We start from the raw sequence: 144,179 nt of genomic DNA, 5'->3' as shown, positions 1-144,179 counted from the left end.
AGGAGGAGTCCTGACCACAGGAGCTTACACACTATAGATACAGGAGGAGGAGTCCTGACCACAGGAGCTTACACTCAATAGGAGGAGGAGGAGTCCTGACCACAGGAGCTTACACTCTATAGATACAGGAGGAGGAGGAGTCCTGACCACAGGAGCTTACACTCTATAGATACAGGAGGAGGAGGAGTCATGACCACAGGAGCTTACACTCTATAGATACAGGAGGAGGAGGAGTCCTGACCACAGGAGCTTACACTCTATAGATACAGGAGGAGGAGGAGCCCTGACCACAGGAGCTTACACTCTATGGATACAGGAGGAGGAGGAGTCCTGACCACAGGATCTTACACTCTATAGATAGAGGAGGAGGTGGAGTCCTGACTACCGGAGCTCACACTCTATAGATACAGGAGGAGTCCTGACCACAGGAGCTTACACATTATAGATACTGGAGGAGGAGGAGTCCTGACCATAGGAGCTTATGTGGCGCCCCTGAGGGTTCAGTCACCACAGAGGTACTGCACCTCCTCCTGAGGTGTGGTACCCCACCATCCAGGTAAGGTGGAGACACCTGATCACACTCCAACACCTGCATCCCACACAACATAGTAGTGTAGCAAAGCACCTTTGGTGGCTCCCTGCTTGGAACACAAAGAGTGCTGGGAGGTGGGTGGAGCTTAGTGTCACAAGAGAGCGGGAGATTATTAGGACTAAGTCAGTCTGACTAGGTCAGTCTGTGAGAGAAGATCCCATGAGTGGGAAGGATGGAAGGAAGTGCTGCAGCAGACCTCAGGGACCTGGGTCTGCTGGCACAGGAAAGAGATATTCAGAAAGCCTAATTCTCCTTAAGAAAGATTGATTTGTACGGAACGTGAGGAGAAGAAGAGAACTAAGGATTAGGGTTAGAGCAGAGCCCTTCCTCAAGTTCTAAGCACATGGTCAGGGTCCGGTCCCCGAGGGTGTATGGATACTAATGGTCCTGCGACAGACACCGGAGGTATAGAAGTAGTCACCACTTTATTCCCACACAACAGTTGGGGGCACAACAGCAACGAGAGAGAGCCGGGACTTAGTAGCAAGGAGTCCCCGAAGCAGGCTACAGCTGTCTGCCATACAAGTAGAGTTCTAAGAACATCTGAAAGGAGGAACTCCAGTGTAACTCAGTACTGTGAGTACTTCAAATAGGCGCTAGAAGGGAGATGTTCAGAAAAGGCACATATGTTGGCAGAGTGTTGGAATGGAGTACTTCTTCTTGCCTGGAGGTTGGCTGAGCCCCTGACCTGGAGGACACGGCACGGATGCGGGCACCTGTATGCACAACAGACTCTGAGTAAAGCTTTGGAACTACATGCCCTGGTGTCCTCTGCTAACCCACTCAGCACTGCTACATCTCTGTGCTCAACACTGCACCATTACGCTCTCCTCACTAGCTCTCCATCTACACTGCCCTGGGACTACAGCCCTGCCTGTGGAGGGCTACACCATCATTGCTGCACCACACCATCTGTCCCAGAGGATCTGTCTGCAGCGTCGGCTTAACATCTTCATTGCCGAACACCACAGGTGGCATCACGAATCATTCACTTATAAACTTTAATCATGATCCACACGCTCAACATTCCCCTTTTTACAATGGATGCCCAGGGCCACGGACAGGGTCACAGCCACTGTGACATTTCCCATTGAAATCAAAGGGCCCGGCTCCGAGTACCCCACGGCCCTGGAAGGGCGACCCATTGTTACGTGTTACAGAACCACTCAGCACCCAGAATATGTTGTGCAGTTATATGTATGTATAATAGGTTCCATGTGAGATGCATGTCCCTGCATCCCTGGGCAGAGGGGACACGTCTAGACTCAGCGCATCATGCCACACACACACACCCCCGCCCTCTAGACTTGGCCCATCACATCACCGTCATCTACACGCCCTCTAGACTTGGCTCATCATGTCACAGTCATCTACACACCCTCTAGACACAGCCCATCATGCCACACACACACACCCGCCCTCTAGACTTGGCTCATCATGCCCTCTAGACTCCGCCCGTACAGTCACCAACACCTACCCATCACATTTCCACAGAACACACCTATTAGCGCTTAAGATCTATAGATACAGGAGGAGGAGGAGTCCTGACCACAGGAGCTTACATTCTATAAATACAGGAGGAGGCGGAGTCCTGACCACAGGAGCTTACACTCTATAGATACAGGAGGAGGAGGAGTCCTGACCACAGGAGCTTACACTCTATAAATACAGGAGGAGGAGGAGTCCTGACCATAGGAGCTTACACTCTATAGATACTGGAGGAGGAGGAGTCCTGACCATAGGAGCTTACACTCTATAGATACGGGAAGAGGAGGAGTCTTGACCACAGGAGCTTACACTCTATAGATACAGGAGGAGGAGTCCTGACCAGAGGAGCTTACACTCTATAGATACAGGAGGAGGAAGAGTCCTAACCACAGGAGCTTACACTCTATAGACACCGGAGGAGGAGACACGATATTCTCCTTTTGTCCGCCCTCCCCCCACCTTTGTAATTCCCACAGTAAACATCGGCAGACTCCGGCCACCTGCGGCTTTTGTAATGCATGTCTGGCCTGCTGCTTTTCTATTGGCCTGCCCTCTGTATCTGTGTGATATATTCTGTGTCCTGTGAGTAAAGTGTTGTCAGACTGGAAATACGTGGAGAAGCAGTGATCTTTTATATGCGCCCATGTAAGCAAGGAATTCCAGCCAGCGTCATTCATTCAGACTCCAGCCAATGCAGAGCGGACCTCCGAAAACACGGGGTGGTACTGAAAGAGGTACTCCAGCTTGGTAGACCCCGTTACACTGGTGGCAGACAGCGGGATATGATACCCCTTCTACAGGAGGAAAGGAATGAATGGAAAATAACTACCAGAAGTTAAAGAGGACTTCATTAAAAGATCTGGTGGAAGCCCGTGGGTTGATCGCCAGCAACAAAAGAAAAGCGAATTTGATAGCAGCCATCATGGAACACGACAGTACAGCGCCCCCCAATGTGAATGTGGAGGAGACCGAATTCCAGAGGGAGGTAAAGAACAGACTGGCGTTCTATGGCCCAAACCCTGCAGTAGAGATCATACGAGAGGTGATGGCTGATGTGCATACTGATCTGAAGGAAAAGATGGCCGAGCGGACCAGGATAGAGCTAGCCAAGATGGAGATGGCAGAGCGGACCAAAGTGGAGCTTGCCAAGATGGAGATGGCAGAGCGGAGAGAGGAGAGCCAGTGAGCAGGGGGAGCTCTGGCCTTCGACCAGGTACCTTCAACAGTAAGCCACAAAAAGATCCAGTATGCCTTCCGACAGTTGGAGGAGGCAGAGGAAGACATTGATGGCTTTCTGCAGGACTTTGAGAGGCAGTGTGCCCTTCATCAAGTGAAGCCGGAGGAACAGGTTCAGATTCTGGACAGCAAGCTGACAGGCCGGGCAGCAGACGCCTATAGCGCGGTACCTGATGAGGACTGTATGGACTATGAGCGGATCAAAGAAGTGATCTTGGCCCGGTATGCCCTGACACCAGAGGCATACCGCCAAAAGTTCCACGGACTTATAAAACACGTAACCGATACCCACGCTGAATGGGCCTGTAAATTACGGCAGTCACTGCTACAGTGGGTACAAGGGAGCTAAGCAACCACTAAGGAGGACGTCCTCCAGCTCTTCCTGTTAGACCGATTCTTTAATGGACTAAACCACGAGACACAGGAATGGCTTCGGGACAAGCGGCCAACGACTTGAGGAAGCCGCTCGTCTGGCCGATGAACATCATGATGCCAGGAGGCCACAGTTGTCCGGATCAAAGTTGTTCACTAGGGGCCCGCCCATGGACCTGGAGGGCCCCAAACCACCGAAGATTGTAGGGGACCAGCTAGAAACCCGGCCTACCACAGTCCCCCTGGGGCGCAATGCCACACCTGTCGTCAGCTGGGCCACCTGCAAAGACAATGTCCCAACCGGACTCAGCATACCCAGTGGCCAAAGGCGGGAACAGCTACCTTCAGCCGGGCTGCTGTACACTGCTACCAAGGCGAAGCTGACCCGACATTGGGGGCTACGACTAACCAAGGGGTGGAAGAGATGGAGTAAGTGCTGCATGAAGTAGACCCCATGCAGGCAGCCCGGGCAGATAATGGACAACAGCATCGACAGGTCGTGTGGGTTAATGGGAAACGTATTCAGGGACTAAGAGATTCCGGGGCAACTTTGACCCTTGTGAAGCCTCATCTCATCCGGGACTAAGAGAAGACAGACCTGACAGTGGCAGTCCGTGTAGCAGGGGGAGCTATACATCGACTGCCCACTGCCAGGATTCACCTGAACTGGGGAGTCGGGGATGGCCTTGTTGAGGTTGGCTTGATGGAGGATTTGCCTGCAGACGTCTTGCTGGGAAATGACTTGGGGCCCATGTTGTCTGCATTCTTGGTGGCCCCTCTGGCTGAGACCTATCCTGTGACCACCCGGAGACAAGCTCGAGCTGCGGAGGCGGAATCACACTCAGAGGAGGCCAAGGTAAGACATCCCAGTCCTACACGTATTCCCATAGCCAGACACATTTCTTGGGCCACCCTAGATGAATTTAAGAGGGAGTTACTTGAGGATCCTTCATTAGAGGGATATCGTGGGAAGGCACAGGAGGGGAGAGGAGTACTGGAAGGGGAACAGTTTGTATGGAAGCAGGGACTCCTCTACCGGATCACAGAGCAGCACCACACAGGGACAAGCCCCACTATAAAACAACAGCTGGTAGTTCCCAAGAAGTATAGGCAGGAGTTACTGCGAATCTCTCATGATATACCCTTGGCCGGGCACTTCAGTCGCACCAGGCATCGTCTGACACAAAACTTCTTTTGGCCGGGGGTAACCTATGATGTTCGTCAGTACTGCCAGACCTATGACAGTTGTCAGCGCATTGGCAAGAGGGGGGATCGATGCAAGGCCAAATTACGCCCCCTCCCCATTGTGGAGGAACCATTTAGCTGAGTAGCGGTCGATCTGATAGGGCCGTTAGCCAAACCCAGTCCGTCCGGGAAAAGATATATACTGACAGTGGTAGATTATGCCACACGGTATCCAGAGGCGGTTGCGTTACCTAATATACTGGCAGAGACGGTGGCGGCTGCCCTGCTCCAGGTTTTCTCACGGGTTGGATTTCCCCGGGAGATTATCTCAGACCAGGGTACCCAGTTTACAGCAGAGGTGACCAACCAACTGAGGAAGCTGTGCGGCGTAAAGTCCATTAGAAGCGCCCCGTACCACCCGCAAACCAATGGGTTGTGTGAACGCTTTAACGGGACATTAAAACAGCTCATGGGGACTTTTACCAGGACCTACAGGGACTGGGAGAAATTCTTGCCACACCTCCTGTTTGCCTATCGGGAGGTGCACCAAGAATCCACGGGGTTCTCCCCGTTCGAGCTGGTATACGAGAGACAGGTAAGTGGACCCCTAGACTTAGTGCTGGAACACTGGGAAGGGGAGGGCCTCATAGAAGGGGTACCTATTGTACCCTATGTGCTGGAATTCCGGGACTGCCTACAGGAGCTGACCCAGGTTGTACGTGAGAACCTGCAGGCGACCCAGCGGCGCCAGTGCGTATGGTACGATCGGAGGGCCAGAGAGCGCACTTTGGAAATAGGACAGAAGGTCCTGGTGTTAGAGCCCACTAAGCAGAATAAGTTTCAAGCTGCTTGGCAGGGGACCTACCAGGTAGTGGGAAAAATAGCCGACAACCTATAATGTCGCCGATTGTGACGACCCCAGGGTTATCCGCATGTTCCACGTGAATATGCTGAAGCCCTACCGGGAGCACCCTGAGGAGGTAGTGGCCATCTGTGCATCTGAAGCAGAGGATTTAGCTGGACTTCCCTTGCCGGACGTCTTAGGGGAAAGGACTCAGTCTAAAACATGGGACCAAGTACACTTGGGTGAAGACCTAGGCCCCCGGGAGAGACAGCAGGTGGAGGCGTTGTTGAGGCTGCGACAGAGGATGTTTTCAGAGAGACTGGGGTACACTCGACTCGCACAACACAAGGTTGAGACCCAGGATCAGACCCCCCTGCGACAAAACCCCTTCCGTGTCCCTGAGTCTGTACGAGAGGGGATGCGACAAGAGATACAAGAGATGCTGCGTTTAGGGGTCATTGAAGAGTCAGATAGTCCCTGGGCATCCCCCGTAGTGTTAGTGCCCAAGAAGGATGGGACTACACAGCTTTGTGTAGACTATCGCAAGATCAATGAGAAAATAGTGACAGATGCATACCCCATACCGCGTGTGGATGAGTTGTTAGACCGGCTGGCGGGGGCAAAGTATTTGACGACCATCGATCTATGCAAAGGCTACTGGCAGATTCCCCTTAGTCCTGACGCTATTCCCAAGTCGGCATTTGTCACCCCGTTCGGCTTATTCCAGTTTCGAGTTATGCCATTCGGGATGAAGAATACCCCGGCGACCTTCCAAAGGCTCGCTGACCGGCTTCTGGATGGTCTCCAGGACTATGCTTGTGCCTACCTGGACGACATCGCCATCTACAGTGCGACATGGGAAGAGCATCTAAATCACCTAGAGACAGTATTGGACAGGATCCACCAGGCCGGAATCACCCTGAACCCAAACAAGTGTCACGTGGGCAAAGCAGAGGTTCAGTATTTAGGGCATTGGGTGGGAAGTGGGAAACAGCGACCAGAACCAGCCAAGATTGAGGCCATAGCCAAATGGCCCATCCCATGAACTAAAACCCAGGTCATGGCATTTCTAGGGACAGCGGGGTATTACAGGAAATTCGTTCCCAATTACAGTAGCATAGCCAAGCCCCTCACTGATCTGACCCGTAAGAACCAACCCCGCCAGGTAACCTGGATCTCAGAGTGTGAGGATGCCTTCCGCCAACTAAAGGACGCCCTCACCAATACCCCTGTATTGGCCGCACCTGATCCAACTAAACGTTTCCTTGTTCACACAGATGCTTCTATGTTTGGATTGGGGGCAGTACTGAGCCAAGTCGGGCCGGACGGCCAAGAACACCCGGTAGCTTACCTGAGTCGGAAATTACTGCCCCGTGAAGTAAGCTATGCGGCCATCGAGAAGGAGTGCCTGGCGGTAGAATGGGCACTCAAGAAGTTGCAACCATATTTGTATGGACAACAGTTTCCCTCCTAACGGACCATAATCCCCTAGTCTGGCTTAATCGGGTCTCCGGAGACAACGCCAGATTGCTGACGTGGAGTTTAGCCCTACAACCTCTGGAGTTCACCATCCACCACAGACCCGGCAAACAAAACGGTAACGCCGATGGACTAAGTCGACAAACGGAACTTGTACCAACCCCATAAACTTCGGTCATCCCCAAACCGATCCGTTGAGGATCAGACTGTGTATGCCGATCGTGTCGCTGAAAAGGGGAGCCGTTTTACGTGTTACAGAACCACTCAGCACCCAGAATATGTTGTGCAGTTATATGTATGTATAATAGGTTCCATGTGAGATGCATGTCCCTAATGCATCAGTTCACAGGCTGCGCCCCTGGGTAGAGGGGACGCGATATTCTCCTTTTGTCCGCCCTCCCCCCACCTTTGTAATTCCCACAGTAAACATCGGCAGGCTCCGGCCACCTGCGGCTTTTGTAATGTATGTTTGGCCTGCCGTTTTTCTATTGGCCGGCCCTCTGTATCTGTGTGATATATTCTGTGTCCTGTGAGTAAAGTGTTGTCAGACTGGAAATATATGGAGAAGCAGTCATCTTTTATATGCTCCCATGTAACCAAGGTATTCCAGCCAGCATCATTCATTCAGACTCCAGCCAACGCAGAGCGGACCTCCGAAAACACGGGGTGGTACTGAAAGAGGTACCCCAGCTTGGTGGACCCCGTTACACTGGTGGCAGCGGCTAGATATGATACCCCTTCTACAGGAGGAAAGGAATGAATGGAAAACAACTACCAGAAGTTAAAAAGGAGAATATCGTGTCCCCTCTGCCCAGGGGCGCAGCCTGTGAACTGATGCATTAGGGACATGCATCTCACATGGAACCTATTATACATACATATAACTGCACAACATATTCTGGGTGCTGAGTGGTTCTGTAACACGTAACAACGATATTCTCCTTTTGTCCGCCCTCCCCCCACCTTTGTAATTCCCACAGTAAACATCGGCAGGCTCTGGCCACCTGCAGCTTTTGTAATGCATGTCTGGCCTGCCGCTTTTCTATTGGCCTGCCCTCTGTATCTGTGTGATATATTCTGTGTCCTGTGAGTAAAGTGTTGTCAGACTGGAAATACGTGGAGAAGCAGTGATCTTTTATATGCCCCCATGTAACCAAGGAATTCCAGCCAGCCTCATTCATTCAGACTCCAGCCAACGCAGAGCAGACCTCCGAAAACACGGGGTGGTACTGAAAGAGGTACTCCGGCTTGGTAGACCCCGTTACACCCATTTTTGGCATCACGAACAGGATCACGAAGCCCGATGCCACTGGGTTCTGTGTGCCGAAAATTTATTGGAGTTAATTGCTGAGAATGTGCAAAATAACCCAAAATTATAAACTGTAAAATGGACTCTCAAAATGGCCGCCGGCGCGGTGCAGAAGGACGTGACAACATGGGTGGTCCTAACAAAAGAGCGCGAACTGTCCTGGGCCTCCCCTGCTTAAACTTCTATGCTACGGGACATGGCCCACCCCCAGAGGGGTTCGTATACTGGCCTGGTATGGAGGAGTAGGAAGAAGACGCCGCCCCCAGAAGGAGGAGCGAAGCCCTGTGGCGGGAAAGGAGCCTGGGAAGGAGAGAGAACGCCAGGACGCCATAATGGAAGAAGCATGGAGGCCTGAAGAGCGCGAGGAGGTTGAGCTGAACTTCCCCGGTGCAGTAGCTGAAGGCTCCAACCCTGCTTCCACAATGGACCGCCAGCAGCTGGAGGATGAGATTGCCCTGCTGACTCACCATCTGCGGCTGAGACAAGAGGCTCTCTGGACCCTGAACCTGCAGCGCGCCCAGGCGGGGCTTACACCAACGGTACCTTCACCACCGGTACCCACCGTCGATGCACTGGTTCTCCCTCAGGCGGCATCTGTGGAGCCCGCGGCCGCTGCGATGCCATCAGCAGCGCCTGTTACCATCTCCCCACTGCAACCGCCGCTGAGCGCTGCCTGCCAGGAGGAGTTACCGGAGGGCCCGGGAGCTGAGCAGGAAGAAGCTGGACTCCCGCCTGGACCTAGCGTAGCTGCGCAAGTTTCACTGGAGGCCCCTGCGGACCCAGAGACGCCATCCGCTCCACCACCATCTCCCGCCTGACCAGGCAGCTCCAGTCACCGCTGCTGCCACCGGCTGCCACCTGATGCCTGCACCGGAGCTGATACAACGCCGCCAGGAGGCTCCAGGTATGACCGCTGCCCCTGCAGCTGGGAAGGCCTCGGGGTGCACAGCTGCTGCAGCGTCCGGACAGGTCGTGCTAGACTTGGTCTGGGACTGGGATTCTAGTTCCTGGGGGGGAACGCCTGAACCCCTAGCAGTAGTGCCCCTGTCCACAGTGGGTAGAGTCCGGCCCCAAGAGGTGGAGGAGGAAGAAGAGTCCTATTGCCAGCAGACCCTCTGCCAACTGGCAGCTGAGCAGAGGGAACGGGAACAACGGAGACTGGCCGTGCAGGGCCCTGACATGGACCGGAAAGAAAGGGTCTGTGCCGGTCACTATGGTCCCCGGGACTCAGCAGGATGGGGTCAGATCCTTAATGTCAACCAAGAACAGGGGTTTGACTTCATCTCAGACCCCCAGAGCATCTCTGACCTCTTCAGCCGGAGGGATGTAGAGTCCCACCTCCGGAGGGGACCCTGCTCGTGACTTGCACCCGGGAGAATATGTTACCTTTACCCGGCATGAGCGGCTACGTGGCTGGTATGCCCTGAATGTGCGCCGCATACCGGAGGACTTCATAGCGGCCTACAAGAGGGAAAATGCCTATGTTCCCCCAGCAGGAATACCTCCTACAGTGGTAATTGTACCCGCCAAGGCTAAGCAAGTCACAGCTACTCCAGTACAAAACCCACTGGTACATGTCACCACCCCTGCTGTACCTCAGGCAGCAGTTCCACCAGCTACCACCTCATCCAATGTGCAACAACCGTCAACAGGAAGAGGAAAATCTTAAGTTCTCCCCTGGAAGCAGCTAAAGAAATCAGCTTCTACCAACCCAGGAGGAGACCAACAATAAAGAACATTTCCAAAATAACTAAACTGTTACCAAGGAGGGTATTGGCACAGTTGTGCCCCATTGTTTATTATGTTTCTTTGATTCAAGTTTTTGCCTAATTGCGTTGGCAGCATTTTTACTGAACTGCAGTGATCATGAACTTGGAATGCATCACAAACTGTACTTGTAAATAGTTGCGCCTCTTGAGGTGCCCTCTCTTGGTTTTACATAGGTTTTCTATAAATAAGAAGTACCTCATCATGGAGCATTGGTCCAAACCAAGAACACTGCAAGAAATCCCGATGGGGAGCGGTGTCCAACACGTGCAAGAGTTGTTGATGTCTTAATGTGAAGTATTGTATGATGTGCCTTATAAAAATGTTGATAGCAATAGAACATATTTTATATAAAAATTGGTTGATATTAGTATCTAGGTATTTGATTAGGAATGAATATTTTGCAGAATTTAGAACTTTAATAAAGGTGTAAAATTTGAATAAAGGTTTGAATCAGATGACGAACCAGGCATCAGCAGTTGTCACCCATAGTCTAGCAGAGACAGTAAAATGTGGAAAATGTGTAGATGATAAAACTTGAACTGGTAGTGAGTTTACTTCCATAGCACTTTAAATTAGATAATATAACTTTAAATTAGGTAATATATTAAGTATAGATAGTCTGTTAAATTGTTTGCAACGTTCAAGAGTCAATGCCTCCCAAATTGGGAAGTTTAGTTTAAGAACTGTTTATCAAGCATTTCAAAAGTTTTGTATGTTCCTTATTTGCTTCATCTTTGTTTCACTTGCAGCCCGCCGACGTGCTGTGTTTAACAGGGGGGTATGTGGCACCCCTGAGGGTTCAGTCGCCGCATAGGTACTGCACCTCCTCCTGAGGTGTGGTACCCCACCATCCACCTGACCACACTCCAACACCTGCCTCCCACACAACATAGTAGTGTAGCAAAGCACCTTGGTGGCTCCCTGCTTGGAACACGAAGAGTGCTGGGAGGTGGGTGGAGCTTAGTGGCACAAGAGAGCGGGAGATTATTAGGACTAAGTCAGTCTGACTAGGTCAGTCTGTGAGAGAAGATCCCCTGAGTGGGATGGATGGAAGGAAGTGCTGAAGCAGACCTCAGTGACCTGGGTCTGCTGGCACAGGAAAGAGATATTCAGAAAGCCTAATTCTCCATAAGAAAGATTGATTTGTACGGAACGTGAGGAGAAGAAGAGAACTAAGGATTAGGTTTAGAGCAGAGCCCTTCCTCAAGTTCTAAGCGCATGGCAGGGGTCCGGTCCCCGAGGTTGTATGGATACTAATGGTCCTGCGACAGACACCGGAGGAATAGAAGTTGTCACCACTTTATTCCTACACAAGACTTGGGGGCACAACAGCAACGAGAGAGAGCCGGGACTTAGTAGCGAGGAGTCCCCGAAGCAGGCTACAGGTGTCTGCTGTACAAGTAGAGTTCTAAGAACATCTGAAAGGAGGAACTCCAGTGTAACTCAGTACTGTGAGTACTTCAAATAGGCGCTAGAAGGGAGACGTTCAGAAAAGGCATATATGTTGGCGGAGTGTTGGAACGGAGTACTTCATCTTGCCTGGAGGTTGGCTGAGCCCCTGACCTGGAGGACACGGCACGGATGCGGGCACCTGTATGCACAATAGACTGTGAGTAAAGCTTTGGAACTACATGCCCTGGTGTCCTCCGCTTATTCCTGCGCCAACCCACTCAGCACTGTTACATCTCTATGCTGAACACTACACCGTTCTCTCCTCACCACCTCTCCATCTACACTGCCCTGGGACTACAGCCCTGCCTATGGAGGGCTACACCATCATTGCTGCACCACACCATCTGTCCCAGAGGATCTGTCTGCAGCGTCGGCTTACCATCTTCATTGCCGAACACCACAGGTGGCGTCACGAATCATTATAAACTTTAATCATCATCCACACGCTCAACATTCCCCTTTTTACAATGGACGCCCAGGGCCACGGACCGGGTCACAGCCACTGTGACACTTCCCGTTGAAATCAACGGGCCCGGCTCCGAGTACCCCACGGCCCTGGGAGGGTGACCCACTTACACTCTATAGATACGGGAAGAGGAGGTGTCCTGACCATAGGAGCTTACACTCTATAGATACAGGAGGAGGAGTCCTGACCACAGGAGCTTACACTCTATAGATACAGGAGGAGGAGGAGACCTGACCACAGGAGCTTACACTCTAGATACAAGAGGAGGAGTTCTGACCACAGGAGCTTACACACAATAGGAGGAGGAGGAGTCCTGACCACAGGAGCTTACACTCTATAGATACAGGAGGAGGAGGACTCCTGACCACAGGAGGTTACACTCTATAGATATAGGAGGAGGAGTCCTGACCACAGGAGCTTATACTCTATAGATACAGGAGGAGGAGGAGTCCTGACCATAGGAGCTTACACTCTATAGATACAGGAGGAGGAGGAGTCCTGACCACAGGAGCTTACACTCTATAGATACAGGAGGAGGAGGAGTCCTGACCACAGGAGCTTACACTCTATAGATACAGGAGGAGGAGGAGTCCTGACCACAGGAGCTTACACTCAATAGGAGGAGGAGGAGTCCTGACCACAGGAGCTTACACTCTATAGATACAGGAGGAGGAGGAGTCCAGACAACAGGAGCTTACACTCTATAGATACAGGAGGAGGAGGAGTCCTGACCACAGGAGCTTACACTCTATAGATACTGGGGGAGGAGGAGTCCTGACCATAGGAGCTTACACTCCATAGATACAGGAGGAGGAGGAGTCCTGACCACAGGAGCTTACACGCTATAGATACAGGAGGAGGAGGAGTCCTGACCACAGGAGCTTACACTCTATAGATACTGGGGGAGGAGGAGTCCTGACCATAGGAGCTTACACTCCATAGATACGGGAAGAGGAGTCCTGACCATAGGAGCTTACACTCTATAGATACAGGAGGAGGAGGAGTCCTGACCACAGGAGATTACACTCTATAGATACAGGAAGAAGAGGAGTCCTGACCACAGGAGCTTAAGGCCCTTTTACATTTAGCGATGCACCAGCGATCCTGACCATGATACGACCCGGTCAGGATCGCTGGTGCATCGCTAAATGATCGCTAGTGAGCTTTCATACAGAAAGATCTCACAGCGATGCAGCAGCGACGCAGCGCACGATACTCACCTTTCACACACAGCGATCCTGACGTCCTCCCGCCCGCCTCCACGCATCGCTCATCGTCACAGCAGGAAGTCTCAGCAGGAAGCTGACGACGAGAAATGGAGCCGGACATTCTCGCGCGATCAGCGATGGACAGCGGGGGAGCCGGTCATTGGTAAGTATCACACATAGCGATATCGCTATCAATATCGCTATAACGTCACAAAACCAGTGACGTTTTAGCGATATTGCTAGCGATATCGCTTAGTGTAAAACCCCCTTTACACTCTATAGATATAGGAGGAGGAGTCCTGACCACAGGAGCTTACACTCTATAGATACAAGAGGAGGAGTCCTGACCACAGGAGCTTACACTCTATAGATACAGGAGGAGGAGGAGTCCTGACCACCAGAGCTTACACTCTATAGATACAGGAGGAGGAGGAGTCCTGACCACAGGAGCTTACACTCTATAGATACAGGAGGAGGAGGAGTCCTGATCACAGGAGCTTACACTCTATAGATACAGGAGGAGGAGGAGTCCTGACCACAGGAGCTTACACTCTATAGATACAGGAGGAGGAGGAGTCTTGACCACCGGAGCTTACACTCTATAGATACAGGAGGAGGAGTCCTGACCACAGGAGCTTACACTCTATAGATACAGGAGGAGGAGGAGTCCTGACCACAGGAGCTTACACTCTATAGATACAGGAGGAGGAGGAGTCCTGACCACAGGAGCTTACACTCTATAGATATAGGAGGAGCTACTAGTCTTCAGGAATGGGGGATGGACCTGGAGGTATGTAAAGGAGGAGGTACTGAGATAAGCTGAATTCTGGTCTGGAGATGAAGCCATGATAAAAGTTGATTGTGAGATGAGAATCGCATAGTGATCCCTATAGTGTTATCCTTAGGATTGTGTAGTCACATTGGGGGGACACCGCACTCTGTGGCCATTCCATAAAGTATTTGAATTCTTGCTACTTTATAATGGACATTAGACCGCTGACCCTTAGTGCAGTGTGAAGGCCAGAGCTCAGGTTTTTGTGAATCCGTTTCAGTGTGAATTCACATTAAAGAAGGAAACTCAAGTTGGCAGTGTGGCTTGGAGCTAAACATCGTCATTGGTGCTAGACTAGCTGAGGCCAGGGTTTTATTGCCAACCGAGTTAGGGTTAGTGGTGCCACAGTACCTAGAGAATGGGGAGATTGAGTAAAACATCCAGATCAAGGGGACTCTGTGGACAACAATCGTTCTAATGAAAGGATCAGAGTTGATTAGCTAGAATTAATGGCTATAATTAATGGTCCATACAAGCCACAAAAAACTCATATACAAGATAAACCCTGACGAGCCCATATCGAGACCAATGATGACTGATCTGCAGAAGATTGGTCTTGTGTAAGCCTAAAGAGAAACATAAGGAGGAGAAGCAAGGGTGGTGTCCGGAGGGACTTCTGGAAAACGAGTTACCCGCAGATCAAATTCCTTTTTTCCAGTCCATCTTACCTTTTGGCCAAATTATCTCCTATCAAGAAACTGCAGAACTCTAAAATGATAACAAACCAAACTTTATTACATACAATGACCATTCTTTGTCATAAAACACAGGGTTGTAAGGTAGTACATGATCAGACAACACATGGTACACTTTGGTAAAGAAGTCGTATCAACTAATTCATAGTAAATTTTATTATGTTATATACAGTAAATTCTCTTCATAAAAAATCTCTTAAATCACACATCTGGAACTTCATTTAATTTAAGAATTAAAACCAGAAGGATGTATACAGACTGTGCCCTGCTACCTGCCACCATCGCACTCTAACAAGCATCTCTATTCTTCCGACAGGTATGTCCATCCACCCAGCTCTCCTGCTCTCCTGCTGTCTGTCTATGAAGGGCACACAGTGCATCACCCAGCTTTGCACATAGACTTTCCTCTGCACCTAGCATTCACATGGTATGTCCATCCACCCAGCTCTCCTGCTCTCCTGCTGGCTGTCTATGAAGGGCACACAGTGCATCACCCAGCTTTGCACATAGACTTGCCTCAGCACCTAGCATTCACATGGTATGCCTTTCAGCTAACCCCAGCTTACCCCAGTGTTATTTATGACCTTGTTTACTCTGGCTTGATCATATGCATCTGGTCCACTCTGAATTGTCTGACCAAGAAGAGCAGAGACCACTCCTCTCTGCTTCACACCTGACTGCACTTAGTTGTACATATATTGCAGAGCACAAGTCTGCATAAAGACTTCAGTCTGCAGTGTGATTCCTTTAAGTGTGTTCTAGAAGTGTGAAGATTAATTTATGAATTAAAACCAGAATTGAACCAGAAGGGAACTGAAGGTAACTGTACACAGTCACTGTAAACAATGTTTCTGTTTGTTTTCACTTTCACCCCTATAATCCTTCACTTTCTGCTAATTCCCCTAATCCCTACTCCTAGTAAGGAACTGTTCATCTCTTCTTCAATCCTCCCCATCCACCTCACCTCCGTCTCAAAACTGTTCCTTACCATACAATCATCTGTCTCCAAACACACACAGCCCCTTCATTCCCTCTCCTGCTCCCACCTGCTAACAATTTCTCTGCTCCTTCTCACTGCTGGTGATATCTCCCCAAATCCTGGTCCTCCTCACCACATTCCCACAGTCATTTCTACCTCCCATCCACGCTCTATCACAACCTTCCGTAACCTCAACAACCTTATACCCATTCACCCAGCCCCCGCTTCTCCAGTTCCACTAACAGGAGCTCTGTGGAACGCTCGCTCTGTCTGCAACAAGCTTTCCTACATTCATGATCTTTTTGTTACTACCAAACTTTCCTTCCTCGCCATCACCGAAACCTGGCTCACCCCTTCTGACACAGCCTCTCCTGCTGCACTGTCGTATGGCGGCTTCCACCTTTCTCACACCCCCCGTCCCAGCAGCAAACATGGCGGAGGAGTTGGTTTTCTCCTGTCAGATACCTGCTCCTTCACCCCAATCCCACTGCTACCCTCTGTTACCCTCCCTTCCTTTGAGGTGCACTCTGTGCGCATCTACTCCCCCTCCAACCTCCAACTGGCTGTCATCTACCGCCCCCCAGGGCCAGCCACCACCTTCTTTGACCACTTCACCACCTGGTTACTTCATTTCCTTTCCGCGGACATCCCTACTATCATCATGGGCGACTTCAACATCCCCATTGACACTTCCCTCTCAGCTGCCACTAAACTCCTATCTCTCACTTCCTCCTTCGGCCTCACTCAATGGTCTTCTACAGCCACCCACAAAGATGGCCACACACTGGACCTCATCTTCACCCGCCTCTGCTCCCTATCTAACCTCTCTAACTCACCTCTTCCTCTCTCTGACCACAACCTTCTCACATTCTCTTCCCTCTTCACTCCATGTCTACAATCCCCGCCCCACAAACTTTCACACCCTCGTAGGAATCTTAAACACCTTGACCTACACTCATTCTCTGAATCCCTCCTCCCTCTTACAGATATAAGTTCCTTACACAATGTGGATGACGCTGCCGCTCTATATAACACCACAATAGCTGTAGCTTTGGAATCCGCTGCCCCACTTACACATACCAAAACTCGCAAAATCAACAGACAGCCCTGGCACACCAGCCTGACCAAAGAGCTGAGGCAAGCTTCCAGGGCTGCTGAGCGCAGATGGAAAAGATCCCACTCCAACGAGCACTTCATCGCATTCAAACAGTCCCTCACTACTTTCAAGACCACACTCGCCACAGCTAAACAAACCTACTTCTCATCTCTCATATCCTCCCTGTCTCACAACCCTAAACAGTTATTCAACACCTTCAATTCTCTCCTCCGCCCCCCAGCACCTCCTCCCTCCCCACTCATCTCAGCTGAAGACTTTGCCTCATTTTTCAAGCAGAAGATTGATAACATCAGAGACAGTTTTGGTCAACAACCCCCAGAGCCCTTCCCCCCGACTTCCCAGCCCTCCACCTTCAAAACCAACTTCTCCACCATTACAGAAGATCGACTCTCCACTCTACTCTCAAGATCACATCTCACCACCTGTGCACTCGACCCGATCCCATCCCACTTCATACCAAACCTCACCACAGTCTTCATCCCAACCCTAACCCATCTCTTCAACCTATCACTAACAACTGGTGTTTTCCCCTCAAGCTTTAAACATGCCTCCATCACACCTATCCTCAAAAAGCCCTCTCTTGACCCATCCTCTGTATCTAGCTATCGCCCTATATCACTTCTCCCCTACGCCTCCAAGCTACTGGAACAACACGTCTAACTTGAACTGTCCTCCCATTTCTCTTCTTGCTCCCTCTTCGACCGCTTACAATCTGGCTTCCGGTCACACCACTCCACTGAAACTGCCCTTACTAAGGTCACCAATGACCTCTTAACCGCCAAGAGCAAGCGACACTACTCTGTCCTCCTCCTCCTGGACCTGTCGGCTGCCTTTGACACAGTGGACCATTCCCTATTATTACAGACCCTCTCATCCCTCGGCATCACAGACTTGGCCCTATCCTGGATCTCATCATACCTAACAGACCGGACATTCAGCGTCTCCCACTCACACACCACCTCCTCACCTCGCCCCCTATCTGTCGGAGTCCCACAAGGTTCAGTCCTTGGGCCCCTGCTGTTCTCTATTTACACCTTTGGCCTGGGACAGCTCATAGAATCTCATGGCTTTCAGTATCATCTCTACGCTGATGACACACAGATCTACATCTCTGGACCAGATATCACCTCCCTACTAACCAGAATCCCTCAATGTCTGTCCACTATTTCATCCTTCTTCTCCGCTAGATTTCTGAAACTCAACATGAACAAAACAGAATTCATCATCTTTCCCCCATCTCACGTGGCACCCCCCTACGAACCTATCAATTACAGTAAATGACTGCCCACTCTCCCCAGTCCCACAAGCTCGCTGTCTCAGAGTAATCCTTGACGCTGATCTCTCCTTCAAACCACATATCCAAGCCCTTTCCACTTCCTGCCGACTTCAACTCAAAAATATTTCACGAATCCGTTCATTCCTCACCCAAGAATCTGCAAAAACCCTAGTCCATGCCCTCATCATCTCTCGCCTTGACTACTGCAACCTCCTGCTCTGTGGCCTCCCCTCAAACACTCTGGCACCCCTCCAATCTATTCTAAACTCTGCTGCCCGACTAATCCACCTGTCCCCCCGCTATTCCCCAGCTTCTCCCCTCTGTCAATCCCTTCACTGGCACCCAATTGCCCAGAGACTCCATTACAAAACCCTAACCATGACATACAAACCCATCCACAACCTGTCTCCTCCATACATCTGTGACCTCGTCTCTCGGTACTTTCCCGCACGCAACCTCCGATCCTCACAAGATCTCCTTCTCTACTCCCCTCTTATCTCCTCTTCCCACAATCGCATACAAGATTTCTCTCACGCATCACCCCTACTCTGGAACTCTCTACCACAACATATCAGACTCTCACCTACCACTGAAACCTTCAAAAAGAGCCTGAAGACCCACCTCTTCCGACAAGCCTACAACCTGCAGTAACCACCGATCGACCAAACCGCTGCACGACCAGCTCTACCCTCGCCTACTGTATTATCACCCATCCCTTGTAGATTGTGAGCCCTCGCGGGCAGGGTCCTCTCTCCTCCTGTACCAGTTATGACTTGTATTGTTTAAGATCATTGTACTTGTTTTTATGTATACCCCTCCCTACATGTAAAGCACCATGGAATAAATGGCGCTATAACAATAAATAATAATAATAATAATAACTTCAAAAACTATTTTTATCTCCCAACAAGAGTTCTAGCAAAGCTCCACAATGGAAAGCATTTCATAGAAAATTGTAAACTGCTTGTGCAGAAAAAGGGAATATTTAGTTGAAAAGAAAACAGTAGGTTTATATATACCGATAGATGTAAAAACTATGCTCAGAAGAACATAGATGATTATTAGACCACCATCTAGGGGCAAATAAGGGAATGGTATCATCCCATTGAAAATAATATTGGAGCAAATCCCACCCAGATCTCCAAGGACGTTCCTTGTGTGTGTTGTGGAGGGTGCCAGCCATCATTTCCCACATGTCACAGCTAAGCATACTGTATATCCATAGTAAGACATTAATAGAGTGCATCAAGAGGAAATCTTTCCAAGTGCAAAGAGTGCATGTAAAGTTGGTCAAGTAGTGAAGGCAGCCCTCAACACAAGACACACAGAAGGTTTCAGCAGACATAGTAGCACCAGGACGGGCACAGAAGCCATCAAGGACCGAAGTCCTGGCCAAGAACCCGGCCAGATACAGAAACCATCTGTAAGATCAGAAGAAAATAAAGACAATTCTAGAAATCTGCAAAGATAAATCAGTGTAGTGTGTGCCCGATATATGTCTATAATGCCAAGTATACATCAGAACCAGAGCAAGACCCTCCCGTTATACCCCAACACCAATAGGGAAAAGCAGTGACTTAGATTACACTGATAGCACTGCAACCAAGTCTGGTGATGGCCACTGCCACAACGCCATGTGGACAGCTGCAGACCAATAACCTGGCATGTGCTTCGTCACTCAGGACTGGTCCTTCACCGCTCCTCTGGGCTCAGACCAGCTCACCATACCACAAGGAGCCTGCAGGACCGAGGCCCTGGATTGCCGGAGGATCAAACTGGGGTTTTCCTGAGCATGCTCGGGTGTCATCCGAGTATTTTGGCGTGCTCAGAGATTCAGTTTTCATAGTCTCAGCTGCATGATTTGTGACTTGTAGACAGGCTGAATGCATGTGGGAATTCCCTAACAAACAGGCATTCCTCATATGTATTCAAGCTGTCTAGCAGTCACAAATCATACAGATAAGTGACAAAAACTAAATCTCCAAGCACGCCAAAATACTCGGAGGACACCCGAATAACGAGTATACGCGCTCATCACTATTTAGTACATGAAGCAGGAGCCAGCGCCTGAAGGCATGATGCCAGAGACACTATGAAGCGCTGTGAGGCAGAGGCGCCATGAGGCACTACAAGGCACAGACTAGGATCCCACTTGAAGGTGCGAGATATGAGACCAGATTCAGACTTCCACTTCTACTTCCATTTAAGAGGGTAATCCATCAGGATTCAGGATAAACCTCCTTCACTTTGAGCGGTAGTACATCAATGGTAAGACTACCCATATTCGAAGGAGCCAATTAATGAGGAAGAAGCATGGAGAGCACCACAATTATAAGTATAAAGGATCATCCCAAAGCATGGAGAACTGAATCAAAAATAGTAATAAGAAAAAGACACGCCAGAGAGGACACAGCTGGGAGAAACCAATATTTATTAGGTAAATGCACAGAAGGACATAAAACACACAACAATATAAGCTAAAAATGGGAATCGCCATAACACAGTCTTCTCCTGATAAAAGCCTAACGCCTGCTGTAAGTAGCACCATATACCTCCACATTTCTTTTATATGACCGGCAATATACTAAAGGAACAGAAAAGCGCAATAGGGTCTTATCCGAGTTGATATCAAAAGATTAAAAGAAACTCACTAACCTATTTGTAGGAGAGATCAAGCACATAGGATCCGTGGTCAGCTGCTGCACGTCCAAAGGTCAAACCGAGTGACCGCTAATACATCAATTCTTATGGAAATAATTTATTGACTTCCATGTGCTGCTTGACAAAATACAGAATCCCACTTACAGTGAAATATTAATCATTTATTTAAGTAACAACTTCTTCCTCAGGGGATGACAAACATGAACAGATAGCGTTGTCACAAGACTATATACACTCCATATTTGAAAATTGGCGCCAATAGTCACATGTTCTTCTTGCAAGAAGCCAAAGTTCAAACACATGAAATAACATGATCAATAACCTTTATCTATTAAAATCACAATGTCCCTTTATTATATTATAGATAAAACTGTTATGCCGCGCTCACCAGGAGGCGGGGCTTCGGCCCCGACGTCACTCCCTCCGGTACGGCGGTCCCTCAGGAGTCCCCGTTGGGTGCGCACGCGCAACTCTCATCCCCGGGTCTCCTCCTCCATGCCACGTTTGCGCTTGCGCGCTCCTGTCAGTGCTGTATAGGGCTCGGTCCTCTCTATGGTATTGGAGGACCTGACCCGGAACCACTAGTGGTCATGTGCTTTCTGGCTAGGTCCTGACCCGGAACCAGTAGTAGTCATCTGCTATATCAGATGACCTCCCCCTAGGGGAGGTGCCTGATTATTGTTGTGCTTCCTGGCTGGGTCAGCTGTGTCCCAGCCTGGCTGTGCGCTGTTCTCAGGTCCTCTGCTCTGTCTGCTATTCTGTGGTGCTCCTAGCACTTGCTCTGAAACCTTGTTTCTTCATGCTCAGTTATGCCTCCTGGCACATCCTCTCGTATCGTGTCCCTTGTTTCTTGCTCCGCCGTGCCTCCTGGCATTCACTCTATTCCTGTGTTCTGTTACTTGCTACACGCCTTATGTGCCCACGTGTACCCGTCTAGCACTACCCTGTACTCAGCGCACTCCCGTGTACTCTCCTGTGTTCCCTAGTATCCTGCACCCTCCAGTCACACAGTCTTGTATCTCCTGTGAGCCGGCCGCCTGGTGCCAGCAGTCGTGGTATCGTATCCCCTGGGGCTTGCTCCTGACACTCCCTGTATAGGGGGTGGTCCTCACTAGGCTAGCTCGCCCTGGGAGGGTTGGTGCCGCGACCCAGAGGGTCCACTCCAGGAGTCGCTAACACTCTAACACTCTAACAAAAACTTAGGAAAAAAACTGGAAAAAAAGAAAAAAATGTGAAAATATCAACGAAAAAGAGAAGAACTCGCAGCAAGAGAGAAGTGAAATCAAGGGGCTAACAACCTAGACCACTATACCAGAACAAGACTATATCTCAAAATCGAAAAAAGTATGAATGAATGTTCAAAACAAGATTTATGCGGGATAATTATTGTAAAAATCTGCTTCATGTGAAATAAATATGCCAGTCTAAAAAGCACAATTTATATACGTAAAAGAATTTTTTTTTATATATATATGTATATATATATATATATATATATATATATATATATACACATCTGACATCTGAATAAAAAATTAAAAGATTACATATATCTCAATAAAAAATAAAATTATTAAATTGTGATGTGTATGTCCATTACTTCCTAGATCATGTGAAAGGTACAGACGTTGTCTTCATAAGATCTCATTGGAATTTCACTACAACCGATTGTCAAAACAATTAGTAGCTTCCAGCATAAGGATCCAACCTTCAAAGAAATTAGCGCTAACAATGAAGCCAGGATCGCTCCCCGTATAGGGAACTACCGCTCCGTGAATTGAAAAAAATCCACAAATATGTCGGCATCAGAAAGTTTACACATGTCAGAGTGTCAGAAATTAAATTATAATGATATTGTGAAAAATATTGTAAAAAACATTATAAAAACCGCACCAAAAAGGGAAAAGAACAGTTTCATTCCCTCCACAGAAAAAACATTGTTCAACTTTAATGGAAAGGGAGATACTAATCCAATACATTATAAATATGTATGCACAGATGAAAAATAATAATAAATAATTGTCAATAATGATAAAGCCACATATTAATATGATAATAAAAATTACAACAGACTGCACATAATAGAAAAGTCGCACATGGGAGATTGGTAACTAAAAAATAAAATTAATTAATTATAAATAGTATAAATACAAATTAAGAAATTATTAAAAACAAAAAATGATGATTTTAAACCAGGGATCAGCCTTAAGCTGATCGATCGCTGGGACTTGCCAGGTCTCGCTGTTTGAGGACATCGCAAAACCAGGGATTGGAGAAGCAGGAAGCTCATCTGCATATTTCCGGTGCATTCTAGGAAGAGAAGAGTCGCCTTAAGCTGATCGATCGCTGGGACTTGCCAGGTCTCGCTGTTTGAGGACATCGCAAAACCAGGGATTGGAGAAGCAGGAAGCTCATCTGCATATTTCCGGTGCATTCTGGGAAGAGAAGAGTCTCCCCCATCATAGCCTGCATCAGCAATATGGAAGGGAAGAAAATCCACATGGTCACCTACAACACATGCTACATGTTTACGGATCTTCCGGCCCAAAAACTCAACTTTACCTGTCAGAAGTGCAAACTTGTTGCCCTCTTAGAGGAAAAGGTGCAGGGACTGGAACAAAGAATAGCAACATTGAAGGTAATTAAAGAACATGAGGACTTCTTGGATGAAGCAGAAGCAACCATTCAGGATTTGGAAAGTGAGAAAAGCTTCAGAGCACATACAGAGGCTGAAAAGTGGAGCCATGTGACGAAAAGAAGCAAACAGATCAAGTGGTCATCACCACCCACACAGCTTAGCAACCAATATGAAGCCCTCATGCTGGAGAACGAAAATGGCACAGCTCAGGATGATACCGTATCTACAAGAGAAGACACACTATCAACAAAAGTTACTCTGTCGGAAACAAATGACACTCAAAAACACTCACGAGCAACAAGCAGTGCGTCCGGAAAGAAAAGAAGAGTGGTAGTTGTGGGCGACTCACTACTTAGGCTACTTTCACACATCAGGTTTTCGTAAAACCGGATGTGACGGATCCGGTTTTCTGCCGGATCCGTCTTTTTCTGGACAGACAAAACCGGATCCGTCTCATCCGGTTCATCCGTTTTTTTATCCGTTTTTCGACGGATTACGCCGGATCCGGTTTTTAAAATTGACCCATGTGGCCTTCCGAACGGGATTGGCTACTGGAAAACTATATATAGCATGTTCCTACAGCCCTTCTTTGACAGGTTGTAGAGGAGAAAGTGCAGGTTGGAGAGAAGAGCAAGTTACTGGCGAAGATGGATGTTGTCATTGGAAATATTTTGAAGAATTTGGCGGATTTTACAGCGGAGGCAAATCGTTTGAGGGTGATTGTTCTGGAGAAAGAGAGAGCGAGACAGCAGCGCATCAGGCATCGTAGATGACATTTGTGGATCCACCCCATCACAGCCAAGAGAATGACGCGTGGGGTCTATTCTACACTCTGCATGGACCTTCGACGAAACCCGGATAAATTTTTTGGATATGTTAGGATGAAAATGGAGAATTTTGATTACTTGGTGGAGCGCATTGCACACCTCATAAGAAAAGCGGACACCTATTGCCGCTTCTCTGTTTCACCCGCAGAGCGTCTGATGGTGACTTTAAGGTAAGCCACATTTATTGGATATGATCGCATCAGAGCACACTTTCACAGCAATCTTGTTGGTGGTAATTTGTATCTCCAAGTGTTATAGCTCAGTTTTGGTATGTAATGCTGTGATTTAAAACTCATTTATTGTTTTTTAATTCCCCACAGATTTCTTGCAACTGGAGAATCCCTTTCGTCACTGCATTTCCAGTACAGACTCGGGATTTCCACCATATCTGGAATTGTGAAGTACACATGCCGTGCACTGTGGGACTCCTTAGCTGAAGAGTTTTTACCAGAGCCCACAACAGAGAGGTGGATTGAAATTGCTGACAAGTTTCAACAGATATGTCAGTTTCCCAACTGCTTGGGCGCTGTGGACGGGAAACATATCCGCATTGTAAAGCCAGCTGGATCGGGATCAGAATATTTCAATTACAAGAAATATTTTTCAATTGTCCTCATGGCCATCGCTGACGCGGAATACAAATTTATTGCGGTTGATATTGGGGCCTATGGCCGCTCCAAGGACTCTCAAGTTTTCAAACTGTCTGCCATGGGGCGTAAACTGTATGGAAACACCTTCCAGTTCCCACCACCTAGACCGCTGCCGCAAACATCTGGTCCACCTATGCCATTTGTCTGTGTAGGGGATGAAGCCTTCCAGCTGTCAGAACACCTTTTGAAACCATACTCTAGCAGAGGATTGACAAGACCAAAACGCATTTTTAATTACCGCCTCACAAGAGCAAGAAGAATGGTTGAATGTACCTTTGGTATTCTGACAGCCAAATGGCGGGTCCTATTGACTGCGATCAACCTCAAGACAGAAACTGTGGACGAGGTGATCAAAGCGTGCGTGGTACTCCACAATTTTGTTATCTGCAAGGAACCCATTTCCATTGAGGACACCTCTGAAGAAACCACCTTGCAAGATTACCATGACATTACCACTAGAAGTTCTGTGACGGTTTCAGTAATGAGGGACAATTTTGCACTATACTTTATGTCACCTCAAGGCAGAGTACACTGGCAGGATGACAGAGTGTGAAAGATTTGTGCCCTAACCAAACTTGTGTACCTTCTGTACCAACAGTATATACCTTTGCCAACCAAAGTTGGCTATCTTGTCATGGTCTCTATTTTTAGCTTTAGGCCACAGGTGTGTACCTGGTTGTGTTTTATGCAAAGTATTTCACCTTTTAACAAAAGTTGTGTACATTGTTAGGAAATCACCAACAATAAACACAACTTTTTAGGTGAAATACTTTGCTTCAAACACAACCAGGAACACAACTGTGGCAAAAAGCTAAAATTTACCCACAGTTATATACCTAGTTTTGAATACCATTTCACCTTTTAAATACCCTGTATATAACCTTTTTCGCCGCAGAAAGAAATGACAGACAACCAGTGTAAAATAATTTAACTTTTATTGAAAAATGTTTTTTTTAGTAAACTTTTTTAAAATTTTAATAAACTTGTTTAATAAAACTTTGAAACTATAAAACTGAAACCATAAAACTGGTCATTTTTATTTAAATACACACATTATAAATCTGTGTAGTGTGTGGTGGAAATACTGCTGTAGGGGCTGCGAGACACTTCGACACTGGGAGTGTGGAGAGAGGACTGGGATCGTGGTGGGGAAGGAACAGTTAGAGGTGAAGGTGTGGAAAAAACTACAGAATGGGTGGACATGTGGGAAGCAGAAGAGGTGGTGGGTGGTGGAGTGGAGGGTTGGGCAGGGACTGTAGGAGCAGATGATGATGGCAAGTTGTATGGGGAAGGAGTTTGGTACGGGGCAGGTTGCTGGAAGTGGGGAGATGTCTGGTACGGGGCAGGTTGCTGGAAGTGGGGAGATGTCTGGTACGGGGCAGGTTGCTGGAAGTGGGGAGATGTCTGGTACTGGGGAGGTTGCTGGTACTGGGGAGTTTGCAGGTACTGTGGAGGTTGCTGGTACTGGGGAGGTTGCTGGTGCTGGGGAGGTTGCTGGTGCTGGGGAGGTGGATGGTGCTGGGGAGGTGGATGGTGCTGGGGAGGTGGATGGTGCTGGGGAGGTGGATGGTATGTAATAGGAGGGGGAGGATGGAAAGTGGCTGGAGGTGGATGGTATGTAATAGGAGGGGGAGGATGGAAAGTGGCTGGAGGGGGTGTAGATGTAATAGGAGGGGGAGGATGGAAAGTGGCTGGAGGGGGTGTAGATGTAATAGGAGGGGGAGGATGGAAAGTGGCTGGAGGGGGTGCAGGTGAGGAACTACTGTGGTGGGAGGAGGAGGAGGTTGGGAGGTAACTTGCTGGAGAGCAGCGTGGCATGAATGCATTACATGCATCTGCTGGGCAGGAGAGAGCGTTTCCATGCGCTCCACAACAGACCTGAAAAAGGTGTGGTTTGGCGAAGATCTTGCTTCTGAATGCATGGTTTGCAGAAGTGTCTTCACCTCCAGAATGCTGGAGTTGATCTGCTGATAGCCTGCGGAGATTTGCTCTGACAAGACTTTTAGACAGTTCTGGAAAGATGCATTCAGATGCAAGAACTCTGGCGCATAAGTCTTTTCCTGACCCCTCTGCCGCTGCCGCCCAGTACCCGCAGGTGTACTAGAGGTGGCAGGGGCAGAAGGGTGGGATAAAGGGAAAGCGATCTCCTCACCAGCAGCTTCATGTAATGTAGGCGGCCACGATGCTCCTGTGCTGGTGGATGGGACAGATGGGTCGAATGTGTTGGAAGGCTGGGAAGGTGCAGATGTACCGGGGCGGTCGAAGTGTCCCTCGGTGCCGGTCTCCTCAGGGATCGCCTCAGAAGGGTCCAATCGTGCCGGCTCCCGAGTGCTGCTCACCGTGCTGTGAAATAAAGACAAAAAAAAACAATTAAAATACTGACATGGTATGGCCCTGGCTGAAAAAAAAATTTACATCTAACATTTTTTTTCACATGTGGTGTGCAATATTTACCTTCTGGTGACCATTGTTTCCCGGAGGAACGACAGGGCTTCTGCGTACTTGTACTTGCTCCTGCGTCCTCCAGATCCACTCGGGGCCCGCATCTCTTTATTGAACTCCTTCTTGAAACGATCTCTCACAGACCGCCACCGATTCACAATTCTGTTCCCTGAAACGAGAAAGGAGTGGTTAGTATACAACATCAGTGTTTCCCAAACTCCAGTCCTCATGGTCCCCAGGGGTCATGTTTTCAGGATTTCCATAGTAAATAGAAATCCTGAACACATGATCCGTGGGGACCACGAGGACTGGAGTTCGGGAAACACTGGTTTACATCAAGCAACCGGTACTGTATATACTTACGCTCTTTAATCTGGGCCCGAGCTTCGAGGTCCTCCCAGCGGCCCACAAGGAGCGAACAGATTTCCTCCCAGAGTCGTCGGGTAACGATCAGGTCAGCGTGGCGGCGGTCAGCCATATTCCAGAGCGGCTCCCTTTCTCTGACGAGATCGATGAGGCGGTCCACATCAATCCCTCCATCCTCACCGTCAGAGTCGGGAGCACGCTGTGAAGGCTGTTAAAGAAAAAGACAAAAATAACATAATTAGCCTCCACAAAAGAAATGAAATAAAAAGTGCAAAAAAACAAAGCAAAAATATTTATACTTACACGCTGGTGACCGCCGCGTTGCTGTCGCCGACGACCCTGGGAGGCACTGCGAGGACCTCTTGGCCAAGCACCAGATTGGGAAGACTAGAGAAGAAAACAAAAAATGTTATGTCTTTGGATGTAGGCATTTGTTTGCTGTGTGTGGTCTGCAGAACATTGTTTTCTATGTGTTGTGTGTAGTGTGATGTTGTGTTTCTGCGTTTGATGCAAAAAACTTACCAATTGTGAGCCCACTCCAGGTGTCTGTCCACCCCTTCCTTCTTCTTCTGGGAGCTCCTCTTCATCTTGTGATTCCTGTTTTGAAATAAAAGGCCATGAATAGACATATATTACAGAGAAGATGGATTTTGGAAATAAAAACTTACCGTCAAACGCTGACGATGCGAGGGAGGGCTCCCAGAAGATGATGTGCTGTCTTCCTGGTGGCCACACTCCATGCCTGTGGGTGGTGTTCCAGCTGCTGCCATTGCTGCTGCTGCTGCTGCTGCTGCTGCATCTATTGGGCGGCTGTTGAATAAAGAGAAACAAAGGGCCAATGAATATCTTGATATTCAATAGCCCTAGTTTGGAGGAATGGGTGATTTGATAATTACCGTCTCTCATCTGCTGCTGGACTCCCCTCCCATTGTTCAGCATGCTGCTCCAATTGGGGTGGTGCTGATGGTGCTGCTGCAGATGTCTCCTGCCTTCTCCTGCGCCTGGTTGCTGTCTTGGGTGGCATGTTGGGTGTGGCTGTGGGTCCCACTGTCTTGCTTTTATATATGTCTTGTGGGCAGAGCTACTGAGCATGCTCAGACCAAAAAACCGGATCCGGCGCATTGCGGCGCTCATAGGCTTTCATTGTGTGAAAAAGCCGGACGCGCCGGATCCGGCGTGTCCGGCTTTTTCGCCGGAGACAAAAAACGTTACAGTCACCGTTTTTTCCAGACGCCGGATCGCGACACATTGCGACACATTGCCGGATCCGGCGAAAACTGGATGAAACGCATGGCCATCCGGCGCGATTCGGCGCAAATGCAAGTCAATGGGGGGGAAACCGGATCCGGCATTGCATTTCGCCGGATCCGGTTTCTGTCAAAAGCGCCGGATCGCGCCTGACGGCGAAAACCTGATGTGTGAAAGAGGCCTAAGAGGCATGGAGGCAACTATCTGCAGGCCGGACATAACCGCACGAGAAGTATGCTGCCTCCCAGGAGCAAAAATCAAGGATGTGGCCAACAGGATACCAACTATCCTCAAATCCAAGGACGACTACCCTTTCCTACTGATACACGTAGGCATAAACGACACGGCAAGAAATGACCTACCAACTATCTGCGAAGACTTTGAAATTCTGAGGAAGAAAATAAAGGAACGGAACGTGCAGGTTGTTTTCTCATCAATCCTCCCAGTCGATGGCCATGGCATCAGAAGATGGAATAGGATACTAGAGGTGAACAACTGGCTACGACGGTGGTGCAGGCAGCAAGGATTTGGATTCTTGGACCATGGCGTGAATTACCTCTACGATGGACGTCTCGCAAGAGATGGGATACACCTCACAAAACCTGGGAAACACACATTCGCTAGAAGACTTGCCACACTCATTTAAACTAGAAGAAGAGGGGATGGGAGGAAAAACAGCAGACAAGAACATGCAGCAGAAGGACAAACTAATCAAGGATACTAGACGTGGTAAAGAGGACCCAAGACAGGGTACTCAGAAGGAAGCTAAGAAAAAGCAAAACTTCTTTCCTGCATGCTGACCAACACAAGAAGCCTGACCAATAAGACTGAAGATCTGGAGTTGGTAATGTATGAGGAAAAATACGACCTAGTAGGAATAACTGAGACATGGTTAGACGACAGCTAGGACTGGGCGGCTAACTTGCAAGGATATGATTTGTTTAGGAGGGATCGTAAAAAAAGGAAAGGGGGTGGAGTCTGTCTATATATGAAGTCCACTTTAAAGCCCACACTAAGAGAAGATATACAAGAGGGAAATGAAGAGGTGGAGTCTCTATGGGTGGAGATACAAGGAGAGAAAAGTAATAAAATCCTCATAGGGGTTTGTTATAAGCCTCCAAATATAACAGAAGCCACTAAAAATGTATTATTGAAACAAATAGACAAAGCAGCAAATCCCAATGAGGTGATTATTATGGGGGACTTCAACTACCCCGACATAGACTGGGAAACTGAAACCTGCGGATCTCAGAAAGGAAACCAATTTCTGTCAGTGACCAAGGATAATTATCTGTCACCACTTGTGCAGGGCCCAACTAGAGGGATGGCCCTTCTGGACTTAATTTTAAGCAACAGGCCAGATAGAATAACAGAAGTCCGAGTCGATGGGCATCTAGGGAACAGTGACCACAATATAATACAATTCCACTTGTCCTTCAGTAAGGTGCACTGGAAGGGGGTTACGAAAACGCTGAATTTCAGGAAGGCAAAGTTTGATCAGCTTAGAGAGGACCTTCGCCGAATTGATTGGGACAATGTCCTCAAACATAGGAGCACAGAAAATAAATGGGAAATATTTAAATCAGTTTTACACATCCACTGCGAGCTAGCCATACCGTACAGAAATAAAAGGACTAGGAACAGGAGAACACCAATGTGGCTAAATAAGGATGTAAAAAGGGCAATAAAGAACAAGAACAAGGCATTTAAGAAGCTAAAACAAGAAGGCAATGAAGAAGCATTAAAAAGTTATAGAGAAAAAAATAAAATGTGTAAAAAACAAATACATTTAGCAAAAGTGGAAACTGAGAGACTCATTGCTAAGGAAAGTAAAACAAACCCCAAACTATTCTTTAATTATATAAACAGTAAAATTATTAAAATTGATGGTGTCTGCCCTTTAAAGAACAATAAGGGTGAAATCATAGAGAGCGATGTGGGAAAAGCAAATGTTTTAAATACTTTTTTCTCAACAGTGTTCACACAGGAAAAGGATTTGCCAGGGGAAATGCAGAGTGATAATGTAAACTCCCCATTAAGTATTACCTGCCTAACCCAGGAAGAAGTGCAGAACCGCCTTAGTAAGATGAAAACTGACAAATCACCAGGCCCTGATGGCATTCACCCTCGGGTATTAAGGGAGTTAAGTAAGGTGATAGACAGGCCTCTATTCCTTATATTTAAAGACTCTATAGAAACAGGGTCTGTTCCTTTTGATTGGCAGCAAGCAAATGTGGTACCAATATTCAAAAAGGGGTGTAAAAGGGAACCTGGAAACTATAGGCCAGTAAGCTTAACATCTGTTGTGGGTAAAATTTTTGAAGGGTTTCTAAGGGATACCATTATGGAATATCTCAATGTTAATAAATGTTTACCTCCATATCAACATGAATTTATGAAGGATCGCTCCTGTCAGACTAACCTGATCAGCTTCTATGAGGATGTGAGCTCTCAAATGGACCAAGGAGAATCATTGGATGTCATTTATCTCCACTTCTCTAAAGCATTTGACACTGTCCCACATAAAAGATTGGTAAGTAAGATAAGAAAGCTTGGGCTAGGGGAAAATGTGTGTAGATGGGTAGGTAGCTGGCTTAGTGATAGAAAACAAAGAGTGGTTATTAATGGTGCATACTCAGATTGGGCCAGGGTTACTAGTGGGGGACCACAGGGGTCTGTATTGGGCCCCCTACTATGTAATATATTTATTAATGATCTAGTGGATGGCTTACATAGTAAAATATCAGTATTTGCAGATGATACAAAACTATGTAAGGTAGTTAACACAAAGGAGGACAGTTTGCAACTACAGACAGATTTGAGTAAATTGGAGAATTGGGCTGAAAAATGGCAAATGAGGTTTAACACAGATAACTGTAAGGTTATGCACATGGGAAGGAGAAACATATGCTACAATTACTTACTAAATGGGAAACTGCTGGGGAAATCAGACATGGAAAAAGATTTAGGCATCCTAGTCAATAAGAAGCTAAATTGGAGTGCCCAGTGTCAGGCAGCTGCCACCAAAGCAAATAGGGTCATGGGATGCATTAGAAGAGGTCTGGGGACACGAGATGAAAACATAATTCTCCCTCCGTACAAATCACTCATCAGACCACACTTGGAGTATTGTGTGCAATTTTGGACGCCGGTGCTCAAGAAAGACATTACTGAACTTGAAAGGGTTCAAAGGCGGGCTACTAAAATGATAAATGGAGTTGGTTCACTACAATACCCAGAAAGGTTATCAAAATTAGGTCTATTTACTCTAGAAAAGAGAAGACTTAGGGGAGACTTAATATATATGTACAAGTATATCAGAAGGCAATATAGAGATCTCTCCAATGAACTGTTTGTACCAAGGACTGTGACAAGAACAAGAGGGCATTCTCTTCATTTGGAGGAAAGACAAACCTTCAAAGAAATCAGTGCTAACATTGAAGCCAGGATCGCTCCCCGAATAGGGAACTACCGCTCCGTGAATTGAAAAATATCCACACATGAATCAACATTTCGGCATCAGAAATTTTGCACATGGCAGAGTGTCAGAAATTAAATTATAATGATATTGTGAAAAATATTGTAAAAATCATTATAAAAACTGCACCAAAAAGGGAAAAGAACTGTTTCGTTCCCTCCACAGAAAAAATATCGCTCAACTTTAATGAAAAGGGAGATACTAATCCAATACATTCTAAATATGTATGCACAGATGAAAAATAATAAATAATTGGTCATTGTGATGTTGTCACATCTCCTGTTGTTTGTGGGCTGTTGCCCTTGTTTGCATTCTTTGCCTAGTAACAGTGATGTAGGGGAGAGGAGGAGTCGGGGGAGGGACGTGGAGAGGAAGGAGGAAGTAAGGAATAAAAAAAAGCACGGCCTGGCAGCCAAGCACCAGCACATCAGTGTACGTCTCTGAATTCTTTATCGCCGACATCACGACACTACAACTGGCGACGAGGAAGCGTTCATTCATCAGCCACAGGTATTTCAGTCCCCGAACAGTCTACAAGGCTATCAGCACTCACTATGGCTTGTCTACCCGCATTTCCTGCTTTTGATGTGCATCAGTCCCAAGCAAACCTGGCAGTATCTTGGGATAAATGGCTAAAGCGATTCGAGATATTTCTGCAAGCCATGAATGTCTCTGATGATACCCGGAAAAAAGCCATGCTGTTACATTACGCAGGGGAGCAGGTTTACGATATATTCACTACTCTGCCGAATACAGGGGAGGACAAGGACTATGAGCTCAGCAAAGCTGCGTTAAGCAAGCACTTCTCCCCTCACAGAAATCCGGCATTTGAAATTTTTAAGTTCAGGCAGTCAAAGCAGTCGCCAACAGAAAGCATGGCTGAGTATCATGTCCGGCTACGACACCTTGCAGCGCACTGTGAATTTGCGGAAGAGACCCCCACCATGACGTTAGCGAAGTTGCTAGATACAGCGCGTATAAATGATGCTGCAGACAAACAAGCTAAACTGATAGAGAACATCGAGCATGAGCCAGACGCGACATCTTCTATAGCAAAGCTTACACAGAAACCAAATGTGCCTCGCACGCAGGCAGCCACATGTTACAACTGCGGTGGATCGTATCCTCACCAGAATGTCTGCCCAGCAAAGGGAGGAACTTGTCATAATTGCGGAAAGCAAAATCATTTTGCAAAGGTGTGTAGATCCAAGCCACAATCTCCTCATACCACCGCACAACCTAGGCCACCGAAGATCCAAACACTGCAGATTAATGACGAGTCCCACAGCACCTATTTATTCTCCGTGACGGAAGAGGGATCTAATACTGTGCACGCAGTTACTATTCCAAAATGAGTAATCCTAGTGAATGGCAATCCAATAGAAGCCCTGGTGGACACGGGGGCATCAGTCAACGTCATCAGTCATACAGTCTACAACCAGCTCCTAAACAAACCTACTCTACAAAGTACTAATATAAAGATTTTTCCTTATGGCTCAGCAGCTGCACTGCCCCTGTGCGGAAAATTTCAGTCAGAAGTTGCAGCTGAAGGAAAGTCCATCACTGACACCTTTTATGTGGTAGAATGCTCTGCGGACACACTTCTCAGCTGTACCAGTGCAATATCTCAGGGCCTTGTGAACCTTGTCAACAGCATTACAGGTCCTTCGGCCCACCACATTATGCAGAAGTACCCAAATCTCTTTAAAGGCCTAGGTAAGCTAAAGGATGTTCAAATAAAATTGCATATAGATCCGTCAGTACAGCCCTCTATTCAGCCCCACAGGCGCATTCCATTCCATGTCCGCAAGCTTGTGGAGCAAGAACTGCAAGACCTGGAGGCGTCCGATGTCGTCGAACGCGTTGAAGGCCCGACCCCCTGGGTTTCACCAATCGTTGTTGCACCTAAACCGAAGCAGCCAGGTAAAATCCGACTATGTGTGGATATGCGCCACGCTAATCGGGCGATCCAAAGAGAAAGGCACATCACGCCCACTATTGATGACATTCTCGCAGACCTGAATGGTGCGAAGGTATTTTCAAAAATTGACCTAAACTCAGGCTATCATCAACTTGAATTGCATCCAGACTCCAGGTACATTACAACTTTTAGCACGCATGTGGGCCTGCGCAGATTTAAGAGATTGAACTTTGGCATCTCATCGGCCGCAGAAATTTTTCAGAATATCGTCAGCCAGGTTCTGTCTGGCATTGCAGGAGTCCTCAACGTCAGTGATGACATTCTCATTTATGGCACAACCCAAGAGGAACATGACAATCGCCTAGAACAAGTGTTTCAAAGACTCCAAGCCTGCAATCTCACTGTCAATCCGTCAAAATGTGAATTTAACCAAAAATCATTAACTTTTTTTGGATACATCTTTTCTGAACAAGGAGTTTCAGCTGACCCACAGAAAGTGGCTGCCATAAAATCGGCTAGCCCACCGCAAAATGTGTCAGATGTTCGCAGCTTCCTAGGACTGGTCACATACTGTGGGCGATTTATACCTGACCTAGCCACTGTTTCTGAACCTCTGCGAAAGCTCACAAAGAAAGACTCTCCGTGGACATGGGGTACTGAGCAGCAAGCAGCTTTTGACGCATTGAAAACCAACCTAACCAGCGACACTGTCATGGCCTATTTTGACCCGTCAAAACCCACACAGCTACTGGTGGATGCTAGTCCAGTAGGCCTAGGGGCAATTCTCACACAAGTGTCTAGCGCAGGCGACATATCCACAATCTCATATGCCAGCAAGACACTAACGGATACAGAGCAGCGATATTCACAAACTGAGAGAGAAGCCCTGGCAGTTGTGTGGGGGTGCCTTCATTTCCATTTATACCTTTTTGGACATCAATTCACAGTGATAACTGACCACAAGCCACTCGTTCCAATTTTCAATAAGCCCTCGTCAAAGCCTCCCCCGCGTCTTGAACGCTGGTTGCTCCGCTTACAGAACTATCATCTCCAGTTGAGATACGAGGCGGGAGCTGGAAATCCCGCAGACTATTTCTCGAGACACCCAGCACCACAGCCCACCACAGACGACATCCCCGTGACGATTCTGGCGGAGGAGCATGTCAACTTTGTCGTCGCCCATTCGGTACCGAGAGCTATGACCATACAGGAAATTAAGCAAGCGCTGGATGCCGATCACCAACTTCAATTTGTGATAGAGACGGTTCGGTCCAAGAACTGGAGCAGTTTTCTCGCTGAGGCCCGCCTTCACCCTCCTGATCAGGCTGGGTACCTGGAGGATTTCTTTAACGCGAGACATTCACTATCAGTATCAGACTCAAATATGCTCTTAAGAGATAATCGCCTGGTGATACCTCAGAAACTTCAGAGCAGGGTACTGGATCTGGCGCATGAAGCTCATCAAGGGGTCGTGAAAACGAAGCAGCTACTTCGGGAGAAAGTGTGGTTTCCCGGACTTGACAAAAAGGTAGAGGCACTCGTTGAAACATGCATACCGTGCCAAGCCACTACAGTTGCCCATAGACGTGCACCATTACAAATGACACCCCTGCCAACCGGCCCAGGGATAGCTGTTAGCATCGATTTCTGCAGTCTACCAGATAGCTCCTATCTGCTGGTGATCATGGATGACTTTTCAAGGTTTCCAGTCATCGAACATGTTTCTACAACCTCGGCCAAGGCTGTTTTACCAAAATTAGACAAGATCTTCTCGGCATATGGCATACCTGAGATCGTGAAATCTGACAATGGACCGCCTTTTAATAGCACAGACTTTCAGTCCTTCGCAACCTACCTGGGTTTCACACACCGGAAAATAACTCCTTGCTGGCCTCAGGCCAACGGTGAAGTCGAACGATTCATGCAATCGCTCAACAAGACCCTAAGGATTGCTACCATGGAGCACAAGGACTTACAGCAAGAGTTGGATGCATTCCTCAGACAGTACAGGGCTACACCCCACTCTACAACGGGAATACCACCTGCAACGGCACTGTTCAACAGGCCCTTACGGGTCAAACTTCCAAGCATTCCAGCAATCTCCGTCCAGACCCCGATTTCTATTAATGACTCCATATCAAAGGAAAAGATGAAACGGTATGCAGATAAGCGCAACCATCGAGGCAGACAGCCGGCAATACAGGTGGGCGATTGGGTCCTGGCACAAAGGTTAAAAGCGACTAGCAAGTTTGCGTCACCGTACTATCCGGAACCCTTTCAAGTTATAGACGTTAAGGGCACCATGGTTACTGCCCGGAATCAAAGTCGTCAGGTCACACGAAATGTGTCCCACTTTAAAAGACTCCGGGGCCACGTCCCAAAAACCACGCCTATTGAGGAAGCAGAGAGCGACGACTTCCTACCAGAGACTGGAGATGCCGTAAGCCTAACAGGGGATGTCTCCGGGGATACTCAGGGCTCATCTGGTGATGGGCTGTCTCACCGCTATCCGACTAGGATCTATCGAAGACCACCTGCCCACCTTACAGACTATGTTCTGCAGTGAGACTTAATGTTTGAATGACAATATTCTTCAAATGTTTCAGTTTTTTTTGTTGTGAGAAAAGAAGAGGTGTGATGTTGTCACATCTCCTGTTGTTTGTGGGCTGTTGCCCTTGTTTGCATTCTTTGCTTAGTAACAGTGATGTAGGGGAGAGGAGGAGTCGGGGGAGGGACGTGGAGAGGAAGGAGGAAGTAAGGAATAAAAAAAAGCACGGCCTGGCAGCCAAGCACCAGCACATCAGTGTACGTCTCTGAATTCTTTATCGCCGACATCACGACACTACAGTCATAATGAACAATTCCGGTGCATAGGAACTTCCAGCAGCAGAGGGTCCGTTACCGTGTATCAGAATGGAATACTTTCAGAACAGACTTTCATCAAGGGAATGCTTAATCCTACAGACCATTGGAAACATTGGATTTTCAACGGGTAATGAGGAATGTGCTAATCCATTTAATGAGGAGGAGACAAAGAACTTTCGGAAGACTTTTTTGAACTTTAAAGAAGCCATGAAGGAGGAATTACATTACAGTTTGGATGCTCGCTTTCTATCCATCTATTTAGATGAGAACATTTGCCCAAGAGGTTTAAGGTTAGTTTTTGACTCTCCTTTCGCCAGTGATTTGGAATTTACACGTGTATGGGACAATAATTTGAATTATTGTATGCATAGAATGATTATGGTACTTTATAAGAAGAGATCAAAACTTGCGGAATTGGCAGCCATTAAGGTGATGAATTTATCCAAAGAACTTATTCCTTTTCTTTATCACCCTAAATATAAGAAAATAAATTCTAACGTCATAACGCATGTCATGCAGGTCGAACGTGAGACAATTCTGAGAAAATCAAAGAAATTACAAAGGGATAGAGAGGATTATAGGAAAATGAACAATAAAACTAAAACGAGTAAATATGTTGCTTCTAATACTTTAACCAAAGCAGATACAACTGAAAAGGTGAAGATCAAGGAAAATAATAATAAAGTAATAATATTGATTGTAGCAAAAAAATGATGAAAATGTTTCTGAACAACAAATGAGTGTGATATCACCTATGAAGGACAAACAGGCAATTATTAAAAATACTATTTTTTGCAAGTCACCAGCAATAAAAACCATTAAAATGACGGCGCCATTAATTGAAGCGATGAAACACTTGGAAAGTATAAAAGAACAAATGAGACGCCTCAATGAGGACAAGGTTAAGAAAAACCTTATTGATACAATAAATCCGAATATTGATGCAAGTAAAATTATCACCCCCACTCCATTAGAAATTTTATCACCTGTACTTATGGAATTCCCTGATTGTACACCTAGTTCACTATTAGATCTTCCTATCAATGACACTAACATTGTTAATTCGTCCATTTCACCTAATATGGATATGATTTTAATTGATAATACTAACACTGATAACACGGCTACTGTTCCTTTTTTACCACGACCACTAAAAAACACAAATAAAAAAAAAACTTTTCACCAAAAAATGGAAAAAGAAAAGGTTCAGTAGAGGATGTAGAGGGGGGCGAAAAAAGAAAGGGAAAGTAAAATAAGAGAACAAAGGAGCGGTTTTTCCAATACTATTAGCAATGTTTTTAATTTGTCGACTCATGAACTTACAATACATGAAAGAAAAGCTTTATCCAAAGAATTAACCTTTTGTCCACCGCATAAAATAAGTGATTTTGATCTTTTTTTGGACATTCAGGTTTTTATCAGGAAATTAACACTTAAACGACATTTTTTAATGAAGGAGATAAATCAAGTTTCTATTAATGATAATGCTGATAATAATATACTCAAAATCACTGAGGATGAAACTGATTTGAAATTTCATCTGGATGTACCTCTTAAATCTAATTTCTACCAGGTTGAAAATAAGGGTCATTATTTGAATGTTTTCAATGATATAGTACAAATGAAATTCAAGGAAATTTCCTCTATCAAAGATAATTATATTTGTAAACATAATTTAACTAAGGAAGAAAAAATAGCGCTGAAATCATTGAAGTCAAATACCAATATTGTAATCCCTAACCCTAATCCAAGCAGTATATAGGGCGGACAAGACAAACATTAAGAAAGATAATTAATGCACATCGTCACAATGTCAAAAAAGGCTTTATGAAGCACGGCCTGTCCAGACACTGCGCTATCATACATGGACGGGATTTTTCGGGTTTGCGGTTTTTACCTATTGACCGGGTTGATTCTAATATCCCTAACAGATTCCAGGCTTTGTGTAGAAGAGAAATCTACTGAATTTATAGGTTGAATACCATAAATCCAAATGGCCTCAATGAGGTGTGCAATATTTTCGAGTGAAATTTCTTCTCAGATGCGTTTATTTTTCTGTCACTCTGAAAAGTTTTCCTGACCTCTTATGTTAGTACTGTAAGTGGAAAACCAGTCTGGTTGTTTACGGTCTTGGTTTTCTGTGTATATAATGTTCACTTTTTAGCTTAAATTGATGGCTCTTTTTAATCCAATATAATAGTGTGCCTACAGAACTACCACATAAAGTGGATGATTCTAGTTCACATACATATTTTTAGTCCCACAACCTTATAGGTTTGATTCCGGTATGAGTTTTTTTTTTTCCTTTTTAAAGATTGGAAAAAAAAAAGAAAAAACTTTTTTTGTTTTTTCTTTTTAATCTAGTCCAATTTGTGATTTATGGGGAGTAAGTTATTGTGTCTTTTAATATTGGTTTGTTTTGGAATGAAATGTTTATGTATTTGCATTTGGTTACTTCACCCCACAGCTTCCTCTTGGTGAGCAGCGGGGTAATTAACCCCGGTATGATATAAACTGTCAACCTTTGATTTGTCTTCATTCTTGTACATCCGACCTGAGGAAGAGGTCATGGAATGGACCTCGAAACGCGTTGTCTTTGTATGTACTATGAAATAAAGCATTGATATTGGAACCTACTCCTAGAATCTACTGGATTTCCTCCATTTGAGGGTTGAAGTATAGCAGCGCGAGAACCAGGTTTTTTTTTTTTTTCCCTTTTGGGATCTCCTCTTTGATTAATGGAAGCAGACGCTGTCTGTCTACACCCTCCTGCTGCAGCTTCATTACATGGGATTGAGCCTATTTAGTAGTTGTGGCATTACACAACCTCTGAGGGTGGGTACCCTGAACAATTCAATTTTTACTTATTATATCTGGTAAAGCCCTATGGACGCGCTTTTGTGGTTTCTTTTATCTTAATATTGTAATCCGTTCAGCGGACAAAGGAGGTGGAATTGTCATTCAGGATCGCAGTGATTATTGCAATGAAGCTTTTAAAATATTATCTGGTTAAAAATATTATACAAAAACTTCACTGGAGGTAATCCCTAGTGTAAAGGAAAACTATAATAAAATGATCTTGGATGGGAAAAATATGAATATTTTTAATAAAAATGAATTAAAGTTTCTCAGTATACAATATCCCCTTTTTCTATCACCTAACAAAGATTCATAAGGATCTAAAAAATCCTCCAGGAAGACCAATTATATTGGGTATTAATTCATTAACTAGTAATCTATCCCATTTTATTGATAGAATTATGGTGGTCCATGTTCCTATTTTAAGAAGCTATATCCGGGATTCAACACATTTAATCCAATTTTTACAAGAGATTAGATGGAAACCTCAATATGTATTTTTAACATTGAATGTGTCTTCTCTATATTCAAATATATCACACAATATTGGTCTTGCTTGTTTCAATAAAATTTTAGTGAGGGATAATAGATTATCCAGAGATCAAAAAAACTTTTTATTATAGGGCATGGAATTCATTTTAAAAAAATAATTATTTTACCTTTGATGGATCTTTATATCATCAGTGCAATGGGACTGCAATGGGCTCAAAAGTCGCACCTACTTATGCTAATATTTTTATGGGAGTTTTTGGGGATTTTTATATTTTTAATTCTAAGTGGTGTCACAATTTGATTATTTATAAGAGATTTATTGATGATTTGTTTTTATATGGGATAATTCCAATAACGATATTAATAAATTCATTGATGAAATCAACACTAATAATTGGGGCTTATCCTTTTCCTCATTGCATGATAATAATAATATTAATTTTTTGGACATTACTATTTTTTATTAAGGGTAATGACATTTTAACCAAAACCTTTTTTAAAAATGTGGATATTAATAGCTATATACCCTTCAATAGTGGACATTTTGGCAAAGGGCTGAGGAATATCCCTGACAATCAGTTCAGAAGAATTAGAAAATACTGTTCGGATATAGAGGATTTTAAAAAACAAGCTGTCATTTTAAAAAATAGATTTGTTGATAAAAAATATCCCGATAACTTGATTACACAGGCTTACAACAAATGTATCAATCTATCACAAGAATCTCTAATTAAAGGATCAAAGAGAGTAAAATCTGATAGCAATAGAATTTCATCACACAATACTGCGCTGAACATGCAAAAATATGAAATATTTTGCAAAATAATTGTATATTTTATTGAATGATCCAATACTTCAAAAAATCCTTCCAAGAAATCCAGGTGTCACTTTTAGAAGGGTACATACTATTAAAAGTTTAATAGCCCCAAGCCGATTAAAAACTTGTTATAAATCAATTCCATTAGTTAATTCTCCTATAAAAGGGATTTACAAGTGTGGACGGAAAAACTGTCTATGTTGCAACATCATTGCTCATAAGGATAAATTCATTAAATCCACTTTCACTAATGAATGTTTTCCCATTAAGGAATACCTCAGTTGTACTACGGATTTTGGTATTTATTTGAGTGCAAATGCAAAAAACAATATGTTGGCAGAACAATGCAACCTTTACATTTGAGAGTAAATTCCCATAGACACAATATTAACCCTCCGTCAGGAACAATGGATCTGACAGGCGCAGCTCTTCTACTTTCATTTCTCCCTTCTCACCAGATTTTCAGGAAACCCCCTCCCTCTAGATAGTCTCCTGGCTCTAGCTGCTGTGTGAAACCTGATACCACAGTTGGTCTGCAGAGCTTCAGGAAGGAAGATATAGCTGTGCTGGCTTCACAGGCTCATTGGTCCCGAACACATCACACTTTATAAGGTTGGTATGTAATGTTTTTAGTCATTACTACCGTATTGTTTATTTAGCTTGTTTTATGAATGGATAGAGAAAGGTTTGTGGATATTTCATATAAATAAGGCAGATTTTCTTACAAATGAAAGTGTACTTCTCAGGAGTTTTGAAATTTGTGTATATCAAAGTTATTACTTTTATGTTGAGTAAATGGGTTTGTTTTGCACCTGATAATGTGTAGTCTCTTTTATTACATCCCTATGAAGGTCTCTGATCACTTTCAGATCACTGAAATTGAGAAAATTAGATACTCTAGGCATTTTTCTAGCCTGCGCTTGACAGGCACATTGTTCCATTACGAGTTAGTGTGAATATTGTTCCTGACGGAGGGTTAAAATAGGGTTTTTACTGCATTGTCTCTCAAGACACTTTGCAATGAAACATAACAAAAATATCAATGGGTTAAAAATTAGCCCAATTGAACATATATCCAGTAATATTCATGATAGATTAGGGCAATTAAATAGAAAAGAGATTTTTTGGATCTACAGGCTTAATACTCTAAAACCTAATGGATTGAACGAAATTACTGATGTATTCCTTTAAGATGTTTTAAAATCATCATTTTTTGTTTTTAATAATTTCTTAATTTGTACTTATATTATTTATAATTAATTTATTTTATTTTTTAGTTACCAATCTCCCATGTGCGACTTTTCTATTATGTGCAGTCTGTTGTAATTTTTATTCTCATATTAATATGTGGCTTTATCATTATGAACAATTATTTATTATTATTTTTCATCTGTGCATACATATTTATAATGTATTGGATTAGTGTCTCCCCTTCCAATAAAGTTGAGCGATGTTTTTTCTGTGGAGGGAACAAAACTGTTCTTTTCCCTTTTTGGTGCGGTTTTTATAATGTTTTTACAATATTTTTTCACAATATCATTATAAAATTTAATTTCTGACACTCTGCCATGTGCAAAATTTCTGATTTGGTGAGTGGTGAGTTCTCCTTCAATGGAAGTCTTCAAACAGAGGCTGGACAGACATCTGACTGGGATGATTTAGCGAATCCTGCTTTGAGCAGGGGGTTGGACCAGATGGCCCAGGAGGTCCCTTCCAACTCTACGATTCTGTGATTCTATGATGCCGACATGTTGATTCATGTGTGGATTTTTTTCAATTCACGGAGCGGTAGTTCCCTATATGGGGAGCGATTCTGGCTTCATTGTTAGCGCTGATTTCTTTGAAGGTTGGATCCTTATGCTGGAAGCCACTAATTGTTTTGACAATCTGTGTGAGTGAAATTCTAATGAGTCCTTTTGAAGACAAGGTCTTTACCCTAGATAGGATCTAGGAAGTAATTGACACTAAGAGCACTGATTTCTTTGGAGGTCAGATCCTTACACTGGAAGCTACTAATTGTTTTGACAATCGGTTGTAGTGCAATTCCAATGAGATCTTATGAAGACAACGCCTGTACCTTTGACATGATCTAGGAAGTAATGGACATACACATCACAATTTAATAAATTTATTTTTTATTGAGATATATGTAATCTTTAAATTTTTTATTCAGATGTGTATATATAGAATTTTTATATATAAATTCTTTTACATATATAAATTGTGTTCTTTAGACTGGCATTTTTATTTCACATGAAGCAGATTTTTACAATAATTATCCCGCATATATCTTGTTTTGAACATTCATTCATTCTTTTTTCGATTTTGAGATATATTCTTCTTCTGGTATAGTGGTCTAGGTGGTTAGCCCCTTGATTTCACTTCTTTCTTGTTGCGAGTTCTTCTCTTTTTCGTTGATATTTTCACATTTTTTTCCAGTTTTTTTCTACGTTTTATCTATAATATAATAAAGGGACATTGCGATTTTAATAGATAAAGGTTATTGATCATGTTATTTCATGTGTTTGAACTTTGACTTCTTGCAAGAAAAACATGTGACTATTGGCACCAATTTTCAAATATGGAGTGTATATAGTCTTGTGACAATGCTATCTGTTCATGTTTGTCATCCCCTGAGGAAGAAGTTGTTACTTCGAAACGCGTTGGGAATAAATGATTAATCTTTCACTGTAAGTGGGATTCTGCATTTTGTCAAGCAGCGCATGGAAGTCCATAAATTATTTCCATAAGAATTGTTTTATATGACCGGAACAGAGGCCAGATGGAGTCCAGAGTAACTCTGCTGCCTCATTATGGTGAGTGGCTCCCTTGGGGTTTTATCTGAATAACGTCAGTCGAAGATTTAAAGGGAAACCCCGATGTGAGTGCTCAGCGTGGAGCGTTGGGTAAATGGGATCCAAATTGTTATGTGAAATGTTCCCAACAAAATCTTCAACTCAGTCCACAAATAAAGCAAGTCCCCACTCAGGTCCATCATCAGTTAAGGGAAATTGAGGGGGCTTCCATGTTACTGGTAGCACAAAGGCTCTGGAAAAGCGAAATGGCTCCTCACCCCAAAAAGAGATTCAGCAAATTCTGTGCTCCCAAATCCAAATGCCCCCTCCTCCTGAGCCCCAGTGTGCCTAATCTCCATTTAGCACCCATATTATTGGCATTTTGTAGCTATGACAGCCCGCCTAATTTACAGGCACATGAGCTGGGCACCATGTATGGGCAATACAATTTACTGGGAACTACAATGGCAGTTTGCGATTTTCACCCAACATCATCCACTGCTGCATGTTTCCGGAAAACTCCAATGGAGTCAAAATCATCACGACACCAATAGTTAAATTACAAAGGGGTATCATTTCCAAAATGGGGTCATGAGGGGGGATTCTCTTCCAGCACTTAGGTGGGGGCTCTGTATATGGCGTCCACAAACTATTCTAGGAAGTTCTGCACTCCAGGTTGCCTAATGTATAACAGTACTGCTTAGCCATACAGCGAGACTCAGGAAGGACGGAGCGCTATTTGCAAGGCTCGCCGCATGGCTAAGCAGTACAGTACTGTACAGCCACATGTGGGTATTTCTACATTCAGCAGAAAGTGTGAGACAAACTTTGGTGCAATTTCTACCCATTTCCCCATCAGCAAATGTAAAATCTGGGGCTAAAATAACATTTTAGTGGTAAAAATATTTGTCTCTTTATTGCCCAATAATATACAATTCTGAGCCCCACCTGTGGTGTCAATATGATCACTGCACCCCAAGATTAATTCTTTGAGAGGGGTAGTTTGTAAAATGGGGTCTCTTATGAAGGGGGGGTGTTCTGCCGTTCTGGCACCTTAGGGGCTCTGCCAATGTAAAATGGGGTCTCTTATGAAGGGGGGGTGTTCTGCCGCTCTGGCACCTTAGGGGCTCTGCCAATGTAAAATGGGGTCTCTTATGAAGGGGGGGTGTTCTGCCGTTCTGGCACCTTAGGGGCTCTGCCAATGTAAAATGGGGTCTCTTATGAAGGGGGGTGTTCTGCCGTTCTGGCACCTTAGGGGCTCTGTCAATGTAAAATGGGGTCTCTTATGAAGGGGGGTGTTCTGCCGCTCTGGCACCTTAGGGGCTCTGCCAATGTAAAATGGGGTCTCTTATGAAGGGGGGTGTTCTGCTGTTCCGGCACCTTAGGGGCTCTGCCAATGTAAAATGGGGTCTCTTATGAAGGGGGGTGTTCTGCCACCTTAGGGGCTCTGCCAATGTAAAATGGGGTCTCTTATGAAGGGGGTGTGTTCTGCTGTTCTGGCACCTTAGGGGCTCTGCCAATGTAAAATGGGGTCTCTTATGAAGGGGGGTGTTCTGCCGTTCTGGCACCTTAGGGGCTCTGCCAATGTAAAATGGGGTCTCTTATGAAGGGGGGTGTTCTGCTGTTCTGGCACCTTAGGGGCTCTGCCAATGTAAAATGGGGTCTCTTATGAAGGGGGGGTGTTCTGCTGTTCTGGCACCTTAGGGGCTCTGCCAATGTAAAATGGGGTCTCTTATGAAGGGGAGTGTTCTGCTGTTCTGGTACCTTAGGGGCTCTGCCAATGTAAAATGGGGTCTCTTATGAAGGGGGGGTGTTCTGCTGTTCTGGCACCTTAGCGGCTCTGCCAATGTAAAATGGGGTCTCTTATGAAGGGGGGTGTTCTGCTGTTCTGGCACCTTAGGGGCTCTGCCAATGTAACATTTCCACCCTCAAACCAGTCCAATAAAATCAAAATTGCAATATTGCGCTTCTTCCCTTCTGAGCTTTGCACGGTGCTTTAAAAAGTAGTTTTCGACACCACATATGGGGTATCGGCGTACTCAGGAAAAATTGCACAACAAAATTTGGGGTCCATTTTCTCCTGCTAGACTTGTGAAAAGAAAAAAATGTGGCTAAAAACATTTTTGTGGGAAAAGTGATTTTTTTTTATTTTCACTACGTTATAAACTGTGAATCAGCTGGTGGTTGAAGTTGCTCACCACACATCTAGATACATTCCTTCCAAAATGGTGGCACTCATAGGGTTTTTTCACTGTAGTCCGATCAGGACATGAAACCATCAGTCTGCATTCTAAAAGTCACTCCTTTTCTGAGCCCTGCTGTGAGCCTAAACCATATTTTACCCCCACATATGGGGCAGCTGTGCACTCAAGGGAAATTGCACAACAAATTGCATGGCACAATTTCTCCTGTTACCCTTGTGAAAATCCAAAATTTTGGGCTAAAATTTTTTGTGGGGAAAATCTGATTTTTTTATTTTCACGGCTCAATGTTACAAGCTTCTGTGAAGCACGTGGGGGCTCAAGGTGCTCACCACACATCTATAGAAGTTCCCTGAGGTGGTCTAGTTTTCAAAATGATGTCACTTATGGGGTGTATTCATTATTTAGGTACATCAGGAGCAAACGCGACATGCCGTGCGCCAATTATTTCAGGAAATTTTACAGTCACAAAGTCAAATGGCGCGCCTTCCCTTCAGGGCTCTGCCATGTGCCCAAACAGCGGTTTTCCCCACAAATCAGATATCTGCATGCTCAGGAGACATTGCACAATAAATTTTGGGGTCCATTTTTTCCTGTTACCCTTGCAAAAATAAATAATTTTGGGTCTAAAGCGAAATGTTTCTGCAAAAAAAGCTAAATGTTCATTTTTCCTTCCAAATTCCTAAAAATCATGTGAAGCACCATAAGGGTTAATAAACTTGAGGGGTGCAGTTTTTAAAATGGTGTCACTTTTGGGTATTTTCTGTCATATAGACCCTTCAAAGTCACTTAAATTGTGAGGTTGTCTCTAAAAAAAAAAATGGGTTTGCAAATTTTTTTGGAAAAAATGAGAAGTTGCTGGTCAACTTTTAACCCTTATAACTTCATAACAAAAAAAATTGTTTCAAAAATTGCTGAAAAGTAGACATGTGGGAAATGCTATTTATTAACTAGTGTGACATAACGCTCTTAATTAAAGGGAATCGGTCACCCCCCAGGCGTTTTTAACTAAAAGAGCCACCTTGTGTAGCACTAATGCTGCATGCAGTCAAGGTAGCTCTTCTACTTGGCGTCCTTTCCACCCCTGAAAGAATCCTTTTTATAATTTGTCACTCATACCTCTAGTTTGTCCGGGGGGCAGGTCTTTCCCCCCGGACACAGACGCATCACAGCCATCAGTCATTTCCTTCATTCTTCTGGGCGCCGCCTCTTCAGCGTTATTTACCCGGCGCCTGCACTGTAATCTTGGGCATGCGCAGTTAGCGTTGCCCGTCCACTGACATCACATGATGTCTTCCTTCTCATGCCTGCGTGGACGCGCGGCCTGAGATCTCGCCCCGCAGTGTGAATAAATCAGAAGAGACTGCAGGGTGGGATCTCGGGCCGCGTGTCCACGCAGGCGCGAGAAGGAAGACATCATGTGATGTCAGTGGACGGGCAGCGCTAACTGCACATGCCCAAGGAAAAAGATTACAGTGCAGGCGCCGGGTAAATAACTGAACGCTGAGGAGGCAGCGCCCAGAAGAATGGAGGAAATGACTGATGGCTGTGAGGAGTCTGTGTTCGGGGGGAAAGACCTGCCCCTGGACAAACTAGAGGTATGAGTGACAAATTATAAAAAGGATTCTTTCAGTGGTGGAAAGGACGCCAAATAGAAGAGCTACCTTGACTGCATGCAGCATTAGTGCTGCACAAGGTGGCTCTTTTAGTTAAAAACGCCTGGGGGGTGACGGGTTCCCTTTAAGGGCACAAAAGATAAAAGTTTGAAAATTGCTAAATTTTCACTTAATTTCTGATTTTTTTGCAAGTCATATCAATGAAATTTTACCACTACCATGAAGTAAAATATGTCATGAATAAAGATTCTCAGAATCAGTGGGAGTTATGACCTCTGTAGTGCAGCGGTACCCACGCTGTGCAGTGAAGAGGCAGTGACCCAAGCAAGTTAAAAAAATAAACGTTTTTAACGTGCAGAAAAAACTCACAGTGGTCAGCACGCTGTATTCTCCGTATCGCAACCGGGAAAACAAAAGACAACCTGGGACCGGTTGCTGTGACTGCACTGCCGTGTATGCAGGGGTGTCAGACCCTTTGGCTCCGCTTGGCCCTGTGTTGCCTCACACAGGGAGAGCTCTGCAGACCAACTGCTCTGTCTGCTTGCAAGACCAAAACTGACACACCCCAAACTCTTCCTGCAGGGTTTTTAATTTCCATCACTCCAATCTTTGGCCATAGGCCACTTATAAGATCTGGGCTGGAGGAAACGGGCCAGCCCCACTACCTTCCTGCAGTTTCAAAAATAAAAGCCCATACCTGGTTTTCCTAAACAACTCCTTTGTCAAATAACTTGACCAAGTTTGCACTTTATTTTGCCTTGTGACTCACAGGCATCCTGCTGTGACCACAAGGCACTCCTGCGGATCTAATATGCTTCTGAGTGCATCCTGGGGGACACATAGGGACCCTCACAAATCACACCAGTGGCTGCCTCACACCTCATAAAGTGACAATGGTGAGAATTGTAAAATGTCATAGTCATGAAGGTGAAAACAGGCTTAGGGGTGATGGAGATAACACTATTCCTGTGACACATTGGGTGGAAGCCTGTACAGTTCTGAGTGGAATGGTGCTTTTTCCATTTCTCTATCTTGGTTTTTGCCCGAATTGTGGGGAGTAATGTAAAGGCATGCAACACAAAAATTAATATTTTTTCAAAACTTTGCAAAATGCGAGGAAAAAAAATTCTATGTACTTTTTTTTTTTAATTAATTTTCATTCACTAACACAATATCACCACATAAAATCTCAAAATAATAAAAAAAATAGGGAGCAAAAATGCATTGGCTCACTTGAAATGGCATGACCCGCAAGTCAATATTCACATTACGCAATTTGTTGTCTTCTACTTTCACACTTGCGTTTGTTTGCGCTGCGTGCACAGTGCAAACGCATATAAAAAAAACGCATCATGCGTTTTTAATGCGTTTTCTTGGTTTTTGCGCATGGTTTTTTACCTAAAAACGCATGCGTTTTTAAACGCTGACGTGCGCATGACCATGCGCACGTCAGCGCTCCCATAGACTTTAATGTGTTTTTGGGTGAATTCCGTGCGCATGCGTTTTTTTGAGACAGGTCGGATGCACAAAAAATGCAACAGATTGCATTTTGTGCACCCGGGCGCACACTACAAAAAAACGCATGCGCGTAAAAACGCATGACAATGCGCACCCATGCTAAATAGAGAAAAAAATGCATGTGCATGTTTGCGCAAAAACGCAGCGCAAAAAACGCAAGTGTGAAACCAAACGTTATCTTCATACTGCCCTACGATCAATATGTGGCACAGATAGGAGAATATATCTTAGACCACACCTGTAATCACAGCCTGTGACCAGACTATTGTTTTATTTTGCCCAGGCCACAAACAAAATGTTTGAAACTGATGGACAGCCGTTTAAAAGTTCCTGTTAAAATCTTCCATTGTCCTGCCTCATTAAAGAAAAAAAGCAATGGGGACAGATCTATCATTAGACACAGGCCAGTGAAGCCCGGCTGTCCCTACTGACTACTGAGCTCTAGCAACTGTCAAGATTCCCATTACATTTCACACCTAAGTTCTTGTTTTCATCTCCGACCCTCGGGTCATCACCTTGGTGTACCTCTCCGACCCTCAGCGCCCCTCTCGCCGGCCGTCTCCTCGGCATCCCTCTCCAACCCTCAGGCCATCTCCTCGGCGCCCATCTCCGACCCTCGGGCCGTCTCCTCGGCGCCCCTCTCCGACCCTCGGGCCGTCTGCTCGGCACCCCTCTCTGACCCTCGGGCCGTCTGCTCGGCACCCCTCTCTGACCCTCGGGCCGTCTGCTCGGCACCCCTCTCTGACCCTCGGGCAGTCTCCTCGGCGCCCCTCTCTGACCCTCGGGCTATTCCCTCTGCGTCCCTCGGGCCATCCCCTGGGCGCCCCTCTCCGACCCTCGGGCCATCCCCTGGGCGCCCCTCTCCGACCCTCGGGCCGTCTCCTCGGCGCCCCCTCTGACTCTCGGGCCGTCTCCTCGGCGCCCCTCGGGCCGTCTCCTCGGCGCCCCTCACCGACCCTCGGGCCGTCTCCACGGCGCCCCTATCCGACCCTCGGGCTATCCCCTCTGCGTCCCTCGGGCCATCCCCTGGGCACCCCTCTCCGACCCTCGGGCTGTCCCCTCAGCGTCCGTGTTCCTTAACGCCTTGTACTCCAGTGGTGCTGCTCGAGTCTGTTTACAGGCCTGCAAAGGTGACATGTCTGTAGCACATGTGACTGCTGCAGGCACAGAGTTTGTCCGATCATGCTGACTAGACTGTCATCAGTGCTGAGCTCAGTGATTGGCTACAGCGGTCTCATGCACTGTAAACATCAGGTCACCAGCGCTATAATAAGTCACATTGGGGCATATAGAACATAAAAATTTAGTTTGAACCTTTTTCCCCACAAAAAGAAATTAAAATAGATATCTGGAACAGTCACGTCCATAAAAGCCCAATTGATTAAAAGAGAACATTAACCCTAAAGAGAAAAAAAAAGCGAACACACTTGAAGGTTGTTTTTTGAGAACACACCGAAAAAAGCGAAGTAAACGGTGATCAAAAAGCTCAAACATATCAGAACTGTTGGCTCCCCACGAAGCCTTGAGAGAACTACGCTGGAAAACCCAACACATCAGAGGTCTCGGACACTGGGACAAACCACAGGGGTTTTCTTTTACAAACTTCTGATTTATGTTTTAGTTAAGAGGTGGAACACAGGTGTAACGGAGCTGGAGAATCGCGTTGGATCATTTCCCCATACAACGAACACTGGAAAATAAAACTGCAGGAGGAATTGCTTTTTTCTCCACCATTTAACACCACATGGAAGTTTTTTCCGTTTTCAGTACATGGAAGAATGGATGATGTCACCTAAAACTAAAGCGGCCTGCAAAAATCAAGACCTCAGAGCTATAGCAACGGTAAAAAAGGATCTTGGAATAAGGGGAAGAAAATGGAAACACAAAAGGAAAATTGGTAAGGGGTTAAAAATGCTAAATGTTTTTCTAACAAATAATTAGTTTTCTTTTTTTTTTGGGGGGGGGGTTGAGTGCACTTTTTTATGTCACCTTTTTCTTTATTGCCAGTGTTTCAAGATTGATACATCTTACTATGTGTGTATATAAAAATATTCAGGATTGAGAGTCCTCAGTAGTTGATACCTTTTAATGGCTAACTGAAAAGATGGTAATACATTGCAAGCTTTCGAGACTACTCAGGTCTCTTCATCAGGCTAGACTAATACAAAATCTGAAGTCACATATTTATGCACAATACAGCCTAGAAAAAATGCAATAGATAAGACAAGTGACGTGAAGCAGAACTATCAATATGGGAGAGGGAGAAACATAAATATAAACATTGGACCAGTTCATAGATAAGGAGTCCGGATGTTTTATGGTCGTCTGATTGGGGTCTAGTTCTGTGTTGCCCCGCAAGGTTTTAAAAGGAAATTCCTTAATTGATGTAAAAAGACATAAATTCATGCGACACATTCATTCCAGCACTGAGAGTGTCAAAGTTCATCATAAATTTATACTCCCAAACTCGTCTCTCTCAGTGCTGGAATGAATGTGTCGCATGAATTTATGTCTTTTTACATCAATTAAGGAATTTCCTTTTAAAACCTTGCGGGGCAACACAGAACTAGACCCCAATCAGAGGACCATAAAACATCCAGACTCCTTATCTATGAACTGGTCCAATGTTTATATTTATGTTTCTCCCTCTCCCATATTGATAGTTCTGCTTCACGTCACTTGTCTTATCTATTGCATTTTTTCTAGGCTGTATTGTGCATAAATATGTGACTTCAGATTTTGTATTAGTCTAGCCTGATGAAGAGACCTGAGTAGTCTCGAAAGCTTGCAATGTATTACCATCTTTTCAGTTAGACATTAAAAGGTATCAACTACTGAGGACTCTCAATCCTGAATATTTTTCTATCCACTGGCTAACACGGTACAAAGATATACATCTTTCCTGTATGTGTGTATATAGAATCGTAGAGTTGGAAGGGACCTCCTGGGCCATCTGGTCCAACCCCCTGCTCAAAGCAGGATTCGCTAAATCATCCCTGTCAGATGTCTGTCCAGCCTCTGTTTGAAGACTTCCATTGGAGGAGAACTCACCACTTCTCGTGGCAGCCCGTTCCACTCATTGATCACTCTGTCAAAAAGTTTTTTCTAATATCTAATCTGTGTCTCCTCCTATTCAGTTTCATCCCATTGCTTCTAGTCTTTCCTTGTGCAATGGGATGTACCCCACTTGAGACATTCTTCCAACTGGATGTGCAGCCATTTACGACCACTCTTTGGGTCCGATCACTAAGCCAGCTATGAATCCACCTAACAGTTGCCTTGTCCATTCCATACTTAGTCATTTTTTCAATAAGGATTGTATGAGAGACTTTGTCAAATGCTTTGCTGAAGTCAAGATATACTATATCTACAGCATTTCCTTGATCCACCCAATCAGTAATACCGTCATAGAAGGAAATTAAATTAGTCTGACATGACTTATTAGTTACAAACCCATGCTGACTCTGTTTAATCACTTCATTCTTATCCAGGTACTGACATACATGTTGTTTAATAAATTGTTCAAAGATCTTTCCTGGTATAGAAGTCAGACTCACCGGCCTATAGTTGCCTGGGTCCACCTTCTTCCCCTTTTTGAAGATAGGAACAACTTTTGCTCTTCTCCAGTCTTCTGGCACTTCTCCTGTTCTCCAAGAATTTTCAAAGATTATGGAGAGGGGTTCAAAAATTTCTTCTGCTATCTCCTTCAGTACTCTGGGGTGTAATTCATCTGGACCTGGAGACTTGAATTCATTTAGGTTAGCTAAGTGTTTCCTCACTATCTTTCTGTTTATAGATATCCTGGATTCTTCTATTCCCTTAATAGGACAGTGAATAACAGTTGATGTTACATTTCCTTTCTGAGAGAAAACAGATGCAAAATAGGAATTTAAACGTTCAGCCTTCTCAACATCCTGTCTTACCATTTCATCATTTTCATCCTGTAAAAATCCTATAGCATCTTTGACTTTTCTTTTACTTTTGACATATCCCCAAAATCCTTTATTATTGCTTTTGACATCTCTTGCAAGCCTCAATTCATTTTCAGCTTTAGCTAATCTGATTTGTGCCCTGCAGGTTCTGCAGACAGCATTATATTCTTCTTTAGATATGCCTCCCTCTTTCCATTTTATAAACATTTTTTTCTTCCTTTTTGGCATGTGCTTAAGTTCTGTGTTCATCCATCCTGCTTTCCTTAAATGCTTCCTATTCTTCCCTCTTTTCGGAATTGTTAACAACTGTGCTTAGAGAATTTCATTTTTCAAGATTTCCCATCCTTCCTGGACATTTTTGTCTTTAAGGATATCCAGCCATTGGATCCCTCCAATTCTCTTTCTGAATCCCTTAAAATCTGCCTTTCTGAAATCTAACCTTGACGTCTGAGTCTTCACAGGTCTTCCGCCTCTAGTTATCCAAAATTCTAAAATAGCATGGTCGCTACCTAATAGGGTCCCAGCCACTTTTACCTCCTCAACCATTTATATTTATACACTCTGTATTTCTGTATCAATCTTAAAAAAACACTGGAATATTGCAAAGAAAGAGTGAACTCATACATATTTAGTATATAGAGATGTGCTGATATATAGAGCAGGCCAAGCAGAGACGTCTCCTGTCCTTGGCAGTTCAGCCTGTGGCTCACAGTAAACCTGCCGCCTGCCATGCAAGTGGCTGTGGGCTCTACTCCCGTAATTAGTGAATGTATGTAATATACACAGCACAGACAGATGTTGGTCCCTGCCCCAAGGTCCTGGGTCACAGGAGGAGGAACTCAACACCTCAAAAGTGTATAAGCCAACATGGCGAGGAAATGGGTCGCCCTCCCAGGGCTGTGGGGTACTCGGTACCGGGCCGGTGTCAGGGGAATGTGTCACAGCGGCGGTGACCCGGTCCGTGGCCCTGGGCGCCCAAGTAATCAAAGGGAGTTTATAATGTAATGGAATAGTTTGTGACGCCACCTGTGGTGTTTGGCAAGTGAGATTAGGCCGACGCTGTAGGCGGATCCTCTGGGGCTGGTGATGTGTTGCAGCATAGATGGTGTAGCTCCCCACAGGTGAAGCTGTAGCCCCAGGGCCGTGTATTTGCAATCGATGAGGAGAGGCACAGGCAGTGTAAGGGATGGTACCCAGATGTAGCAGTGCTAAGCGGGTTGGCGCAAGAATAAATGGAGGACACCGGGGCTTGTAGTTCCAAAGCTTTACTCAGTCTGCGGTACACAATGGTGCCTGCCTCCGGGCCGTGTCCTCCGGGTCAGAGACTCAGCCAACCTCCAAGCAAGATGGAAAGCTCCTCTCCAACACCCCGCCAACTTGTACCTTTCCTGAACGACTCCTCTATTGCGCCCTAAAGTGTGAAGATCTCCAAAACCGTGGTACATTGGAGTTCCTCTTTACAGATGTTCCCAAGAACTCTACTTGTACGGCAGACAGCTGTAGCCTGCTTCGGGGACTCCCTTCTCCTGAGTCCCGGCTCTCTATCCGATTGCTGTTGTGCTCCAAATTTTAGATGGGAGTAATGCATTTACAGCCAACTACTCCACCGGTGTCTGCTGCAGAACCATAAGTGTCCATACAACCTCGGGGACTGGCCCCCGGCCTTGCGCTGAGAACCTATAGGCAGAGTTCCTCTTCCAACCCACGTCCTCTCTGCTCTCCTACTCCTTCATTTCGTACTAGTCTTTCTCTCTTATGGAAGCTTAAGTTTCAGTTCTACGTCTTTCTCCTTCTTTCCCTTTCCCGTGCCAGCTGGCTCAGATCACTGAGGCAGCTGCAGCACTCCTTCCTCCATCCCTTCTTCCAGGGATCCTCACTCCTGTCTGAGTGACTTCTTACCCACCTGACCTTCTGCCAGACTGAATCTCTTACCCTACACTTTCCCACTCTTTTATGTATCTAAACTCCACCCACCTCCCAGCACATCCAGTGTTCCAAGCAGGGAACCACCAAAGGTGCTCTGCTATTCTCTAAGCACTGAGCCGCAATGTGGTTGTGCAGAAGTACCCTGTTGTGTGTGGGGTGCGAGTGTTGGAGTGTGGAAAGGAGTCCCCACCTTACCTGGATGGTGGGGTACCACACCTTTAAAGATAGAGGAAGGTGCAGTACCTCTGTGGCGACCGAGCCTCAGGGGCGCCACACATCCCCCCGTTAAACACAGCAAGTCCGCGGGCTGCAAGATAAACAAAGTTGACACTACAGGAACATACAAAATTTTATAATGCTGCATAAACATTTATTATACTAAACTTCCTAATATAGGAGGCATTGTTTCTTGAACATTGCAAACAATTCTTAATTAACTATCTAAACTTCAAGTCAAAGGTGCAATTTTTCATACTTTACGTAATTCTAAGTGCTATCATATGTGACTCACTATCACTTCAGCACTAGGCATCTTTCCTTCTCTAGTACACATTTCTTCTTCTCTTTCTAGTGCACATTTTCTACTTTCTTTCAGGTGACACCAGGGATACCTGGTTCACCATTCACATTTTCAACTCCTTATTCAAATCGCTCTTCTCTGTATCAAAACATTTCTCATTCTATATAAAAGCCATTTCCTAGTTACTAATACTCTCATAAGATACATCATTATCAAAATACTTCACATTAAAACTTTCAACAATTATTCTTGCAAGTGCTGGACACCGCTCCCAGCCGGGATCTCTTGCAGTGTCCTTTGAGGTAGACATCATCTTTGCAAAGTGTCCTTATGTAAAATCTTGACATCATCTTCGCAAAGTGTCCTTATGTAAAACCAAGAGAGGGCACCTAAAGAGGTGCAACTATTTACAATAAAAGTTTTGAATCATACAGCGTTCATGATCTCCTCAGTTCCAAATGTAGAAACGCTGCCAATCAAAACATGGCAGCTTAGGGAAACCAAAAAAACTAAACCATGATTTGGAAACAAAAAAAAAGGCACAACGGTGCTAAACAAACCCTCCTGGGTCACGAGAGCTACTGTAAATTCTAGTGTTGGTCCTCTCCTGGGGTTCTGGAAGCCGATTGGGTACTGCTACCAGGTGTAAAGAAGGCATTTACAGTCCTCAAATATTCCTCCTCCAGTGGGGTGAAGACTGTTGTTTTCTGTACCTTCGGCTTAGGCTGCTTCCAGGGGAGATGCTCTGAGTTACCACCTCCTGGTGGGTTGATGACTTTCCGATCAACTGCTGCCTGAAGCACAACAGGGACGGCAACAGGTACCAGGGAAGGAACACGTGCTTTCTCCTTCAGGTAGGTGGACAGTAAGTCCTCTGGTATGCGGCGGATGTTTAACGCGTACCAGCCGCGTAGTCCTTCATGGCGGGTGTAGGTAACATATTCCCCTGGCTGGAGGTCACGCGCTGGGTGTCCCTTCCGGAGGTGAGACTCCACGTCCCTCCGGCTGAAGAATAAATCAGAGATCCTCTGGGGGTTGGCGATGAACCCAAACCCCCTTTCACGGTTCACGTTGAGGACCTGTCCCCATCCAGCCGAGTCCCGGGGACCGTAGCAACCCGCACGGGCCTTCCCTTTCCATCCAAATCCGGGCCTAGTACTGCCAGCCGGCGCTGCTCCCTCACCTGGTGCTCAGCTGCCAGATGGTAGCTCGACAATAGGCCTCAGTCTTCTCTTCCTCCTCCCGGGACCTCCTCTTACCCACTGGGGCCCACGGCACCACCATTAGGGGTTCAGATGTCTCCCCCTTGGGACTAGCATCCCGGTCCCAGACAAGGTCCAGCACGACCTGTCCTGCCACTACTACGGGCGTACACCCCAGGGACTTCCCAGGTGCAGGGTCTGCAGTTATACCTGGGACCTCCTGGCGGTGCTCCGGCACAGGCCTGAGACGGTGGGCCGCTGCAGGGATATCCACCAGAATGGCGGGTCCGCGTGCTGGCAGTGATGGAACGGATGATGGCTTCGGGTCCGCAGGGGCCTCCGATGGGACATGCGCAGCCGCGTCTGGTCCAGGCGAGTGTGGCCTTGGTTCCCGGGGTCCCCGGTGACTCCTCCGGGCAGGCCGCGACCAGCTGTATGGACAGTGTGGAGGTGTACACTGGTGCTGCCTGGGGACAGTCCGGTGCAGCGGTGGCAGGTACCAGTGTCGCAGGTACCAGGTCCTGAAGTGTCATGGTATAGGCCCCTCCTCTGCATGCGGCCTGCTCAGCCTCCATAAGGCCTCCTGCCTCAGTCGCAGATAGCACGTCAGCTGGGCGATGTCATCTTCTAGCTGCTGGTAGCTCATCTCAGAGATGGGGTCGGAGCCTTCAGCCATGGCGCCGGGGAGATCCGACTTAACCTCCGCGCGCTCTACAGGCCTCCTTCCCTCACTCTCCAAAATGGCGTTCTTCCTGCCTTGGCCCCTTTCCCGCCACTGGCTTCTTCTGCCCCTCCTTCCGGGGGCGGCGCCTTCTTCCAGCGCCTCCATACCAAGCCAGTATACGAACCCCTTGGGGGGTGGGCCATGTTGCTGTCACATAGTAATTCAGGCAGGGGAGGCGCAAGCCTCTTCGCGGTCTTTTCCTAGGACCTCCTATTTCTTCACGCCCTTCTTCTCCGCGCCAGCGGCCATTTTCAACACATGTCACAGTCTATTAAATTGGGTCCTCTACACAATTTCAAAAGTTCAAAGTCCAACAAATCTCAGGCACACAGAACCCGATGGCATCGGGTCTCGTCATCCTGTTCGTGACGCCAAGTTGGGTCGCCCTCCCAGGGCTGTGGGGTACTCGGTACTGGGCCGGTGTCAGGGGAATGTGTCACAGCGGTGGTGACCCGGTCCGTGGCCCTGGGCACCCAAGTAATCAAAGGGAGTTTATAATGTAATGGAATAGTTCGTGACACAACCTGTGGTGTTCGGCAAGTGAGATGTTAGGCCGACACTGCAGGCGGATCCTCTGGGGCTTTTGATGTGTTGCAGCATAAATGGTGTAGCTCCCCACAGGTGAAGCTGTAGCCCCAGGGCCGTGTAGTTGCAATCGATGAGGAGAGGCGCAGGCAGTGTAAGGGATGGTACCCAGATGTAGCAGTGCTAAGCGGGTTGGCGCAAGAATGAATGGAGGACACCGGGGCTTGTAGTTCCAAAGCTTTACTCACAGTCTGCAGTACACAATGGTGCCTGCCTCCGGGCCGTGTCCTCCGGGTCAGAGACTCAGCCAACCTCCAGGCAAGACGGAAAGCTCCTCTCCAACACCCCGCCAACATGTACCTTTCCTGAATGACTCCTCTATCACGCCCTAAAGTGTGAAGATCTCCAGAACCGTGGTACACTGGAGTTCCTCTTTACAGATGTTCCCAAGAACTCTACTTGTACGGCAGACAGCTGTAGCCTGCTTCGGGGACTCCCTTCTCCTGAGTCCCGGCTCTCTATCCGATTGCTGTTGTGAGTAATGCATTTACAGCCAACTACTCCACCAGTGTCTGCTGCAGAACAATAAGTGTCCATACAACCTCGGGGACCGGGCCCCGGCCTTGCACTGAGAACCTATAGGCAGGGTTCCTCTTCCAACCCACATCCTCTCTGTTCTCCTACTCCTTCGTTCCGTACTTGTCATTCTCTCTTATGGAAGCTTAGGTTTCAGTTCTATATCTTTCTCCTTTCCCTTGCCAGCTGGCTCAGATCACTGAGGCAGCTGCAGCACTCCTTCCTCCATCCCTTCTTCAAGGGATCCTCACTCCTGTGAGTGACTTCTTACCCGCCTGACCTTCTGCCAGACTGAACCTCTCATCCTACACTCTCCCACTCTTATGTATCTAAACTCCACCCACCTCCCAGCACATCCAGTGTTCAAGCAGGGAACCACCAAAGGTGCTCTGCTACTCTCTAAGCACTGAGCCACAATGTGGTTGTGCAGAACTACCCTGTTGTGTGTGGGGTGCGAGTGTTGGAGTGTGGAAAGGAGTCCCCACCTTACCTGGATGGTGGGGTACCACACCTTTAAAGAGAGAGGAAGGTGCAGTACCTCTGTGGCGACCGAGCCTCAGGGGCGCCACAGAAAGAAGGCGACGTTGTGCAGCACAAACCTGAAATTGTGGGATATCTCCCCCAATTCAGGACTGTCCTGCAGAATCCAAGATAGTTGTGAGATGTGGTATTCTTGGCACACTAGCTCCATTTCTACCTGTGGATGGATTTCTGTCAGGCTAGTGGAGGCGCAGTAATGGTGGGTGGATATTCTACCTGTGGGTGGCTGAGCCCCTTCCTGTCAGGCTAGTGGAGTGATGGTGGAGGAAGGTTTTCTTGGTGCACCCTGGCTCCTCTGCTGCCTGTGGATGGCTGAGCCTTTTTGTCAGGCTGCTGGAGGAAGGTTTTCTTAGTGCACCCTGGCTCATCTGCTGCCTGTGGATGGCTGAGCATTTTTGTCAGGCTGCCGGAGGAAGGTTTTCTTGGTGTACCCTGGCTCCACTGCTGCCTGTGGAAGACTGAGCCTTTTTGTTAGGCTACTGGAGGAAGGTCTGCTTTGTGCACCCTGGCTCCTCTGCTACCTGTCTATGACTGAGCCTTGTCAGGCTGCTGGAGGAAGGTTTTCTTGGTGCACCCTGGCTCATCTGCTGCCTTTTGTCAGGCTGCTGGAGGAAGGTCTTCTTGGTGCACCCTGGCTCCTCTGCTACCTGTGGATGGCTGAGCCTTTTTTTGTCAGGCTACTGGAGGAAGGTCTGCTTTGTGCACAGTGGCTACTCTGCTACCTGTAAATAACTGAGCCATTTTGTCAGGCTGCAGGAGGAAGGTTTGCTTGGTGCACCCTGGCTCCTATGTTGCCTGTGAATGGCTGAGCCTTTTTGTCAGGCTGCTGGAGGTCGGCTTTGTGCACCCTGGCTCCTCTGATCTCTGAATAAATTATGCTTTCTACCTTGCTCCTGCTGTTACAGAACCCATCAGCACACTGAATAGGAGATGTATGCCCTTAATGCAGCAACCGCCCGGCTGCAACCCCCTGGGCAGAGGTAAACGAGATATACCACTTCTGACCTCCTCCCACCTTTGTAAATCCCACGGCTATTGTAATGTAAATCTGGCGTCTTAATTGGAGCCTGTTATCTACTGGCATAACACACATTGATTGTCCTGCCCTCTGTATGTATATATATTCTGAGACCACTGAGTAAAATGTTGTCACACTGGAAATACATGGAGTAGCAGTGATCTTTTATATGTTCCCATGTTACAAAGCCTTTCGAACCAGCGTCCTTCATTCAGAAGTGAGGAAAAGCAGAGTGAACCTCCTGAGAAACGGGGTGGTAACGTAAGAGGTATTACAGCACAGAAGACCCCGTTACACCCGCTTCCTCTGATGATGGAGGATGGAGCTTTGGACAGTAGGGCTATCCTCCACATTAGAGCCATTCCTCTGGGCATTACAGCAGTTTCCCATATGGCAGAATAATAATGCCTCATGTTACAAATGAGCAATAGTCATTGATTACTTCCAGGAGCATGATACAGTTTTCCTTCCTTCCCTAGTTTTGTATAGGATTAATATCTGAGGACTATGGTCATCTCTGGGACAATGTATATCGGGCTGTTCGCACCACGTCAGTATCTCAAACTCATGATCCTCTAACCCTAAGGTCACATCACTTAGTGGAATCTATGCAACCACGAGTCGCTGAGGGTTTGGGGGGCAGAGAATCAAGCACAATACTGGGTGGCTCTAACAAAGGGGAAATTCAGTGTATTGGGTGGCTACAGGCAGAGAGTAGGATATTCAGGTGGGCTGAGTGTTATAGACTAGTTGGACTTCACTTACATATAAGTTTGCTCAAAATGTCTACTGCTCTATAAGTTAGGCTACAGATCCCATATTTAGTTTCAGATAATTCCATGCCTTGTTCACTATGGGGCACTTTCCTCTTGTCTCCCCATCTTCGGGTGACCTTGCCTTGTCAACCTGTGAGGATTCTCCACCTGCCTGATCTCATCTAGACTCCAGGTGATCTTGCCCGTTCGTCCAATGAGCATTCCCCTCTGCATATCTCCTCTTGTCTCAAGATGATCTTGCCTTGTCCACCTGTGGGGACCCCCCTGCTGCCTGGTCTCCTCTCATCTCCAGGAGACTTTGCCCTGTCCATCAGTGGGGGACTCTCCTTCTGCCTGGTCTCTTCATCTCCAGGTGATTTTACCTTGTCAACCTGTGGGGGACTCTGCTGCTGCCTGGTTTCCTCATCTCCAGGTGATTTTTACTAGTCCTCTTGTGGGGACTCTCCTGCCTGGTCTCCTTTCATCTCCAGGTGAAGTGCTGGCTTCACTGTGTATCGCAGGGGTGGGGAACCTCAGGCACAGGGCCATTTACGGCCCTCGATGACCTTTTATCCGGCCCCCGGGCAGATTCTCAGGGACTGCAGTGCTTTGGCAGATATTTTGATTGCCACCACCTCATTAATTTCTCTTTGCTCTGTGAGCACACACACGCAGTATTCACTACAGAACACTGAAGGGCATGCAATAAAAGATTACATCCTGACACCAGAGCCAGAGTCAGGATGTACTTTGTGGGCGGTGTTTGTACGGCCCCCAAAGGATAGTATAAATATCCAAATGGCCCTTGGCAGAAAAAAAAGATTCCACACCCCTGGTGTATGGGTTCACTCACTGGCACTGAAATCTATAGTATTTTTCCCAAACAAATTCATCAGGGATATTTGGCTACCTTTGGGGGTGATGGGTTCCTAGTGTCCTTTCTAGGATATTAGTTGACTGCTGCCTTAGCCAAGCAGTTCTTTTCAGGTAATAAAAGAACAATTTACCCATTTACCTCCGCAGTCTGGCACCAATCTTGGATCTTCAGCCCTCCTATTTTACCTTCTCTTTCTGGATATTTCAACTCTGATTTTTATTCTTATCAATGTGATTTAGTATTGTTATTATTTTAGAATTCAAAGAAGCTTTATTGGCAGGACTAAATACACATTAGTTTTGCCAAAGCAAGTGTACAAGAGGGAATGGGGATAGGGACTGTAGTGATGTTGGGTAGGGGCTGTAGGAAAGGTGGATGGGGGCAGATCCAGGGTGGGGGCTATAGAAGTCCATGGCATAGGGAAGGTGGATGGGGGGAATGGGGCAGATCCAGGGTGGGGGCCATAGAAGTCCATGGCATATCATAGTTCTCTTTCTCGCAGCCTATGGCATGCGCTCACATATTGTGCTGCTATCTCCACTGCTCTCTCTTCTTCCCCCAGCAGAATATAGGTTTTCTCTTCCTCCTTCATGGTGATGAAATCCAGGAAGAGATGTGAGTCTCCTGAAGTGAGTGTCCCTCACTGCTGAGTATTTGGAGCAGTGTAGCAGGAAGTGGGTCTCATCCTCCAGGGCCTCCTGGTCACAGTGTTGGCACAGTCTTTCCTCCCTTGGCTTGTAGCTCTGCCTGTGTCGGCCGGATTCGATGGCCAGACTGTGGGCAGTCTATATCGGCTCAGGATCTTGCGGTCTCTGCGGTCCGGGAGTTTCTCCAGATATGGGGCCAGTCTGTAGTCTCTCTGTAGACTCCAGAACATGGTCAGTTTCTGTGAGCTGATGATGTCGTTCTTCCAGTCACTTACGTACCTCTCCTGGCCTTCGTCTACCATCTTCCTGATTCCGGCTTTTGTCAGGTTGCTGTGATTGGTGTTCAGGTCAGGTTTGGGTGAGCTGTTCCGAGGGTCCTGGTTTTTCTGTTTCACCTACATGTGTCAGGGCTTTATGGTGATGGGAGCTTGGATTGCTCCTACGTAGGTGAGCCCGGAATGACAGTGCCCTCTTTAGAACCGTTAGGTGTAGAAGGAATCTGCCCAGCTCGGCCCGGCAAGCACTGTTGGAGGTGCTCCGACGGACTTGGAGAAGGTGCTCGCAGAATTCCAGGTGGAATATTTCTGTTGGGCTTGAATCCCACCTTGACCAGTCTGGGTAGGTGTGAGGACCCCAGAATTTGCTGCCATACAGGAGGATTGGGGCGATGATAGAGTCGAAGATTTTTAACCAGACCCTCACTGGTGGCTTCAGATGGTAGAGTTTCCTTCGGATGGCATAGGTTTTGCATGCCTTGTCTTTCAGGGTCTCTATGGCTTGTTTGAAGCTCCCTGACCAGTGAATCTCTAGGCCCAGGTAGGTATAGTTGTCCGTTCCTGTAAGGGCGCAATTATTGAAGACAAATGAAGGGTGCTGGTCTGATTTTCTCTCTCGCTTCTGGAACACCATAATGTTGGTTTTCTTTAGGTTGACCGGTAGTGCCCAGGTGGAGCTGAATTTCTCTAAGATTTTCAGGTTATCTTGGAGGCCTTTCTCGGTTGGTGAGAGAAGCAGGTCATCTGCATACAGCAGGAATTTCACCTGCGCATGGTGGAGGGTGAGACCTGGTGCTGTGGAAGATTCCAGAGCGGTAGCCAGCTCGTTTGTGTAAATGTTGAAGAGCGTTGGGTTTAGGCTGCAGCTGAGGATCCTCTTGTTCAGGATGCTGTTGAACAGTTTTCCCAGGTTGCTGCTGACACATATTCCTTTGTAGCTGGCAGGGTCATACCTGTCCCCATTCTTGTGGATGGGTGTGATGAGGCCTTGATTCCAGGTACGAGGGAAGTAGCCGGCACTTAGCACAATATTGAAGAGTTTAACCATTGCAGCCTTTATATCTGGTGGGCTGTACGTCAGCATTTCTGGTAGGATTCCGTCCAGGCCACCGGCTTTTCTACATCTTATGGAAGAGATTCTCTCTGCTACTTCCTGTAATGAAATAGGTGCATCCATGGGGTTTTGGAAGGTTTTTTCTTTTTCCTCCATTGCTGTTAGTTTTGCCATTATGCTTTCCTGTTCTTGGCTTAGTTCTTCCTTTGGAATGTCTTTATAGAGGTCTCTGAAGTACTGGAGCCAGATGTTGCCATTTTGGATATTTTTCTTGTCTTTTGTTCCCATGTGGTTCCATAGTTCCCAGAAGGAGTTGTCTTGGAGGGCATCTTGGAGTTGGTTAAATTTGGTGGAGATGTAACTCTGCTTTTTCCTCCGGAGGATGGTTTTGTACTGCCTTTGCATGGTTTCATAGGCTTCCCTCAGACCCGAGTGGTTGGGGTCTCTGTGTTTCATGTTTGAGGCTGCTCTCAGGGTCTTCCATACGGCTTTACGTTCTCTGTCAAACCATAATTTGATCTATTTTTCTTTTGGTCTCTTGTAGCTGACTTTTTTTTTTAAGGTCGGACAGTCTGGCCATTGCATAGAATATATTGTTGAGGTCTTTTGCAGCTTGACTCACTCCCTTTGGGTTAGGCTGGTACTCATAGTTGTAGAAGTGGTGGAGCATCCGCTGTATTTCAGGTCTGCTGGGAGCCTCTTTATACTTTAACGCCGACATTTTGTGCCATTTATAGGATGGAGGCCGGTTGAAAAGGCCGCTATGCTCAGGCGTTTGAGACAGACTGGAGAGCATAAATTCAGCAGAAAACGAACCCATCTTCAATCCTAGCTTCAGCATCAAGAATGTGAGTATTATTACATCTAAAAATGTATGCCTGTCCTTTTAAATTGTATATGTACTAATGCGTTTTATTATCTTTGCATGCAGTATGTCTTCGGAATCTGAATATTCCCCATCCCGGCAGGAACTGTCACAAGCAGACCGTGAGGTGATTATTTTCGTGCGTTTGGTAAGTATCTGCTGCTTCTCCAAATCTCTTATGTTTGTTTGTTTTCAGACATCGTCATCTTCTGCGGACGTGACTAGTGAGGGCGAACAGCAGGAGCAGCCAAGCAAAGTCCCGGTGGTGATACGGAATGTAAGTATCAAATGATTTGTAATGTTCTTTATATTTTAGCTTCTATATTTCCTCTTTTCTGGATCTTTTTTGTAACTTTTTATTCACACAAAATTCGAATATTCTAATGAATGTGTTTTGTCTAGGTTCCACAACAGGATGAAGACGTATACCTGGATAATGAGCACCTTATCCGCCTGGTCCAGGAGCGTGCCCCGTTGTGGGACACCCATGACCGGCTGTACAAGGACAATGTGGTGACCCGGCGGCTATGGAATGAGGTGGCCGCAGCGTTGATGGATGGCTGGGACAGCACCACTGCATCCTCCAAAAAGGCATATAGTAAGTATTTCCCTGATCTGTTATGCCGCAGTGACTATTGTCCTTGATGGCACTGTTGGGTTTTGTGCTAGATATATTCTAGCAGGAAACCCAACAGTGTCATCTGGCTCAACAGTGACTGCTTTGGGTAGTATTGTATTGCTGTATTGTGCCGCAGTGACTATTGTCCTTGATGGCACGGTTGGGTTTCGTGCTAGATATATTCTAGCAGGAAACACAACAGTGTCTTCTGGCTCAACAGTGACTGCTTTGGGTATGGTATTTGCTATGAATGAGTCACCGAAGGAGGAAAAAACAAAAATACAAGCCAAGTCCAAAAAATCGGAGAGGTTGGTAGCTATCGGATTGCAGACCCCTGATCCTATCCACAACAACAGTAGCCGTGGGGGGTTCCTATGATGCCCTAGACCCCTCGATCACAGCCAGAGAACTAAATAGGCCTAAAGAAAGAAAGGGGAAATCTAAACTGCCCCAGAGCAGACCCCAAAGCAATAGGCAGCCCCCAACATATAATGACGGTGAAGCAAGATGAAAACACTAACACAGATAGAAAGCTAGGTTGAGCAAACGATGGGGCCCAAGCTATTTAAAAAGGACAGGATAGAAAAGCTGCTGTCTGCAATCCGTAAAAAACCCTACCAAAAAATGTCCCAACCGACTGATAGGAAAAACAGGCCCTGAAGTCGCTAGGACTTCAAAATGACTATATCAGCACTCAGGTAAATTCTGAAGACAGAGCAAAGAGACAAACTAATCAGAGACAAAAATGGAACTCAGCACACCCCCGACCGGGGATGGCTGAACTCCAAAAAACAAGGTAAACAAAACAAAACTAATAAGTTCAATAGCAGAGCAAAAACTTATTTTTGGAAGCAGGAATCAGACTGGTCTCCAAGAATCCAGCAGAGAAATCACCAGCGACTCAGAAGGGCGTCGGCTGCCTTATATCCAGTCAGAAGTTCCTGTTACCCAGTCATCATCTACCAGATCAGGTGTTTGGTAATCAGCCTCACTAGGCTGTCTGTTCATCAGACATCGACTGTGAAGGGGAAAATGAACTCACAACAGGTATTGCTGTATTGTGCCGCAGTGACTATTTGCCTTGATGGCACTGTTGGGTTTCGTGCTAGATATATTGCTAGCAGGAAACCCAACAGTGTCATCTGGCTCAACAGTGACTGCTTTGGGTATTGTATTGCTGTATTGTGCCGCAGTGACTATTGTCCTTGATGGCACTGTTGGGTTTAGTGATAGCATATGTCGTGCATCAAACACAATTGTTACAAGTTGTTTGTTTTTCCAACAGTGGACAAAGTCCGAAGATGTTGGAGCTCGATCAAGGACCGCTTCAACAGTGATGTTCGTGCTGAGGGCCAGGTTCGCAGTGGTTCTGTGTCAAGGACAAGAACAAGATACCGATGCTATCACGCGTTGCAGTTCCTAAGACCGGTCCTTGCCACCAGATCGTAAGTATTCTAATTTTTTGGTTTTTATTTTTATTAATCTGTGTTTTTAATCCACAGCTGATGCTTTTTGTAAAGGCATGATAGTAATGATTTTCCTTTCTTCCACAGCACCTGGAGCAGCACCCTGCAACCTGGCCCTGGAGCGATCCTTCATCGGACGTCCTCTGACTCGTCCCAGCCATCCGACAGCCAGGAAGCACTTTGAAGGTCAGCCACACAGACAGCTGGTGACCAGGAAGCTGGTCCATCAGGTGTTCCCCTGTCCCAGGTCTCTGCCACTGGTTATGCGGGCACTACCCGCCAGCGGCAGAGGGCCTTGGACAGGAATGTCTTGCCCGAGTTTATGCACTTGAGCGAGGCCTTTAATGCCAGCCTCAAGTCGCTGTCAGAGAGTGGAAAGCGGTTTTTCACTCATGGAACGTGGATTTAACCACATGGAACACCGCTTCCATTCTGTTGAACGGTGCCTTGACCGTCTGGAGGCCGACCTCAACAGACCAGCGCACCATTTTTTTAGTAAGATTGAAAAGGGCATGGCGGAACACCTAAGTCCTGAGCAACAGCTGAATGTGCTGCAGGCCTGCAACAATGCTTTCTTGCAGGCTATGCAGCATAATCGGTACGAGCAGCAGTCAGTGTTGTCATTTCCACCTGTGCCACCATTGACTCGCTTCACCTCACTACCGACTTGTGCTGCATACCACTGCACGGACACCTCTACTCAAAGCCAGGACACCCATCGTTACACCACCACAAGTCTGAGTGCTGCTGGTCACTTCACCGACACCACCATGGCAAGCGCTACTCCTGTCTGGAGCACCACTGCCACCCCCATGCATGCTTGGAGCACAGCCACCACTCCGCAAACATGGAACAGCCCTGCCGCAAACACTACAACATGTAGTAGCCCTGCCACCACCACTCCGCAAACCTGGACCATCACTGCCGCCACCAGTCCACCTGCAAGGATGAGCACTGCCACCGCCACCACAGAGCATCAGCAGCAGCTGCAGCAGCCACAGCAGCAGACGGGGGACCCACATTCGTTATTTGCCCCAAGTTCAATGCGCCAACAATCAAGGCGGGCATTGGGCCCAAGTAGGTCCAGGCAGACAAGTTTACGGAGACAAGCACTTAGGACCAATGTACCTGAACCTCTTTCCTCTCCTCCTAGTGTTTCTAGTTCAATTCCCATAACTGGACTCCCTTCCCTCACAAGTTTTTGTTGCCCCTTCCCCTAGAACACCTTCTTCAACTGCAAGTTCTGCATCTTCACTGCACACCCCCAACTTGCAACCATCTGCCCCCAAACGCAGAAAAAAATAAAGTTTTTTTGTGGTTAAAAATAAATTTAAATTTCTGGTTCACCATAACAAAGTTTGATTAATGTTTTTGGCACAGCCTACACACACTGCGCCGTACACACAATGCGACTTAAACTTTGCAAGGTGTCATAAAGTGTTTGGAAGATTGGCTGTTTTTACCATTCTGGTCGCTCTTTTCTGAACTTGCTCCAGTTTGTTGATGTCTTTTTTAAAATGTGGTGCCCAAAACTGGACACAATATTCCAGATGATGTCTGACCAAAGAGGAGTAGAGGGAAATAATGACTTCACGTGATCTTGACTGTATGCTTCTGTTAATACATCCTAGAATTGCATTTGCCTTTTTTGCTGCTGCATCACACTGTTGACTCATATTCAGTCTGTGATCTATTAGTATACCCAAGTCTTTTTCACATGTGCTGTCACTTAGCCCTATTCCTCCCATTCTATATATGCTTTTTTCATTTTTATTGCCCAGATGTAGTACTTTGCATTTCTCCCTGTTAAAAACCATTCTGTTAGTTGCTGCCCACTTCTCCAGTTTATTTAAATCTTTTTGAATTTTGAATTTCTTCAGAATTTACCTGAGTGCTGATATAGTCTTTTTGAAGTCCTAGCGACTTCAGGGCCTGTTTTTCCTATCAGACGGTGGGGACATTTTTTGGTAGGGTTTTTTACGGATTGCAGACAGCAGCTTTTCTATCCTGTCCTTTTTAGTTAGCTTGGGCCCCATCATTTGCTCAACCTATCTTTCTATCTGTGTTAGTGTTTTCGTCTTGCTTCACCGTCATTATATGTTGGGGGCTGCCTATTGCTTTGGGGTCTGCTCTGGGGCAGTTTAGATTTCCCCTTTCTTTCTTTAGGCCTATTTAGTTCTCCGGCTGTGATCGAGGGGTCTAGGGCATCGTAGGAACCACCCACGGCTACTGTTAGTTGTTGTGGATAGGATCAGGGGTCTGCAATCCGATAGCTACCAACCTCTCTGGTTTTCTGGACTTAGCTTGTATTTTTGTTTTTTCCTCCTTCGGTGACTCATTCATAACAGATTGTTTCATTTGAAACAAATTTGGTTTCATGAAACCCAAAGTCGGAGGTTCGTTCAAAACCAAACCCCAATGCAAGTCAATGGGGAATAAAAGTCTGCATTGAGTGGATGAATGTAATCAGCTCAATTCCGACTTTTATTTCCCATAAACTAACATTGTGGTAGTGTTTCGAACGAAACTCACCTTTTTTTCCCCAACTTTCACCAGTTTGTGTTTCATGAAACCAGATCCTAGTCGTTAAACTCTAGTTATTATACTAGGCCTTGGTATTTTATATATGACGTGTATTTTACCCATCAGTGGATTCAACACACAAGAGTATGTTAATTACCAGGTATATAAAAAAAACAGACCTCAAAAATTATATTTTGGATAGGATTATAAAGTCGATTGAAACACCAGAAGCAAAACAAAAAAACCCTAAAATATAGCTTTTAATTCAATCACTAAAAACATTAGTAATAATGACTAAAAAGGGGAGGGATAAGGGACAATTTATGAAGGGTAGCAGAATTACTGTTTTAAATCTATTCAGTTATGACAAAAATATGGGCCACAGGCTAAATCGCCCTAGTCCACCCTATTACAACCCTTCCTAGCTGCGGAGGTTGGCACCCTAGTTGTTGACGATATGGCGCCCCCGCTCAACGTCGGTATCCCTAAAAATCCCTAAACCTCCCTAAGGATACAAAAAAGGACACAAAAAGGTTATACACACACACTTATAATACCGAAAAATTGTTTTAAAGAGACATAAATAGTCTCATAGATAATAGTAATGTGCTATGAACTTATCTCGTAGTAATTCTGATAGTATAGATACTCCACAATATACACTTATCTCGTAATAAAGAAAGAAAAAAGGGGGAGTATCAAAAAATGCAGCTTTAGGTACAACTTATCTCGTAGTCACCAAAAATACTGATAAGCTGCAATAAACAACCCAGATATCAAATAACAAATTCAGTAAAAAACGACTACAAGGGAATTCAATATATAGCACATATGGCAATCAAAAAATTGCACATTAAAGGCAGAAAAACGAATTTTGTGTTGCACATGCAGCGACCATTATTTTAGGAGTAGGAGTAATTCATAACCCTATTTCACTAGGAGACACAATCCGGCTCAGATACAATATCTACTCATAAAAAAGAGATTGCATAATAATTGTGCTGTCTCATACAGGTCATAGATGAAAAAATGAGGCTATATTCCAATAGTAATGCATACAAAATATAGACCAGCAGAGCAGAATTGCTCAAGTAGGGTTAATCTCACTACCACAAAAAATCTGCCAATATATCATGTGCAAAAAATATACTTATCAGCCAATTGATCCAGATGAAAGCCTGACGCGTTTCCCCCTCTTAGTCCTATGAGGGTTCATCAGGGGTCAGAAAGTGGGGTCTCATTACCCCTGGCCGAAAAAGAAATGCTATGTGCGGCTTACTCCAGGCGCGTTCGCCGCCGTTGTTTAAAGATTCCGCGTTAGGCCGGTTTCACATTAGCGCTTTTTAAGCGCACGCACGGCCGGGGGTAGCTCCGCCCCCGAGCCGGCTCTCTGCCCGGCGTGCCCGCCCCTTGCTTGTAGCGCCGCCTCCTAGCGGACAGCGGCGCCTGCAATCGGCGCACCCTATCTTTAGCATAGGGTGCGCAGATCGTGCGCAGGCCGTGCGCTAGTTGCGCTTTGACCTGCGCTGCGCACTTTTGACGGTGCGCCGTGCGCGCCAAAATCCGAAAAGTTCGATTTTGGCGCGCACGGCGCACCGTCAAAAGTGCGCAGCGCAGGTCAAAGCGCAACTAGCGCACGGCCTGCGCACGATCTGCGCACCCTATGCTAAAGATAGGGTGCGCCGATCGCAGGTGCCGCTGTCCGCTAGGAGGCGGCGCTACAAGCAAGGGGCGGGCACGCCGGGCAGAGAGCCGGCTCGGGGGCGGAGCTACCCCCGGCCGTGCGTGCGCTTAAAAAGCGCTAATGTGAAACCGGCCTTAGTATAGAACGCCCACTTCCGGTCACAATTAAACCAAGATGGTGGTATAATGGAGCGCATCATGCGTTACAAAACCCGGAAGGGAAAAATATTGAGGAGGAACCGACAGTGCTCAGGAGTGCTATTCAATGCGGCTGGTAATTGAATGTTTTTTGGTTAGCATGGCTGGGTTTCTGTCGGGACCCATTGATACAAATAAATGGTTAGATGATGCAAGGGAGGTCTTTTCTGAAGTAGAATCTGACTCCTTGTCTACTGCGGGTTCTTCTCTCAAAACACTTTTCTCTGAATTATTGGAGGAATTTAAGGAGAATATTAAGTCTTGGTGGGAGGTACAATCACTTGAAAATTATATTAAACAAAAAATTGTCCCACGGGGTCTGAGGATACCCTTGATACCAGCCCCTAGGTGCAGGACTCCATATTTGCTTGCAAGGTGGGAGGAGGAAGTAACTGCATCATCTGTACGGTTGATGCAGATATTATTGGATGAAGAGAAAAAAACATTGGAAAAAACTTCATTGAGGGTTAAGGAACTCACTGAGGCGACCCTTAAATTGAAGACAGCTGTTGATTTTGTGACTAGGGAGGAAAATCTCAAGAATACGGTTGAGAAATATCAACTTTTTATTAAAGAAAGGAAACAAACGATTTGTTAGAGATTCAACAGAGTTTAGGGAAAAACGAGCATACCCTGCCCTTACTTTTAGGGGTAACCCTGGTGATATTTCATCTTCAGATATTGAATCCTCAGACGCCGAAGGGGGCCCTAAATTCTATACTTCTAGGCCTTATCTTAAAAACAAGGGACGAGGACGTAGGGGAAGTTTTAGAAGATGGCAGGATACCGACCGCTACTTTATGAGAACCTCCTCCAAAAAACAGGAAACAAACTCTCAAGCGAATATAAATACTTCCTCCTCCTCAGCCTGCTCTTCAACATCTTTTTTAGAAACCAGGGGCTTAGCACCATACAAATTACGGGAGCGGACAAATCAAATGAACTCCAAATGAGTGTCACGGCAAAAGAGGTTAATGAGAACCAGATAATTAACTTGTCCTCATATAATCTGTCAGATAGAGAAAAGAGGGTTCTTGAGTGGGGTCTATCATTTGTTCCAACGACTAGGTTTGACCCATTTGTATGGATGAAGGATATTATTTATACGGAAACTCAAGTGGAAAAATTTTTTTGCCCTCAATGAGAAAAACAAATGTCAACAACTTGGAATAACTGAGGATGAACTCCCTGATGTAATGCTTTTAGCGGATTTGGCTGAGGAAGGACAGAGATATTGGGGCGGGCCCTTTTTCTGATTTGAAACTAAAAAGTAAAAAGATGCCACCAATTGGCGATACTGGTAGTATTCATATTTTTCAACAGCTTGTCTCGGCAGAGATTTGTAAGATTGACTCTAAGAAAGATAGGGTTCCACCCAACCTCTCCTTCCGTGAAAGAAAGGCTTTGGAGGCAATTGGCAATAATGACCAGATTATATTGAAGCCTTCGGATAAAGGGGGTAACACGGTTATCCTCAATAGAGTTCGATATATTCAAATGTGCATGACGATTCTCTGACAGATCAACATATGAGATACTCAGGGGTGACCCGACGAAGGAATATAGCCTGAGATTGTCGGCACTGCTAAGAAGGGCTATGGATCTGAAGCTGATCTCTAAAAATGAGTTCAGTTTCTTATTACCTAAGTGGCCAGTCATAGCTACGTTTTATTCCCTCCCTAAGATACATAAGGGCATCGATCCCCTGAAAGGAAGACCGATTGTCTCGGGGATAGATTCCCTTTGTCAGAATTCCAGTATCTATTTGGATCAATTGTTGAAACCATTTGTGCTATCTCTCCCCTCGTATTTGAGAGATACAATGGACCTTCTTAATAAACTTGAAGGAATTACAGTGGACCCAGGTACAATACTGGCCTCCATTGATGTTGAGGCACTGTATAGCAGTATTGGCCATACAGAAGGTCTAAAAGCTGTTGAGTATTTTCTCAAGGGGAGAGGAATTCATCTTGGAGCACACAACGATTTTCTGCTGGAACTTCTGGAATTTGTATTGTGTCATAATTTTTTCCTCTTCAATGGGAGGTACTACCACCAGCTCAGGGGCACAGCGATGGGGAGCCCTTGTGCCCCTACTTATGCTAATTTGCTCCTGGGCTGGTGGGAGGACACAAAAGTTTTTGGGGACGAGGATGTTGTCTGGTCCCCTAGAATATTATTCTGGGGACGTTATATCGACGACATCCTCGTCCTCTGGGCGGGATGTGGAGAATCATTTAGATCCTTTGTGGATACCCTAAATAACAATGAGATGGGTCTGTTCTTCACCCATGAGGTGGGTGGTGATCGGATTACCTTCTTAGATGTAAATATTTCCATTTCTCCAGATGGCTCTCTTAAAACCTGCTTACATCGAAAATCAACTTCGACCAATAGTCTTTTGAGGTGGGAGAGTTACCACCCTCCCCCTCTAAAACGAGGTATACCGAAGGGTCAGTTCCTCAGAGTCTGGAGGAACTGTTCTGATTGGAGTGATTTTGAATCACAGTCAAGAGACTTATGGGGTAGATTTAGAAGCAGGGGGTACCCAACAGGGGTGATTGAACCTGCCTATAAACATGCAAAACAAGTAAGTAGGACGTCCCTGTTAGTCCCGAGGGTTAAGGAGGATTCAAATACAATCACTAGACTAATAGGAACCTATGACGATCAATCTGGAAAAGTCATGGATATTCTTGAGAAGTACTGGTCTATCCTTAAAATGGATAATGATATTTGTGATTGCATTACCCCGGGTCCGTCAGTTACATTTAGGAAGGGCAGGTCAATAAAGGATCGGGTGGTGAGTAGCCATTTGGAGCCTCAAAAGAGAGAGGAAACGTGGCTACGGAATAGAGCAACAGGCACCTTTAAGTGTGGGCACTGTATATTGTGTAAATATATATCTGTATCTCATACTTTTAGCAGTGCATACACAAAAAGGGTGTATCAAATGAAAAGCTTTGCAAACTGTAAAACCACTGGAGTTGTATATTTATGTACTTGTACCTGCCCCCTTGACTATGTGGGGAAAACAAAGCGTGAATTACGTGTCCGCATAGGTGAACATCTGGGGGATATTAGACATGGGAGAGACACCCCCCTTGCCCGCCATGTTAATATGGTACATGGAGGTGATGATAAACAAATTAATTTTCGTGTTATAGAGAGTGCAGCCCGCAGTTAGACAGGGAGATTGGGATAAAAGAATCCTACAGCGTGAGACACGCTGGATTTTTTGGCTTGAATCTCAGAGCCCCAAGGGCCTAAATGAACAGCTAAATTTTAGCAGTTATTTATAATCAATGTGGTCCCCCACCTTCCCAGCCAGCTGTTTTGAGCGGTTTATGATTGGGTCAGTATATTATTATTAATCATTATTAGTTTTATTTATAGTCTTTTTTCATCTTTTTTGAGGATACATTTATTTTACTCCATGCTATTGAGGAGTGTATTTACTATTTTGGCAACGTGCCAGGTGCTCTGATTAACAAGATTATTTATCTTCAATGCATATGTAAGGCGACATGTACTAGTTAGCGTTTAAGCTCATCAATTATGTTATCTTAAGAATAAAGGACTTTCTGCACATTGTTTGTGGAGGGCAATTTGCATTTGTGAGCCTTTGCCAGTGAACCAGGATGTATTATTCTTGTGACTCATCAGTTCTCTGGCACTACTGAGCAAAGCTCTGCTTCTGGGAGTGTTGCTTATCTGGGTGCACGCCGCCCATGTCATTCAATTACCAGCCGCATTGAATAGCACTCCTGAGCACTGTCGGTTCCTCCTCAATATTTTTCCCTTCCGGGTTTTGGAACGCATGATGCGCTCCATTATACCACCATCTTGGTTTAATTGCGACCGGAAGTGGGCGTTCTATACTAACGTGGAATCTTTAAACAACGGCGGCGAACGCGCCTGGAGTAAGCTGCACATAGCATTTCTTTTTCGGCCAGGGGTAATGAGACCCCACTTTCTGACCCCTGATGAACCCTCATAGGACTAAGAGGGGGAAACGCGTCGGGCTTTCATCTGGATCAATTGGCTGATAAGTATATTTTTTGCACATGATATATTGGCAGATTTTTTGTGGTAGTGAGATTATCCCTACTTGAGCAATTCTGCTCTGCTGGTCTATATTTTGTATGCATTACTATTGGAATATAGCCTCATTTTTTCATCTATGACCTGTATGAGACAGCACAATTATTATGCAATCTCTTTTTTATGAGTAGATATTGTATCTGAGCCAGATTGTGTCTCCTAGTGAAATAGGGTTATGAATTACTCCTACTCCTAAAATAATGGTCGCTGCATGTGCAACACAAAATTCATTTTTCTGCCTTTAATGTGCAATTTTTTGATTGCCATATGTGCTATATATTGAATTCCCTTGTAGTCGTTTTTTACTGAATTTGTTATTTGATATCTGGGTTGTTTATTGCAGCTTATCAGTATTTTTGGTGACTACGAGATAAGTTGTACCTAAAGCTGCATTTTTTGATACTCCCCCTTTTTTCTTTCTTTATTACGAGATAAGTGTATATTGTGGAGTATCTATACTATCAGAATTACTACGAGATAAGTTCATAGCACATTAGTATTATCTATGAGACTATTTATGTCTCTTTAAAACAATTTTTCGGTATTATAAGTGTGTGTGTATAACCTTTTTGTGTCCTTTTTTGTATACTTAGGGAGGTTTAGGGATTTTTAGGGATACCGACGTTGAGCGGGGGCGCCATATCGTCAACAACTAGGGTGCCAACCTCCGCAGCTAGGAAGGGTTGTAATAGGGTGGACTAGGGCGATTTAGCCTGTGGCCCATATTTTTGTCATAACTGAATAGATTTAAAACAGTAATTCTGCTACCCTTCATAAATTGTCCCTTATCCCTCCCCTTTTTAGTCATTATTACTAATGTTTTTAGTGATTGAATTAAAAGCTATATTTTAGGTTTTTTTTGTTTTGCTTCTGGTGTTTCAATCGACTTTATAATCCTATCCAAAATATAATTTTTGAGGTCTGTTTTTTTTTTATATACCTGGTAATTAACATACTCTTGGTGTTGAATCCACTGATGGGTAAAATACACGTCATATATAAAATACCAAGGCCTAGTATAATAACTAGAGTTTAACGACTAGGATCTGGTTTCATGAAACACAAACTGGTGAAAGTTGGGGAAAAAAAGGTGAGTTTCGTTCGAAACACTACCACAATGTTAGTTTATGGGAAATAAAAGTCGGAATTGAGCTGATTACATTCATCCACTCAATGCAGACTTTTATTCCCCATTGACTTGCATTGGGGTTTGGTTTTGAACGAACCTCCGACTTTGTTTCATTTGAAAAAAATTTGGTTTCATGAAACCCAATCTGTTATGAATGAGTCACCGAAGGAGGAAAAAACAAAAATACAAGCTAAGTCCAGAAAACCAGAGAGGTTGGTAGCTATCGGATTGCAGACCCCTGATCCTATCCACAACAACTAACAGTAGCCGTGGGTGGTTCCTACGATGCCCTAGACCCCTCGATCACAGCCGGAGAACTAAATAGGCCTAAAGAAAGAAAGGGGAAATCTAAACTGCCCCAGAGCAGACCCCAAAGCAATAGGCAGCCCCCAACATATAATGACGGTGAAGCAAGACGAAAACACTAACACAGATAGAAAGATAGGTTGAGCAAATGATGGGGCCCAAGCTAACTAAAAAGGACAGGATAGAAAAGCTGCTGTCTGCAATCCGTAAAAAACCCTACCAAAAAATGTCCCCACCGTCTGATAGGAAAAACAGGCCCTGAAGTCGCTAGGACTTCAAAAAGACTATATCAGCACTCAGGTAAATTCTGAAGAAATTCAAAATTCAAAAAGATTTAAATAAACTGGAGAAGTGGGCAGCAACTAACAGAATGGTTTTTAACAGGGAGAAATGCAAAGTACTACATCTGGGCAATAAAAATGAAAAAAGCATATATAGAATGGGAGGAATAGGGCTAAGTGACAGCACATGTGAAAAAGACTTGGGTATACTAATAGATCACAGACTGAATATGAGTCAACAGTGTGATGCAGCAGCAAAAAAGGCAAATGCAATTCTAGGATGTATTAACAGAAGCATACAGTCAAGATCACGTGAAGTCATTATTTCCCTCTACTCCTCTTTGGTCAGACCTCATCTGGAATATTGTGTCCAGTTTTGGGCACCACATTTTAAAAAAGACATCAACAAACTGGAGCAAGTTCAGAAAAGAGCGACCAGAATGGTGACCGGTCTGCAAACCCTGTCTTATGAGGAAAGGTTGCAGGATTTGGGAATGTTTAGTTTGCAAAAGAGAAGACTGAGAGGAGACTTAATAGCTGTCTACAAATATCTAAAGGGCTGTCACATTGTAGAAGGATCAACTTTATTCTCATTTGCACAAGGAAAGACTAGAAGCAATGGGATGAAACTGAAGGGGAGGAGACACAGATTAGATATTAGAAAAAACTTTTTGACAGTTAGAGTGATCAATGAGTGGAACAGGCTGCCACGAGAAGTGGTGAGGTCTCCTTCAATGGAAGTCTTCAAACAGAGGCTGGACAGACGTCTGACTGGGATGATTTAGCGAATCCTGCTTTGAGCAGGGGATTGGACCAGATGGCCCAGGAGGTCCCTTCCAACTCTACGATTCTATGATTCTATGAAGACAGAGCAAAGAGACAAACTGATCAGAGACAAAAATGGAACTCAGCACACCCCCGACCGGGGATGGCTGAACTCCAAAAACAAGGTAAACAAAACTAATAAGTTCAATAGCAGAGCAAAAACTTATCTTTGGGAAGCAGGAATCAGACTGGTTTCCAAGAATCCAGCAGAGAAATCACCAGCGACTCAGAAGGGCATCGGCTGCCTTATATCCAGTCAGAATTTCCTGTTACCCAGTCATCATCTACCAGATCAGGTGTTTGGTAATCAGCCTCACTCCCTTCCTTCCTTCACCAGAAGAGGGAGTTCATCAGACATCGACGGTGAAGGGGAAAATGAACTCACAACAGTACCTCCACCTTGAGGAGGGGTCACCGAACCCTCATCCACGCCACCAGGGCGATCAGGATGGGCCCGATGAAAGGCACGAACCAATCTTTCGGCATGAATATCGGATGCAGGGACCCAAGAATTATCCTCCTGGCCATAACCCTTCCATTTAACCAAATACTGGAGTGTCCGTCTAGCCAGGCGAGAATCCAGTATCTTCTCAACCTCATATTCCACATAACCTTCAACCAATACCGGGTCAGGAGGTGCCACCACAGGAACTACTGGCTCAACAAACCTCTTTAACAGAGACTTATGAAACACGTTATGGATCTTAAATGTAACAGGAAGAGCCAATCAAAAAGAGACTGGATTAAGAATCTCCAAAATCTTGTAAGGTCCAATAAATCTAGGTTTAAACTTTGGAGAAGCCACCTTCATAGCGACATTCTTTGATGACAACCAAACCATATCACCCACCTTAAACTGGTGACCAATGGTCCGATGCCGGTTGGAAAACCGCTGGGCCTTTTCCTGGGAGAGAGACAAATTATCCACTACTTGGTCCCAGATCTGGTGCATTCTCTCCACCAGTGTCAACACCTGGGCAGGCAGAAGGCTCCACCTGCCCTGAAGAGAATCGAGGATGAAACCCAAAGTTACAAAAAAAAGGTGACATCAAAGAGGCAGAACTAGCTCTATTATTTAAAGCAAATTCGGCCAAGGGCAAAAATGAAACCCAATCATCCTGATCAGCAGAAATAAAACATCTCAAATACGACTCCAAAGTCTGGTTTGTTCTCTCCGTCTGCCCATTGGTCTGAGGGTAAAACGCAGAGGAGAAGGACAACTGAATTCCCAGCTTGGAACAGAAAGTCCTCCAAAATCTAGACACAAACTGAACTCCTCTGTCAGATACAATGTTCTCAGGAATCCCGTGCAAGCGAACCACCTGTTGCAAAAACAAGGGCACCAACTCTGGGGAAGATGGCAACTTAGGGAGTGGTACAAGATGGACCATCTTAGAGAATCTATCACAAATCACCCAAATAACAGTCATTCTCTGAGAGACAGGCATATCAGAGATAAAATCCATTGAAATATGGGTCCATGGCCTCCTGGGCACCGGCAAAGGCATCAACAACCCACTAGAGCGAGAACAAAGTTTAGACCGAGAGCAAGTCCCACAGGACTGCACAAAATTCCTGACATCACGAGACAAGGCGGGCCACCAAAAAGACCGACTCACCAAATCTCTAGTACCAAAACTACCTGGATGACCAGCCAATGCAGAGCAATGAACTTCAGACATCACTCTCTTCCTCCACTGGTCAGGAACATACAATTTTCCAATGGGACAACGCTCAGGTTTGTCCTCCTGAAACTCTTCCAGTGCACGTCTCAAATCGGGCAAGATGGCAGAAAGAACTACCCCCTCACCTAAGATGGTAGCAGGCTTGGTCACAACAGGAGAATCAGCAAAGAAACTCCTAGAAAGGGCGTCTGCCTTGACATTCTTAGTGCCCGGAAGAAAAGAGACCACAAAATCAAAACGTGTGAAAAACAAGGCCCACCTAGCCTGTCTAGGATTCAAGCGTTTGGCCGACTCCAGGTAAATCAAGTTTTTGTGGTCAGTAAGGACCACGACTTGATGTTTAGCTCCCTCCAACCAATGTCTCCACTCCTCAAATGCCAATTTCATGGCTAACAGTTCCCGATTCCCCACATCATAGTTACGTTCGGATGGGGAGAACTTTCGGGAAAAGAAAGCACAGGGATTCATTTTAGATGTTACAGGATCTTTTTGAGACAAAACAGCTCCAGCACCAATCTCAGAAGCGTCCACCTCTACCTGAAACGGGAGTGAGACATCAGGTTGCCGCAAAACCGGAGCAGAAGTGAACCTTCGCTTCAGCTCCTGAAAGGAAGAAACAGCCTCCGGAGACCAATTCAGCACATCAGCACCCTTCTTAGTCAAATCAGTCAATGGTTTGGCAATACCAGAAAAATTAGCTATAAATTTACGATAAAAATTAGCAAAACCCAAAAACTTCTGGAGGGCCTTCAAAAGAAGTGGGCTGAACCCAATCATAAATGGCCTGTACCTTGGCCGGGTCCATTTCAATAGTTGACGGAGACAAAATAAATCCCAAAAATGAAGTCCTCTGTACACCAAAAAGGAATTTCGATCCCTTGACATACAGAGAATTCTCCCTCAAAATCCGGAACACAGTCTGAACATGTTACACATGAGAGTCCCAATCCTTGGAAAAGAGCAAAATATCATCCAGATAGATGATCAAAAATTTATCCACCAAGTCTCGGAAAATATCATTCATGAAGCACTGGAAGACAAAAGGGGCATTAGTGAGCCCAAAAGGCATCACCAGGTACTCAAAATTTCCCTCCGGAGTATTAAAACGCCGTCTTCCATTCATCCCCATGCTTAATGCGAATAAGATTATACGCCCCCCTCAGGTCAAGCTTTGTAAACCAGCAAGCACCTTTAACTCTGGAGAATAGATCAGAAATCAGGGGTAACGGATACTGATATTTAACAGTAATTTTGTTGAGGGAACGATAGTCAATACAAGGCCTTAATGACCCATCTTTCTTAGCCACGAAAAAACCCCAGCACCTAAGGGTGAAGAGGATGGTCTAATATGACCCTTCTCCAACGCCTCCTTAATATAGGATCGCATAGCCTCGTGCTCGGGTACAGATAAATTGAAAAGTCGACCCTTGGGAAATTTACACCCAGGGCTCAGCTCAATTGCACAGTCATAACTCCTATGAGGAGGCAAAGACGCAGACTCATTCTCACTAAATACATCATAAAAATCAGCCAAAATAGTCAGGAACATCATGCGACTGGGGAGAGGTGGAGAAAACAGGAGCATCACTAAAGGGCACACCGACAACCCCAACTCACCACAAACACAGATTTCCAATCCAAAACTGGATTATGGATTTGCAACCAGGGAAACCCCAGAACAATGGTATCATGCAAATTATGCAACACCAAAAATCTGCAATTTTCTTGATGGTCTGGGGCGACCCGCATTACCACCTGGGTCCAAAACTGAGGTTTATTCTTCGCCAAAGGAGTAGCATCAATACCCCTCAAAGGGATAGGCGTCCGCAGAGGTGTCAGGAAATCCACAACGTTTAGCAAAATCCAAGTCCATCAGGTTCAGAGCTGCTCCCGAATCCACAAAAGCCTTAGCGGAAAATGTGGACAGGGAGCAGATCAGAGTAATTGCCAGAAGAAACTTAGGTTGAACACCACCCACAGCAAATGTGTGTGCAAAACGTTTCTCTCGTTTAGGGCAGACAGAAATATGCGAGGCATCACCACAGAAGAAACACAGCTTATTACGCCTTCTAAACTCCTGACATTGTGCCCTAGACAAAACTATCACACTGCATAGGTTCAGACATTTGTTCAACAGGTGGCAACACCTCTCGTGCGGTTTTGCGTTCACGCAAACGCCGATCAACCTGAAAGGCTAATGACATAGAATCGTCAAGAACAGAGTGTCATGTCGGACGCTGTTCACACCACAGCGTCCGGCAGGCAGAGGTAGTTCCACCTCCAGCCACTATAGCCTCAGTGGCACCGGCTTGATCTTCAGGCTCTCGGGGGTTAATCCTGCTGGAGACCAGGTTGGAAGGTTAGTCACGCCCACGGTCTTTAAATAGTCATACTGGCATATGGGCGTCGCCGATTATAGCTTGTGTTTCATACCAAGTGGTTACGGTCTGGAGTGGAGGTGTTGCAGAGAGAGAGAGATTCGTATCTGGTGTCGTATGATCCGTCGTTATCCTTTCTCCTTCCCATATTTGTGTTTAGTTGTGCCCTGTTCACATTACTGTATATTCCTGTGTGTGTGCGGCGCAGTGCAGTTTAAGTTCTCCCTGTCTATCATTATCTACAAATATCTAAAGGGCTGTCACATTGTAGAAGGATCAACTTTATTCTCATTTGCACAAGGAAAGACTAGAAGCAATGGGATGAAACTGAATGGGAGGAGACACAGATTAGATATTAGAAAAAACTTTTTGACAGTTAGAGTGATCAATGAGTGGAACAGGCTGCCACGAGAAGTGGTGAGTTCTCCTTCAATGGAAGTCTTCAAACAGAGGCTGGACAGACATCTGACTGGGATGATTTAGCGAATCCTGCTTTGAGCAGGGGGTTGGACCAGATGGCCCAGGAGGTCCCTTCCAACTCTACGATTCTATGATTCTATGATTTGTGTGGGAAGCTTTGGTGGTGTGACTCCTCACTGGGTGGAGGGTTAAGTGCAGGGCTGAGCAGGAGATAAGGAAAGGTCGGAGGCTCAGGCATTTGCACCTTCAGCAAAAACCCTGGGTTGAGGGTCAGACAGGGTTTTCCCTAGTTATAGGGACATCACAGGGGCCCGGGAATTACAGCCTTAGTTGAACTAAGCCCCGTGACACAGAGGGAACAGGAAAACGGAGATTAGACCTACCGGTAATGTTATTTCCAGGAGTCCATCCTGACAGCACCATGGGGTTGTCCTTTCATCCTTCCAGGGACAGGAAATGCACGAGATGTTAAAAGGTCCCCTCCCACACCACACTCCAGTGATTTTTCCAAGTACCACACCAGCATGATGCAATTAAATTTTATTTAGATTTAGTACAAGCATTATGATACCAATACAAATCATAGGGAGGGAACTACCAGTGCTGTCAGGATGGACTCCTGGAAATAACATTACCGGTAGGTCTAATCTCCGTTTTCCAGGACGTCCTATCCTGACAGCACCATGGGGAATACCAAAGTAGGAATTCGCTTAGGGTGGGACTACTGCTTGTAGCACTCTGCGACCGAAGGTCGCCTGGGTAGCTGATAGAGTGTCCAACTTATAGTGTCTACAGAAAGTATTTGGTGTAGACCAGGTGGCGGCCCTGCATATCTGTTCTACCGAGGCACCCACCCTCTCTGCCCATGAAGTCGCTATCGCCCTGGTGGAATGAGCCCTAAGCCCTTCAGGTACCGGCAAGCCCTCGGCCTCGTACGCCGAGATTATTGTTGTTATCCACCTCGCTAGAGTGTGTAATAATAATATTTATTTTTATATAGCGCTAACATATTCCGCAGCGCTTTACAGTTTGCACACATTATCATCACTGTCCCCGATGGGGCTCACAATCTAAATTAAAGATTATTATTATTATTATTTAGGGAGAAACTTTGGATCTAGTTTGAGCTTTATGTGGTCCTCGAAGATCTGAATGTAGGGATTCTGGATTGAGAGGGCCTGGATCTCACCTAAACATTTAGCTGAGGTGATAGCTACCAAAAAAGCAGTTTTTTGTGTGAGCTTTGAAATGTCTATCTCTGAAATTGGCTCATAAGGGGGCCTACACAGCGTGTTGAGTACCAGATTTAGGTCCCATGGGGGGACAGTTTTCCTCAAGGTGGGTCTTAGCCTCTGGGTGGCTTTAGTAAATCGCACTATCCATGGATGGGAGGATAGGGAGAAATTAAAGAAGGTACTTAAGGCCGCTATCTGGACTTTGAGTGTGCTCGGGGTCAGGCCCCTATCGAATCCGGCCTGTAGGAAGTCCAGGATCCGAGGGATATCAGGCCGAGATAGGTCTAGAGGGGCACTACCACTTTCTGTACAGAATCTCTTCCAGATTTTACAATATATCGCTCTTGTCACCGGTTTTCGGCTGGCCTGCAATGTGGAGATCACCTGGTCCGAGAGGCCATTGGACTTTAGGATGTCCCTCTCAGGATCCATGCTGCCAGTTGCAGGCTTCCTGGGTCTGGGTGTAACACTGGACCCTGGGAGAGCAAGTCTGGTATTGTTGGTAGGTGGAGTGGCCCCCTCTGAGCCATCTTTCTGAGGAGGGGAAACCAACTCCGTCTGGGCCAAAAAGGTATGACCAGCATCACCCGGGCTCCTTCCTCCTGGATCTTCCTGAGGACCCTCGGTATTATGGCAATCGGTGGAAACCCGTAAAGGAGTCCCCTTCCCCAATTCTGGTCCAGGGCGTTGATCTCTTCCGGATGGTCCGCCGGGTTGAGGGAGTAGAACCTCTTCAGCTTGGCGCTTTTTCTTGTCGCGAAGAGGTCCAGCTGGGGTGTCCCCCAGCGATGGCAAAGATCCTTGAAGATCTCCTCTTTTAGCTCCCATTCGGTGGTTCGGACTTCTTGTCTGCTTAGATAGTCGGCTATCCTGTTTTGGGAGCCTTCCAGGTGCACTGCTGATAGGGAGCGAGAATTGTTTTCTGCCCAGGTGAGGATGCGAGCTGCTAGCTTCTGAAGTTTCCCGTGCCTTGGGCCCCCCTGTTGGCGTAGGAAGGCTACTGTGGTCACGTTGTCAGACATGATCTTTATATGTTGGTTCTGTAGTCTTGAACCGCTTCTCTTCAGAGTCTCCCAGACTGCTCGCAGCTCTCGGTAGTTTGAGGACTGTAAGCTGATACTCTTGGGCCACGTTCCTTGTAAGAATCTTCCTTCTAGGTGGGCTCCCCATCCTTCCCTGCTGGCATCTGTAGTGATGGTCACGCATGGAGACAGGATCCAAGGAACCCCCCGGCTGATGTTTCTGTTGCTGATCCACCATTTCAGAGATGATCTCAGCGCCGGAGACGGTCGGAACTTCTTGTCCAGCGAGGACTGCCGTCTGTCCCATTTCGTAAGGATCTCCTTTTGTAGGATTCTTGTGTGAGCCTGGCTCCACATGACACAGGGTATGCATGCGGTTAGGGTGCCCAGGACTTCCATCGCGGTCCTTATCGAAACCTGATGTTGGCCGAACTGCCGCACCTTGTCCATGATGGGCTTCTTCTTCACCTCCGGCAAGAACGAGACCCTTCTTCTGGAGTCTAGCATTACCCCTAGGAATTTTTTCTGGGTGCTGGGCCGCAGATCTGATTTTTCTCTGTTTAGGATCCAACCTAGGCTCTCGAGGCTGAAAATTATTGAGCTGAGTTGTTCTTTTAATTCGGACGCTGACCGGGATATTACCAAGAAGTCGTCTAAATAAGGCACAATGATTATGTCTCTTTGTCTTAAGTCTGCCACGACTTCGGCCACCAGTTTTGTGAAAACACGAGGTGCTGATGCCAGGCCGAACGGAAGAGCCTGAAACTGGAAGTGGTAGTGTTTGCCTCTTTTCTCTAGGGCGAAACGCAGGAACCTCTGCGATTGAGGATGGATGGGAACGTGATAATATGCGTTCTTTAAATCTATAGTGCACATGGACGCGTTCTGGTCTATTAGCGGGATGGCGGTTTTCAGGGACTCCATTCGGAACCTTTTGTATCGAACCCATTGATTCAATGGCTTTAAATTTATGATAGTTCGGCTTTCCCCCAATGGTTTTTTTATTGTGAAGAGTGTAGAATAGTGGCCCTGACCTCTCTCTACCTCTGGGACAGGAATTACTACTTCCGATTTTAACAGGTCTCTTATGTCTGCCCATATAGGGTCTATCATGGCTTTGGAACGGGGTTTTGTAACCACAAATCGTGCTGGAGTGGATCTTGTGAACTCGAGGGTATAGCCCTGGGCAATTGTATTGAGGACCCATGGGTTCTGGGAGATGCGCTGCCATGCCCCTGCAAAGTGTTTTAGGCGCCCCCCTACCGGCATGGCGTCATTGCCTTCTGCTCCTGGAACTTTGTCCGGAGCGAGACGGGGGAGCTATACTTCTTCCACAGACTGAATATGAGTCAACAGTGTGATGCAGCAGCAAAAAAGGCAAATGCAATTCTAGGATGTATTAACAGAAGCATACAGTCTAGATCACGTGAAGTCATTATTTCCCTCTACTCCTCTTTGGTCAGACCTCATCTGGAATATTGTGTCCAGTTTTGGGCACCACATTTTAAAAAAGACATCAACAAACTGGAGCAAGTTCAGAAAAGAGCGACCAGAATGGTGACCGGTCTGCAAACCCTGTCTTATGAGGAAAGGTTGCAGGATTTGGGAATGTTTAGTTTGCAAAAGAGAAGACTGAGAGGAGACTTAATAGCTGTCTACAAATATCTAAAGGGCTGTCACATTGTAGAAGGATCAACTTTATTCTCATTTGCACAAGGAAAGACTAGAAGCAATGGGATGAAACTGAATGGGAAGAGACACAGATTAGATATTAGAAAAAACTTTTTGACAGTTAGAGTGATCAATGAGTGGAACAGGCTGCCACGAGAAGTGGTGAGTTCTCCTTCAATGGAAGTCTTCAAACAGAGGCTGGACAGACATCTGACTGGGATGATTTAGCGAATCCTGCTTTGAGCAGGGGGTTGGACCAGATGGCCCAGGAGGTCCCTTCCAACTCTACGATTCTATGATTCTATGATTCCGCCCCTCGAGTACTCCCAGCGAGAAGATTTCTCTTTCCCTTTATATTCCTGCCTCTGGTATGGGCGGGATCTCTGAAAGGGAAATTGCCTTTTTGGTTTTTCCTCTGGAAAACCTTTTTTGTCGTCGGAGGCACTCTCTAGAATTTTATCCAAAGCTGGCCCAAATACCTTTCCGCCCGAGATGGGTACGGAACATAACTTATTTTTAGATTGGTAGTCCCTCAACCAGGTTTTCATCCATATGGCTCGGCGGGCCGCGTTGGATAGGGAATTATTTCTGGCCACAAACCGTACCGATTCTGCAGAAGCATCTGCCAGAAAACCGGTCGCGATTTTCAACAGGGGAATACTCTCAAGGATATCACCCCTAGGGGTTTTATCCTTTAACTGTTGTTCCAAGTGGTCGATCCATAGGTGCATGGATCTAGCGACCGATGTAGCGGCTATATTTGCTTTTATCACTGCCGCTGAGGCCTCCCAAGCTCTTTTTAAGAGCACGTTGGCTTTTTTGTCCATGGGCTCCTTGAGACTGGAAGAATCTTCAAAAGGAATCGAAGTCTTTCTCGACACCTTGGCCACCGGTGAATCGATCTTAGGCACCTCGTCCCAAGTGCTGATGTCCTCCTGGTTAAATGGAAGTCGCAGCTTAAAGTCTCGCGGCACGATCAGTCTTTTCCCCGCATCTTCCCATTCTTCCAGGATCATTGCCCGGATATGGTCATTAACTGGGAAGACCTGACGAATCCTGGCTCTAAGTCCCCCGAACATTGTGTCCTGGATGGATTGTTCTTTCGGGGTTTCCTCGATCTGCATTGTACTTTCTTACTGCCCTGAGCAGCTCTTCCGTGTTCTCTGATGTGAAGAGGTACCTTTTCCCTGTTTCTAGGGGTTCCGAGGTAATCTCGCCCTCTTCCTCCGAGTCCGTGGCCCGTATCTCTTCTTCCGATGATAGGTCGGACTCCCATCTAGGTCTTTTGGACTGGGACCAGCCGGAAGACTGAGTAGGTAGTATTCCAGAGACCGAGGCTTGAACTTCATCTCTGACTACTGCGCGCATCTCCGTGAGAAAGGCTGCCTGCTCGCCTCTGACGATTCGGAGTGTGCAATCCTCGCATAGGGGCTTCTTCCATGCGCTCGGCAGTTTACTGGCACAGATGGGGCATTTAGGTTTGCCTGTCCTGGCTGTTGCTGGCGCTGGTGTCGCCTTATCCTGAAAAGACAGGAGTCCTCCCTCCGGCCATCCTGCCCCTGTGCCCTTTACTCACGGACGCTGGTTCTGGCTGGTCACTGGTCCTAGCGTCCATGCTGGCGGCGTTTGACAGAAATTTAGGCGTCTGTCACCTCTCAATCTGCCTGGAGCCGGTGCGCTGGTCTCCCGCTTCCCCCCGCTCTTATCCTACCTTGTCTTGCGCAGGAACGCTGCTTCTGCCGCCCTCTGATGCGTCCTCCGTGCCCCGACCGGAAGTCGTCATCCCTGGGCGCCCGGAAGTGACGTGCCGCCGCTCTGCAATCTGGGCCTCGCGGGAGCCGTGCTGGGGGAAGCGGGGATGAGTCCCGGAGCGACGCTCCACGGGACACCCGGCGGAGAACCCCCCTTAGGGGGGTGCCGCTTACATCGTCCGACCCGGAGGAGTTGGCTGTTAGGACCCCGCACCTCCTGGCCCCGGTAAGATTACTGGCTGTTGCTGCCTTCCTGTATGCCGCGGCGCTCCCGTGCCTGTCCTTACAGGGACAGGAAAAACACTGGAGTGTGGTGTGGGAGGGGACCTTTTAACCTCTCGTGCATTTCCTGTCCCTGGAAGGATGAAAGGACAACCCCATGGTGCTGTCAGGATAGGACGTCCTGGAAAACCCCACCATATTATCTTTTACGGTTTCTGACAACCCCTTCCAAAAGAGAGCTGCCAAGGCACCATCATTCCAGGTAGTAAGGACCGCCTACTTTCGGAATTTTTGACAGTACAACTCTGCAGAATCCCGACCCTGGCTCAATGCAACAGGGCCTTTTCAGCCTGATCAATAGCATTAGGTTCATCATACAACAACCCCAAGGCTTGAAAAAATGCGTTCACATTAGTAAGAATAGGATCATCAGGTTTCAAAGAAAACACCCAATCCTGGGGATCGCCGCGCAGCAAAGAGATGACAGTTTTAACCTGCTGCGCAGAGCTCCCCGACGAGTTAGGTTTCAAGGCAAAAAATAATTTACAATTATTCTTAAAATTCAAAAATTTAGACGGATCCCCAAAAAACACATCAGGAGCAGGGATCTTTGGTTCAGCAGCATGTGAATGAGCAAGATAGGCGGAAATTCCCCGCACTTCAGCAGTGAGCTGCTCCACACGATCAGACAATTGCTTCATCTCCATTGAGAAAAAAAAATTCCTCCTACGGCCTCAGAGACATAGAGGAAAAAATATACACAAAAAAAAAAAATTCTGACACTTTTTTTTTTTTTACAATTCTTTCCTGCTATTGAGTACCCTAGGATCTGCGGTATGGCTGGTGATTCTGTTATGAATGAGTCACCGAAGGAGGAAAAAACAAAAATACAAGCTAAGTCCAGAAAGGTTGGTAGCTATCGGATTGCAGACCTCTGATCCTATCCACAACAACTAACAGTAGCCGTGGGGGGTTCCTACGATGCCGTAGACCCCTCGATCACAGCCGGAGAACTAAATAGGCCTAAAGAAAGAAAGGGGAAATCTAAACTGCCCCAGAGCAGACCCCAAAGCAATAGGCAGCCCCCAACATATAATGACGGTGAAGCAAAATGAAAACACTAACACAGATAGAAAGATAGGTTGAGCAAACGATGGGGCCAAAGCTAACTAAAAAGGACAGGATAGAAAAGCTGCTGTCTGCAATCCGTAAAAAACCCTACCAAAAAATGTCCCAACCGACTGATAGGAAAAACAGGCCCTGAAGTCGCTAGGACTTCAAAAAGACTATATCAGCACTCAGGTAAATTCTGAAGACAGAGCAAAGAGACAAACAGATCAGAGACAAAAATGGAACTCAGCACACCCCTGACCGGGGATGGCTGAACTCTAAAAACAAGGTAAACAAAACAAAGCTAATAATAAGTTCAATAGGGTTAGGGAAGCAGGGATCAGACTGGTCTCCAAGAATCCAGCAGAGAAATCACCAGCGACTCAGAAGGGCGTCGGCTGCCTTATATCCAGTCAAAAGTTCCTGTTACCCAGTCATCATCTACAAGATCAGGTGTTTGGTAACCAGCCTCACTACCTTCCTTCACCAGAAGAGGGAGTTCATCAGACATCGACGGTGAAGGGGAAAATTAACTCACAACACCGATCCTACCAAAGTCCCTCAAATGTCATAATCATAACTATTTATGAATCATGGCCTGGTTAATACACATATCATATTTAACCTGCAGCTTTGCTTGCGTACCATTATATTTCACGCAGACTAGCGATGCTGCAGTTTAACTCATATGTGTATTTACCTGCCCAGGTGTGAGAACATCATGAATGCACAGGTATACATGTGAAGTTTTTTATTTTATTGGAGTGTAAAAAACATAGTGCACTCGGTACTGGCATCAAATCAGGTTTTTTATTAACGTACACAAACGAAAACATTCTTACACCATTTCATCTTGCCAGTGCACCCGTCCTACATCAGAGATAAAGTAGGCCGCAAATTGGTCCCTCATTTGGCCAACTTCAACGGATGACCTGAGAGGGTGCTGAGTGAATTCAGGCAATGGGTTAGGAGCAGCATCATCGAGTTCAAAGGTCGGGTGCTCTTTAGCCATCACAAAATTATGTAGAACCACACACGCCTTCACCACCTCATCGACTGTTTCAAGTTTAAGATTAATGGCTGTGCTGAGAACTCGCCATCTGGAGACAAGAATCCCAAAAGCACACTCGACAGTTCTTCTGGCCCTGGTCAGCCTGTAATTAAATATTTTTTTGGTGTGGTCCAAGTCCCGGCTGGAGTAGGGTTTCAGTAGGTTTGCGCACATTTGAAAAGCCACATCCCCAACCATTACAAAGGGCAGTGGCGGAGCTTTGGTGTGGGGAAGAGGCCATGGCATAGGGAAATTAAATTGGTTGCCATACAACCTCCGGCCCATGTCTGAGTTTTTAAAAGCCTGTGAGTCATTAGCACGGCCAAATGCTCCAATGTCCACTGCTACAAACATACATCCGGCATCCGCAATGGCCATGAGTACTATTGAAAAGTACTTTTTTGTAGTTACAGTACTCAGATCCAGTTCTTTTGGGTTTGATGATCCGTATGTGTTTACCATCAACAGCTCCCAAACAGTTGGGGAAATTGCAGACTGTCCAGAATTTGTCAGCAATTTCCATCCACTTTTCAGCGGTGGGCAGGGGCATAAATTCTGGACAAAGAATGTTCCAGAGAGCCCGACAGGTGTCCGCAACAATTCCAGACAAGGTAGAGATTCCAATACGGTACTGGAAGTGTAGTGAAGATAGGGTTTCTCCAGTCGCCAGGAATCTGCGAAACAGAGAAAGAAGTAAAATTAATATTTCTGTATATGGCTTTTTAAAACTATAAAATAAAAAATTAGTACATTCACGAAAAATAATTATCCCAGGTTTTGAATAGTACATGTAAAAAAAACACACACATCAGACCCCACCCCTTGGTTTTTAAATATTACGTACCGTAATGTCACCAGGAGCCGTTCCTCAGGAGGAATCGCACGACGGAGCTGTGTGTCCTGTCTCCGGATGTATTCTTGGACACGAGCAAGCAAATTCCTGAAGCTTTCTTGGGACATCCGGATATAATCTGTAAATTTCTCCGGGTTTTCCTGTAGCTCACTGTAGAGGGTGTGGTACGCCCCACGGCTCTCCCGGAGTTCAACAATCGGACGTATCTACATACGCCGCCGCTGCCGTCTTCGCTGTCTCTCTCTCTTCCTTTGTTCATGGCAAGCAACTGCATATGCCCTAGCCATCGCGATGTCCAAATCCAAGTTGAAGTGAAAACTCTTCCAGCGCAGATCCATGTTGACATGAGAAAAATCAAGGAAATGTGAAGAATACTGTAGACAGGGACTATACTGTATATTAACATACCACACCGCCACTGAGGTCCCATTGGTCGTGTGTGTAGCCAGATTGTTATCTAGATTTTTTTGGGGTGAGGACAATGTGTAAAAAAAACGCAAACGCACTAAAAACGCATACAAACGCATACAAACGCATACAAACGCATACAAACGCATACAAACGCATACAAACGCATACAAACGCATACAAACGCATACAAACGCATACAAACGCATACAAACGCTGCATTTTTTTCCTGCATGCGCATAAAAATGCTTGAAAAAAAGCAGCATTTGTATGCGTTTTTTTCATGCGTTTTTGTGTGCAAAAAACGCGCTGCAAAAAAAACGCAAGTGTGAAAGTAGCCTTAGTACCGGGAGACTAGGTCACAGATGTACGACTCAGGTTGTGGATGGCTTTGTATGTCATGGTTAGGGTTTTGAACTGGAGTCTTTGGGTAATGGGGAGCCAGCGCAGGGATTGACAGAGGGGAGAGGCCGGGGAATAGCGGGGGGACAGGTGGATTAGTCGGGCAGCAGAGTTAAGAATAGATTTTCAAGAGTGTTAGAGGGGAGGCCACAAAGCAGAAGGTTGCAGTAGTCAAGGCGGGAGATGATGAGGGCATGGATTAGGGTTTTTGCAGATTCTTGGTTGAGGAATGTACGGGTCCGTGAAATATTTTTGAGTTGAAGTCGGCAGGAAGCGGAAAGGGCTTGGATATGTGGTTTGAAAGAGAGATCAGTGTCAAGGAAACCCCCGTGGCAGCGAGCTTGTGGGACTGGAGAGAGTGGGCAGCCGTTAATGTAATGGATAGGTCCTTTGGGGGGGGGTCACGTGAGATGGGCGAAAGATGATTAATTCTGTTTTGTCCATATTAAGTTTTAGAAATCTAGTGGAGAAGAAGGATGAAATAGCAGACAGACATTGAGGGATTCTGTTTAGTAGGGAGGTGATATCTGGTCCAGAGATGTAGATCTGAGTGTCATCAGCATAGAGATGATACAATCACACAATCTTATTGCCATGATTTAGGATTATATGTACATTAATATCATTGACTTTTCTGTGTGCCATGGTCACACAGTGTGAGGTGAAGAGGTAGTCACTGGCGTTGACTCGCTTTCGATAAAAAAACTGTCACCCTGTAAAATCTAGTGAATGAGAAGACAAGTGTCACGGTTGGCTGGCGAGTAAACTGGGACCAGGGGCACCTTTCCTGGCCCTGACACTAGGCGGCACCCTAACTCGTCCTGTTCCCTGGGATACCTCAGATGGCGAGGATGCCGGGGCCTCCGCCCTAGCCCTGTCTCCTAGCTTTAGCCCTGCGTCTGTCCCCTTCCCCCCTCCCAGGGAAGAGAGGCGCTACCGTGTACCGAAGTGCACCAACCCGACAGACAGGGGAACTAGGCAGGGGTAAAAGGGGGGGGGGGGGGAGAAAATAAAGCAGGAATGGATGAGGGATTTCCAAGCAACGTCGCACAACAAACTCCTCCAGCACTCCAAACACCAGCTTCTCCCTCTCCAGATGTTTGTAGCAAATGCTATCTCAGACAATGATCTAGCATGCAGACCTACTGTAGTCTTCATAGGAGAGGGGAGTGGTTAACCAAGCACAGCTGAAAGCAGGGATTTCCACATGGCCGATTAACCCCTGTCCTGCTGAAAGAAAACAAACACCCTTAATGCACCGGAGAAGTGTTTCTTCTCAGCGGCAAAGCAGGAGCCATCAGATGCTGCGGTCTTCTTACTCTGTTCTGTCGCAGTAACCCCGTGACAACAAGTCACAGGGTCCGTATGATGGGGTACTCACCGGAATCTGTGACAGCTGCAGCAAGGTCGTATGTGCCTGCAGAGTGACTGTGCTCACCGTCTCCATGCTGATGGTCCAACTCTTCAGAATGATCATGATGGGAGTTATGATTTATGGTTACAATTGAGCTTTCCAAGTTGCTGATGTTCCAGGGTGCACCCTTGTGGCCATAAAAGCTTGGCTGTGCCGAGTGAGCAGCAAGAGCTCCATATTCTAGTTCATACAGAACAAAACCAATGGCTACAGCCAAAAGGAGCAAAGAAGAGCAGATTCGTAGACTGGCATCTCTGCAGTGGGCATGAGCGACAGGGCGTGATGAATGGCTGTATAAAAAAAAAACAACAACAATGAACAGGTATTAGAACCTGCCTACTGGGTGCACTGTCCTATGGCCTAGTTAGTACCATCCTATACCTCCAGCTATCGCATTTCCATGGATACTTCGAGTGCCTGCCTAATTCGTGCAGTTAACATAAAGCCATGTTCACAAGTTCAGCATTTGTCAGTATTTTACTTCACTATTTGTAAGCCAAAACCAGTAGTGGGTAAAAAGTGGTGAACGGGTTTCTATTATTCTTTTGCTCAGATTGTCCCACTTCTGATTTTGGCTTACAAATACTGATGTAAAATACTGTCCATATGATGAACATGTTAACGTGATTTAAGCCTCCAGTTACCTCTTCTCCATGAATACTTCTCGAGCCTGCCTGATGGGTGCACTGTCCTATGGTCTACGTAGGACCATCCTAAACCTCCAGCTAACTCCTCTCCATGGATATATCTAGAGCATGCCTGATGGGTGCACTGTCCTATGGTCTAGGTAGGACCATCCTATACTTCCATCTACCTCCTCTTCATGGATATATCTAGAGCCTGACTGATGGGTGCACTGTCCTGTGGTCTAGGTAGGACCATCCTAAACCTCCAGCTAACTCCTCTCCATGGATATATCTAGAGCCTGACTGATGGGTACAATGTCCTACAGTCTAGATAGGACTACCCTAAACCTCCAGCTACCTCCTCTCCATGGATACATCTAGAGCAGGGGTACCCAACCTGTAGCTCAGGAGCCACATGTGGCTCGCGATCTCATGAATTTTTGCTCGCGACTGTCTGCCAGCTTGGTGCATTAGCTCCAGGTCTGGCAAACAGGTATGAAGAGTACACCTGAAAATTGTGAATTTTGTGAGTAGCCCCGCACAGAAGTGCAGACGTGGATGCACATATACAGGTCTTAGGGGTTTAGAGATGTTTTAGGTATGGTACGCTGGAGGATGATACTACCTGTTAGAGGAGGTGCTCAAAGCTGGATGTGACAGTGTGTTGGGAGCAGGGCTGTGGAGTCGGTAAGCCAAACCTGCGACTCCGACTCCTCAATTTCCCTTACACCGACTCCGACTCCAACTCCGACTCCCACACATATTGCTTATATTTAAGTGAAAAATTTATTGTAGTACAATGTGAACCTCAGACATTTAATCATTTTTATGATCCAATAATCAAGATATTTAGATAGAACAGAATATATATTGGTGTACTACCCGGTTTTCATTCTTTTTGGTACAGATACGATATGGATAGACAGATATGGATAAATAGATATATAGATAGAGCAGATTTCTAATCTGCTTTTGCTATTGAAAACATTATCTATGAGCTCAAAAACCTTTCAGGTGATGCAGTTTTTTTGAAAAGATGATCAGCTTTTGCAGCTGAAAAACTTATCCTCAAAAAACACAGGAAAAATGCTGTGTGTGAATGTAGCCTTAGATCAGGAATATAACAGCCATTTATAGGACATTTCATAACTTTCCCAAACTCCTATGAAAAAATATTCAGCACATCCTGCATTGAACTACTGTACTCAATTTATTATATATTTTAGGAGTCGGAGTCGGTCCATTTTATACCGACTCCAACTCCGACTCCGACTCCACCAAAATGAGCACCGACTCCACGACTCCGACTCCACAGCCCTGGTTGGGAGTCCTTGATGAGAGAATACTGAATGGGGGGTATAGTGGGAACCTTTGGATCTTGGTATACTGCTTTGGAATGATTTCTGTGGAAAAGCTTTGGTTATTATTATACCTGTAATGGGAGCTTTGGTTGACACTACTTTGAAGGGGGTGGGAGCTGGATGTGGCTCGCAACCATCTCTCTAAGCTGAATGTGGCTCTCAAGGTCAGAAAGGTTGTGGACTACTGATCTAGAGCATGCCTGATGGATGCACTATGGTCTAGGTAGGACTATCCTAAACCTCCAGCTACCTTGTTACGGTTGCTGTAGCGGGAAGGCACGTAGAGGCAACCCGGAAGTGGACCCTCTGGGTCACGGCTCCAGAGCCCTCGAGGGCGAGTGCCCAGGTGAGGACCACCCCCTATACAGGGAGTGTTAGGGGCAGACCCCCAGGGGATGGAACCGCGACAGCCGGAACCAAAGGGACGACTGGGGCTAGACAGGAGTGGAGACACAGGCGTATCCGTACAGTGAGCACAGAGACCGTGGAGATCGGGCAGAGCGCAGGACCGGAGCACAGCGGGTGGCAATGGCTGGAGGCTGTAAAAAGAAGCACAGATAAACACAAAGCGGGAGGATGGAAGAAGCAGGACAGGGAAGAAGTAAGGAGCAACAGAGGGCACTGTATAGCGGAAGAGCAGAGGGGAAACTGATGGAGGCAGCGCAGGCGGAGGCACAGGAAGAGAGAGCCGAAGATACAGCACAAAGCAAAGGCAGAGACAAGAATAGGGGTGCAAAGGGCCAGGAACACTGCGCAAACAGAGGCAGGGTAGAAGGGGCCTGGAACACGGAGAGTGCTGCAATGAGACAGCGTCACCGCATAAGAACAGGCGTCTTACCTGTCCAGACGCCGGCCATAAGTAGCACTGGGCGCCGCCATGTTGGAGGCGGGGCCAGCGCGTCATACTACCCAGGGGACTGCGCGCCAGAAGGGAGGTAGTGCACAGGCGCCTGACACTGGGGGAGCCGGAGGCCGGGCGCGGGGACGCGCCGGGGAGCAGGAGCGCACCGGGAAGTGCGCGCAGCAGGGTAAGTGGAGCCAGGGGGCGTAACATACCTTCTCTCCATGGATATATTTAGAGTATGCCTGATGGATACACTGTCCTATGGTCTGGGTAGGACCATCCTAAACCTCCAACTACTTCCTCTCCATAGATAAATCTAGAGCATGCTTGATGGGTGCACTGTCCTATGCTCTAGGAATGGACCATCCTAATCCTCCAGCTACCTCCTCTCCATGGATACTTTTAGAGCCTGCTTGCTGGGTGCCCTATTCTCTGGAGTCTATCTTCTCTTTCTATAAATGCTTCAAACATTCCATTATTTCATCTTCGTACATGTACAAAAAAATCAAATACATATTCAACATTTTAATACATCAGGGCTTAACTGGTGCCACCAACATATACTTGGAAATACTATATTTTTTGCCACAATAAAATACTTCCTTGGAAGCCTGGCAGTGCCAACCAAAGCTGAAACTTTACAACAACAAATGTCAATACTCGGGCTGCCTGCAGGTCTCATGACCGGAACTTCGCACCCTCATGGACATATAGAGGGCTGCTCAGGTTAGACACACAGACGATCTGTACATCACTGTAGTCGGATCATGATAAACGGATGTTAGACACCAGCTCTGTGATTAAAAGTTGGACTGCCTGTCCACATGTTCCTTATGCTCAAATGACTACTGAGCCTCTCAATGGTCACCTTAGTGCAGAAAAAGGTATACAGCTGTATGAAAAAGTGTTTGCAACCTTCCTAACTTCCTATTCTTTTACAGGTTTGTCACACTTAACGGTTTCAGATCAGCAAACAAATGTAAATATTAGACAAAGATAACACAAGTAGAACAAAAAGCAGTTTATAAATGTGTTAAGGGAAAAAGAAATCCAAACCCGTAGGGTCCTGTGTGAAAAAGTGATTACCTCCCCATAAAACAAATTAACTATGGTTTATCACGTTTGGCAAGTGGAGTTAAAATACCCTAGCTACACACAGGCCTAATTAATAGCACACCTGTTGTCAATCAAGAAAATAGGACATGCCTGGCAAAGAGAAGTAGATCAAAAGGTTCCTGTCATGAACTGGGGGTGTGAGGTTGCCCCCAGTTGTTAGGGATTTATTATATCGCACCAATTGTCACAAATGTACTATTTATTAGTGGTCGTGGGTCATATAACCACCCTCCGATTTTGGTACTTGCAACTCTCCAGCGCCATCCCTTACCCTCAGGTCAGTCAGGGAATTACACCTAGGATAAGTAGTCACCAGAAAGGACGCCTTGTACTGGCTATTTGGCACTCTGCAGTGAGGGCAGTATGTATATCCCCACTCTCAAGCAAGAAATGCACATATAAAACCTCCATTCTGTCACTGCCAGGTTCTCCCCAATACCCCAGAACACTTTGCTGCCACCAGCTCCTTGTTCTATTTTAAAATCAATATCGGGTCAGGAGCCAACCCAAAAGGTAGCAGAAATTTTAGCGTGGGGAACGTGGCGGTATGTTATAGAGCAAGGAAAACTAAACTAGTAAATTTTATAGATTTACTCCAGAAAATATAGGCAGTGTTTACAAAAATAAAAAAGATGTTACAAACGAGACAAGATACAGTATATACAGACAATTACAAAATAAAATGGATTAAAATAACATCTTACACTTATGAGTCCATGGCACGCCGTGTGGAGGAGGGGGAGGGGCGCCTTCCCCAAGGGAAAATGGTCTATCAGCACAGCTTCCAAGCTGGCAACCTGGGCAAATGACAACTTCTTAATTGGGCATCATCATATGGAAGAATCAAGAAGTAAACATAGGCAGCTGAATGCCATGTATCATACCTCCAATAAGCTGTGGGGGTGTCACGGCTTATTGGAGGTATGAAACATGGCATTCAGCTGCCTATTTTTACTTAACTTTCAACCTGCCTTTCATGTTAAGTCCCTATTGCATCATTTGAATCTTATTTAGGACATCTTGATATTGTGGCAACTACTTTTTTTTTTTTAGGTAATTAAGCCGAGTGCTCCTAAACATGGTTCATACATGGATAAAAAACTATTTTTGCTACCACTACCAGATATAGTATGTGCTTTTTTATGAGCAGTATAAAACTGTTTATTGGTTGTTTTATGCACTGTGCACTTTGTTTGTAGGCCTTCTGGCTGCTTGATATGCTCATATATGAACATTACCCATATTGTAGGGCTGATTCATATAGTTCACTTTATTAGTGCATACCCTCTGGTTGTTTTATCTCTCTAAAGGCCGTTCTTTTTTGCATTGATTGTCCCTATCTTTTAAAACTTATGAGTGCCATAACTCTGGCTGCGAGGCTCACAGCGTGTTGACAGAAGTATCATGTTATCTCTTGCGAATTTATCTTTCTAGCGATACCAAATAAAAACTACCTGTGGGCTAGTGGATGGCGGGAACCCTTTTCTCAATTTCTGGTGGGCACTGAAGCTTCAAAACCCACCTGTGGATAGCACTAACCATGCAGTTTCCAAAAATATAAGTTTCCTGCCTCTATGAATATTCTGTGTTATTATATTCGATCCTGAATAAACAAAGGAACTTCCAAAACCATGTGCTGCAGACAGACCAGATTTGCCTGGTCAAAAGCCACATTCCTGAGGGAGAGGGGAAAGAGTGGGAGAGAATTACCCACAGGCAGAGAGACTGCCGCTATGTGCCATTCCAACAGGGAGAAAGAGGGGGGGGGGAGGGGGGGCTGCAGCTAGAGAGGCTCAGCGTTGGGGCTCATACTCACTGGCAAGAAATACGGACTAGCGCAATCCGATAAAAAAAAAAAAAAAAAAAAAAAAAAAATCAGATTACACTCGGACCAATGTTATTCAATAGGTGACATCTCATTTACGATTTTTTTCTCAGCCGAAATCGGACTGAGAAAAAAAAAAAAAAATCGCAGCATGCCGTGTATTCTCATACGGGACTCGCCAATGCAAGTCAATGGGTGCGGAAAAAAAAAAAAAAAAAATCGGACAGCCCTCGCACCATGTGTATGCCGTCCGATTTTTACGCACCGGTGTCCTTTGAAAAGCCGGTTATTCATATGCGGCTGCAGTAAAATCCCACTGACATGCTAGAATTCAAAAGATAGGATACATGTATACACATAGAATAGGTGTGTGTATATATAGATATATATCTATCTCTATATATAAATATATATATCTATCTATATACACACACACATACACACAGTATATTATATATATATATATATATATATATATATATATATACACACACACACATACATGCACACAGTATAAGTATAATATAAAATATAGAGAGGTTAGCTACGTTGAAGATCATTAAGGAAGGTGAAGAGTTCTTGGACAGAGCAGAATTATCTCTTCATGTTACAGAAAGAGAAGAAATTCGAAGTGCACCTGAAGAAACAGAGGAATGGAGACATGTGACCCAGAGAAGCAGGAGGATCAGGAGGCAGTCAGCACCCATACTGCTCAGGAACCAGTACCAGGCTCTCACGCAGGAAAACGATGAAGAAATACATCAGGATAAGACTTTGCCAACAAACACCAACCTTGTACGCCCTCAGAGTCCTCCTGGATGGAGAAAGAAAAATGTTGTGAAGAAGAAACGGAGAGTGGTGGTCATGGGGGATTCCCTGTTGAGAGGAACAGAGGCCGCTATCTGCAGACCGGATATAACTTCAAGAGAAATGTGCTGTCTTCCAGGTGCAAAAATTAAAGATGTGTCTGACAGGATATCAGGACTCTTCAGACCTACAGATGACTACCCATTCCTGCTACTACATGTGGGGACGAATGACACCGCAAGAAACGACCTGGAAACCATCTGCAGAGACTTTGAAGACTTAGGCAAGAAAGTGAAAGAACTGGGAGCGCAGGTGGTCTTCTCTTCCATCCTCCCAGTGGATGGCCATGGAACAAGGAGGTGGAATAAGATTCTGCAGGTGAACAACTGGCTACGTCGATGGTGCCGTCAGCAACGATTTGGATTTCTGGATCACGGAGTGAACTACTTATACGATGGACTACTTGCTAGAGATGGGGTGCACCTTACGAAGACTGGAAAGCATGTATTTGGAAGTCGCCTTGCTACACTTGTAAGGAGAGCTTTAAACTAGAACAACATGGGAAGGGAAGCAAAAGACCAGAAAAAGCCATACACCTGACAAATGCTATTGAGAACTCTGCTATTAGAAGTGGAAAGGAAGAACAAAGACGAAAGAATCTAATTAATAAAAATATTGGAGAAAGAGAAACCAATCACAAACTAAAATGTTTCTATACTAATGCACAAAGCATGGGCAACAAACAAGGAGAATTGGAACTACTAACACAGGAAAAGAAATATGATGTCATTGGAATCACTGAAACTTGGTGGGACAATACACATGATTGGAATACAAGACTAGAAGGATACAACTTATTTGCAAGAAACAGACTTGATAAACGAGGAGGGGGTGTCGCATTGTATGTTCGAAACGCGTATATCTGCACAGAGATTGAAGCTTCAGAGACTGGGAGTTCTGTGGAAACTGTTTGGGTAAGAATACAAGGACAGAACAATGGAAAGGACACCATTGTAGGCATTTACTACAGGCCGCCTGTGCAAGCCGAAGATATAGATGAACTCTTTATGCATCAGATGGCCAAGTTCTCCAAAAAATATGACATAGTTGTCATGGGAGATTTCAACTATCCAGACATTTGTTGGGAATCTCTCTCAGGCAAAACTAACAGGTCAAGGAAATTCTTATCCTCTCTTGCTGACAACTTTATCTTCCAAAAGGTAAGGGAGAAAACAAGGGGAACTGCTACCTTGGATCTAATCCTTATAAACAGGGAGGAAATGGTTGAGGAGGTAAAAGTGGCTGGGACCCTAGGAGGTATCCAATGGCTGGATATCCTTAAAGACAAAAATGTCCAGGAAAGATGGGAAATCTTGAAAAATGAAATTCTCAAAGCACAGTTGTTAACAATTCCGAAAAGAGGGAAGAATAGGAAGCATTTAAGGAAACCAGGATGGATGAACACAGAACTTAAGCACATGCTAAAAAGGAAGAAAAAAATGTTTATAAAATGGAAAGAGGGAGGCATATCTAAAGAAGAATATAATGCTGTCTGCAGAACCTGCAGGGCACAAATCAGATTAGCTAAAGCTGAAAATGAACTGAGGCTTGCAAGAGATGTCAAAAGCAATAATAAAGGATTTTTGGGGATATGTCAAAAGTAAAAGAAAAGTCAAAGATGCTATAGGATTTTTACAGGATGAAAATGATGAAATGGTAAGACAGGATGTTGAGAAGGCTGAACTTTTAAATTCCTATTTTGCATCTGTTTTCTCTCAGAAAGGAAATGCAACATCAACTGTTATTCACTGTCCTATTAAGGGAATAGAAGAATCCAGGATATCTATAAACAGAAAGATAGTGAGGAAACACTTAGCTAACCTAAATGAATTCAAGTCTCCAGGTCCAGATGAATTACACCCCAGAGTACTGAAGGAGATAGCAGAAGAAATTTTTGAACCCCTCTCCATAATCTTTGAAAATTCTTGGAGAACAGAAGTGCCAGAAGACTGGAGAAGAGCAAATGTTGTTCCTATCTTCAAAAAGGGGAAGAAGGTGGACCCAGGCAACTATAGGCCGGTGAGTCTGACTTCTATACCAGGAAAGATCTTTGAACAAATTATTAAACAACATGTATGTCAATACCTGGATAAGAATGAAGTGATTAAACAGAGTCAGCATGGGTTTCTAACTAATAAGTCATGTCAGACTAACTTAATTTCCTTCTATGACGGTATCACTGATTGGGTGGATCAAGGAAATGCTGTAGATATAGTATATCTTGACTTCAGCAAAGCATTTGACAAAGTCTCTCAATCATTATTTAAAAAATGACTAAGTATGGAATGGACAAGGCAACTGTTAGGTGGATTCATAACTGGCTTAGTGATCGGACCCAAAGAGTGGTCGTAAATGGCTGCACATCCAGTTGGAAGAATGTCTCAAGTGGGGTACCACAGGGCTCTGTCCTGGGCCCTGTATTGTTCAACATCTTTATCAACGATTTAGATGAAGGAATTGAGGGTATACTGATTAAATTTGCTGATGACACAAAGCTAGGAGGGATAGCTAATACTAGAGAAGAGAGAGAGGATTCAAAAAGATTTAAATAAACTGGAGAAGTGGGCAGCAACTAACAGAATGGTTTTTAACAGGGAGAAATGCAAAGTACTACATCTGGGCAATAAAAATGAAAAAAGCATATATAGAATGGGAGGAATAGGGCTAAGTGACAGCACATGTGAAAAAGACTTGGGTATACTAATAGATCACAGACTGAATATGAGTCAACAGTGTGATGCAGCAGCAAAAAAGGCAAATGCAATTCTAGAATGTATTAACAGAAGCATACAGTCTAGATCACGTGAAGTCATTATTTCCCTCTACTCCTCTTTGGTCAGACCTCATCTGGAATATTGTGTCCAGTTTTGGGCACCACATTTTAAAAAAGACATCAACAAACTGGAGCAAGTTCAGAAAAGAGCGACCAGAATGGTGACCGGTCTGCAAACCCTGTCTTATGAGGAAAGGTTGCAGGATTTGGGAATGTTTAGTTTGCAAAAGAGAAGACTGAGAGGAGACTTAATAGCTGTCTACAAATATCTAAAGGGCTGTCACATTGTAGAAGGATCAACTTTATTCTCATTTGCACAAGGAAAGACTAGAAGCAATGGGATGAAACTGAATGGGAAGAGACACAGATTAGATATTAGAAAAAACTTTTTGACAGTTAGAGTGATCAATGAGTGGAACAGGCTGCCACGAGAAGTGGTGAGTTCTCCTTCAATGGAAGTCTTCAAACAGAGGCTGGACAGACATCTGACTGGGATGATTTAGCGAATCCTGCTTTGAGCAGGGGGTTGGACCAGATGGCCCAGGAGGTCCCTTCCAACTCTACGATTCTATATATATATATAGACACACACACACACACACACACACACACACAGGGCTGTGGAGTCGGAGTCGTGGAGTCGGAGTCAGTTTTGGTTGGAGTCGGAGTCGGTAGAAATGTACCGACTCCAGCTTTAAAAAAAATGTATTAATATTTCATAATTGAACTTTCATATGAATTTTATAAATGTTACTCAAATATATATGTTCTATCAAACTATGAACAACAGTGATAAGCAGTTCTGCTGGAGATAGAGACATTTCTTACTTCTTGTGTGTCACTGTTCTCCACTGCCCTTATCTAATCTTATACTTGGTTAACCTCATGCTGCCCCAACCCCCCTACTTACAATGTATGAAACTGAAAGTGAAAATGTGTTGCAAATTCTTAGTAGTAAAGCTCCTCCTCTAGACTAGATCATACTAGATGTGCGTCTTCCAAGCATCTCACAGCTGCCTGCTACTCAGAAGAGGAAGACTGTAAGAAGTATTATCCATTCAACAAACTTTGCATCAGTTAACTGTGAGTACATGAGGAATAATAACAGTATTACTGACCACTATATCAGTTGTACGACCTGGCAATAATTTTGTACAATTGTTTTTAGGAAAAACGATTGTCATTTGGATTGTGAATGCAGAACTAAAAACCTGAGAATGTCAAAGAAGCATTACATTAAATCAGCTGTATTTGAACATTTCACCATCACTCAAGATAGAAAACATTATGTCCATCAGTGTATGACAAATGATCCAGACGAAAACAAATGCTGTGAAGCCAAGATGAGTGCATATTCAGGCAAAGATAAAAATGCTCCTACCAGAGCTTCTAATCTAAAGAGACATTTACAGCGCTTTCATCCAGAAGTACTGAAAGCAGTGGATGAGAAAGACTGCATCCAAACCAATGAACCAGTGCCCAGCTCTTCCAGCCAAACAAAGGAGCAGAGAACTTTGCAGCCATCAGTTGCAAGATATTTGGTCAGTGACAAAGTTACTGTGACAATAACAGTAGATACATTTAAAAAACAGATCATAGAGCTTGTTGTAAAGGATAGTGTGCCTATTTCATTATTTTCACGACCAGCTTTTATGTGTCTGAATGGGGAAATGGCCCGCAAGCTTGGTGTTTCTCTGGAGAGAGAGAGTATTAGAAAATTAGTAATCGAAGAAGCTTTTAAACAAAAGGAAGAACTTAAAAAAAACTCTCAAGGGACGCTTTCTGTTTCTTAAAATGGATGCCTGCACACGTCACAGAGTGAACTATTTTGCCATCAATGTCCGATTTGTTTGTGACAAAAATGAAATAGTTACCAAGACATTGGCAGTAAAAGACACCAAAGCTCATCACACCAGTGAGTTTCTCCATGTCTTGGTGGAAAAGGTTCTGCAAGACTATGAACTTAAAAAAGAGCAAGTTCTTTCTGTCGTAACTGACAATGCTTCAAATATGATAAGTCCTATTAAGCTAATGAATGAGAGTAATGATGGTGACCAGCAGCTAGAAGAACATTCTGGGTCCACAGACACAGAAATGTTTGAAATAGAGGAACACAGTATTGTAACTGAGGAGCAAACTGAAGTTGCTTCAGATGAACAGCAACATGATAGTTTAGATGATCTTGTTGAAACTGTGTAAATATGTTCTTTCATTCAACACATGCGCTGTGTTGTGCATACGCTACAGCTGGCTATAAGAGACAGTCTGCAAGAAGGACATGTTGCTGCACTGATTGGCAAGGTGAGAAAATTGGCTACTGTTGCCAGAACCCTTAAAGTTGACTCAATTTTGAAGAGACGTGCTGGAAAAGGGGCAATTATTGATCAAGCCACACGATGGGGCAGTACTTAATGATTCAGCGCTTGGTTGAACTGAAAACCTTTCTTGTAGACATGGCTAACCCTCAACTGACGCTAAATGAAAGTCAGTGGAATCAGGTGACTGAGCTGGAAAAATTGCTAGAGCACCCATTTACAGTGACTAAAAAATGACAAGCAGAGGACTTAACTCCAGGTATTTTCTTAAAGGAGTGGAAGAACCTGATGTTTCGCCTGTCCCAAAGAGGAGGGTTAATTGCAAGTGGCATTGCTACATCAATGAAACGGAGAGAGGAGCTACTATTACAAAATATTCTTTTGGCAGCTGTTTATGTAGACCCCATGCATCGGATTCTAGATGATCAACAGCTAAGTAAAGGAAAAGAAGCTCTGTTTGAAATAGCAGTAAGGATAAAAGGGTTGCAGAACAGTCAGGAGGAACAAGAAGAATTTGGTCGTCCTGCCACATCTTCACCCTCATCATCAACTGATGAAGAATTTAATTTCGAAAAATATTTGGATCACAAGGACCGTGCAAAGCGTTCCCGCATAGAAGAAGAGTCATCCCCATCAAGGAACACAGCCAGGACATTTCAGCAGAATTTTTCATGTGCACTAAAAGAAATTGAGAAATTTGACCGTTCATCAAAAATAACAGTGCAACAAGCGATTCCTCTGTATCCTGACATTGTCAGAGATGTTGCCCGAGTGGTTACTGCTTTGCCACCAACACTAGTGTAGAGAGGTTGTTCTCTGCTCTCAAAATAATTAGATCAGATTTGAGGGCATCCATGAAGGAGGATCTGACAGAGGCAATACTTGTTCTGAGGACAAATTTATAGATTTCTTCTTATTAACTGCATAAAAGTGTTTATTGCATATTTACTTACAGTTTAGAAAAGTTTATAAAAGTTATTTGCTATATTCTAATTGTATTCTAATAAATGTAGTTTTTGCTCTAAGTGGTCTGATTACTTATATGATGGTGAGAAACTGAATAAGCACGATGTTTAATATTTTACAACAGTAAATTTGTTGTTATGAATTGGCCATTTATGAAGGAGTCGGAGCCTGATAAAATCCAGGAGTCGGAGTCGCAACTGTGGCTTACCGACTCCACAGCCCTGTATATATTCAGGAGTGTACGAGGAGGAGGAGGAGTGTATATATGCAGGACTGTACGGGGAGGAGGAGTGTGTGTGTGTGTGTATGTATATATATATATATATATATATACACATACATACACACACATACATACATACACTCCTCCTCCCCGTACAGTCCTGCATATATACACTCCTCCTCCCTGTACACTCCTCCTCCTCCTCCTCCTCGTACACTCCTGAATATATACACTCCTCCTCCCCGTACACTCCTGTATATTTACACTCCTCCTCCTCCTCCCCGTACACTCCTGAATATATACACTCCTCCTCCTCCCCGTACACTCCTGAATATATACACTCCTCCTCCCCGTAAACTCCGGTATATATACACACACTCCTCCTCCTCCCCGTACACTCCTGTATATATACACTCTTGCCTTATAAATGGGGATGGGACCATCAGTTGTGTTGTGCAGAAGTCTGGTGGATACACAGCTGATAGTCCTACTGAATAGACTGCTAGAATTTGTATTATGGCAAGAAAAAAACCAGCTAAGTAAAGAAAAACGAGTGGCCATCATTACTTTAAGAAATGAAGGTCACTCAGTCCGAAAAATTAGGAAAACTTTGAAAGTGTCCCCAAGTGCAGTGGCAAAAACCATCAAGCGCTACAAAGAAACTGGCTCCGGAGGATAAGTTCATCCGAGTCACCAGCCTCAGAAATCGCAGGTTAACAGCAGCTCAGATTAGAGACTAGGTCAATGCCACACAGTTGTTGTAGAGATGTGTCTGCTGCTAGAACTCTGTTAAGAGGAGACTTTGTGCAGCAGGCCTTCATGGTAAAATAGCTGCTAGGAAACCACTGCTAAGGACAGGAAACAAGCAGAAGAGACTTGTTTGGGCTAAAGAACACGAGGAATGGACATTAGACCAGTGGAAATCTGTGCTTTGGTCTGATGAGTCCAAATTTGAGATCTTTGGTTCCAAACACCATGTCTTTGTGCGACGCAGAAAAGGTGAACGGATGGACTCTACATGCCTAGTTCCCACCCTGAACCATGGAGGAGGAGGTGTGATGGTGTGGGGGTGCTTTGCTGGTGACACTGTTGGGGATTTATTCAAAATTGAAGGCATACTGAACCAGCATGGCTACCACAGCATCTTGCAGCAGCATGCTATTCCTTCCGGTTTGCGTTTAGTTGGACCATCATTTATTTTTCAACATGACAACGACCCCAAACACACCTCCAGGCTGTGTAAGGGCTATTTGACCAAGAAGGAGAGTGATGGGGTGCTACGCCAGATGACCGTCCCCAATTACAGCAGCATAGCCAAGCCCCTCACTGATCTGACCCGTACGAACCTCCCCCACCAGGTAACCTGGACCCCCGAGTGTGAGGAAGCCTTCCGCCAGCTAAAGTACGCCCTCACAAATACCCCGGTATTGGCCGCACCCGATCCAACTAAACATTTCCTTGTTCACACAGACGCTTCTATGTTTGGATTGGGGGCAGTGCTGCGCCAAGTCGTGCCGGACGGTCAAGACCATCCGGTAGCTTACCTGAGTCGGAAACTACTGCCCCGCGAAGTAAGCTATGCGGCCATTGAGAAGGCGTGCCTGGCAGTAGTATGGGCACTCAAGAAGTTACAACCATATTTGTATGGACGACAGTTTTCCCTCCTAATGGACTATAATCTCCTAGTGTGGCTTAATCGGGTCTCTGGAGACAACGCTAGATTACTGTGGTGGAGTTGAGCACTACAACCTCTAGACTTCACCATCCACTACAGACCCGGCAAACAAAATGGTAACGCCGATGGACTAAGTCGACAAACGGAACTTGTACCAACCCCATAGACTTCGGTCATCCCCAAGCCGATCCAATAAGGATCAGACTGTGTATGCCAATCGCATCACTGAAAAGGAGGAGCCATGTTACAGAACCCCCCAGCACCCCGAATAGGAGATGCATGTATGATAAGTGCAATGAGAGATTCATACCCCTAATGCAGCAACCGACCGACTGTGACCCCTGGGCAGAGGTAAACGAGATATCCCACTTCTGACCTCCCCCACCTTTGTAAATCCCACGGTAAATGATCAGGGGTCGCCGGCCACCTGCGGCTATTGTAATGTACATCTGGCGTCTCAATTGGAGCATGTTATCTACTGGCCTGACACATACGGATTGTCCTGCCCTCTGTATGAATATATATTCTGAGACCGGTGAGTAAAATGTTGTCACACTGGAAATACATGGAGTAGCAGTGATCTTTTATATGTTCCCATGTTACAAAGCCTTTCGAGCCAGCGCCCTTCATCCAGAAGTGAGGAAAAGCAGATTGGACCTCCTGAATCACGGGGTGGTAATGTAAGAGGTATTACAGCACAGAAGACCCCGTTAAACTGGCCTCCACAGTCACCAGACCTGAACCCAATCGAGATGGTTTGGGGTGAGCTGGACCACAGAGTCAAGGCAAAAGGGCCAACAAGTGCTAAGCATCTCTGGGAACTCCTTTAAGACTGTTGGAAGACCATTTCCAGTGACTACCTCTTGAAGCTCATCAAGAGAATGCCAAGAGTGTGCAAAGCAGTAATCAAAGCAAAAGGTGGCTACTTTGAAGAACCTAGAATATAAGACATATTTTCAGTTGTTTCACACTTTTTTTGTTAATTATATAATTCCACATGTGTTAATTCATAGTTTTGATGCCTTCAGAGTGAATCTACAATTTTCATAGTCATGAAAATAAAGAAAACTCTTTGAAAGAGAATGTGTGTCCAAACTTGGTCTGTACTGTATATACACTCCTCCTACTCCCCGTACACTCCTGTATATATACACTCCTCCTCTTCCCCGTACACTCCTGTATATATACACTCCTCCTCCTCCCCGTACACTCCTGTATATATACACTCCTCCTCCTCGTACACTCCTGTATATATACACTCCTCCTCCTCCTCCCCGTACACTCCTGTATATATGCACTCCTCCTCCTCCGTGTACACTCCTGTATATATACATTCCTCCTCTTCCCCGTACACTCCTGTATATATACACTCCTTCTCCTCCCCGTACACTCCTGTATATATACACTCCTCCTCCTCCCCGTACACTCCTGTATATATACACTCCTTCTCCTCCCCGTACACTCCTGTATATATACACTCCTCCTCCTCCCCGTACACTCCTGTATATATACACTCCTCCTCCTCCCCGTACACTCCTGTATATATACACTCCTCCTCCTCCCCGTACACTCCTGTATATATACACTCCTCCTCCTCCCCGTACACTCCTGTATATATACACTCCTCCTCCGTGTACACTCCTGTATATATGCACTCCTCCTCCGCGTACACTCCTGTATATATACACCCCTCCTCCGCGTACACTCCTGTATATATACACCCCTCCTCCTCCCCCATACACTCCTGTATATATACACTCCTCCTACTCTCCGTACACTCCTGTATATATATACACTCCTCCTACTCTCCGTACACTCCTGTATATAAACACTCCTCCTACTCTCCGTACACTCCTGTATATAAACACTCCTCCTCCTCCCCGTCCACTCCTGTATACACTCCTCCTCCCCGTACACTCCTGTATATATACACTCCTACTTCCCGTACACTCCTGTGTGTGTGTGTGTATATATATATATATATATATATATATATATATATATATATATATATATATATATATATATATATATATATACACACACACACACTCCTCCCCGTACACTCCTGTATATATACACTCCTTGTAACGGGGTCTTCTGTGCTATAATACCTCTTACATTACCACCCCGTTTCTCAGGAGGTTCACTCTGCTTTTCCTCACTTCTGAATGAAGGACGCTGGTTCAAAAGGCTTTGTAACATGGGAACATAAAAGATCACTACTACTCCATGTATTTCCAGTGTGACAACGTTTTACTCACCGGTCTCAGAATATACACTCACTGGCCACTTTATTAGGTACACCATGCTAGTAACGGGTTGGACCCCCTTTTGCCTTCAGAACTGCCTCAATTCTTCGTGGCAGAGATTCAACAAGGTGCTGGAAGCATTCCTCAGAGATTTTGGACCATATTGACATGATGGCATCACACAGTTGGCGCAGATTTGTCGGCTGCACATCCCTGATGCGAATCTCCCGTTCCACCACATCCCAAAGATGCTCTATTGGATTGAGATCTGGTGACTGAGGAGGCCATTTGAGTACAGTAAACTCATTGTCATGTTCAAGAAACCAATCTGAGATGATTCGAGCTTTATGACATGGCGCATTATCCTGCTGAAAGTAGCCATCAGATGTTGGGTACATTGTGGTCATAAAGGGATGGACATGGTCAGCAACAATACTCAGGTAGGCTGTGGCGTTGCAACGATGCTCAATTGGTACCAAGGGGCCCAAAGAGTGCCAAGAAAAAATTCCCCACACCATGACACCACCACCACCAGCCTGAACCGTTGATACAAGGCAGGATGGATCCATGCTTTCATGTTGTTTACGCCAAATTCTGACCCTACCATCCGAATGTCGCAGCAGAAATCGAGACTCATCAGACCAGGCAACGTTTTTCCAATCTTCTACTGTCCAATTTCGATGAGCTTGTGCAAATTGTAGCCTCAGTTTCCTGTTCTTAGCTGAGAGGAGTGGTACCCGGTGTGGTCTTCTGCTGCTGTAGCCCATCTGCCTCAAAGTTCGACGCACTGTGCGTTCAGAGATGCTCTTCTGCCTACCTTGGTTGTAACGGGTGGCAATTTGAGTCACTGTTGCCTTTCTATCAGCTCGAACCAGTCTGCCCATTCTCCTCTGACCTCTGGCATCAACATGGCATTTCCGGCCACAGAACTGCGGCTCACTGGATTTTTTTTCTTTTTCGGACCATTCTCTGTAAACCCTAGAGATGGTTGTGCGTGAAAATCCCAGTAGATCAGCAGTTTCTGAAATACTCAGACCAGCCCTTCTGGCACCAACAATCATGCCACGTTCAAAGGCACTCAAATCACCTTTCTTCCCCATACTGATGCTCGGTTTGAACTGCAGGAGATTGTCTTGACCATGTCTACATGCCTAAATGCACTGAGTTGCCGCCATGTGATTGGCTGATTAGAAATTAAGTCTTAACACACAGTTGGACAGGTGTACCTAATAAAGTGGCCAGTGAGTGTACATACATACAGAGGGCAGGACAATTCATGTGTGTCGGGCCAGTAGATAACAGGCTCCAATTAAGACGCCAGACGTACATTACAATAGCCGTGGGATTTACAAAGGTGGGGGGAGGTCAGAAGTGGGATATCTCGTTTACCTCTACTCAGGGGGTTGCAGCCGGTCGGTGGCTGCATTAAGGGCATACATCTCCTATTCGGGGTGCTGGGGGTTCTGTAACACGGCTCCCCCTTTTCAGCGACGCGATCGGCATACACAGTCTGATAGAAAACGGATCGGCTTGGGGATGACTGAAGTCTATGGGGTTGGTACAAGTTCCGTTTGTCGACTTAGTCCATCGGCATTACCATTTTGTTTGCCGGGTCTGTAGTGGATGGTGAAGTCTAGAGGTTGTAGGGCTAAACTCCACCGCAATAATCTGGCGTTGTCTCCAGAGACCAGATTAAGCCACACTAGGGGATTATGGTCCGTTAGGAGGGAAAACTGTCGTCCATACAAATATGGTTGTAACTTCTGGAGTGCCCATACTACTGCCAGGCACTCCATCTCGATGGCCGCATAGCTTACTTTGTGGGGCAGTAATTTCCGACTCAGATAAGCTACCGGGTGGTCTTGACCGTCCGGCCTGACGGCTCAGCAATGCCCCCAATACAAACATAGAAGCGTCTGTGTGAACAAGGAAATGTTTTGTTGGATCGAGTGCGGCCAATACCGGGGTATTTGTGAGGGCGTCCTTTAGCTGGCGGAAGGCTTCCTCACACTCGGGGGGGTCCAGGTTACCTGGTGGGGGAGGTTCTTACGGGTCAGATCAGTGACAGGCTTGGCTACGCTGCTGTAATTGGGGACAAATTTCCTATAATACCCTGCTGTCCCTAGAAACGCCATGACCTGGGTTTTAGTTCGTGGGGTGGGCCATTTGGCTATGGCCTCAATCTTGGCTGGTTCTGGTCGCTGTTTCCCACTTCCCACCCAATGTCCTAAATACTGAACCTCTGCTTTGCCCACGTGACACTTGTTGGGGTTCGAGGTGATTCCGGCCTTGTGGATCCTGTCCAATACTGTCTCTAGGTTATTTAGATGCTTATCTCATGTAGCGCTGTAGATGGCGATGTCATCCAGGTAGGCACAAGCATAGTCCTGGAGACCATCCAGAAGCCGGTCAGCCAGCCTCTGGAAGGTCGCAGGGGCATTCTTAATCCCGAATGGCATAACTCGAAGCTGGAATAAGCCGAACGGGGTGACAAATGCAGACTTGGGAATAGTGTAAGGACTTAGGGGGATCTGCCAATAGCCTTTGCATAGAACGATGGTGGTCAAATACTTTGCCCCCGCCAGCCGGTCTAACAACTCATCCACACGCGGCATGGGATACGCATCCGTCACCGCTTTCTCATTTAGCTTGCGATAGTCTACACAAAACCGGGTAGTCCCATCCTTCTTGGGCACTAACATTACGGGGGATGCCCAGGGACTGACTCTTCAATGACCCCTAAATGCAACATCTCTTGTCGCATCCCTTCTCGTACAGACTCAGGGACGCGGAAGGGGGGGTTGTCTCAGGGGGGTCTGATCCTGGGTCTCAACCTTGTGTTGAGCCAGGAGGGTGTACCCCGGTCTCTCTGAAAACATCATCTGTCGCTGCCTCAACAACTTTTTCTGCCTAGTTGGTTTTAACACCAGGACCTTCTGTCCTATCTCAAAGGTGCGTTCTCTGGCTCTCCGATCGTACCATACGCGCTGGCGCTGTTGGGCCGCCTGCATGTTCCCACGTACAGCCCGAATCAGCTCCTGTAGGTGGTCCCGGAATTCCAGCACATAGGGTACAATACATATCCCTTCTATGTTCCCTCCCCTTCCCAGTGTTCTCGTACTAAGTCTAGGGGTCCCCTTAGCCGCCTCCCGTATAACAGTTCGAATGGGGAGAACCCCGTGGATTCTTGGGGCACCTCCCCGATAGGCAAACAGGAGGTGTGGCAAGAATTTCTCCCAGTCCCTGTAGGTCCTAGAAAAAGTGCCAATGAGTTGTTTTAATGTTCCGTTAAAACGTTCACACAACCCATTGGTTTGTGGGTGGTGTTACGTGCTACAGAACCACTCAGCACCCAGAATATGTTGTGCAGTTATATGTATGTATAATAGGTTCTATGTGAGATGCATGTCCCTAATGCATCAGCCCACAGGCTGCGTCCCTGGGCCGAGGGGACACGATATTATCCTTTTGTCCGCCCTCCCCCCCATCTTTGTAATTCCCACAGTAAACATCGGCAGGCTCCGGCCACCTGCGGCTTTTGTAATGCATGTCTGGCCTGCCGCTTTTCTATTGGCCTGCCCTCTGTATCTGTGTGATATATTCTGTGTCCTGTGAGTAAAGTGTTGTCAGACTGGAAATACGTGGAGAAGCAGTGATATTTTATATGCGCCCATGTAACCAAGGAATTCCAGCCAGCATCATTCATTCAGACTCCAGCCAACGCAGAGCGGACCTCCGAAAACACAGGGTGGTACTGAAAGAGGTACCCCAGCTTGGGTAGACCCCGTTACAGGTGGTACGGGGCGCTTCTAATGGACTTCACGCCGCACAGCTTCCACAGGTGGTTGGTCACCTCTGCTGTAAACTGGGTACCCTGGTCCGAGATAACCTCCCGGGGAAATTCAACCCGTGAGGAAACCTGGAGCAGAGCAGCCGCCACTGTCTCTGCGAGTATGTTAGATAATGCAACCGCCTCTGGATACTGTGTGGCATTATCTACCACTGTCAATATATACTTTTTCCCTGACGGACTGGGTTTGGCTAACGGCTCTATCAGATCTACTGCTACTCGGCTAAATGGCTCCTCCACAATGGGGAGGTGGTGTAGTTTGGCCTTGCAGTGATCTCCCCTCTTGCCAATGCGCTGGCAACTGTCACAGGTCTGGCAGTACTGACGAACATCATAGGTTACCCCCGGCCAAAAGAAGTTTTGTGTCAGACCACGCCTGGTGCGACTGACGCCGAGGTGCCCTGCCAAGGGTATGTCATGAGAGATTCGCAGTAGCTCCTGCCTATACTTCTTGGGAACTACCAGCTGTCGTTTTATAGTGGGGCTCGTCCCTGTGTGGCGCTGCTCTGTAACCCGGTAGAGGAGTCCCTGATGCCATACAAACTGTTCCCCTTCCAGTACTCCTCTCCCCTCTTGTGCCTTCCCACGATACCCCTGTAATGTGGGATCCTCAAGTACCTCCCTTTTAAACTCAGCTCGAGCTTGTCTCCAGGTGGTCACAGGATAGGTCTCAGCCAGAGGGGTGACCGAGAATGTAGACAACATGGGCCCCAAGTCATTTCCCAGCAAGACTTCTGCAGGCAAATCCTCCATCAGGCCGACCTCAACAAGGCCATCCCCGACTCCCCAGTTCAGGTGAATCCTGGCAGTGGGCAGTTGATGTATGGCTCCTCCTGCTACATGGACGGCCACTGTCCGGTCCGTCTTCTCTTGGTCCCGGACGAGATGAGGCATCACAAGGGTCAAAGTTGCTCTGGAATCTCTTAGTCGCTGCATACATATCCCATTAACCCACACCGCCTGTCGATGTTGTTGTCGATTATCTGCCCGGGCTGCCTGCACGGGGTCTACTTCATGCAGCACTTCCTCCATCTCTTTCATCCACGGATTAGTCATAGCCCCCAATGCCGGGTCAGCTTCGCCCTGGTAGTAGTGTACAGCATCCCGGTTGACGGTAGCAGTTCCCGCCTTTGGCCATTGGGTACACTGAGTCCGGTTGGGACATTGTCTTTGCAGGTGGCCCAGCTGATGGCAGTTGTGGCATCGCACCCCAGGGGGACTCTGGTAAGCCGGGGTTTTAGCTGGTGCCCCGACAATCTTCTGTGGTTTAGGGGCCTCCAGACCCATGGGAGGGCCCTAGTGACAGTCTTTGATCCTGACAACTGAGACCTCCTGGCATCATGATGTTCATCGGCCAGACAAGCGGCCTCCTTAAGAGTCATTTGCCGTCTGTCCCGAAGCCATTCTTGTGTCTCGGGGTTTAGTCCAGTAAAGAATCGCTCTAACAAGAAGAGCTGGAGGACGTCCTCCTTAGTGGTTGCTTGGCTCCCTTGTACCCACTGTAGCAGTGACCGCCGTAGTTTACAGGTCCATTCAGCGTGGGTATCTGTTACCTGTTTTATAAGTCTGCGGAACTTTTGGCAGCATGCCTCTGGTGGCAGCACATAACGGGCCAAGATCACTTCTTTGACGCGCTCATAGTCCATGCAGTTCTCATCAGGTACCGTGCGCTAGGCGTCCGCTGCCCGGCCTGTCAGCTTGCTGGCCAGAACCTGAACCCAATCCTCCGGCTTCACTTGATGAAGGGCACACTGCCGCTCAAAGTCCTGCAGAAAGCCATAAATTTCTTCCTCTGCCTCCCCCAACTGTCGGAAGGCATTATACTGGATTTCTTTTGTGGCTTACTGCTGACGGTACCTGGGCGGAGGCCAGAGCTCCCCCTGCTCGCTGACTCTCCTCTCTCCGCTCTGCCATCTCCATCTTGGCTAGCGCTATCCTGGTCCACTCTGCCATCTCCATCTTGGCTAGCTCTATCCTGGTCCGCTCTGCCATCTTTTCCTTCAGATCAGTACGCACATCAGCCATCACCTCTCGTACGATCTCTACTGCAGGGTTTGGGCCATAGAACACCAGTCTGTTCTTTATCTCCCTCTGGAATTCAGTCTCTTCCATGTTCACATTGGGAGGCGCTGCACTTTAGTGTTCCATGATGGCTGCTATCAAATCCGCTTTTGCTTTGTTGCTGGCGATCAACCCTCGAGCTTCCACCATGTCTTTTAATGTATTCTTTTTTAAGTTCTGGTAGTTAGTTGTTTTCCATTCAGTCCTTTACTCCTATAGACGGGGTATCATATCCTGCTGTCTGCCACCAGTGTAACGGGGTCTTCTGTGCTGTAATACCTCTTACATTACCACCCCGTTTCTCAGGAGGTTCACACTGCTTTTCCTCACTTCTGAATGAAGGACGCTGGTTCGAAAGGCTTTGTAACATGGGAACATATAATAGATCACTGCTTCTCCACGTATTTCCAGTGTGACAAAATATTACTCAACGGTCTCAGAATATATATACCCATACAGAAGGCAGGACAATCTATATGTGTCGGGCCAGTAGATAACAGGCTCCAATTAAGACGCCAGACATATATTACAATAGCTGTGGGATTTACAAAAGTGGGGGGAGGTCAGAAGTGGTATATCTTGTTTACCTCTGCCCAGGGGGTCGCAGCCGGACGGTTGCTGCATTAAGGGCATACATCTCCTATTCAGGGTGCAGGGGGGTTCTGTAACACTCCTCCTCCCCGTACACTCCTGTATATATACACTCCTCCTCCCCGTATATTCCTGTATATACACACTCCTCCTCCTTCCCGTATATTCCTGTATATATACACTCCTCCTCCTCCCCGTACACTCCAGTATATATACACTCCTCCTCCTCCCCGTACACTCCTGTATATATACACTCCTCCTCCCCGTATATTCCTGTATATATACACTCCTCCTCCTCGTACACTTCTGTATATATACACACTCCCCACCCTCCCCGTACACTCCTGTATATATACACGCCTCCTCTTCCCCATACACTCCTGCATATATACACTCCTACTCCTCCCCGTACACTCGACTATATATACACTCCTCCTCATCCCCGTACACTCCTGCATATATACACTCCTCCTCCTCCTCGTACACTCCTGTATATATACTGTAATGTAAAATGTCTATAAAGTATCATGTTTCTAGAACCTTCTAGAAATCTCCCACTTTACTCTGATGAGAAATTCAGCCTGTGAGCTCCAACAGCTTCCCTCCTTCCCCCTCCTTAAAAGCTTCTCCCTGTACACTCCTGTATATATACACTCCTCCTCCTCCCTGTACACTCCTGTAAATATAAATTCCTCCTCCCCGTACACTCCTGTAAATATAAATTCCTCCTCCTCCTCCTCCCCGTACACTCCAGTATATATACACTCCTCCTCCCCGTACACTCCTGTGTATATACACTCCTCCTCCCCGTACACTCCTGTGTATATACACTCCTCCTCCTCCCCATAAACTCCAGTATATATACACACTCCTCCTCCTCCTCCCTGTAAACTCCAGTATATATACACTCCTCCTCCTCCCCGTACACTCCTGTATATATACACTCCTCCTCCCCGTAAACTCCAGTATACATACACTCCTCCTCCTCCCCGTAAACTCCAGTATATATACACTCCTCCTCCCCATACACTCCTGTATATATACACACTCCTCCTCCCCGTACACTCCTGTATATATACACTCCTCCTCCTCCTCCCCGTAAACTCCAGTATATATACACATTCCTCCTCCTCCCCGTACACTCCTGTATATACACACTCCTCCTCCCCGTACACTCCAGTATATACACACTCCTCCTCCCCGTACACTCCAGTATATACACACTCCTCCTCCTCCCCGTACACTCCTGTATATACACACTCCTACTCCTACCCGTACACTCCTGTATATACACACTCCTCCTCCTACACTCCTGTATATACACACTCCTCCCCGTACACTCCTGTATATATACACTCCTCCTCCTCGTACACTCCTGTATATATACACTCCTCCTCCTCCCCGTACACTCCTGTATATATACACTCCTCCTCCTCCTCCCCGTACACTCCTGTATATATACACTCCTCCTCCTCCTCCCCGTAAACTCCAGTATATATACATTCCTCCTCCCCGTACACTCCTGTATATACACACTCCTCCTCCCCGTACACTCCTGTATATACACACTCCTCCTCCCCGTACACTCCTGTATATACACTCCTCCTCCCCGTACACTCCTGTATATACACACTCCTCCTCCCCGTACACTCCTGTATATACACACTCCTCCTCCCCGTACACTCCTGTATATATACACTCCTCCTCCTCCCCGTACACTCCTGTATATATACACTCCTCCTCCTCCCCGTACACTCCTGTATATATACACTCCTCCTCCTCCCCGTACACTCCTGTATATATACACTCCTCCTCCTCCCCGTACACTCCAGTATATATACATTCCTCCTCCTCCCCGTACACTCCTGTATATACACACTCCTCTTCCCTGTACACTCCAGTATATACACACTCCTCCTCCCCGTACACTCCAGTATATACACACTCCTCCTCCTCCCCGTACACTCCTGTATATATACACTCCTCCTCCTCCCCGTACACTCCTGTATATAAACACTCCTCCTCCTCCCCGTACACTCCTGTATATATACACTCCTCCTCCTCCTCCCCGTAAACTCCTGTATATATACACTCCTCCTCCTCCTCCCCGTAAACTCCAGTATATATACACTCCTCCTCCTCCTCCCCGTAAACTCCAGTATATACACACTCCTCCTCCCCGTACACTCCAGTATATACACACTCCTCCTCCCCGTACACTCCAGTATATACACACTCCTCCTCCTACCCGTACACTCCAGTATATACACACTCCTCACCCTACCCGTACACTCCAGTATATACACACTCCTCCTACACTCCTGTATATACACACTCCTCCTCCTCCCCGTACACTCCTGTATATATACACTCCTCCTCCTCGTACACTCGTGTATATATACACTCCTCCTCCTCCTCCCCGTACACTCCTTTATATATACACTCCTCCTCCTCCTCCTCCTCGTACACTCCTGTATATATACACTCCTCCTCCTCCCCGTAAACTCCAGTATATATACATTCCTCCTCCTCCCCGTACACTCCTGTATATACACACTCCTCTTCCCTGTACACTCCAGTATATACACACTCCTCCTCCTCCCCGTACACTCCTGTATATACACACTCCTCCTCCTCCCCGTACACTCCTGTATATACACACTCCTCCTCCTCCCCGTACACTCCTGTATATACACACTCCTCCTCCTCCCCGTACACTCCTGTATATACACACTCCTCCTCCTCCCCGTACACTCCTGTATATACACACTCCTCCTCCTCCCCGTACACTCCTGTATATACACACTCCTCCTCCTCCCCGTACACTCCTGTATATACACACTCCTCCTCGTACACTCCTGTATATACACACTCCTCCTCGTACACTCCTGTATATATACACTCCTCCTCGTACACTCCTGTATATATACACTCCTCCTCGTACACTCCTGTATATATACACTCCTCCTCCTCCTCCTCGTACACTCCTGCATATATACACTCCTCCTCCTCCTCCCCGTACACTCCTGCATATATACACTCCTCCTCCTCCCCGTACACTCCTGTATATATATACACTCCTCCTCCTCCTCCCCCCCGTACACTCCTGTATATATACACTCCTCCTCCTCCTCCCCGTACACTCCTGTATATATACACTCCTCCTCCTCCTCCCCGTACACTCCTGTATATATACACTCCTCCTCCTCCTCCCCGTACACTCCTGTATATATACACTCCTGTATATATACACTCCTCCTCCTCCCCGTACACTCCTGTATATATACACTCCTCCTCCTCCTCCCCGTACACTCCTGTATATATACACTCCTCCTCCTCCTCCCCGTACACTCCTGTATATATACACTCCTCCTCCTCCTCCCCGCACACTCCTGTATATATACACTCCTCCTCCTCCTCCCCGTACACTCCTGTATATATACACTCCTCCTCCTCCTCCCCGTACACTCCTGTATATATACACTCCTCCTCCTCCTCCCCGTACACTCCTGTATATATACACTCCTCCTCCTCCTCCCCGTACACTCCTGTATATATACACTCCTCCTCCTCCTCCCCGTACACTCCTGTATATATACACTCCTCCTCCTCCTCCCCGTACACTCCTGTATATATACACTCCTCCTCCTCGTACACTCCTGTATATACACTCCTCCTCCTCGTACACTCCTGTATATATACACTCCTCCTCCTCCTCCTCCTCCCCGTACACTCCTGTATATATACACTCCTCCTCCTCCTCCCCGTACACTCCTGTATATATACACTCCTCCTCCTCCTCCCCGTACACTCCTGTATATATACACTCCTCCTCCTCCTCCTCCCCGTACACTCCTGTATATATACACTCCTCCTCCTCCTCCTCCCCGTACACTCCTGTATATATACACTCCTCCTCCTCCCCGTACACTCCTGTATATATACACTCCTCCTCCTCCTCCCCGTACACTCCTGTATATATACACTCCTCCTCCTCCTCCCCGTACACTCCTGTATATATACACTCCTCCTCCTCCTCCCCGTACACTCCTGTATATATACACTCCTCCTCCTCCTCCCCGTACACTCCTGTATATATACACTCCTCCTCCTCCTCCCCGTACACTCCTGTATATATACACTCCTCCTCCTCCTCCCCGTACACTCCTGTATATATACACTCCTCCTCCCCGTACACTCCTGTATATATACACTCCTCCTCCCCGTACACTCCTGTATATATACACTCCTCCTCCCCGTACACTCCTGTATATATACACTCCTCCTCCCCGTACACTCCTGTATATATACACTCCTCCTCCTCCTCCTCCCCGTACACTCCTGTATATATACACTCCTCCTCCTCCTCCCCGTACACTCCTGTATATATACACTCCTCCTCCTCCTCCTCCCCGTACACTCCTGTATATATACACTCCTCCTCCTCCCCGTACACTCCTGTACATATACACTCCTCCTCCTCCTCCCCGTACACTCCTGTATATATACACTCCTCCTCCTCCTCCCCGTACACTCCTGTATATATACACTCCTCCTCCTCCTCCCCGTACACTCCTGTATATATACACTCCTCCTCCTCCCCGTACACTACTGTATATATACACTCCTCCTCCTCCTCCTCCCCGTACACTCCTGTATATATACACTCCTCCTCCTCCTCCCCGTACACTCCTGTATATATACACTCCTCCTCCTCCTCCTCCTCCCCGTACACTCCTGTATATATACACTCTTCCTCCTCCTCCTCCTCCCCGTACACTCCTGTATATATACACTCCTCCTCCTCCTCCTCCTCCTCCTCCCCGTACACACCTGTATATATACACTCCTCCTCCTCCTCCTCCCCGTACACTCCTGTATATATACACTCCTCCTCCTCCTCCTCCTCCTCCTCCCCGTACACTCCTGTATATATACACTCCTCCTCCTCCCCGTACACTCCTGTATATATACACTCCTCCTCCTCCTCCTCCTCCCCGTACACTCCTGTATATATACACTCCTCCTCCTCCTCCTCCTCCCCGTACACTCCTGTATATATACACTCCTCCTCCTCCTCCCCGTACACTCCTGTATATATACACTCCTCCTCCTCCTCCCCGTACACTCCTGTATATATACACTCCTCCTCCTCCCCGTACACTCCTGTATATATACACTCCTCCTCCTCCCCGTACACTCCTGTATATATACACTCCTCCTCCTCCCCGTACACTCCTGTATATATACACTCCTCCTCCTCCCCGTACACTCCTGTATATATACACTCCTCCTCCTCCCCGTACACTCCTGTATATATACACTCCTCCTCCTCCCCGTACACTCCTGTATATATACACTCCTCCTCCTCCCCGTACACTCCTGTATATATACACTCCTCCTCCTCCCCGTACACTCCTGTATATATACACTCCTCCTCCTCCTCCTCCCCGTACACTCCTGTATATATACACTCCTCCTCCTCCTCCTCCTCCCCGTACACTCCTGTATATATACACTCCTCCTCCTCCTCCTCCCCGTACACTCCTGTATATATACACTCCTCCTCCTCCTCCCCGTACACTCCTGTATATATACACTCCTCCTCCTCCTCCCCGTACACTCCTGTATATATACACTCCTCCTCCTCCTCCTCCTCCCCGTACACTCCTGTATATATACACTCCTCCTCCTCCTCCTCCTCCTCCTCCCCGTACACTCCTGTATATATACACTCCTCCTCCTCCTCCTCCCCGTACACTCCTGTATATATACACTCCTCCTCCTCCTCCTCCCCGTACACTCCTGTATATATACACTCCTCCTCCTCCTCCCCGTACACTCCTGTATATATACACTCCTCCTCCTCCTCCTCCTCCCCGTACACTCCTGTATATATACACTCTTCCTCCTCCTCCTCCTCCCCGTACACTCCTGTATATATACACTCCTCCTCCTCCTCCTCCTCCTCCTCCCCGTACACACCTGTATATATACACTCCTCCTCCTCCTCCTCCCCGTACACTCCTGTATATATACACTCCTCCTCCTCCTCCTCCTCCTCCTCCTCCCCGTACACTCCTGTATATATACACTCCTCCTCCTCCCCGTACACTCCTGTATATATACACTCCTCCTCCTCCTCCTCCTCCCCGTACACTCCTGTATATATACACTCCTCCTCCTCCTCCCCGTACACTCCTGTATATATACACTCCTCCTCCTCCTCCCCGTACACTCCTGTATATATACACTCCTCCTCCTCCTCCCCGTACACTCCTGTATATATACACTCCTCCTCCTCCCCGTACACTCCTGTATATATACACTCCTCCTCCTCCCCGTACACTCCTGTATATATACACTCCTCCTCCTCCCCGTACACTCCTGTATATATACACTCCTCCTCCTCCCCGTACACTCCTGTATATATACACTCCTCCTCCTCCCCGTACACTCCTGTATATATACACTCCTCCTCCTCCTCCTCCCCGTACACTCCTGTATATATACACTCCTCCTCCTCCTCCTCCTCCCCGTACACTCCTGTATATATACACTCCTCCTCCTCCTCTTCCCCGTACACTCCTGTATATATACACTCCTCCTCCTCCTCCCCGTACACTCCTGTATATATACACTCCTCCTCCTCCTCCCCGTACACTCCTGTATATATACACTCCTCCTCCTCCTCCCCGTACACTCCTGTATATATACACTCCTCCTCCTCCCCGTACACTCCTGTATATATACACTCCTCCTCCTCCTCCTCCTCCCCGTACACTCCTGTATATATACACTCCTCCTCCTCCTCCTCCCCGTACACTCCTGTATATATACACTCCTCCTCCTCCTCCTCCTCCCCGTACACTCCTGTATATATACACTCCTCCTCCTCCTCCTCCTCCCCGTACACTCCTGTATATATACACTCCTCCTCCTCCTCCTCCTCCTCCCCGTACACTCCTGTATATATACACTCCTCCTCCCCGTACACTCCTGTATATATACACTCCTCCTCCCCGTACACTCCTGTATATATACACTCCTCCTCCCCGTACACTCCTGTATATATACACTCCTCCTCCCCGTACACTCCTGTATATATACACTCCTCCTCCCCGTACACTCCTGTATATATACACTCCTCCTCCCCGTACACTCCTGTATATATACACTCCTCCTCCCCGTACACTCCTGTATATATACACTCCTCCTCCCCGTACACTCCTGTATATATACACTCCTCCTCCCCGTACACTCCTGTATATATACACTCCTCCTCCCCGTACACTCCTGTATATATACACTCCTCCTCCCCGTACACTCCTGTATATATACACTCCTCCTCCCCGTACACTCCTGTATATATACACTCCTCCTCCCCGTACACTCCTGTATATATACACTCCTCCTCCCCGTACACTCCTGTATATATACACTCCTCCTCCCCGTACACTCCTGTATATATACACTCCTCCTCCCCGTACACTCCTGTATATATACACTCCTCCTCCCCGTACACTCCTGTATATATACACTCCTCCTCCCCGTACACTCCTGTATATATACACTCCTCCTCCCCGTACACTCCTGTATATATACACTCCTCCTCCCCGTACACTCCTGTATATATACACTCCTCCTCCCCGTACACTCCTGTATATATACACTCCTCCTCCCCGTACACTCCTGTATATATACACTCCTCCTCCCCGTACACTCCTGTATATATACACTCCTCCTCCCCGTACACTCCTGTATATATACACTCCTCCTCCCCGTACACTCCTGTATATATACACTCCTCCTCCCCGTACACTCCTGTATATATACACTCCTCCTCCTCCTCCCCGTACACTCCTGTATATATACACTCCTCCTCCTCCCCGTACACTCCTGTATATATACACTCTTGTATATATACACTCCTCCTCCCCGTACACTCCTGTATATATACACTCCTCCTCCTCCTCCCCGTACACTCCTGTATATACACTCCTCCTCCTCCCCGTACACTCCTGTATATATACACTCCTCCTCCTCCCCGTACACTCCTGTATATATACACTCCTCCTCCTCCCCGTACACTCCTGTATATACACTCCTCCTCCCCGTACACTCCTGTATATATACACTCCTCCTCCTCCTCCCCGTACACTCCTGTATATATACACTCCTCCTCCTCGTACACTCCTGTATATATACACTCCTCCTCCCCGTACACTCCTGTATATATACACTCCTCCTCCTCCTCCTCCTCCTCCCCGTACACTCCTGTATATATACACTCCTCCTCCTCCCCGTACACTCCTGTATATATACACTCCTCCTCCTCCTCCTCCTCCCCGTACACTCCTGTATATACACACTCCTCCTCCTCCTCCCCGTACACTCCTGTATATATACACTCCTCCTCCTCCTCCTCCCCGTACACTCCTGTATATATACACTCCTCCTCCTCCTCCCCGTACACTCCTGTATATATACACTCCTCCTCCTCCCCGTACACTCCTGTATATATACACTCCTCCTCCTCCCCGTACACTCCTGTATATATACACTCCTCCTCCTCCCCGTACACTCCTGTATATATACACTCCTCCTCCTCCCCGTACACTCCTGTATATATACACTCCTCCTCCTCCCCGTACACTCCTGTATATATACACTCCTCCTCCTCCTCCTCCCCGTACACTCCTGTATATATACACTCCTCCTCCTCCTCCTCCCCGTACACTCCTGTATATATACACTCCTCCTCCTCCTCCTCCCCGTACACTCCTGTATATATACACTCCTCCTCCTCCTCCTCCCCGTACACTCCTGTATATATACACTCCTCCTCCTCCTCCCCGTACACTCCTGTATATATACACTCCTCCTCCTCCTCCCCGTACACTCCTGTATATATACACTCCTCCTCCTCCTCCCCGTACACTCCTGTATATATACACTCCTCCTCCTCCCCGTACACTCCTGTATATATACACTCCTCCTCCTCCCCGTACACTCCTGTATATATACACTCCTCCTCCTCCCCGTACACTCCTGTATATATACACTCCTCCTCGTACACTCCTGTATATATACACTCCTCCTCCTCCTCCTCCCCGTACACTCCTGTATATATACACTCCTCCTCCTCCTCCCCGTACACTCCTGTATATATACACTCCTCCTCCTCCTCCCCGTACACTCCTGTATATATACACTCCTCCTCCTCCTCCTCCTCCCCGTACACTCCTGTATATATACACTCCTCCTCCTCCTCCTCCCCGTACACTCCTGTATATATACACTCCTCCTCCTCCCCGTACACTCCTGTATATATACACTCCTCCTCCTCCTCCTCCCCGTACACTCCTGTATATATACACTCCTCCTCCCCGTACACTCCTGTATATATACACTCCTCCTCCCCGTACACTCCTGTATATATACACTCCTCCTCCTCCCCGTACACTCCTGTATATATACACTCCTCCTCCTCCTCCCCGTACACTCCTGTATATATACACTCCTCCTCCTCCTCCCCGTACACTCCTGTATATATACACTCCTCCTCCTCCTCCCCGTACACTCCTGTATATATACACTCCTCCTCCTCCTCCCCGTACACTCCTGTATATATACACTCCTCCTCCTCCTCCCCGTACACTCCTGTATATATACACTCCTCCTCCCCGTACACTCCTGTATATATACACTCCTCCTCCCCGTACACTCCTGTATATATACACTCCTCCTCCCCGTACACTCCTGTATATATACACTCCTCCTCCCCGTACACTCCTGTATATATACACTCCTCCTCCCCGTACACTCCTGTATACACTCCTCCTCCTCCTCCCCGTACACTCCTGTATACACTCCTCCTCCTCCTCCCCGTACACTCCTGTATATATACACTCCTCCTCCTCCTCCCCGTACACTCCTGTATATATACACTCCTCCTCCTCCTCCCCGTACACTCCTGTATATATACACTCCTCCTCCTCCTCCCCGTACACTCCTGTATATACACTCCTCCTCCTCCTCCCCGTACACTCCTGTATATACACTCCTCCTCCTCCTCCCCGTACACTCCTGTATATACACTCCTCCTCCTCCTCCCCGTACACTCCTGTATATACACTCCTCCTCCTCCTCCCCGTACACTCCTGTATATATACACTCCTCCTCCTCCTCCCCGTACACTCCTGTATATATACACTCCTCCTCCTCCTCCCCGTACACTCCTGTATATATACACTCCTCCTCCTCCTCCCCGTACACTCCTGTATATATACACTCCTCCTCCTCCTCCCCGTACACTCCTGTATATATACACTCCTCCTCCTCCTCCCCGTACACTCCTGTATATATACACTCCTCCTCCTCCTCCCCGTACACTCCTGTATATATACACTCCTCCTCCTCCTCCCCGTACACTCCTGTATATATACACTCCTCCTCCTCCTCCCCGTACACTCCTGTATATATACACTCCTCCTCCGTGTACACTCCTGTATATATACACTCCTCCTCCGTGTACACTCCTGTATATATACACTCCTCCTCCGTGTACACTCCTGTATATATACACTCCTCCTCCGTGTACACTCCTGTATATATACACTCCTCCTCCGTGTACACTCCTGTATATATACACTCCTCCTCCGTGTACACTCCTGTATATATACACTCCTCCTCCGTGTACACTCCTGTATATATACACTCCTCCTCCGTGTACACTCCTGTATATATACACTCCTCCTCCCCGTACACTCCTGTATATATACACTCCTCCTCCCCGTACACTCCTGTATATATACACTCCTCCTCCTCCCCGTACACTCCTGTATATATACACTCCTCCTCCTCCCCGTACACTCCTGTATATATACACTCCTCCTCCTCCCCGTACACTCCTGTATATATACACTCTTGTATATATACACTCCTCCTCCCCGTACACTCCTGTATATATACACTCCTCCTCCTCCTCCCCGTACATTCTTGTATATACACTCCTCCTCCTCCCCGTACACTCCTGTATATACACTCCTCCTCCTCCCCGTACACTCCTGTATATATACACTCCTCCTCCTCCTCCCCGTACACTCCTGTATATATACACTCCTCCTCCTCCTCCCCGTACACTCCTGTATATTTACACTCCTCCTCCTCCTCCCCGTACACTCCTGTATATACACTCCTCCTCCTCCCCGTACACTCCTGTATATATACACCTCCTCCTCCCCGTACACTCCTGTATATATACACTCCTCCTCCTCCTCCCCGTACACTCCTGTATATATACACTCCTCCTCCTCCTCCCCGTACACTCCTGTATATATACACTCCTCCTCCTCCTCCCCGTACACTCCTGTATATATACACTCCTCCTCCTCCTCCCCGTACACTCCTGTATATACACTCCTCCTCCTCCCCGTACACTCCTGTATATACACTCCTCCTCCTCCTCCTCCCCGTACACTCCTGTATATATACACTCCTCCTCCTCCCCGTACACTCCAGTATATATACACTCCTCCTCCTCCCCGTACACTCCTGTATATATACACTCCTCCTCCTCCCCGTACACTCCTGTATATACACACTCCTCCTCCTCCCCGTACATGTCACCTGTAGAGATGGACGGTCACCTCTCCCTCCACCTCCTCCTCCTCTCTCCCGTCGTTCTCCGCCTCCTGCACCCGCTGGTACCGGACCTCCTGCAGCCGCACTGCGCTCATCTCGCCGTCTCCCGGGGTGTGCGCGTCCACACGTGATGCTGCGCTCCCGGCAACCACCGCACCTGTCATACCGGAAGAAGGGAGACCACGCCCCCACCTGTAGGATCCGCCCCTCAGGTGAAGTACTCGGCCTGTGCTGTGAGAACTCGTCAGGCTGAGACATGGTGTAATGATCCGTATAGTGCAGGTCCCCACTGTGCCCCTATAGTAAGTGAGCCCCATAATAACCGTGACCCCCACTGTGCCCCCATAATAAGAGACCCCGATATTACCTGTGACCCCATAGTGCCCTCAAGTGACCCCCATAATAACAGTGACCCCCACAGTGCCCCCATAATAAGTGACCTCCATAATAACCGTGACCCCCACAGTGCCCCCATAATAAGTGACCCCCATAATAACTAACCCCCACAGTGCCCCCATAACTGACCTCCATAGTAACAGTGACCCCCACAGTGCCCCAATAATAACCGTGACCCCACAGTGCACCCATAATAAGTGACCTCCTTAATAACCGTGACCCCCACAGTGCCCCCTTAATAAGAGACCCCCATATTACCTGTGTCCCATAGTGCCCTCAAGTGACCCCCATAATAACAGTGACCCCCACAGTGCAGCCATAAGTGACCTTCATAGTAACAATGACTCCCACTGTGCCCCAATAATAACCGTGACCCCACAGTGCACCCATAATAAGTGACCTCCTTAATAACCGTGACCCCCACAGTGCCCCCTTAATAAGAGACCCCCATATTACCTGTGTCCCATAGTGCCCTCAAGTGACCCCCATAATAACAGTGACCCCCACAGTGCCCCATAAGTGACCTTCATAGTAACAATGACTCCCACTGTGCCCCATTAAAAACCGTGACCCCCACAGTGCCCCCATAATAACCGTGACCCCACAGTGCACCCATAATAAGTGACCTCCTTAATAACCGTGACCCCCACAGTGCCCCCTTAATAAGAGACCCCCATATTACCTGTGTCCCATAGTGCCCTCAAGTGACCCCCATAATAACAGTGACCCCCACAGTGCCCCATAAGTGACCTTCATAGTAACAATGACTCCCACTGTGCCCCATTAAAAACCGTGACCCCCACAGTGCCCCCATAATAACCGTGACCCCACAGTGCACCCATAATAAGTGACCTCCTTAATAACCGTGACCCCCACAGTGCCCCCTTAATAAGAGACCCCCATATTACCTGTGTCCCATAGTGCCCTCAAGTGACCCCCATAATAACAGTGACCCCCACAGTGCCCCATAAGTGACCTTCATAGTAACAATGACTCCCACTGTGCCCCAATAAAAACCGTGACCCCCACAGTGCCCCCATAAGTGAGTCCCATAATAACCGTGACCGCCACATTGCCCTCATAATAAGTGACCCCCATAATAGCCGTGACCCCCACAGTGCCCCCATAATAGCCGTGACCTCCACAGAGCCCCCGTAATAAGTGTTCCCCATAATAGTCGCGACCCCCACAGAGCCCCCATAATTAGTGACCCCATAAGAAACGTGACCCCAACAGTGCCCTCATAAGTGACCCCATAATAACAGTGACCCCAACAGTGCCCACATAATAGCCATGACCCCTACAGTGCCCGCATAATAAGTGACCCCCATAATACCTTTGACCCCCACAGTTCCCCCATAATAAGTGAACCCCATAATAGCCGTGACCCCACAGAGTTCCCATAAGTGACCCCCATAATAGCCGTGACCCCCCCACAGCGCCCCCATATTAACCGTGACCCCCGCAGGACCCCCATATTAACCGTGACCCCCACAGGGCCCCCATAATAACCGTGACCCCCACAGGGCCCCATAATAACCGTGACCCCCACAGGGCCCCCATAACAGTGACCCCCACAGAGCCCCCATAACCGTGACCCCCACAGTGCCCCCATAGTAACCGTGACCCCCACAGTGCCCCCATAATAACCGTGACCCCCACAGTGCCCCCATAGTAACCGTGACCCCCACAGTGCCCCCATAATAACCGTGACCCCCACAGTGCCCCCATAATAACCGTGACCCCCACAGTGCCCCCATAATAACCGTGACCCCCACAGTGCCCCCATAATAACCGTGACCCCCACAGTGCCCCCATAGTAACCGTGACCCCCACAGTGCCCCCATAATAACCGTGACCCCCACAGTGCCCCCATAATAACCGTGACCCCCACAGTGCCCCCATAATAACCGTGACCCCCACAGTGCCCCCATAGTAACCGTGACCCCCACAGTGCCCCCGTAATAACCGTGACCCCCACAGTGCCCCCATAATAACCGTGACCCCCACAGTGCCCCCATAATAACCGTGACCCCCACAGTGCCCCCATAGTAACCGTGACCCCCACAGTGCCCCCATAATAACCGTGACCCCCACAGTGCCCCCATAATAACCATGACCCCCACAGTGCCCCCATTATAACCGTGACCCCCACAGTGCGCCCATAGTAACCATGACCCCCACAGTGTCCCCATAATAACTGTGACCCCCACAGTGCCCCCATAATAACCATGACCCCCACAGTGTCCCCATAATAACTGTGACCCCCACAGTGCTTTTTACAAGGTTGGACTTTTTTGTTTGAGCAAAAAGCAATTGTTGAAGGGTGAGAAGAAAAACCTGTTTAATGAGGAGTAGTCGGAGTGACGTTGAGGGGTGAGGATTTAGGCTGAGGTCCTGGAGCCATGCCTGGATGGCCGGTGGAGTTTTGGAGATCAGTTTCCGGCTGGGCTGGATCCCCCTGCTATGGTTGAGGGAATTATCGTCTCGCTTTCACTGACTTTTTTAAGGATTGTTGGTCCTGGATACATGGCCATCCTTTGTGTTTTATGTCATCTGATGGTGACTACAGACAAGACTGACGAGAGAGGCAAAATCTGTGGGCCAACCAAAAGTTTGGAGACAGTGAGTATCGCTTGGACTGGGGGCTGTGGGACTATCGGCCCTGGGGAGGGGCGTTTGGGGGCTGTGGGACTATCGGCCCTGGGGAGGGGCGTTTGGGGGCTGTGGGACTATCGGCCCTGGGTAGGGGCGTTTGGGGGCTGTGGGACTATCGGCCCTGGGTAGGGGCGTTTGGGGCCTGTGGGACTATTGGCTCTGGGGAGGGGATCTTGTGTATTGAGGACATTGTATGGATGCATCGTTAACTTGCCTATGTGATTATTACACCCCACAACCGCAGATCTTCACAGGGGAAAAAAAGATGTAATTTTCCTAGAGATCCCCTTTTGTCTGTTGGTGGGAGCATCATTCGTTGTCTGCAGGGCCACCATCACCACATTACTGTCCTGACTGGCATCTGGGGCCCGATGAGCAGAGGGGGCCCGTCTCTTCTGCTCACCGGGCCCTAGCAGCAGGATTCTGCCGCTGCAGTAACCGAACCTGCGTCCGAGATGCAGGTTCAGTTAAACCCTATTGCCTTGCGGACCCGCTCACATCACCGGCGTATGACATGACGGTGTTGAAAGCGGCAAGCCGCAATATGTTTCAACGGCAGGATGGAGATACATGGTGCAGGATCATGGGGCAGGGTGGAGATACATGGTGCAGGATCATGGGGCAGGATGGAGATACATGGTCCATGTGACATGGGGCAGGATGTAGACACATGGTGCAGGATCATGGGGCAGGGTGGGGATACATGGGGCAGGATCATGGGGCAGGATGGAGATATATGGTCCATGTGACATGGGGCAGGATGTAAACACATGGTGTTGGATCATGGAACAGGGTGGAGACAGATGGGGCAGGATAGAGTCAAATGGGGCAGGAACATGGGGTATGATGGAGACACATGGTCCATGTGACATGGGGAAGAATGGAGACAGATGGGGCAGGATCATGGGGCAGGATGAAGATACATGGTCCATGTGACATGGGACAAAATGGAGACAGATGGTGCAGGATCGATGGGGCAGGAGGGAGATAGGATGCAGACAAATGGGGCAGGATCATGGGGCAGGATGAAGATACATGGTCCTTGTGACATGGGACAAAATGGAGACAGATGGTGCAGGATCGATGGGGCAGGAGGGAGATAGGATGCAGACAAATGGGGCAGGAACATGGGGCAGGATGCAGACAAATGGGGCAGGAACATGGGGCAGGATGCAGACAAATGGGGCAGGAACATGGGGCAGGATGCAGACAAATGGGGCAGGAACATGGGGCAGGATGCAGACAAATGGGGCAGGAACATGGGGCAGGATGCAGACAAATGGGGCAGGAACATGGGGCAGGATGCAGACAAATGGGGCAGGAACATGGGGCAGGATGCAGACAAATGGGGCAGGATGCAGACAAATGGGGCAGGAACATGGGGCAGGATGCAGACAAATGGGGCAGGATGCAGACAAATGGGGCAGGAACATGGGGCAGGATGCAGACAAATGGGGCAGGATGCAGACAAATGGGGCAGGAACATGGAGCAGGATGCAGACAAATGGGGCAGGAACATGGGGCAGGATGCAGACAAATGGGGCAGGAACATGGGGCAGGATGCAGACAAATGGGGCAGGATGCAGACAAATGGGGCAGGAACATGGGGCCGGATGGTGACAAATGGGGCAGGATGCAGACAAATGGGGCAGGAACATGGGGCAGGATGGAGACAAATGGGGCAGGAACATGGGGCAGGATGGAGACAAATGGGGCAGGAACATGGGGCAGGATGGAGACAAATGGGGCAGGAACATGGGGCAGGATGGAGACAAATGGGGCAGGATGGAGACAAATGGGGCAGGAACATGGGGCAGGATGGAGACAAATGGGGCAGGATGGAGACAAATGGGGCAGGAAATTGGGGCAGGATGGAGACAAATGGGGCAGGATGGAGACAAATGGGGCAGGAACATGGGGCAGGATGGAGACAAATGGGGCAGGATGGAGACAAATGGGGCAGGAAATTGGGGCAGGATGGAGACAAATGGGGAAGGATGGAGACAAATGGGGCCGGAACATGGGGCAGGATGGAGACAAATGGGGCAGGAACATGGGGCAGGATGGAGACAAATGGGGCCGGAACATGGGGCAGGATGGAGACAAATGAGGCAGGAACATGGGGCAGGATGGAGACAAATGGGGCAGGAACATGGGGCAGGATGGAGACAAATGGGGCAGGAACATGGGGCAGGATGGAGACAAATGGAGCAGGAACATGGGGCAGGATGGAGACAAATGAGGCAGGAACATGGGGCAGGATGGAGACAAATGAGGCAGGAACATGGGGCAGGATGGAGACAAATGAGGCAGGAACATGGGGCAGGATGGAGACAAATGGGGCAGGAACATGGGGCAGGATGGAGACAAATGGGGCAGGAACATGGGGCAGGATGGAGACAAATGGGGCAGGATGGAGACAAATGGGGCAGGAACATGGGGCAGGATGGCAACAAATGGGGCAGGAACATGGTGCAGGATGGAGACAAATGGTCCATGTGACATGGGGCAGGATGTAGTAGTGAAGTAAAAAAAAGACGGTCAAAGGAACAACAGGACACGGATATTATTTCATAAGACCACAATGCGTTTCGACGGTAGCCTTGTCTTCATCAGGTGGCAGTTTATTGTTAGCAAACAAGAAGGGGTATTTAAACAAAGTACAGCCATTCAGAGATTACATGTCATCAAAAGGTCACATGATCAAATGAAGTTGAAAGACACAACATTAGCAAAAATAAGATAAAATAAAATAATTAGATGTGTATTTCCTGAAGGAAGTACAGATAGTGCTTTGAAATGGTGCCCGGGCTGCCCCTTTAAGAGAGACTTGCCTGCTGCCCCTGCAAGACTTTCAACTCAGGATCCGTTTTAACTGTGGGTACCTCTCAGAGGCCACTTTGGCCTCAGGGTCTGATTTTGTGGGTGGGGCCCCTCAGGGTCCGATTTTGTGGGTGTGGCCCCTCAGGGTCCGATTTTGTGGGTGGGGCCCCTCAGGGTCCGATTTTGTGGCTGGGTCCCCTCAGGGTCCGATTTTGTGGCCGGGGCCCCTCAGGGTCTGATTTTGTGGCCGGCGCCCCTCAAGGTCCGATTTTGTGGGTGGGGCCCCTCAGGGTCCGATTTTGTGGGTGGGGCCCTTCAGGGTCCGATTTGGTGAGTGCGGCCCCTCAGGGTCCGATGTGGTGGGCGGGGCCCCTCAGGGTCCGATGTGGTGGGCGGGGCCCCTCAGGGTCCGATTTGGTGGACGGGGCCACTCTGGGTCCGATTTGGTGAGCAAGGCCACTCTGGGTCCGATTTGGAGGCAAGGGTGGCTCAGCCTCCGATTTGGAGGCCAGGGTCGATCAGCCTCCGATTTGGAGGCCGGGGTGGCTCAGCTTTCGATTTGGCGCGCCGGCCCTTAAGACTCATTTCGGTGTGCCGGCCCTTTAAGAGCCAGTTTGGCTCACTGGGCTTCTAAATCCACTTTGGCGCACATTCTTTCTCAGGGGCATGCGTCATGTGGTGAAGCTAGATTTGCATTTGTGCTGTGGGTTTCGCTTTAAGAGCTGATATTATCTGCCAGAAACTGTGTCCTGGGGGGGTCATGTGAAGTTCGTAGTCGTTGGCATAGTAACTGGGTGTGCCTGCGCATAGCAATGAGCTTAACTGCCATTTGAATCGCCTTAGGGCATGTTTTCCCTGTGGCATCATTATAGTGGTTTGAAAAAACCACTATATTGTAATCCGAACGCTGCTAACTTATTCTTTTTCTTCTTATTATTATTCAGTTGATTTCCGCAATTAATGTGGCCCGAACCGCACAGACTCCGTTGAGGTGTCGTTTCGAAGCCAGCGTCCACGAGAGGTGTGCTAAGTATTTTTAGTGTCAATCGGATTTGTAGTTTTTGTGCAATTTGCATTGGAAAATTTTTTTTCCCATCATTGGAATGCACTGTCTCAATGCTTTTCAATGTAAAACATGCCCTGAGGCGATTCAAATGGCAGTTAAGCTCATTGATAAGCGCAGGCACACCCAGTTACTATGCCAACGCCTACGAACGTCACATGACACCCCCAGGACACAGTTTCTGGCGCATAATATCAGCTCTTAAAGCGAAACCCACAGCACAAATGCGAATCTAGCTTCATCACTAGTGTTGAGCTTTCCGATACCGCAAGTATCGGCCGATATTAGCTGTATCGGAATTCCGATACTGACTTCCGATACTTTTTTCGTATCGGCTACCGGAATCGGAAGTTCCCATAAAGCTATCAGCCTGCTCGATTTGATTCAGCCAATGGGAATCCTCAGAAGTGTGGGCACATCCTGTTAGGCATGTTAACTATTGGCATGGCTGTGATTGGCTGCTGAAATGACGTCATCATAATGCGCGGTCTGTGTCGACTGCGGGGGGTCTTTGCCGACTGTCGTGGGTCTGTACGTGCCTGCCGGGGGTCTGTGCCGACTGCCGGGTGCCTGTGCCAGCTGCCGGTGGTCTGTGTGGGCCTGCTGGAGGTCTGTGCGGGCCTGCCGGGGCTCTGTATGGGCCTGCCAGGGGGCTTGTGCCGGCTGCCGGTGGTCTGTGCGGGCCTGCCGGGGGTCTTGTGTGTGTGCAGGCATCGTCCGATGGGACTACAAGTCCCATCGGGCGATGCCTGCTACACTGACAGTGATTGACACATTAGCCAATGATGGGACAGTAGTAGTCCCATCATCCGGCTAATGTGTTGAATGTAAAAAAAACCATAATGCATATATACATACTACATACATACAACATATATACTACATTCATACAACATATTTACTACATACATACTACATACATGCTACATATATACATACATACTACATACATGCTACATATACATACTACATACATATTATATACATACTACATATTTACTACATTCATACAGCATACATATACAGTGGGGAAAAAAAGTATTTAGTCAGTCAGCAATAGTGCAAGTTCCAACACTTAAAAAGATGAGAGGCGTCTGTAATTTACATCATAGGTAGACCTCAACTATGGGAGACAAACTGAGAAAAAAAAATCCAGAAAATCACATTGTCTGTTTTTTTTTCATTTTATTTGCATATTATGGTGGAAAATAAGTATTTGGTCAGAAACAAGCAATCAAGATTTCTGGCTCTCACAGACCTGTAACTTCTTCTTTAAGAGTCTCCTCTTTCCTCCACTCATTACCTGTAGTAATGGCACCTGTTTAAACTTGTTATCAGTATAAAAAGACACCTGTGCACACCCTCAAACAGTCTGACTCCAAACTCCACTATGGTCAAGACCAAAGAGCTGTCAAAGGACACCAGAAACAAAATTGTAGCCCTGCACCAGGCTGGGAAGACTGAATCTGCAATAGCCAACCAGCTTGGAGTGAAGAAATCAACTGTGGGAGCAATAATTAGAAAATGGAAGACATACAAGACCACTGATAATCTCCCTCGATCTGGTGCTCCATGCAAAATCCCACCCCGTGGGGTCAGAATGATCACAAGAACGGTGAGCAAAAATCCCAGAACCACGCGGGGGGACCTAGTGAATGAACTGCAGAGAGCTGGGACCAATGTAACAAGGCCTACCGTAAGTAACACACTATGCCACCATGGACTCAGATCCTGCAGTGCCAGACGTGTCCCACTGCTTAAGCCTGTACATGTCCTGGCCCGTCTGAAGTTTGCTAGAGAGCATTTGGATGATCCAGAGGAGTTTTGGGAGAATGTCCTATGGTCTGATGAAACCAAACTGGAACTGTTTGGTAGAAACACAACTTGTCGTGTTTGGAGGAAAAAGAATACTGAGTTGCATCCATCAAACACCATACCTACTGTAAAGCATGGTGGTGGAAACATCATGCTTTGGGGCTGTTTCTCTGCAAAGGGGCCAGGACGACTGATCCGGGTACATGAAAGAATGAATGGGGCCATGTATCGTGAGATTTTGAGTGCAAACCTCCTTCCATCAGCAAGGGCATTGAAGATGAAACGTGGCTGGGTCTTTCAACATGACAATGATCCAAAGCACACCGCCAGGGCAACGAAGGAGTGGCTTCGTAAGAAGCATTTCAAGGTCCTGGAGTGGCCTAGCCAGTCTCCAGATCTCAACCCTATAGAAAACCTTTGGAGGGAGTTGAAAGTCCGTGTTGCCAAGCGAAAAGCCAAAAACATCACTGCTCTAGAGGAGATCTGCATGGAGGAATGGGCCAACATACCAACAACAATGTGTGGCAACCTTGTGAAGACTTACAGAAAACGTTTGACCTCTGTCATTGCCAACAAAGGATATATCACAAAGTATTGAGATGAAATTTTGTTTCTGACCAAATACTTATTTTCCACCATAATATGCAAATAAAATGAAAAAAAAAACAGACAATGTGATTTTCTGGATTTTTTTTTCTCAGTTTGTCTCCCATAGTTGAGGTCTACCTATGATGTAAATTACAGACGCCTCTCATCTTTTTAAGTGGTAGAACTTGCACTATTGCTGACTGACTAAATACTTTTTTTCCCCACTGTATACTACATACATACTACATACATACTACATTCATACAGCATGCATACATACTACATACATGCTACATACATACTACATATATACATACTACATACATACTACATTCATACAACATACATATATACTACATACATGCTACATACATGCTACATACATACACACTACATACATACAACATTCATACTACATACATACAACATACATATGTACTACATACATACTATATACATACTACATACATAATACATATATACTATACTACATACATGCTACATACATACTACATATATACTACATTCATACAACATACATATATACTACATACAACATACATACATACTACATTCAAACAGCATACATACATACTACATGCTTCATATATACTACATTTATACAACATACATACATATACATACATACTACATATATACTACATATATACTACATTCATACAGCATACATACTACATACATGCTTCATATATACTACATTCATACAAAATACATACCGCATACAACATACATACATAGTACATACATACTACATACATGCTACATATATTCTACATTCATGCAACATACATAGATACTACATACATGCTACATATATACTACATTCATACAACATACATATATACTACATACATGCTACATACATACTGCATACATACAACATGCTACAGACATACTACATACAACATACATACATACTACATACAATACATTCATACAATACATTCATACAATACATACATACATACTACATACAATACATTCATACTAGGGACTATTTTTTTACAGTGGCGGAGGAATACAGTGCGGAAGGATACCTACCTCCCGACATTGGATTCCTGAGCCCCGTAGAGAGCGGTCGCATCAGCTGATGCTGCTGCTCTCCACGGAAGATCGGCGTGGGACACTCACTCGTGGATTTCTGCGGATCAGGGAGTATTTGGTGGTTTGTTATTTTCATATTTTTCCTTAGATGACACTGGCTTCGGGGATCAAAGTGACAAGTAATGGTGAGTATGTATTGTATGAATGTATTGTATGTAGTATGTATGTTGTATGTATGTAGTATATATGTATGTTGTATGAATGTAGTATATATGTAGCATGTATGTATGTATGTACTATGTATGTATGTTGTATGTAGTATGTTTGTTGTATGTATTGTGATAAAACACTCCGGGATCGCCTTTGTTGGGGTCAAAGGTCACGTGCGTTCAGCATGAAACTCAGGCGCACAGCCGGGGTCTGGGTATAACTGACACTGGGTCAGGTTTATTAAAGGTGAAAGCAATGCATAAAGAAAAAAAACATAAAACAAATCCTTGCCTGTCCGGCACTAACTAAACAAGGTACAACCTAACTACCAACTGGTGGGCTTCTCCCGTCCAGCCAAACCACAGTTGCAGTGGGCACTGCTTTCACTCACGTGTGTCTCTCACACAGACAGACTCTCTGTGTTCCCAGGCTGAGACACTCACACAACCACCTGGCATCCTTTTATATCCACCTCCCATTATTCATTAGTCACCAGGTGAGATACTGTCCAGACTAGGCCACATAGGAAAGGTATCTGGGCGAGATATACCTGCCCTCATCCACTATTCCCACATGATTCTCACATATATGCCCCCCTCTGCTCAGACCACTCCGGTCGAGCAATGACACTCGCCAAACAGTGCACTCGGGACAGGGCATCTGCATTCCCCATCTGTACCCCTGGACGGTGCTCCACCGTAAAAGTGTAGGCCTGCAGGGCAAGGAACCACTGGGTCACCCGGCTATTCCATTCCTTGTGCAAGTGCATCCACTTGAGAGGGGCATGGTCAGTGATCAGCCTGAACTTTCTGCCCACCAGGTAATATTTGAGGGCCTCTAGAGCCCACTTAATGGCTAGGCACTCTTTTTCTACTACCGCATACTTTTGCTCATGTTTATTCAGCTTCCTGCTGAGATAGAGGACTGGGTGTTCCACTCCGTCCCTCGCTTGTGACAGTACGGCCCCGATACCGGTATCAGAGGCATCCGTTTGTACCACAAACTCGCTGCGGAAGTCCGGAGTCACCAGTACGGGCTGAGAGCAAAGTGCCCGTTTTAGGCTATGGAAGGCTTCTTCAGCCGCTAAATTCCATTTAATCATGACGGAGTCTTTCCCTTTGGACTCGATCCATTAGTCTCTGGAAGGTCGCCGGTGCTCCGTGCAGTCCAAACGGCATATACACATGCTGAAAGAGACCTTCCGGCGTAGCAAATGCTGTCTTTTCTCTGGCAGCCTCCGCCAGAGGGATCTGCATTACTCCTTTGCTAGGTCTAGGGTCGTAATATACCGGGCTTTTCCTAACCGATCTATTAACTCGTCGACCCGGGGCATAGGGTAGGCATCAAATTTTGAGACTGCATTCAGTTTCCTGAAGTCATTGCAGAACCGCATTGTGCCGTCCGGTTTAGGAATTAACACAATCGGGCTGGACCAAGCACTGTGCGATTCCTCAATGACACCTAACTCTAACATTGCCTTCACTTCTCGGGATACGGCTTCACGGCGCGCTTCCGGAATTCTGTAGGGTTTCACGTGAACAGTGACACCAGGTTCCGTTACGATGTCAGGTTTCATTAGCGTAGTCTGCCTGGGTTTTTCTGAGAAAAACTTTTGGTTGTGAAGTAGAAACTGCCTGACCTCAGTCTTTTGCCGCTCCGAGAGAGTCTCTGCAACCCGTACCTCTTGTACGGTATGCGCGCCGACGGGACGGGCCAGCTCCGCTGACAAGGCAGACCGATCTTTCCAGGGTTTTATCAGATTTAGGCTAGTTTCACACTAGCGCTTTTGAGCGCAGCGACGGCCTGCGCATGGCCGCCGCTAAGCCCCGCCCCTGCCACGCCTCTGCCGGTAGCTCCGCCTACCGGCGCATGACGCTGCATGCGTCCTGCGTCCCCTGTCTTTATCACTGGGGGCGCAGGCCATGCGCAGTATGCGTTTGGCGACGCATGCGTCCTTTTGACGGTGCGCCGACCTGCGCCAAACGCAACCTGCTGCAGTTTGGTTGCGCCGGCGCACCGTCAAAAAGGCGCAAAAAGGCGCATGCGCCGCCAAACGCATACTGTGCACGGCCTGCGCCCCCAGTGATAAAGATAGGGGACGCAGGACGCATGCGTCATGCGCCGGTAGGCGGAGCTACCGGCGGAGGCGTGGCAGGGGCGGGGCTTAGCGGCGGCCGTGCGCAGGCCGTCGCGCTCAAAAGCACTAGCGTGAAACTAGCCTTACATGATAAACCTGTTCAGGTTTCCGTTTCCCTGCCTGGTATACTTTGTAGTTCACTTCCCCAACTCTTTCCTTAATCTCAAAGGGGCCCTGCCACTTTGCTAGGAACTTACTGTCCACCGTGGGGACCAGGATCAACACGCTATCTCCGGGTGCAAACGTACGGATCTTGGCGCCCCTATCATAGATTCTTTTTTGGGCTCCCTGAGCCTGCACCATGTGTTCTTTGACGATAGGCATAACAGCCGCAATACGGTCCTGCATTAAGGATACGTGATCTATCACCGTTTTAAACGGAGTGACCTGACCCTCCCAGGATTCTTTGGCGACGTCTAACAGTCCGCGAGGACGTCGGGCGTATAATAATTCGAAAGGCGAGAACCCCGTGGAAGACTGGGGCACTTCCCTGATGGCAAAAAGCAAATACGGAAGTAAATAGTCCCAGTTCTTCCCATCCTTGTCTATCGCCTTTCTCAGCATCTGCTTCAGAGTTTTATTGAACCGTTCGACCAACCCGTCTGTTTGAGGGTGATACACGGATGTGCGTAACGGTTCGATTTGTAACAACCGGCAGAGCTCCTTCATTACCCTGGACATAAAGGGGGTCCCCTGGTCGGTGAGTATCTGTTTTGGTATACCGACCCGACTAAACATATGCACCAGTTCCTTGACAATCGTCTTGGTGGCCGTGTTACGCAAAGGGATGGCCTCCGGGTAACGAGTGGCATAATCCAAGATGACCAGGATATGTTGGTGTCCATGTGCAGACCGTGGAAGGGGCCCAACTAAATCCATCCCAATCCTCTCAAACGGGACCTCAATAATAGATAGTGGTACCAAAGGGCTACAGAACCGGGGCTTAGGCGCAGAGGCTTGGCAGTCAGGACAAGACTCACAATATACACTAATATCGTGATGCATGCCTGGCCAAACAAAACAGTGTAATATCCTTTCGGTGGTTTTCTGGACACCCAGGTGACCTCCCATCACATGTCCATGGGCCAGGTCCAGCAACTGCCGCCGGTAGGTTTTTGGCACGACTAATAGTTGCACCGTGTCTTCCGCCTTTTTCTCTATCTGATATAGTAAATCATTCTCCAGGACCCAGGTTCTATGTGTACCCCATTTATCACTTTTACATTTGTCCTAGCCTGAGAAAGGGTAGGATCCTTTATTTGCTCGCTTTGGAAGTCATCTTTCTGAACTTCCAAATCCGGCAAACGGGGAGGTGGACGGCTGTCGGCCTCCTCCTCTTCCCTGGTCTCCTCCGTATCACCCGCCATGACTGAAAACGGGAACTGCAGGTCATTTCCAGCAGACTCTTCCCCCGAGTCTTCCAGGGAGACCTCTTCCAGGGGTTCGGGACCCACACGCGCCCTGGGAGAAGAATCATGTCCACTATTACCCGAGGGCATCAACTGATTCTCCCACAATTGCCAAAAGTGGGGAAAATCCCGACCCAAGATAACATCATGCTGTAACGCAGGGACGAGTCCCACTTTATGTTGCACAGAGCCATAGCAAGTAGTAATGCATATGACCGTGGTGAGGTACGAACAGGTGTCTCCATGCACACACGTTACAGAAAATTTGTCTGATGGCCCAGTCGGGGCTGACATCAGACTAGCCTTCACCAGAGTCACCACACTTCCCGAGTCTAACAATGCCACCACATTTTTGCCATCAACAGTTAAATCACACAAGTGTTTTTCCACATCCTTTTGACCGGCATTCACACTCACTACCCGTGCAACCATAGACATGCGGGTTTTAGAGTCTGTGACGTCACACTGCATGGTGTTGTGAGTTCATTTTCCCCTTCACCGTCGATGTCTGATGAACTCCCTCTTCTGGTGAAGGAAGGAAGGGAGTGAGGCTGATTACCAAACACCTGATCTGGTAGATGATGACTGGGTAACAGGAACTTCTGACTGGATATAAGGCAGCCGACGCCCTTCTGAGTCGCTGGTGATTTCTCTGCTGGATTCTTGGAGACCAGTCTGATTCCTGCTTCCCAAATATAAGTTTTTGCTCTGCTATTGAACTTATTAGTTTTGTTTTTCTTGTTTTTTGGAGTTCAGCCATCCCCGGTCTGGGGTGTGCTGAGTTCCATTTTTGTCTCTGATCAGTTTGTTTCTTTGCTCTGTCTTCAGAATTTACCTGAGTGCTGATATAGTCATTTTGAAGTCCTAGCGACTTCAGGGCCTGTTTTTCCTATCAGTCGGTTGGGACATTTTTTGGTAGGGTTTTTTACGGATTGCAGACAGCAGCTTTTCTATCCTGTCCTTTTTAGTTAGCTTGGGCCCCATCGTTTGCTCAACCGAACTTTCTATCTGTGTTGGTGTTTTTATCTTGCTTCACCGTCATTATATGTTGGGGGCTGCCTATTGCTTTGAGGTCTGCTCTGGGGCAGTTTAGATTTCCCCTTTCTTTCTTTAGGCCTATTTAGTTCTCCGGCTGTGA

General features: G+C 46.7%; 1 protein-coding gene and 1 long non-coding RNA gene across 2 annotated transcripts; both read right to left on the bottom strand.

Moving 5' to 3' along the window:
• Positions 1-43,682: 43,682 nt before the first annotated feature.
• Positions 43,683-129,041, bottom strand: LOC141076070 (uncharacterized). The gene is made up of 5 exons (XM_073563308.1): positions 128,863-129,041; positions 93,854-94,176; positions 93,619-93,699; positions 55,748-55,859; positions 43,683-44,021 (listed from the first exon to the last, which is right to left on the bottom strand). Exons 1-4 carry the CDS (start codon positions 129,039-129,041, stop codon positions 55,771-55,773), a joined length of 672 nt encoding a protein of 223 aa, XP_073419409.1. The 3' UTR covers positions 43,683-44,021; positions 55,748-55,770.
• On the bottom strand, positions 90,495-93,612 carry LOC141076071 (uncharacterized). Its single transcript, XR_012227402.1, has 2 exons — positions 91,654-93,612; positions 90,495-91,483 (listed from the first exon to the last, which is right to left on the bottom strand). It is a non-coding gene; the product is annotated as an uncharacterized lncRNA (long non-coding RNA).
• Positions 129,042-144,179: the final 15,138 nt, after the last annotated feature.

Source organism: Dendrobates tinctorius, unplaced genomic scaffold (assembly GCF_039654945.1).
Source record: "Dendrobates tinctorius isolate UK_male_01 unplaced genomic scaffold, ASM3965494v1 ptg000386l, whole genome shotgun sequence".
Taxonomy (NCBI): Eukaryota; Metazoa; Chordata; class Amphibia; order Anura; family Dendrobatidae; genus Dendrobates; species Dendrobates tinctorius.
Note: the sequence above shows the minus strand (reverse complement) of the source record. Positions and strands in the feature narration are given on the sequence as shown.

Coding starts and splice junctions, on each gene's coding strand:
- LOC141076070 (XM_073563308.1), bottom strand. CDS start 129,041: ATGACAGGTGCGGTGGTTGCCGGGAGCGCAGCATCACGTGTGGACGCG. Junction 94,177..128,862: donor GTGACCGTCCATCTCTACAG/GTGACATGTACG, acceptor TTTTTTATACAG/CCATTCATCACGCCCTGTCG. Junction 93,700..93,853: donor TGCAGCTGTCACAGATTCCG/GTGAGTACCCCA, acceptor TTCTTTCAGCAG/GACAGGGGTTAATCGGCCAT.